At 35.9% G+C, this 124,942-nt stretch overlaps 9 protein-coding genes and 1 pseudogene across 9 annotated transcripts in view; 3 read left to right on the top strand and 7 right to left on the bottom strand.

Annotated features, from left to right (window-relative positions):
- Positions 1-4,260: 4,260 nt before the first annotated feature.
- LOC147277460 (putative oxidoreductase At4g09670) lies at positions 4,261-9,365 on the top strand. The gene is made up of 2 exons (XM_086253901.1): positions 4,261-4,806; positions 8,514-9,365. Exons 1-2 carry the CDS (start codon positions 4,348-4,350, stop codon positions 9,126-9,128), a joined length of 1,074 nt encoding a protein of 357 aa, XP_086110027.1. The 5' UTR covers positions 4,261-4,347; the 3' UTR covers positions 9,129-9,365.
- A 4,802-nt stretch (positions 9,366-14,167) lies between these two features.
- LOC147277459 (putative oxidoreductase At4g09670) lies at positions 14,168-19,250 on the top strand. The gene is made up of 2 exons (XM_086254356.1): positions 14,168-14,779; positions 18,476-19,250. The coding sequence occupies exons 1-2, from the start codon at positions 14,213-14,215 to the stop codon at positions 19,088-19,090; spliced, it is 1,182 nt and encodes a 393-aa protein (XP_086110482.1). The 5' UTR covers positions 14,168-14,212; the 3' UTR covers positions 19,091-19,250.
- A 5,263-nt stretch (positions 19,251-24,513) lies between these two features.
- On the top strand, positions 24,514-26,726 carry LOC147277458 (cytochrome P450 78A7 pseudogene; annotated as a pseudogene).
- A 1,759-nt stretch (positions 26,727-28,485) lies between these two features.
- On the bottom strand, positions 28,486-34,840 carry LOC147277457 (laccase-15-like). The gene is made up of 7 exons (XM_086253508.1): positions 34,730-34,840; positions 34,422-34,573; positions 33,096-33,340; positions 31,374-31,499; positions 30,052-30,655; positions 29,058-29,416; positions 28,486-28,676 (listed from the first exon to the last, which is right to left on the bottom strand). The coding sequence occupies exons 1-7, from the start codon at positions 34,838-34,840 to the stop codon at positions 28,486-28,488; spliced, it is 1,788 nt and encodes a 595-aa protein (XP_086109634.1).
- A 3,679-nt stretch (positions 34,841-38,519) lies between these two features.
- Positions 38,520-41,055, bottom strand: LOC147277456 (laccase-15-like). The gene is made up of 6 exons (XM_086255639.1): positions 40,969-41,055; positions 40,719-40,870; positions 40,370-40,614; positions 39,920-40,048; positions 38,853-39,815; positions 38,520-38,650 (listed from the first exon to the last, which is right to left on the bottom strand). Exons 1-6 carry the CDS (start codon positions 41,053-41,055, stop codon positions 38,520-38,522), a joined length of 1,707 nt encoding a protein of 568 aa, XP_086111765.1.
- A 9,881-nt stretch (positions 41,056-50,936) lies between these two features.
- LOC147277455 (laccase-14-like) lies at positions 50,937-55,187 on the bottom strand. Its single transcript, XM_086252948.1, has 7 exons — positions 55,074-55,187; positions 54,796-54,947; positions 53,916-54,160; positions 52,875-53,000; positions 52,131-52,725; positions 51,394-51,755; positions 50,937-51,118 (listed from the first exon to the last, which is right to left on the bottom strand). The coding sequence occupies exons 1-7, from the start codon at positions 55,185-55,187 to the stop codon at positions 50,937-50,939; spliced, it is 1,776 nt and encodes a 591-aa protein (XP_086109074.1).
- Positions 55,188-58,455: 3,268 nt separating this feature from the next.
- On the bottom strand, positions 58,456-60,340 carry LOC147277454 (large ribosomal subunit protein uL2x). The gene is made up of 2 exons (XM_086253673.1): positions 59,800-60,340; positions 58,456-59,039 (listed from the first exon to the last, which is right to left on the bottom strand). The coding sequence occupies exons 1-2, from the start codon at positions 60,237-60,239 to the stop codon at positions 58,697-58,699; spliced, it is 783 nt and encodes a 260-aa protein (XP_086109799.1). The 5' UTR covers positions 60,240-60,340; the 3' UTR covers positions 58,456-58,696.
- A 3,636-nt stretch (positions 60,341-63,976) lies between these two features.
- On the bottom strand, positions 63,977-70,762 carry LOC147277453 (laccase-15-like). The gene is made up of 7 exons (XM_086254035.1): positions 70,596-70,762; positions 70,254-70,405; positions 69,805-70,049; positions 68,133-68,258; positions 65,412-66,000; positions 64,981-65,336; positions 63,977-64,353 (listed from the first exon to the last, which is right to left on the bottom strand). Exons 1-7 carry the CDS (start codon positions 70,701-70,703, stop codon positions 64,214-64,216), a joined length of 1,716 nt encoding a protein of 571 aa, XP_086110161.1. The 5' UTR covers positions 70,704-70,762; the 3' UTR covers positions 63,977-64,213.
- A 14,194-nt stretch (positions 70,763-84,956) lies between these two features.
- On the bottom strand, positions 84,957-91,545 carry LOC147277452 (putative laccase-9). The gene is made up of 7 exons (XM_086254036.1): positions 91,340-91,545; positions 90,970-91,121; positions 90,621-90,865; positions 88,732-88,860; positions 85,997-86,588; positions 85,562-85,917; positions 84,957-85,248 (listed from the first exon to the last, which is right to left on the bottom strand). Exons 1-7 carry the CDS (start codon positions 91,436-91,438, stop codon positions 85,109-85,111), a joined length of 1,713 nt encoding a protein of 570 aa, XP_086110162.1. The 5' UTR covers positions 91,439-91,545; the 3' UTR covers positions 84,957-85,108.
- A 32,187-nt stretch (positions 91,546-123,732) lies between these two features.
- The window catches only part of LOC147277451 (putative laccase-9), a 6,046-nt gene continuing 4,836 nt past the window's right edge, over positions 123,733-124,942 (bottom strand). Inside the window, exons 5-7 of the mRNA XM_086252851.1 lie at positions 124,725-124,942; positions 124,297-124,649; positions 123,733-123,979 (exon numbers count right to left, since the gene is read on the bottom strand). The exon at positions 124,725-124,942 is cut by the window's right edge and continues 371 nt beyond it. Coding sequence (XP_086108977.1) covers positions 123,840-123,979; positions 124,297-124,649; positions 124,725-124,942 — 711 coding nt within the window. The 3' untranslated portion in view covers positions 123,733-123,839. The remainder of the gene's footprint in view (positions 123,980-124,296; positions 124,650-124,724) is intronic.

Here is a 124,942-nt window from a genome sequence, read left to right as displayed (position 1 = left end):
GGGCTGGGTTGGGGGGAAGAGGGGCGGAGAGGGGCAGGGGGTGGGTGCGATGGAGCTGGGTTGGGTGGCTGGGGCTGGATGGGGCGAGGGGCAAAGCTGGGGGAGGGGAAGGGTGGGTGGGTGGGTGGGTGGGTGAGGGGGGAAGGGAATTGCAAAATATGAAGAAAAAGAAGAAGAAGAAGAAGGCTAAAAAAAAAAAACCCATGAATATGACCCACACATACACCCAAAATGTGTTATATATGAATGTATTTCCTTTTATGTTCATACACACTCAGATTTACAATATAGGGCTAAACTTACAAATTAGGTAAAATAATGAATAAGCATAGGAATAACAAATTGAGGATCCAAATCCTATCTCAGTCTTCAATCTCCACCATCTACTAATTAGTTTTGAGTATTAGAATGTTTTTTCTAACTTATGGATGGTATTAAAGTGAGCAATCCATGTATGACTCCATACGGAACCCTTAGGTTTTCGGGGAATTGGATTCTCATTTGCATTACTTAAGTCGACATTTTTGCTTCCGTTTCATCCACCGCTGGTTGCTCGAGGGCTTCTCTCTAGGCGGAACGCGCGCTCCCCTACTGATACATTTTTACATCCCGGCCACAGCTTTGACAGATTGCTTAGCCCGTTCATCTTCAACACAAGAATGCTTGATCAATGAACTATTAAGCACTCATTCAAGGGTGGCTGCTTCTAGGCAAACCTCCTGACTCTCTTTGCAACCCTACCTCCTTTATTGTTAATAAAGTTGTGCATCACCCCTTTCATTCTCACTCTTATGTTTCCTAATGATCATGAATCGGAATAAAAACTAGTTTAATTACTAAAAAGTTATAGTGTTGTTAAAAAAGTTATTTTTTTAATGGGTATTTTGGAGTTTTTAAAAAGTTTGAGGGTTAATTTGGTATAAAGATTTGATTCCATGTGAAATACGAATCAATACCAAGTCCCCCGTAAGGAGTGAGATTGCTTAAAAGATAGGGGAGTAATTCTTAATTTTGGAGTAGGCCCCACTTACTTTTTGATTCTCTAATATAAGTAAACACATGATTGTAATGGAATGAGAGTGACTCATTTTCAATATTCCACGTTCATTCCTTATAAGTAAACATGACCTAAAGTCAGCCAATAGATGGTGGCTCTAGGAGAAAAATATCTTGAGCTTGGGAAAGCCATTGCCACTATCATCTCTCAATTAGTCAATTGGATGGTATAATAGACAATTAATATGAAGTTAGATTCGTCAAATCATGTCATAGATCATTTAAAAAGAGGGTTGCTATATGCACACGCCATATCCTCTCACTACACACCCCTTTCTCATTACACACCCTTTCATTTTTTTTATTTTCATAATTTCTCATTTCACACCCTAACATTTCACACCACGTATTTCAAGTTAGTACCCCGTCTTCAAAAAGTGGGATATGCGTACTTGTATTTCAATTTCGTGACAAGTTCGTTCATACCTCCATTAGATGGTCCGTCAAGATGCCCGTTAAGTGAGATGTGGCACTGATATGGCGTATCGTTGGTGGCCAGATGTCACGACGAGAATGGATCTTGCCCAAATATGCCATGTCAGCCCTGACCTTTCTCATTCCCTCCAAAACCTTTGGCTAGGTGGGCTGACACATTGCCACATAGGCGGAAAAAAATATTCAAAAATTAGCAAATGAAAAAGAAGGCATTCAAAACTCTTCAAATTTCTTTAATTGCAACCTCAAGTATTCATGAATTGAGAAAAGAATACCTTTTTGTGTTTGACTCCCAAGATCCCAACCAGCTGAGAACCCTAGATTTGTAGTTACTCTCTCTATAACCCATCTAAGATTAGAGACGATTTTGACCCAAAACCCAGTAACCACTCCAAACTCCCAAACAAAGTGGTTCGAAAAGCAACATTCTTGAAGAAGGCGTTTGAGTTGAGTTGAGTTACGTCGTGCAAAATGATGTTGAGCATTTATCTGTAAGAACTAAATTCCTTGCAATGGGTAGTTGTTGCAAATGCGAAAAAGGGAATCTGATAAATTTTTCCTTACATAGATTCATTCATATATGTGTGGATATGGATAACATATCGATTTGTTTATTTTTTATATGGATCCATTTGGTTTGTTTGGACGATGAAAAATTATCATGTCCAATTCTTTCCGGGGATGGATCTAGAATAATTCACCTATCCTAATAACAAAAAAAAAAAAAAAAAAAAGATGAATGATCATGTGTTAAGAGCTAAATTGGCTAAAGGCACAGGTCATAGTTATTATAGGAAACCCACATGGCCATATGAACTTTAATGTATTTTTCCGTTTTAATTTTAGTACTATTACATATAACATAGGCCTAGCGGTTCTAGAACCATCAATGATTGGTGAACCCGCAGACCTATTTACAACTCCTTTGGAAATATTGCCTGAATGGTATTTCTTTTCGGTATTTCAAATACTTTGTACAATGCCAACTAAGTTATGGGTGTTCTTTTAATAATTTTAGTACCTATGAGATTATTAAGAGTACCTTTTTTAGAAAATGTTAATAAATTCCAAAATCCAGACCTTTGGTCTAAGGTTAGAACCCTATTTAAGCAAAGGGTGGTCTAGGTTTTTTAGGGGCAGAAAAGAAACGGTAGGTGCTAGAGGGTGCTGGAATTGTTTTTAAAAGGTTGGAGACAGGTTGCAAAATTTTTATATAATTATATACCCTATAAATTATGATTGCAATTTAATTGTATTTTTAGTTGGAATTGAAATTTTCACTTTATTTTATCCTGTCAACATCAAAAAATAAATTTATGTTGAAACCATTTTCAATCCAACTTGCACCATTAGAAAAGGACAAATAAAGTTTAGTTTACTTGAGGGCACATTTTGTTTGGTTTTTAAATTCAATTATGTGTCTTTACCAGAATAAAAAATTTAAGGGCCGGCTAATTACAAAATACCCTTCTCAGGTTTAGTGTCATTTTCAATCCTTCCATAAGGTTTCAATTTTTTCAATGTAATACATATAATTTTCAATTTAAGTCAATGTGCAAACTAAAAAAAAATAAAAAACGACTCAATTACCCTCGCCCTCCCCAGCCCCGTTGCATCCCCCCCCCCACCATCGTCGGCGACTCCCCCTTCCCCCGTGGCGACCTTTCTCTCCTCTCTGCCTCATATCTCTTCTTCTCTTTCTCTCTCTGACTTTCTTTCTCTCTGGTGCTGAGATTTATTTGGAGAAGCTCTCATATGACTTCAATGAAAAATTAGTATTTCTTTATGTGTTTTTTTTTTGTTGTAGGAAATTAATATTTTCTGTTGGTGGGGAGGGGGATGCGACGAGGTTGGGGAGGGTGGGGGAGACGACGGGGCTGGGTGGGAGGGGGGGTAGGGGTAATTGAGTCTTTTTTTTTTTTTTTTTATAGTTTTTATAGGTTTTTTTTTTTTTTTTTTCCCAGTTTGCATACTCATTTAAATTGAAAACTATTTGGTACCACATTGAAAAAGTTGAAACCTTATGAGGGAAATTGAAAATGATAATAAATCTGAAAGGGGTATTTTGTAATTAGCTCAAAATTTAACTATGTGTCAATGTGTTAGCCATTAATGTGGCAAGCTTAGATCGTATAATAAATGACTAAAATAAGAGAATTTTTTGAGAAAAGTTTGTATGTAACGAATGTAGAGGAGTACTTTAAAACTAACTGGTTAGTAAGTTAATACGAAACTAACTGGTTAGTAAGTTAATACGAAACTAAGCATGCTTTTAAGGCCACCACATAACTAATCTTATAATCCGAGTCGTTCATTTTTTGGACTATACTTCAAAGATCATGATTGCAAAAAATCAACTAAATCGAAAATCATTTAATCATCTAATTGTGATCAAATAAATAGACGATCACTAATTTCGATAAAAACATATAAATAATTGTTATTATAATCAAATGGCTAAATGACTTTCGATTTTGAAAATTTTTTACAGAGATGATTTTTGAAGTAAGACTTAAAAAATAGACGGTTCAGATTTTGAAATTGCATTGTACGGTGGACCTAACAGGGTGGTTAATCTTGTATCAACTTACTAACTAGTTAACTTTAAAATATTTTTGAACGAATGTATATACTTATATAATTAACATGTGAGAAAATATTATTGTAAAATCATGAATGTTAGCCGTGACAAGTGACAAGTAGCAAGTAAGGTTTTGTCGAATATTTAGCCCAACCGCAAAAACTCAATTGTCTGATGATTCCGAACCTAAACCCAAAAGCCGGTCCCATTGTCATGCTTCACACACTGATAGCGTCATACCGACCACACCACCAAACATCACTGCCTGCGCCGAAATGTCGTCCGAAATCCGATTCGGAATTCTGGGCTGCGCCGAGATAGCCCGAAAACTCTCGCGCGCCATCACTCTCGCCCCTGACGCCAGACTCTACGCCGTCGGGAGCCGTTCGATCGAGAAGGCCACCGCGTTCGCCAAGGCCAACAACTTCCCTCCCGACGCCAAGATCTACGGCTCTTACGACGCCGTTTTGGACGACCCGCACGTCGACGCCGTCTACGTCCCGCTCCCCACCAGCCTCCACCTCAAGTGGGCCGTCGTTGCGGCCCAGAAGAAGAAGCACATCTTGCTCGAGAAGCCCGTGGCGCTCAACGTGGCCGAGTTTGACAAGATTTTGGAGGCGTGTGAATCCAATGGGGTGGTGCTCATGGACGGTACCATGTGGATGCACCACCCCAGGACTGAAAAGATGTGGGAGTTTCTCTCTGATCAGAACCGTTTTGGTGAGCTCAGAACGGTATGTATGTATTTCTATTTATTGATTGGTTTGAGCATGCATAGTTCTTGAGACGAAGGAAGATTTTAGAAGAAGAAAAAAGGAACTTTTTCAGTCTCATTTTTATGAATTTAATTATTATTATGGGGTTTTTTTTTTTTTTTTTTTTTTAATACAGTGGAAAATTGGGTAGTGACTCATTTTGTTTACTTCTTGAGAGTGGAAAATTGGGTAGTAAGATTTTGTAGATTGGAGAAAATTCAGAATTTGTTACGGTTGTTTTGATGGATAATTTGAGGTTGGAAAATAAGCTAGAAATGAGAATCTTTGGGGAACTATAATATGCATGGGAACAAAGAAAGAGTGATGCTGAAGTTAGGACTTAGTTGGTAAATTTCTATATTTGTATAATGAATATGATTGGAATTCATTCTATTGTATAATGCATTCTAGATTTGCATGATGATTAAGAATTGGAATTGATTTAAAATTTAGCAAAGTTCTGTTAACACCCCCCTCTAGGATGCACTTACATTTGGTATTGATTCTGTCGTCATGTCTTCCTAGAGGAACAATCTGCTTTGTGTCTACCTATTCTTGAAGAAGATAACCATCAATTATGAAAAAGGGAAGCTATTAAGTCAAACTTAAGAGCCTTGAATGTCATGATGCATTATGTCTCAAATGACAGCTGCGTAACCATTGTGAACACATGTAGTGGTAATATTTCTGGGATGCCCTTAAATCTAGACTTGAATGCATGGTAATAGCCATTAGGTTGTGAAAGCAACTCCACTCTAGCTCCTAGTGGTTCCAGTTCCATCGTTTTTTGACTTTCATGAATATAATATGAGAAACGATGACCAGAGAAACCCTCCAGAAGTTCAACCTCTGGTTCAGTGGATTTGTTATTGGAATTATAGAACTATGTGGAAAATTCCTGACAGTGAGTTTAGTGAACGTTTTTCAGCTGGGAGCAGTGAACTCATAGGTTTTCTTGACCTGTGAAAAATTGTATATGACTAGACTGGCCTTAGATATAATGAGGCTTCTAGTAGCTCTACAACTACATTAGTGAGAGTCAATTACAACCCTCAAGCACTCATGGTAAGAGAGATATAGTTATTTGTCACTATTGTGAAAAGGAAGGTTACCGCTGATATGAGTGCAAAGCCAAGAGTGCACATTCCAGATTCACTGGAAAGTCTTCAGACAACAAACAGAATGTCTACTCTGAGGATGCTAGCCATGGTGACAGTTCCAGTCATAAGTCTAGTCACTTATGAAAACATGCTCACTTAATAGCTTTAAGAGGATATCCCTTTGGATTAAGCCAATTGCCCGGACCCTTTGGTGGCATAGTAAAGTGAAAACATTGTGGTTGTCCTTTTTGTGTAGAGAACTACTATCTCATTATCATTGTTTACACATCTAGGTTAAATGGAGCATGATGCATAGCACTGCATAGAATTTTAGAAGGTAGCAAGACCTAAATTAATTCCTAGAAATTGTTAGATACTAGGCTACATTAACCAAGCAACAAGGATAAAAGTAATTGGGGTGAGAATTATGGAGAAGGACTGGCCTATCATGGGGATAGGAGAGGTGGCATCCCTCCCTCTCATCTCTTTCTCTGTCTCTCTCCCCCTCTCCCTCTCTCCTCTTTCTCTTTCTCTCATTTCTGTCTCTGTCTCTCTCTTGGGAGGGATGCCACATCCCCTATCACGGGGACATGCAAGTTTTATTCATTTGGGGTTAAGAATTAGACATATTAACAGAAATATCTAGCAAAGTCCTATTCACTGCCCTCTCTCTCGAAGGGAGGGAGGGAGGGAGGGAGGGAGAACAAAAGCCTCAGTCACAGTACTCAAAATTTCATCATTAATAGCCTGAATTCTATGAGTACAATTGAACACTTGATAGACTCCAAGACCAACCTATTCTAATAGAATTATGCTTCCTTTTCTTTGTAATATTAGTCTTCCTTTGGTCATTGTTGAACCACTTTCCCCTTTACTTTATGCTCTTTGTATGGATGCATTCTCAAGATATCTATCGTAATTGGCCTCAAGAAATACAACAATGTTCCATTTTTGGCCATTAAAATTAATTGTATCCTTCAAGTTTTGAACTTTGATTGTGGTGATATCTCTAGACCTTATATTTATGAATCCTTATTATCCTCTTATTTATGATATAAGGACTTTTCAAAGTCTCCAGTTCTTTGTCTCTCATTCCTTTTCAAAGGTTGTAGTCTCTATTTAATGCAGCATATTCAATGTAGTTACATAATGAATTATATAAACATATGCGTGTGTGCCTATTTAAGGGACTTTGACTTGTAATAAAATTATATGATCAATGTACTCTGCATATATAAAAGGCAAATGTAACATAGTGATAGTGATAGTTCTTGTGTCCTCATTTGTCAAGTATTTGGTTATTGAAGCCGAGTGTCGTACTTAATTTGTTGCAGTTCTTTACTTTCTGAATGTGGTGATTGCTCTGCACCGCCATAATTACCTCATTATATAACTTTCAAACTCCAGCCTAGCATTTTGTTATGCAATGGAATAATTGTTCCATTGTTTGGAAAGATAGCATCTTCCTGATGGCTAGTTCTGAAGTAGGTGTCAAATACTTTGTCAAAGCTTATTTGACATTGAAATGACACTGGCACTTCGTTCACTCTTGTTTCCGCTCAGTGCATTTTGAAGTTCGTTGATCAATAAAGTTGCATGATTTTTAGCTAGTGCATTGCATTCTCACTGTATCATTCTAGAAACCAGTTTCTAATGGATTAATGTGTATATGCAAATTTGAGTGAATGAATTTTTACTGATAATTTCTTTTATTAACTGCATACAAATTTATTAAATTTCCATCTTCTATTCTTCTCTCAGCCTCCAGACCAAAAAAAAAAAAAAAAATTCTTCTCTCAGCCTTCTTATCCATGAGCCACTTTACCAGCTTTTCCAGGAAGCATAACATTACCCATTATTGTATATAATCTTTTGCTGTATCCTAAATTCAGATCTTCAGTCAAGTAAGCCTTTAGGCTTTGTGTAACTTATACTAAAAACAAATTGAGGTGTTTGGAACTCTTCTGAACAACGAAAAAGATTGAAGGCTAGGACTTGTTATCTTAATTCAATTTCAATTGTCGTAGTAGTTTTTTAATAAGGGGAATGCTATTTGACTAGTCCATACTCCATACACATATGACTATGAGAAGACATTAGATTGGGCTTGAATTGGGTTTAGGGTTTAGGAATCTAATCCCAAACGCTTAACCTTCATTTTGGTTGGCTATAAGTGGGTTAGGATAAACCCTCCCCAATGTTCTGCTTCAAGTGAAGAGCATGTAATTTTGGTTCTATGTAATATGATAGTAATGCTGATTGATTCAAAGACAAGCATATTAGCCTTGTAAGAAAACATGTTACCGGCACTTGCTTTGGGTTGCAACCCTTGCAAGAATATTGCAGCTGCAAATTAAACTTGTTTATGTTAATTTCTACACTTGGATCAGTGCTTTTGGTTGTTTCTATGATGCTGAGCTTGCTGCAAATATAGTCTGCCAGAAGGATTCAACTTTTATTGGCAGAGATTAGATGAGATATGGTTAGGTGATCTTAATTTTAGTTTGTACCAGCTGTGGACTTAAAGTCTCTTTCAAATTCAGTTTCTGCTATTGTTTTTAAATACATTCTCTTTGGGTTCCACAGATACACACCTGCTTTACACTTGCTGCTGATCCTGATTTTTTCAAGAATGATATTCGTGTGAAGCCAGATCTTGATGCTCATGGTGCTCTTGGGGATGCAGGGTGGTACTGCATCAGGGCAATCCTGTGGGCCAATAACTATGAACTTCCTAAAACAGTAATAGCCTTGCGTGGCCCTATACTTAATGAAGCCGGGGTGATTTTATCTTGCGGGGCTTCTCTACATTGGGAAGATGGGAAAGTGGGAACCTTCCACTGCTCTTTCTTGTCAAATTTGACGATGGAGATGGCTGCCGTTGGTACAAAGGGAACTTTGCATGTTAGTGGTTTTGTTATCCCTCACCGAGAGAAGGAGGGCACTTTTTCTATAGCTTCGAAAACTGGATTCGATGAATTTGTGACCGGTTGGGTACCACCACCAAGTGATCATATTGTTACCACTGATCTTCCACAGGAGGCTCTCATGGTAAAAGAGTTTTGTCGTTTGGTATGGGATACTAAACAGGGTTCAGAACCTGATAAGAACTGGGCAACCCGTAGTAGGAAGACACAGCTGGTACTGGATGCTGTGAAGGCATCAATTGACAGGGGTTTTGAACCTATTGATGTTGTTTAATGACTGAGGCTCATCTGATCTGTGTTTTCTTCTCCTCACTGAGCTGGGGGGGTGTTGCAGCCAATAATAAGATCTTCATTCCGGTGTATTATGTATGCTTAGTTTATTAGGTTTATCTTATCTTCAAGCTGGCACAGAGCCTGGTGAACTCATTGTAATGAAACAAACATTCATGTATAAATTTATGTTTACTTAATTAAATCAAATATAAAAGACTTCATTAAAAAAGAGATTTGTATAGAACTCAGTCAACTCACCTATGTGACTAGAGAAATATAAACCAGTAAATTTCATTTGTTTTTGGTTAGATGTAATAATTCTTTTAGTGACCCCATGTAGATTTTACATAGGAGGGAGTATTTTGAGATTCAAACTGCACTATGAGTCTATGAATATAAGATTTAATTCAATTCACTGAAATGGTAACATTAGGGGAGTGAGAATAACAGTTCCTAATATTATCATAGAATAGCTCCTGACATTATGAATATTATGAATATTCGACCAAATTAAAGACTATGATTATGAGATTAAGGATCCATTTTGACGGATTGATTTCTAAACTAGAGATTTAGTTAGCATTAATATGTAATTAAACTTGTTTGGTTGGACTATTCCAATTTATCTATAATAAAGAAAGAAATGTTAGTTATTTTTGTTTGAGATAATTAGACTTAAGTTCTTTAAAAAAACACATTGTCCTATTTGTTCTCTTTTCAATATCATTTCGCAGTGTAGTCTTATGATCAGATTATCATTAACTTTTTACGTCACCCTTCAAAGCTATCAACATCAACCAAATCAAAAATAGTTTAATTCTTTAAATGTTACCAAATAAATGAATGACAAATCTAACTATTATCAAAACTGTTTATTTAATCAAAAAATTTATTATATGTGATCGTAACATCGTCCCACCACGTGGTGTTACCTAATGCACATGTTATAATATGGGTGAACGAGTTTATAAATTTAGGGTTTAGAGTTTTAGATATTAATAATTATATATATGTTATAATTTTAATAAATTGGTTACACTGTCGCATAATGTTACGATCTCACTTAATCAAACCCTGGATACACGTACGTGCATCAATCTAGGCCACAAGTTACAAGGAAATTACTCAGTTTGATGAAGGGTTTAATTCTTAATTATCTGCGTTTCCACCTTGCTTGATTAATGGTATAAAGTTAATTGTGAACATACTATTATAATACTTTGGCGCCCTTCGGGATTCGAGTGCATAAAATGTATACGTCGACCAACATAGTGGTACTTCAAGTTGCCATTTTTGTACTAAAATTAATGATAAAACATGGAAACTAGTTTTCAAATTTTGGATTCGAACTAATACCACAGTGTTTTATCTGTTCATATTTAGACTCAATCTTATAGGGTGGCTAAGAAAACTTTCGGAGTTTCGGTGCATTTTAATAATGTGTGACTCATGAATAATGAAAACTCTAGTTGATTGTATCCCACTCTTGAACTATTAAGGAAGGCCAAAGAGGATTAATGGAGATGAGATCCGAACTAATTTGGTTTTGTACGTGGAGGTAAATACTGTCAACCGCTGGAATTACAAGTTCCAATTTAAACATTTGTATTTCAGGTGCGTAATTAAATGTACATAACACAATCGAAAACCTTAGCTTATTAATAAGCATAAAACTATTAAATAAAACTGCCCAATTGTTCTACAGTTATACGTACCACAATGATATCGGTCAGTTCTCTAATAGAGATTGAGGTGATATTAAAGTTGTATGAAAATGTGATACATCTTGTATTACTCAAAATTATAATTAGTAAATTTGCGTATAATATGCACACGCACGTATGTATTTTTTTTTAATTTATTTTCCCTTATATTTGAAAAATATAGAAAACACGTGTATCATTTCCGTATTAAACATCTATTATTTCTGTATTATTACATATGAGGAAATTACATATTTAGTCTACTTATTTTATAATTAGTTCAATTTTGGTTCACGATTTTTTTTAAGTTCTATTTTGGTCCACTAACTGTTCTACTTGTTTAATAAAAGTCCATATTTGTTTTCTCAAATTTAGCCTACATTTTATCCTATCAAATCTCACGTACCCAAATTCAGCAACATATACTTATTTTAAAACTATGCATCTCTTCTTTACAACTATATAAAGATCATTCAAATTGGAGTTCTAAAATTCAAGATAATTAACTCCAAAGTAGGGTATTTGAAACAGCCAATTTTTTCCAGAAAATTTTTAGATTTTTCAAACTCCACCTAACTTCAATTATCTTTGATTCTAATACTTCAAATTGGTTCCTATGATTAAAAAATGATGAAATATAACTTATACTTCAATTATAATCGAATAAAACACAACCCAATTAAAGGATTTTTAAATCATAAACCCCAAAACTGAAATTTTTGGATTAGATTTTTATTAAACAAGTGAAACAATTAGTAGATCAAAACAGAACTTAAAAAAGATCGTAGACCAAGATTGAACTAGCTATAAAATAAATAGACCAAATCTGTAATTTCTCTATTATGTATAATACTGTATTTTTCATGTATTATTTGTGTATTTTTGAAAAAAGATTAAAATTTTAAATTTTATTATATGATATTATAGCCTAATTTTCACTATACTTTGATAGCAGATATTCCGAATAATACGCGTACTTAATTTCTACATATTTTTTCTGTCCCATATTACTAACTATATATGCTCAAGACTATTTAATTAGACACCATTCCTATACCATATTAAGTACCACATTATAAATAGACATAAAACTCACACACATCATCTCTGTAGTATATATAACGATGCGTGGTCCATGCAAGGATGCAACATTACTTTATTAATAAATGACGAGTCCAAATAAATAACATTGATACATGGATCGGAGCTAGCTAGGAATTGTCGTTTCTAGATTGTCCTCAATAAGTCACATATAATTGGCATCTCGAAAATTTCGAAGCACAGTACTTGATGAAAAGTTTTCATGCATGATTGCTCCAAATTTTATTTTAAAATAGATTTCCCTAGAAAGCTTTGGTTTGTCCCTTGGTTATGTGGCTCACAATTAATCGATCTTTATCCTCTATCATAGGCTTCATAGCTAGCTAGCCTTACATTAATCATATGATTGCACCACACTATTAAGGAAGGTGAGATTCAGTTATGTCTAGTAATTAATCTAGCAATTAATCTAGCTAGTCATATATAGATATAACACGAGAATGTGATCTAGTACATACCAATGATACCATTAATTTTTTATTACAAGATATTTCTACTTTGCCAATTTCAAAAGCCATGCGCAGCTATTTAAACCAAACTTCCCCCTCCTCTCTTACCAAGTCATCCGACGGCAGTCTAGTCTTTCAATCTTTTGTCATATTTCTCTCCCTCTCGCTGATCTCACACACTGAGAATGGAGTCAATCCCAACCACAATGCACCCAAGCTGGTGGGTTTTCACACTTGAAGAAGCTATTGTACATGTGGGAAGAAGCCAAAACATTCTTGATGCATATGGCTTTGTTTGTCTGGCCATATTTATATCATTTCTCTCTGTCAGCCTCTTAACCTGGGCTTTTTTAATTAAGGTGTAATTGCATTTTAATGAAGGTGTAATTGTTTTTTTAATTAAGGTGTAATTGCATTTTAGTCAAGATGTAATTGTTTCATCACTTAATTCAGTTTCAGTAAGTGAATTCATAACTAAATTCTTCAATTCAGTGTAACTGAATTCTTGAAATTCAATTTTAGTGTAATAAAATTCAATTTCAGTGTTTGATTTTAGTTTTAGCGAAATATTGAGTTTTAGCAAAAACTTCAATTCCAGAAAAAAAAAAAAAAACAGTTTCACCAAAATTCAGTTACAATGATGTCAGCGTGTGTCAGCACGTGTCAGCATGTGTCAGCGCGCGTCAGAAGGGTAGGAGTTGGGCTTCCAGCTGTCCTGTAGACTTGCTTGGATGCGGTAATGGCTGGGTTCTAATGGCATACATGTAAATTAATGTAATTAATAAGCCTAAATTATTAGTTGGCTTTGAATTGGGTGCGGTTGGTGTGTCTGATTATGGTTGGGTGCGGCAACAAAGTTTTTTCTATAAATGAGTGCTACAAATTACGGACTAAAAAATTTAAGGGCCGTTTAATTACAAAATACCCTTCTTAGGTTTAGTGTCATTTTCAATTCCTCCCATAAGATTTCAATTTTTTCAATGTGATATATATAGTTTTCAATTTAAGTCAATGTGCAAACTGAAAAAAAGAAAAAAAATGACTCAATTGCCCCCACCCTCCCCAGCCTCATCTCTCTAGCTCTCTCTCTCTCTCTCTCTCTCTCTCTCTCTCTGGCTCCCTCATCGTCCCCCCACCCTCCCCGGCCCCGTCGCATCCCTTTCCCCACCACCGCTGGCGACTCCCCCTCCTCCCGTGGCGACCCTTCTCTCCTCTCTGCCTCATATCTCTGTTTCTCTTTCTCTCTGGCTCTCTTTCTCTTTGGTGGTGGGATTTATTTGGAGAAGCTCTCATATGGCTTCAATGAAAAATTAGTATTTCTTTATTTTTTTTTTGTTGCAGGAAATTAATATTTTTTGTTGGTGGGGAGGGGGATGCGATGAGGTTGAGGAGGGTGAGGGGGACGATAGGGCTGGGTGGGAGGGGGTGGGGGTAATTGAGTCTATTTTTTTATATATAGTTTTTTTTTTTTCTTTCAGTTTGCACATTGATTGAAATTGAAAATTATATGGTACCACATTGAAAAAATTGAAATCTTATAAGGAGAATTGAAAATGACAAAAAATCTGAGAACGGTATTTTGCAATTAGCCCAAAATTTAACTATGTGTCAGTGTATTAGCCATTAATGTGGTAAGCTTAGATTGTACAATAAATGACTAAAATAAGAGAATTTTTGAGAAAAATATGCATGTAATAAATGTACATTATATAATTAACATGTGAGAAAATATTATCGGGAAAACATGAATGTTAGCCGTGACAAGTGACAAGCGACAAGTGACGAGTAACAAGTAAGTTGTCGAATGTTTTAGCCCAACCGCAAAAACTCAAATGTCTGATGATTCCGAACCTAAACCCAAAAGCCGGTCCTATTGTCATATTTCACACACTGATAGCGTCATACCGACCACACCACCAAACATCACTGCCTGCGCCGAAATGTCGTCCGAAATCCGATTCGGAATTCTGGGCTGCGCCGAGATAGCCCGAAAACTCTCGCGCGCCATCACTCTCGCCCCTGACGCCAGACTCTACGCCGTCGGGAGCCGTTCGATCGAGAAGGCCACCGCGTTCGCCAAGGCCAACAACTTCCCTCCCGACGCCAAGATCTACGGCTCTTACGACGCCGTTTTGGACGACCCGCACGTCGACGCTGTCTACGTCCCGCTCCCCACCAGCCTCCACCTCAAGTGGGCCGTCGTTGCGGCCCAGAAGAAGAAGCACATCTTGCTCGAGAAGCCCGTGGCGCTCAACGTGGCCGAGTTTGACAAGATTTTGGAGGCGTGTGAATCCAATGGGGTGGTACTCATGGACGGTACCATGTGGATGCACCACCCCAGGACTGAAAAGATGTGGGAGTTTCTCTCTGATCAGAACCATTTTGGTGAGCTACGAACGGTATGTCGGTATGTATGTATTTCTATTTATTGACTGGTTTGAGCATGCATAGTTCTTGAGACGAAGGAAGATTTTAGAAGAAGAAAAAAACAACTTTTCCAGTCTCATTTTTATTAATTTAATTATATTATTTGGGTCTTTTTTTTTTTTTTTTTTTTAATAGTGGAAAATTAGGTAGTGACTCATTTTGTTTACTTCTTGAGAGTGGAAAATTGGGTAGTAAGATTTTGTAGATTGGAGAAAATTCAGAATTTGTTACGGTTGTTTTGATGGATAATTTGAGGTTGGAAAATAAGCTAGAAAAGAGAATCTTTGGGAACTATAATATGTATGGGAACAAAGAAAGAGTGATGCTGAAGTTAGGACTTAGTTGGTAAATTTCTATATTTGTGTAATGAATATGATTGGAAATCATTCTATTGTATTATGCATTCTAGATTTGCATGAGGATTAAGAATTGGAATTGATTTAAAATTTAGCAAGGTTCTGTTCACACCCCCCTCTAGGATGCACTTACATTTGGTATTGATTCTGTCGTCATGTCTTCCTAGAGGAACAATCTGCTTTGTGTCTACCTATTCTTGAAGAAGATAACCATCAATTATGAAAAAGGGAAGCTATTAAGTCAAACTTAAGAGCCTTGAATGTCATGATGCATTATGTCTCAAATGACAGCCGCGTAACCATTGTGAACACCTGTATTGGTAATATTTCTGGGATGCCCTTAAATCTAGACTTGAATGCATGGTAATAGCCAATAGGTTGTGAAAGAAACTCCACTCTACCTCCTAGTGGTTCCAGTTCCATCGTTTTTTGACTTTCATGAATATAATATGAGAAACGATGACCAGAGAAACCCCTCCAGAAGTTCAACTTCTGGTTCAGTGGATTTGTTATTGGAATTATAGAACTATGTGGAAAATTCCTGACAGTGAGTTTAGTGAACGTTTTTCAGCTGGGAGCAGTGAACTCATAGGTTTTCTTGACCTGTGAAAAATTGTATATGACTAGACTGGCCTTGGATATAATGAGGCTTCTAGTAGCTCTACAACTACATTAGTGAGAGTCAATTACAACCCTCAAGCACTCATGGTAAGAGATATAGTTATTTGTCACTATTGTGAAAAGGAAGGTTACCGCTGATATGAGTGCAAAGCCAAGAGTGCACATTCCAGATTCACTGGAAAGTCTTCAGACAACTAACAGAATGTCTACTCTGAGGATGCTAGCCATGGTGACAGTTCCAGTCATAAGTCTAGTCACTTATGAAAACATGCTCACTTAATAGCTTTAAGAGGATATCCCTTTGGATTAAGCCAATCGCCCGGACCCTTTGGTGGCATAGTAAAGTGAAAACATTGTGGTTGTCCTTTTTGTGTAGATAACTACTATCTCATTATCATTGTTTACACATCTAGGTTAAATGGAGCATGATGCATAGCACTGCATAGAATTTTAGAAGGTAGCAAGACCTAAATTAATTCCTAGAAATTGTTAGATACTAGACTACATTAACCAAGCAACAAGGATAAAAGTAATTGGGGTGAGAATTATGAAGAAGGACTTGCCTATCACGGGGATAAGAGAGGTGGCATCCCTCCCTCTCATCTCTTTCTCTGTCTCTCTCCCCCTCTCCCTCTCTCCTCTTTCTTTTTCTCTCATTTCTGTCTCTGTCTCTCTCTTGGGAGGGATGCCACATCCCCTATCATGGGGACATGCAAGTTTTATTCAATTGGGGTTAAGAATCAGACATATTAACAGAAATATCTAGCAAAGTCCTATTCACTGCCCTCTCTCTCGAAGGGAGGGAGGGAGGGAGGGAGAACAAAAGCCTCAGTCACAGTACTCAAAATTTCATCATTAATAGCCTGAATACTTGAACACTTGATAGACTCCTAGACCAACCTATTCTAATAGAATTATGCTTCCTTTTCTTTGTAATATTAGTCTTCCTTTGGTCATTGTTGAACCACTTTCCCCTTTACTTTATACTCTTTGTATGGATGCATTCTCAAGATATCTATCGTAATTGGCCTCAAGAAATACAACAATGTTCCATTTTTGGCCATTAAAAATAATTGTATCCTTCAAGTTTTGAACTTTGATTGTGGTGATATGTCTAGACCTTATATTTATGAATCCTTATTATCCTCTTATTTACAATATAAGGACTTTTCAAAGTCTCCAGTTCTTTGTCTCATACCTTTTCAAAGGTTGTAGTCTCTATTTAATGCAGCATATTCAATGTAGGTATAATGAATTATATAAACATATGAGTGTATGCCTATTTAAGGGACTTTGACTTGTAATAAAATTATATGATCAATGTACTCTGCATATATAAAAGGCAAATGTAACATAGTGATAGTGATAGTTCTTGTGTCCTCATTTGTCAAGTATTTGGTTATTGAAGCCGAGTGTCATACTTAATTTGTTGCAGCTCTTTACTTTCTGAATGTGGTGATTGCTTTGCACCGCCATAATTACCTCATTATATAACTTTCAAACTCCAGCCCTAGCATTTTGTTATGCAATGGAATAATTGTTCCATTGTTTGGAAAGATAGCATCTTCCTGATGGCTAGTTCTGAAGTAGGTGTCAAATACTTTGTCAAAGCTTATTTGACATTGAAATGACACTGGCACTTCGTTTACTCTTGTTTCCGCTTAGTGTGTTTTGAAGTTCGTTGATTAGTAAAGTTGCATGATTTTTAGCTAGTGCATTGCATTCTCACTGTATCGTTCTAGAAACCAGTTTAAAATGGATTAATGTGTATATGCAAATTTGAGTGAATGAATTTTTACTGATAATTTCTTTTATTACCTGCATACAAATTTATTAAATTTCCATCTTCTATTCTTCTCTCAGCCTCCAGACCCAAAAAAAAAAAAAAAAAAAATCTTCTCTCAGCCTTCTTATCCATGAGCCACTTTACCAGCTTTTCCCGGAAGCATAACATTACCCATTATTGTATATAATCTTTTGCTATATCCTAAATTCAGATCTTCAGTCAAGTAAGCCTTTAGGCTTTGTGTAACTTATACTAAAAACAAATTGAGGGGTTTGGAACTCTTCTGCACAAGGAAAAAGATTTAAGGCTAGGACTCGTTATCTTAATTCAATTTCAATTGTTGTAGTAGGTTTTTAATAAGGGGAATGCTATTTGACTAGTCCATACTCCATACACATATGACTATGAGAAGACATTAGATTGGGCTTGAATTGGGTTTAGTGTTTAGGAATCTAATCCCAAACGCTTAACCTTCATTTTGGTTGGCTATAACTGGGTTAGGATAAACCCTCCCCAAAGTTCTGCTTCAAGTGAAGGGCATGTAATTTTGGTTCTATGTAATATGATAGTAATGCTGATTGATTCAAAGACAAGCATATTAGCCTTGTAAGAAAACATGTTACCGGCACTTGCTTTGGGTTGAAACCCTTGTAAGAATATTGCAGCTGCAAATTGAACTTGTTTATGTTAATTTCTACACTCGGATCAGTGCTTTCGGTTGTTTCTATGATGCTGAGCTTGCTGCAAATATAGTCTGCCAGAAGGATTCAACTTTTATTGGCAGAGATTAGATGAGATATGGTTAGGTGATCATAATTTTAGTTTGTACCAGCTGTGGACTTAAAATCTCTTTCAAATTCGGTTTCTGCTATTGTTTTTAAATACATTCTCTTTGGGTTCCACAGATACACACCTGCCTTACATATGCTGCTGATCCTGATTTTCTCAAGAATGATATTCGTGTGAAGCCAGATCTTGATGCTCATGGTGCTCTTGGGGATGCAGGGTGGTACTGCATCAGGGCAATCCTGTGGGCCAATAACTATGAACTTCCTAAAACAGTAATAGCCTTGCGTGGCCCTATACTTAATGAAGCCGGGGTGATTTTATCTTGCGGGGCTTCTCTACATTGGGAAGATGGGAAAGTGGGAACCTTCCACTGCTCTTTCTTGTCAAATTTGACGATGGAGATGGCTGCCGTTGGTACAAAGGGAACTTTGCATGTTAGTGGTTTTGTTATCCCTCACCGAGAGAAGGAGGGCACTTTTTCTATAGCTTCGAAAACTGGATTCGATGAATTTGTGACTGGTTGGGTACCACCACCAAGTGATCATATTGTTACCACTGATCTTCCACAGGAGGCTCTCATGGTAAAAGAGTTTTGTCGTTTGGTATGGGATACTAAACAGGGTTCAGAACCTGATAAGAATTGGGCAACCCGTAGTAGGAAGACACAGCTGGTACTGGATGCTGTGAAGGCATCAATTGACAGGGGTTTTGAACCTATTGATGTTGTTTAATGACTGAGGCTCATCTGATCTGTGTTTTCTTCTCATTGAGCTGGGGTGTTGTTGCAGCCAATAATAAGATCTTCATTCCGGTGTATTATGTATGCTTAGTTTATTAGGTTTATCTTATCTTCAAGCTGGCACAGAGCCTGGTGAGCTCATTGTAATGAAACAAACATTCATGTATAAATTCATGTTTACTTAATTAAATCAAATATAAAAGACTTCATGAAAAAAGAGATTTGTATAGAACTCAGTCAACTCACCTATGTGACTAGAGAAATATAAATCAGTGAATTTCATTTGTTTTTGGGTAGATGTAATAATTCTTTTAGTGACCCCATGTAGATTTTACATAGGAGGGAGTATTTTGAGATTCAAACTGCACTATGAGTCTATGAATATAAGATTTAATTCAATTCAATGAAATGGTAACATTAGGGGAGTGCGAATAACAGTTCCTAATATTATCATAGAATAGCTCCTGACATTATGAATATTATGAATATTCGACCAAATTAAAGACTATGATTATGAGATTAAGGATCCATTTGGACGGATTGATTTCTAAACTAGAGATTTAGTTAGCATTAATATGTAATTAAACTTGTTTGGTTGGACTATTCCAATTTATCTATGATAAAGAAAGAAATGTTAGTTATTTTTGTTTGAGATGATTAGACTTAAATTCTTTAAACAAACACCTTCCCCTATTTGTTCTCTTTTCAATATCATTTCGCAGTGTAGTCTTATGATAAGAATCATTAACTTTTTACGTCACCCTTCAAAGCTATCAACATCAACCAGATCAAAAATCGTTTAATTCTTTAAATGTTACCAAATAAATGAATGACAAATCTAACTATTTTTAAAACTGTTTATTTAATTGAAAAAAATTATTGTATGTGATTGTAACACCGCCCCGTCACGTGGTGTTACCTAATGCACATGTTATAATATGGGTGGACAACGAGTTTATAAATTTAGGGTTTAGAGTTTTAGATATTAATAATTATATACATGTTATAATTTTAATAAATTGGTTACATTATCACATAATGTTACGATTACACACACTATAATTTCTCATTTATTCAATAATAACAAATCAATTGTGTTATCAAATAATTTTCGATTTGATTGATTTTTTGGAGAGACAATCAATCTAGAAAAATGAAAGATTTTGATAATAAAACTACATCACATGATAAGAATGAAAAGAAATTAAAATGAAAAAAAGGAAAAGGTAAATAACATTCTATGAATTATGCTGGTTATTTATTTATTTTCTTTTTTTGGAATGTTGTCCTGTAAATTGTAGTTGGTTATGATGACGACAGCACATGGCGCCGGAATGTGTGTGCTTGATATTTTTAGCAATAGAATGCTACCTAAAAAATCTAAATTCCTTGATAACATCCATGTCCCACGTGCAGATCAAGCAGAGGCAATAAGTAGAACCCAACACACCTTCTCCTCCTTTCTAAATACATATGATTAACAAAACAACAATTAATTTTGAAATCTAAATGCTACCTCATACGTACGCAATGAACTCATGCTCAATTTTGAAATCTGGGTGGCGTTTGTTTATAATGATTGTACTGCAAAAGCCTACTTGAGCGGAATAAAATCATATAATTTGCATATCATTTCACTGGAAAAGCCTACAGCTTGTGTTCTTACGTACCCATGTGCATTTTCATGCTTTTATTTTTTGGACATTCAGAAAAGTAAAATATATTAAACAATAGTAGATTTAAAGAATTAAGAATATGTCCTTGAAATTACACCCAATAGAAAACTATATGAAAAAAAATTAGTATAACTGAAACTGGTAAAACAAAACTTAAACTCTGCTCAAAATACAAGGACAAAAAACGGAAGTCACTGTAGTAAAAATCACTTGAAAGAAAATCTTTGGAATTTATGTAAATGGAAAGATGATGACAAATAAATTAGAAAATGAATTATGGATTCAGACTATATTACAATATAACAAAAAAGAAAATCACTTACATATAACTATCGGATCACAATGGAGTGTGACATGGAAATGTGGTGAATTGTTTAAGAGTAAGTCCTACCCACAGAGGCATAGATGATGACAATTAAGTTGGCCTTTGAAATGTGGGTGGTGACCAAGACGACACCGTGGGGGGCCGGAAAGTGTGGTGGGTGGGTGGGTGATGCCTATAAAATCTACATTCCTTGGTAAAAGTGTAAAACACAATACAGCTTCCTCTTTTTAAACATGATTAACAAAAACCAAGTTGCCTAGCTCTTACACTTCGAAATTTGGGTAGCGTGCGTGTCTTTATGATTTTATTTGCAAAAGCCTACTTAAACGGAATATTAGTGGTTGGGCCTTGTAAAGAGACAACAAGGTTAAAACATATTTTTTAGTTAATTTCTTGCATTCTTGTACTTTAAAAGCGTGCAATCGTATCACTTGTAGTTTAATTTAAGTTGAAATCAAGTACAAATCGCTAATAATTTGTTAATAAATTCGTGGAATGAAAGTGTATTTTCATTATTTTATGTCTCTCAGCAAGTAATTTAGAGATAAATTTAATGACAAAAATACCTTCCAATTATTATAAAAAAATTATGCATTTGGACTTGATTGGAACCTAAATTAAACTACAAGTGTATGATTGCATGTTTTTAAACTACAAGTGTGTTTTATAATACTAGATTTACTATATTTATTTATGAAATTATGAATATATATATAGATATGTTTGTATTTTATTTATTAGAAATAAATGAAATTGGAAGTGAGTTTGAACTTTTTTTTTTATTACATTAAGGGGGATCGAACTTTAAATATATTTTAATCTTAACTTATTATTTCAATCCCTTTTACCATTTCAACTAACCCGAAAAGTTTAGAAAATGATGGCACCCCCAAGTTGCTATTATCTAATGGGAGAGAAATGAAACTTCACTTCGGTCAATTATGGATAGAAGAGTCATTACATGGGGAATGGGGAAGATAGAGATTTGAACCCGGAATAACGTCCTCCTAGGAACGACCTCAGTTCATTTTGGGCCTAAACTTAATCAAACCCTGGATACACGTACGTGCATCAATCTAGGCCACAAGTTACAAGGAAATTACTCAGTTTGATGAAGGGTTTAATTCTTAATTATCTGCGTTTCCACCTTGCTTGATTAATGGTATAAAGTTAATTGTGAACATACTATTATAATACTTTGGCGCCCTTGGGATTCGAGTGCATAAAATGTATACGTCGACCAACATAGTGGTACGTCAAGTTGCCATTTTTGTACTAAAATTAATGATAAAACATGGAAACTAGTTTTCAAATTTTGGATTCGAACTAATACCACAGTGTTTTATCTGTTCATATTTAGACTCAATCTTATAGGGTGGCTAAGAAAACTTTTCGGAGTTTCGGTGCATTTTAATAATGTGTGACTCATGAATAATGAAAACTCTAGTTGATTGTATCCCACTCTTGAACTATTAAGGAAGGCCAAAGAGGATTAATGGAGATGAGATCCGAACTAATTTGGTTTTGTACGTGGAGGTAAATACTGTCAACCGCTGGAATTACAAGTTCCAATTTAAACATTTGTATTTCAGGTGCGTAATTAAATGTACATAACACAATTGAAAAACTTAGCTTATTAATAAGCATAAAACTATTAAATAAAACTGCCCAGTTGTTCTACAGTTATACGTACCACAATGATATCGGTCAGTTCTCTAATAGAGATTGAGGTGATATTAAAGTTGTATGAAAATGTGATACATCTTGTATTACTCAAAATTATAATTAGTAAATTTGCGTATAATATGCGCGCGCACGTATGTTTTTTTTTTTTTTTTTAAATTTCTTTTCCCTGATATTTGAAAAATATAGAAAATACGTGTATCATTTCCATATTAAACACCTATTATTTCTGTATGAGGAAATTACATATTTAGTCTACTTATTTTATAGTTAGTTCAATTTTGGTTCACGATCTTTTTTAAGTTATGTTTTGGTCCACTAATTGTTCAATAAAAGTCCATATTTGTTTTCTCAAATTTAGCCTACATTTTATCCTATCAAATCTTACGTACCAAAATTCATCAACATATACTTATTTTAAAACTATGCATCTCTTCTTTACAACCATATAAAGATCATTCAAATTGGAGTTCTAAAATTCAAGATAATTAACTCCAAAGTAGGGTATCCAAGACAGCCAATTTTTTCCAGAAAAATTTTAGATTTTTCAAACTCCACCTAACTTCAATTATCTTTGATTTTAATACTTCAAATTGGTTTCTATGATTAAAAAAATGATGAAATACAACTTATACTTCAATTATAATCGAAGAAAACACAACTCAATTAAAGGATTTTTAAATCATAAACCCCAAAACTGAAATTTTTGAACTGGACCTTAATTTATTAAACAAGTGAAACAATTAGTAGATCAAAACAGAACTTAAAAAAGATCATGGACCAAGATTGATCTAGCTATAAAATAAGTAGACCAAATCTGTAATTTTCTCTATTATGTATTATACCGTATTTTCCATGTACTATTTGTGTACTTTTGAAAAAAGATTAAAATTTTAAATTTTATTATATTATATAATAGCCGAATTTTCACTATACTTTGATAGCAGATATTCCGAATAATACGCGTACTTAATTTCTACATATTTTTTCTGTCCCATATTACTAACTATATATGCTCAAGACTATTTAATTAGACACCATTCCTATACCATATTAAGTACCACATTATAAATAGACATAAAACTCACCCACATCATCTCTGTAGTATATATAACGATGCGTGGTCCATGCAAGTATGCAACATTACTTTATTAATAAATGACGAGTCCAAATAAATAACATTGATACATGGATCGGAGCTAGCTAGGAATTGTCGTTTCTAGATGGTCCTCAATAAGTCACATATAATTGGCATCTCGAAAATTTCGAAGCACAATACTTGATGAAAAGTTTTCATGCATGATTGCTCAAAATTTTATTTTAAAATAGATTTCCCTAGAAAGCTTTGGTTTGTCCCTTGGTTATGTGGCTCACAATTAATCGATCTTTATCCTCTATCATAGGCTTCATAGCTAGCTAGCCTTACATTAATCATATGATTGCACCACACTATTAAGGAAGGTGAGATTCAGTTATGTCTAGTAATTAATCTAGCAATTAATCTAGCTAGTCATATATAGATATAACACGAGAATGTGATCTAGTACATACCAATGATACCATTAATTTTTTATTACAAGATATTTCTACTTTGCCAATTTCAAAAGCCATGCGCAACTATTTAAACCAAACTTCCCCCTCCTCTCTTAATTACCAAGTCATCCGACGGCAGTCTAGTCTTTCAATATTTTGTCATATTTCTCTCCCTCTCGCTGATCTCACACACTGAGAATGGAGTCAATCCCAACCACAATGCACCCAAGCTGGTGGGTTTTCACACTTGAAGAAGCTATCGTACATGTGGGAAGAAGCCAAAACATTCTTGATGCATATGGCTTTGTTTGTCTGGCCATATTTATATCATTTCTCTCTGTCAGCCTCTTAACCTGGGCTTTCTCCAGCGGAGGCATAGCTTGGAAAAATGGAAGGAACCAAATGGGTCGGGTCCCCATACCCGGACCCCGAGGCCTCCCCATCTTCGGCAGCTTATTCAGCTTGAGCCACGGCCTCGCTCATCGTTCCTTGGCTTGCATGGCTTCCAGTCGAGCCGCCACGAAACTCATGGCTTTCAGCTTGGGCTCAACCCCAGCTGTGGTCACTTCTGACCCCAACATTGCTCGAGAAATTTTGATCTCAACCCACTTTGCCAACCGCCCTATTAAGCAATCTGCTAAGTTGCTCATGTTCAGCCGAGCCATTGGCTTTGCCCCGAACGGTCCCTACTGGCGGCTCCTAAGAAAGATTGCCTCCACTCACCTATTCACACCAAAACGCATTGCCGCACACGAAGCCAAACGACACCTCGATTGTGTCACCATGTTGGAGTCTATTGAAAAAGAGCAAACCCTTCATGGAGTGGTCGTTTTGAGAAAACATCTTCAAGCTGCAGCTCTCAACAACATAATGGGGACAGTGTTCGGCAAAAGGTACGATGTTTCATACGACAATGCGGATGAGGCTGCAGAGTTGCATGACATTGTTAGGGAAGGGTTTGAGCTTTTGGGGGCTTTCAACTGGTCCGATTATCTTCCATGGCTTGCCAACTTTTACGACCCTTTTCGTATTAACAAACGATGCTCGGCTCTTGTTGCTCGTGTTAGAAAATTGGTTCGGGAAATTATTGAAGAACACAGAGTTGGCAAATCCAAAAGGGTCTCTGAGAACTCCGATTTCGTTGATGTCTTGCTTTCTTTCGATGGAGAGGAGAAGCTTCAACTGGATGACATGGTTGCCGTCTTATGGGTTTGTATACTTTTCTTAGTTAAACACTGGTCACCTAAAACATTTTCATCCTTACAACTTTACAAGCAACACTAAATCAAATTATTATATGAACGTGTCCTTACTTTTTTTTCTTTTTAAAGAAAAAAATCTTCCAATCTTGCGTGTGGGGGCATGATGAAGAAGACTCATGACCTTAACTTAATTAACAATTTTTTTGTTTGGAACATTTTATCAAATATTTTTGTTTCATCTCTTAAAAAAATATATAAAGAGAATTAGAAACAATAACCTAAACTTATTAGGAAAAATTAGCTTTATGGGGCAATATATTGATCCCTCCATAATACATGTTGATCCACCATCGTACTTTATCTGAATTACTTTCTTTTCTAATTAAACACCATATCAGCACATTTGAAATTAATAATACATGTTGATCCTCTCAATAATATTAGCTTGCCATGCATGCTAGGTTTGGAAGAAAAACTTTGTAAAAAGTTTTTGACTGTATAACATTGTCAGTTGTGTTTATTTCACTATTTTTATATACTAATTTTATTCAATAAGCTATGTTTTGTGGCATGCAGGAAATGATATTCCGCGGTACTGATACAATTGCACTTCTGACTGAGTGGGTAATGGCCGAGTTAATTTTGAACTCGGATGTGCAAGCCAAGCTTCGCCGAGAGCTTGAACTTGTTGTGGGCAACAAGGTTCTCACAGATGCTGACGTGGCTAACTTACCCTATCTTCAAGCCGTGGTCAAAGAGACTCTACGTGTACACCCGCCCGGGCCTCTTCTATCGTGGGCCCGGATGTCAACGTCGGATGTCCAGCTCAGCAACGGCATGGTGGTCCCTGCAAACACCACAACCATGGTCAACATGTGGGCCATAACCCACGACCCAAACTTGTGGGAAGAGCCCCTGGTGTTCAAGCCAGAGAGGTTCTTGAAGAGTGAGGGCGGTGCTGACGTGGACGTTAGGGGAGGGGACCTTAGGCTTGCACCATTTGGGGCGGGTCGTAGGGTTTGTCCTGGTAAGAACCTGGGGCTTGTGACAGTAAGCCTTTGGGTGGCTAAGTTGGTGCACCATTTCAATTGGGTTCAAGACGTGGCGAACCCGGTTGATCTGAGCGAGGTGTTGAAGCTTTCCTGTGAGATGAAGAAACCTCTCACTGTTGTGGCTGTTCAAATTGATGGAATGACGTCGTCCGAGTAAATTAGGGTTAGGGTTTATTTTCGAACCTATGGCATGATATATGTTGTTTTTAATAGGTTGGTGTTCTGGTATTTTGAGAGGGTGTTTTGTTGAAGAATAAAATGGCAGAGGCTGTCCAACTGTGTAGCGTTGTTTGCACCGTATTATGTAGATAATTTGTGTTCAAGCAGCTGGACAAGTTGGTATTTGTCTTCTGTTAATGAAAATTGTGTTTGTTGAGTATGACAAAAATGTTTGTAAGACATTAGGTACGTGTGATGTAATAAGATTACATAATTGGCTATATATTTGTAAGCATGCATGCATCATGCATGTGTTCTTAGTTTTTTGCATTTTGCTCTTTCTACCTAGACAATAGGTTTATTTGACTGCTATCATGTTTAGAATTTTGACAAATGCAAGTGTGCCAGCATTTAAGCAATACAAATATATACTCAATAAAATCCATATTTGTAGTGAAGTATGCATTAAATTAGGGATTTTTATTTGATTCCCTTAGAGCAAAATGGGCATATAAAATTTAAACTAACACGTCTGAACCTAAATAAGATAATTAAATAAAAAAAAGGTCAAACCTACCTAAATTACTAAGAAAATATATAAAGAAGACTTGAGCTAAATCTAATAACAACCTATGATTTTGAAAGAGTGCAAATTTGCTCACCACCTCTAAAAGTGGTGAGCATCACCACTTTATTTATAGGGTGACATGTGTCCTCTAAACTAACTCTAGTTAATAATTTTGAATTAATAAATTCTGATATAATAATGAGGTGAAAGAAAATCACTTTCTTCTAAAACTTACTTACCTTTTTCAATTCTCACGCTCTCTCTCCTCTTTATTTTTATTTTTATTTTTTTTCTGAGTAAATCTTTTCTTTTATTTCTTCTTTGACACCCTATGTCTTTACAAGCACTCAACCAACAACTCAAGGATCATCTCTCGTCAGTTAAATTTTCCAGGCTCAATTTGATGCAGTGTTTGAAGAGAAAAGTTGTAAATATCCTTTACACATGATTTCCGATATGTTAACTTTAGCATAGTTGTGTTGCATTGCAACAACAATATTTTTGGGTCGGTAGTATTGTGTGTTTTGTAAAATTATGATATATTGGGCTTCATGTAAGAACCCTATGGAGACCTCATGTAGTTTTTTCATTCAAAATTAATAATTTAAAGCATACCAAAACAATTTATTGTGTTATAATTTTGAATGAACAATTAGCTTAAAATAAATTCTGGAATAATAAGTATAAAAATGAGGTCTTCGATTGTTTTAGATTAAAAATCAGGTCTTCAATTGTTGCATGCTCAAAAGAGGTCTTCAATTGAAATAATGAGTATAAAAAATTCTGGAAATTTCTTTCAAATGTGTGATAAAAGATATATAGTGCAGGATGAATAAATAAAAAATGGGTGTAATAGGGTAATGTGACAAAAGAGTGCAATGTAAAGAAAAAAGTGCATACAAGAATAAAAGAGAAGAAAAAAAAAATAAGAAGCAAAATTAGGAAAATAAAATAAAGGGGAGAGAGTGTGAGAATTGAGAAAGGCATGAGAGTTTTGGAAGAAAGAGATTTCTCTCACCTCATTATTATATCATAATTTATTAATTCAAAATTGTTAACAAGAGTTAATTTAGAGGACACATGTCACCCTATAAATAAAGTAGTTATGCTCACCACTTTTAGAGGTGGTGAGCAAATTTGCACTCTTTTTGAAATATATGTAAAAGCCCCTTAATTGATAGGATTATGTCTACTCCATTTTCTTTCTCATAAATGCACCAGAATTTTGGGTACGAGATTTAAGTGCAACATCACATGGAGGCATGTAAGCTGGAGGTTCGCGAATACTAGTCTCAGGAGTGCCTCCATTCCTCACTATAAAAGTAGTGTCCATACCCCAACTTAAGTGCCTCTCCAAATGGCAATGCCAAAACCACACGCCTACAAGAAAAAAACATTGATATTAGTCTTCCACACGTATGATGACCATATATAGGCTTTGTATGAGCCAATGATGCATCCCATTATATTTTTCAATTGATAAAGATATCTATACCAAATTTTTCATCCTGACAAAAATAAATAAATGAATAAAAATTCATGAGAAATTTTAGTAAAAAATATATTTATGTTCCATCAGATTTCTTGGATTTCTCTAAAGCATATGCAGCATAATTTTATTTTATTTTATTGCTGTAAAGCATACAAAATAAATAAATAAAATATTGTCTTAATTTTCAAGTATATATTTAGCATGATTTATATTAGCTAGCTTTCTAATACATGTTTGCCTTATATATGAAAATGAGGAAAAATACATACCAGGATTATTTGCTACAAATCTGATTGCTACCCATCCCTTCTTCGGAACTCCAAAAGTAGTGACTTCAGGAGGGTCAACCAAATTAAACCCTTTGGGGTCAGTTTCATTGTCATAATTCCCAAAGCCATAGCCAACCACATAAAAGCTATATCCATGCATATGCATTGGATGGTTCACCGAGCCTTTTAACACATTAGTCCCTTGAAACACAATCTCAACTGATTCGTTATAATTCAGCACCTTCACCTTTGTGGCTTGGACTGTTAACTCATCTTCTACAGGGAAAGTTTCCCCTGTGAAGTTATAAGTAGAAGGCGGATGGTCTGGGAAATCAGTCCAATAAAATCCACTTATGTTCCTGCATCAAAATTATAATATTAGTAATGTTAGAATCCAAATCATAATTAGTACTCGCTCACACATGAGATCGATATGGTTGTGTAAAAAAATTCAAAGAAATAAATCCAAAACTCCACCCGCAACTCTGCCTAGCTATTCACCCCACCCCAACCACCCATGCTCATTGTCGCTATTCACGTCATCACCAGCAGCTTCCCTCACTGCCGACGATGCCATCTCTAGCTCTCTCTCCCTCCCTGCCTCCCTCCCTAGCTCTCTCTCTCTCTCTCTCTCTCTCTCTCTCTCTCTCTCTCTCTCTCTCTCTCTCGCTTTGCCCTCTCCCGTACCGAATATAAATGGAGGTGGACAAGGTCGCAGACCTCCAATTATATCTAGCATGGAAGGGGGGAAAAGAATGAGAGAGAAAATTTAATTACTTCTAAAATTATTTGTACTATTTCAACTGATTATTTTGTATCGTCTCATTAATAATGGTGAGACTCGCCTATATGACATTGGAACCCGACATGTTCTAGTCACCTCTATTTATAGAAAGATCCACGACAGGCTGATTATGATCATATATACAAAATACAAAGAGCAGTTATCTTTATATTTTATAAGCGAAAGAGAAGGGATCGAGTTAATGATTACCTGTAGTAGGCTTGCAAGACATCAAGACCAGGGTTGATCCAGCTAGCATTATTCAGGCTCGAACCCAGTTTCACTCCGCTTTCGGCCTCACACGTGGAATTTACACAGTAAATCAAATTCATGGAAACCGATACATACATTCTGGTAGTCACATTTAATGGGACACGAGCAGGGTGCTCCGAGTTGGCCAAGCTTCTAATTTGGTACGTGAAGTTTAATGCTGCTGCAAAGTCCAAGTAAAAAGGAAGCTTACTAGGAAACAATGGAGTTGTTGTTGGATAGCTACTATTGCTGCCTGTGTATTCAAGTATTGCAGTGACATTGGCGTGGTCAAAGTCAACGACTTCATCGTCCTCACTTGAGTACTGTCTAGCAGCCATGTAGTATTGACCAACAGACTGGTTTGCTTTGAGCAAGACGTCCATTGTTTGTCCAGGGCTTGTCACAATATAAGCTGTGTTTATGGGCTTTATGTAAGCTCCATCCACTGCGACCACGGTCAGGTTGTGTTGAGCAACAGCGAAGAAGAGTTCTGCATTCATGTTTGCATTTACTATGCGAAGAAGATACGTCTTGCCGTACTCCACCTTACGACGGTACGTCCCTGCAATAATATACATGTTACTAGTAGTATGTATTGCATGTAGTTTGATTACCGTCTTTTTTTAAGTCTCCATTTAAAAATCGTTTTTACGAAAAATTTGACAAATCATAAACCACTAAAACATTTAATCGTAACAAAATAAATAGAAGAATATAATATATATATGTTTCTCATACACTGAAATTGTCACCATTTAATCAAATATATAGTTAATGGTTCTTGATTTCTCTAATTTCTTTTAAGGAATGATCATTGAATAAAAACTTTAAAAATAGATAGCACCAATCATCAAATTACAACGAAAATGAGTCTTATAAAAAATTCCTTAAATAATCTTATTTAAAGAATTTCTTAGTGAAAACCTCCTATATATATACGATTACTAAAGTTAGCACTACAAAAAATGTGACCAAAACTCATCCTCATTGGTTACTATAAATGAGGTGACAATTAAGTAATAGGGACTAAAATGCCTCGATTTTAACAAAAATAGGTGGCAATTGAGCAATAGGGACTAAAGTTCCCAATTGCCATCATTTAATAACAACCAATCATTGATGGGCTATGCTCACATTTCTTATAGTGTAGATGTACTACCTACTATATATTTTTTTTAAAACCACATTATTATATATTGCATCTCAGGTCTAATAAAAATACCATTTATATAGATGAGTCCCAATTTCATTAGGGATTGTGCATGTATATATGAACATACCATTGGAGCATGGAACAAGATCCCCTGGCTGGCCATTTATGGTGTAAGCATCTGAATGTGGTAAGTCGCTACCAACCTCCATACCTATATCAACCAGTTCGTGCACATCTCCCTTGTACCAGGATGCTGCAAGGAGATCATGCAACAAATGCAATTAATATAATATTTCTCGTTGATAATTACTAATTAATTAATGCATGATTAAAGCGAAGTTGTAGCTAGTACTGCATACATAACACATATAAATTTGTGGTATGCAGAATTATAATTTGGTCCCAGTCTAGTTTGAAGATTAATTAATTGTAATTTTAAATGTAAAATTCTGAAGATCAAAAATAACTTTTTTTGTATAAAGTTCTTAAAATTTGTCAACAAGTGGGATGCGTAAGGACTGTACATGCACCAAACCGATCGAAGGCCTGCACACTCTTACTTTTGGAAATTCTTTAAAAAAATATAAGAAATATAACTTTTGAAAAGAGGTGATGAAATTTAATTTGTTGGTTTCAATAAAACCTCTGATAGTATAATGTACCAAATCAACAAAATTTACAGTAAATTACTCTAAATTCTATTTCGTAGCATTTAATGATAAATAAATTCATCTAAAAAGTTAAAAGGATGAATATGTTCACTTTATACAAATAAAGCCTATATTATGTTTTGTTTCTGTGTTTTTGGCGCCAAACGCAAGGTGAGTTTTTTTTTTTATTAAAAAAAATAGGGTGTTTTTGTAATTTAAATAGCTACTGTCGCACAGTAATAGTGATTTCTACTGTCTGACAGTGACAATATTAGAGTGTATAGTGACATTTTGCCGAGCTCTCGGTGGGTTGTACCAAGTGCTCGGTGGGTTGTACCGAGTGTTCGGTGATGGTGCCAAGCGCTCGGCTTATTAAAATGGACCGGTCAGTCACCCTATTTTTGTAGGCGGACGGGTTGATCAGGATATTTTTCGTTTTGGATTTAAAAAACAAACAACCCCAAAGTTTATAATTTTCCTGAATAAATGTACCATAGAATGAATTCTTTGTTTAAAGGACTTGGTCCGAAAAAACATGAGTAAAATAAGGGTCATATTAAAATATTAATGTACAATGTTTTGTGTTATCATATGGAATGAGTTAGCATGTGGCCCCTAAAGATGCCCCAAACTTGGTTTTTCCGGCCTTTATGCATTTAACCCCGGTCAAGACCCAATTAAAAATTAGCAAGATAAGCTGGCCGGGCCAGCCCACTTTTTGTTATGACATGTCGGCACAAATGAAACTGAAAATATATGTGGTTTGCAACTAAATGAGTGATAAGATGTTATTTGTTCCAATATGTTTTTTTTTTTTAATATAGATGACATTTATACATATATTGAACTCTCAAAAAAATTAATAAAAAAATTTGAGAAAGAAAAAGTAAACCCTATCAATTAGCTAGTAAATCGATTGCAGTTGGAAAATAAAAGGAGAAAAATAGTTAATTAGGCGATTAAACATTTTCCTTTTTCATATTATTTTAATTTCTTAAGTACTTTTACAATTAGTTGTTTACGATTTTACCCAAATATAATAAATTGTTTTCTACTCGAACATTTTAGTTAACCATATATGGATGGTTTATGAAATTTAAAATTTTTACTTAGTAGAGTGCTTGCTTTATATATGTGTGTGTGCGCGCGTAAGTGTGTATGATGATATAATTGTGGAAATAATCAATAATTTTGCATACCTAATACAATGATTTCATCTTCATCAGGCTCAGGAAATGGAAATGTGGTTCCAACAGCAGGCAAGACCACGATGGCACCATGAACACTGGTTCGTGTCCAATCACTATGAGCATGCCACCAGAAAGTCCCTTCCTCCTCTGAAAATAGGACTTGGTAGGTGAAATTAGTCCCAGGTGCGATTGGACATTGTGTGATATACTCAGGACCATCAAACCATGGATTTCTGTGTTGCTTTATCCCATGCCTGTACCATGCATCATGTTCTTCATCAGTATTCATTTATGCTTATGAATGTCACCCTTCTGAATAAAATTATGGATTAAATACATTACTACTAGCTGGATCGAGCAATAATATGTAGTACTACGTACTGAAAGTGAAGCTAATTAATTAAAAAAGCTAAAAAAAAAAAATATATATTAGCAAGAGTGCGTAACTGCGTACTTCATGTAATTTATTATTGTTATAGAGAATGAAGCAGTTATTCAATCTTTCTGACTTAAAATTAAATTTTAGGGTGTATTTTTCATAAGGAAAAACTGGAAATTAAATAGGTAGGAAAATAAGGAGATCGAGGCGTTTAAAATTAACATATTTTGGTTCGGTTATTCCTATTTTTTGTGGAGAGTTCAAACGCTCACTTCACTTACAATTACCAACAAATGAATAAATAAAACATAGCCATTTATATGGTTTTTTTTTTTTTTTTTTTTTTTTTTTTTTTTTCTACATAGTACTTGTGGAATGTTAATACACAACTACAAAAAAGCACAAGTTCAAAGAAGAGAAAAATCGTAAAAAGTATAAAATATTTTTATTACATACATGCAGTTGGTTAGTTACAACCCAAGGACTGAAAAAAACAAGATCGAGTTGTTCGATGCTCGTTTATAAATTAAACCGGGTTGATTTAATAATAAAAACGGGTTTATTAATTTATTTATTAAAAAAGGGGGGTGAGTGTTTCTGTTAATTTGACTAATGTAATGGTTCTACACATGTATCCTTTATATAAGCGAAACGTTCTCTTAATTCTTATACAAATATTTAACATATATATTATGTTTTCATACAACTTAGCATGTTAAGATGATAGACTATCAAATGAAATATTGATTAGATGGACTGATCTTGTTTGAATGTTTGGTGATTGACATGCAGTTGATGAGATCTCTAATATATATATTAGATATCTAGAAAGAAAAGATCTTGATATTGATACTAAGAATTACCAATCATTTTATATATATGTTAGATACCTAGAATGTTTGGGGATACTGGAACTATATATGCACCAGAAAGAAAGATGGAGGAAATTAAATTACCAATGAATAGTGAGACCATAATATCCCTGGTTGTGGACATTAACATAAACTGTATCCCCTTTGTGAATTCGTATCTCTGGGCCTGGAAAACTGTCGTTTACAACCAACATGCTCTTTGTTTCACACAACCTTGTGAAGTTCTTCTCCCTTAACTAATTAAAACACCAACAGCAGCATACAAATTAATAATTAAAATTATTTCTGAAAATTTGGTATATATATAACAGAGATTAAACCCAGAAAAAAGAAAAAGAAAAAGTAGTGGCATATATTTAGATTTGAACTGAACTAGGGAAGTACAAGCTTACCACAAAATCATAGTAATGCACATCGGCTTGAACCAGGGAGAAAAACTGCAGAATAAGAAAAAGAAATCCTAGAATGTTTAATGTGATTGGACAATTCTTTTGGGATCTCATTTTGTCCTTCTTCTGAGCTTCACTCTTCACTCTTCAGCTAGCTAGCTTTCTAGCTGCTGGTTTTGTCGACCTTATAAATAAGCAGGTGGCCGGTGGTATAATTAGGCATGCTGATATGAGATTAATTTACTTGTAACGAACATTCATTGTCTTCCAACTGTATCCTCTAGTCAATTCCCACAGTGAATGAATAAATAAAACCAGCCAACAGATTTTAAAATAAAATAATTAAGTCCCCATAAAAAAAGAAAAAAGAAATAAAAAACAATTAAGAAAAGGTTTATTCTTTGATAGTGTGCGTATATGATACTATAATTTAGATAGTCAATTGCACAATCATATGTTTTTTATACATTGCACAATCTTATATATATATTGAGACATATATGCATGTGGCAAACACAAGTTGCATGAACTGAACAGCGCGCATCTATGCCCACTAAAGTACAACTTGAACCCTTGCGCAATTTTGGAGGAATTAGAAAATCCCATGACTAGGTAGAAACTTTGAACCGAACTATTTTATAATTATTACGAGCACAGGTGACTAAATTGGGTTTTTCACTCAAATATTAGCTGGGTTATAGAAAGTCTGCTCTCGTATCATCCAAATTTTTTTTTTTTACCAATTTACCATTTAAAGTTATCAATATTTGTCAATGTAGCACCTGTTATCTATATTTCTGTTAAATCATCAACTTTTTTTTCAAACTTCCTAGTTTGCCTTTAAGTATAATTAAATATTACTTTTGTAAAATTCGTTAAAAATAGCTTGGGTCTCGGAAAAAATCACCGAAAAATCATATGGATTCGTCTCAGTGAGTATTAATTATCTAAGGGGTCAAAATATTATTTTTGACTTCCAAACTATTTTTGAAAATCACAACTTCTTTAAATAAATTATCAAAATCTGATAATAAATTTCAAATAAAATTTAAAAAATTTATGGGGTCTCACATCGGGAGTGAGGGTGGATTGGCTAGATTTGTTTTTTTTTTTTTTAGTTTATAGTTTTATTTTTTTTTTAAAGATATTCTATAACATGAATTGATAATAGTACCCTTTAAGTTAACAGAAAAATTGACAGAAATGGATGACAGGTGCCACATTGGCACATATTGATAACTTCAAGTGGTAAATTGACAAGAAAAAAAGTTTGGGTGGTACATGAGCACACCCCCTTTAGTTCAGGTGGTATTTGAGTAAAAAAATCGACTAAATTTGCTCCTCATGCTAGTGATCATAAATTCAAAGGGTATTTTATTTAAGGGTCAATTACAAATTTACTCTCCCAAGTTTGATGCCATCTTCAATCCCCCCCCCCCTCGTAGGGTTTCAATTTTTTGTAGTACAAAGTTCATTCAATTTAAGACAATATATGTGGCCCAAGCCACACTTCCGTCTAATTTTACCGTTTGGTCTAACGTTAGTGGACTCAAGTCACTTATATATATGCTGATATGAACTCAAGTCACTTAACACAGACTGAGGGGTTTTAAATTTGGGTGAACAGTAAATCTTACTGTTGTCTTCTACCTAGCTACACCCTTCATGATCATCTTCTTCCTCTCCCTCTGGTACCTTTGAGCAACGCAGAGTCTTCCTTTGACCTTCGTGTTCTTCGATCTTCCTGTTCGTTGACCTTCTTGGTTTGAAGTCTATGTATTCTGAAATGGAGGAAACTCCATTATCTCTATATGCATCTGCAGCAGCCTTAATCTCAGGAACCCACCTCCTCCCCCTCTCATATTTCCGGCATCCCCTCCTCCAATGTCGTCGACGCCTCAACCCAACTAGAGGCCGGGTCTTGGCCGGGTTGAGATGTCGATGGCGTTGGAGGAGGGGCTGCCAGAAATATAAGAGGGGAGGAGGTGGGTTCCTGCGATTTAAGGCTACTAGTCTTATGGGTTCTTTCATTATTTTTTTTTGTTTTAAATTATTTTTATCTCTTAACAAAAAAAATATTTTAATACATTAATTAGAATAATTAACCATATAGTTTGTTATAGTTACTACTGATGACACATGGCAAAAACTTAATAGGGTGGTGATGCTCACCACTAGTGTATCGGTTATACAGAATAATTTATCCGATTTAAGATGGTGAGAAAATTTGCTTTCAAAAAATTTAGATGAAATTAATGTGGGGTCCAAATGTCCAATTATTCATCAGGATTCAGAACCCATGCTTTCTCCCAAAGCACTCCGAGTCAGGACACTTATAAATCAAGCTGAACTGATAGTCCAAATCAATTGTGATAACCAACGTACTGAGATATTCCCAAATCAGTTGTGGAGTCATGCGAGTAGTAGTAGTACTAAACCTTCCAAGTCCACAAATGATCACGTGGAGTTGTTAGCAAGTCCATATATGTACGTAGACCCTTATTCAGCTTAGGGTCTTACCAACTCCATCTCAACCACTTAGTTGTTATAAGTAAATTACGTATCTTAACATTCTTGCTATTCTGTTTTACATTAAGTTGGTAACAAGCTATAATCAATAAAATTAAATTAATTAAGGATTGTTAGCTGAGAAGTTGGTGTAATAGACTATTAATTAATTCATACCCGGCCATGCTTCCCATTCATATATAAGCCTTTCTTCCTTTTTTAATATATATATTTTTGGTTTAGATTTGGGATTACGTTTTGCCTAAATTTAACATTTTAAACAATTTTTAGGCAGGCTTTTGAGATGCTTTGTTGTTGTTGGCTTGTTCACTTCGGACTAGCTAGCTAGCCTAGCAAGAATCTACATCTTCTTTTTTCCCCCCCTCTTTTAAGTACCCTTCATTTCCGCCAAAGAAAGGTATATATAGTGGTAGTGGTAGTACTGTTTTTTTCTCAAAGCAGTGTTTGTAGTAATCATGCGAGAAAAATTATATACAATTATACTCTTCATTTTAAAACATAATTAGATGTTTTATTCTCAAAGCAGTGTTTATCACAACATGTTATGATTAAGACACAAGTATTTATAAGGTTCTCGATCAGTTCATTTTTTTTTTCTTCAGTTTAACATGTTGATAAAGTATTTTTTAAATATTTTTATAGAGGAGTTCAGACTCTAGAAAAACTAGCCCAATTTTTTACAAAACTACAGCTATTCATTTTATGAAAATTCTCTTATAAGTATGAGAAAAGTAAGTATAAGTAAGCACTAGAGGGTGAGCTTTTGGATTATAAAGCACCTATTAAAATTTTGCCATCCAATAAAAAGCTCCCCTTTCTCATATGCTTAGAAGAGAATTTCTCTTCCTTTTATTAGCAGTTCACATATAGAATAATCAACTTTTTTTCTGGCTATTTACCAAAAGAAAAATGATTTACTTTTACGTTCAATATTCTAAATCAAAGTAGACCGTTAGCTAACTTTTTTACAATAAACTTTTTTCTTAAGTTCATTTTTATTTGTCAACCGTTAGCTAATAGGTTGGGTAGCTACGTAATGAAAAAAAGGTCGATCATGAGAGAGGAAAGATAGGTATACAAATCAAGATACATTAGTTAAAATGAGCTTTTTTTTTTTTTTTTTCTTTTTCTATAAATCAAATGCCATAATATGAATTTTTTTTTGGCCTTATTGCTATTGATCATTATTTACATATTTTACTTGCAGCACAATATATATATATATATGGGGCTGGATGTCAATTCTGGCATAATTCTTAACACTCTAACACGGTGGCATGTCTGGTGGCCGAGGCAGCAACTTTTCGGTCGGCTGTTTTCCGTTCTTCACAATGAAAACGGTGTTCATTCCCCATGTCAGGTGACGCTCCAAATGGCAGTGCAGGAACCATACTCCTATATTAAAATTTAATAAATTAAAAATTACCAAAAGAGAAAAGAAAAAATAAATAATAAGAAAGTTATAAACTATTTGGTAATTAACCCTAATTTTGTGATTCTTTTTGTTTGTGAGTATAATTTTTAAAAAGAAAAACAATTACAATACGTTGTATATTAGTATTAATTTATAATTTTAGACCAAATATATCCTACTTACCCGGATTTTCTGCTTTGAATCTGATGGCAGTCCATCCATTTATAGGCACAGTGACAGTGTTCATGAGAGGAGGATCAATGACATTGTAATTCAATGGGTCCCTATCTTTGTCAAAATTCCCAAACCCAACTCCAACAATGTAGAAGCTGAACCCATGCAGATGCATGGGATGGTCAATCCCTGCAACCACGTTTGTCCCTTGAAAAATACACTCCACCTTCGACCCGTAATCCAAAACCCTCACCTCTGTCCCTCTCTGTGGTTTTTGGAGCTCCAGAGGCAGGTCCTCAGCTGTAAAATTGTAAACCAGTGGTGGGAAATCTGGGAACCCTTTTCCAAACACCCCATTGATGCGGTAATAGTAGGCTTCTAGAATGTCTATGGTGGGTTTCACAAAGCTTATGTTGTTCATGCTGGCAGCCAAGCGGGTCCCATTTGGTCCTTCACATGATGCATTAGGGCATGGGAATGTGTTGACTGAGATAGTGGAGATTAATTGGGTGGTGATGTTGGTTGGGACATCAATTGGGTGGTTTCTATTTGCTAGGCTTCTAAGGCTTGTGAAGAAATCAAAGGCTGCATTTGTGTCATTGTAGTAAGGGAGGTTTGGTAATATTGGAGTAGTAGTACTAGTAATGAAATTAGTCCCATTATTGTTATAGTATTGGACTATTGCTGTGGCTGTGGTGTTGTCAAAGGCAATAGAAGGACTGCTTGAGTAAGCCCTAGCAGCCATGTAGTAGCGACCCATTTGCTGGTTGGAGCGCAACAAGGCATCAATGGTTTGGCCTGGAGATATTGTGATGTGATTGTCTCTTGACAGTGGCTTGGTGTAGCTGCCATCTGCTCCCACCACTGTGAGGCTGTGGTTTGCAATGGAGAAGAAGAGAATGCTGTTCATCGCTGCGTTTACAATTCGGAGCAGATACGTTTTGTTTTGGTCCACAAAGAGTTTGAATGTTTCTGAAAATTGTAGAAGTGGAATGATCAAATTAATGAAGAAATTAAATTAATTTGAAAAGAAGGGTTAATTAATTAATTAATTGTCAAATATGGAGATGTAATACCTGAGCTTGAGCAAGGATAGAGGTCTCCAGGCTGACCATTTATGGTGTGAGCATCAGAAACATTGGGATCTCCTCCTGTTCTAACGAATTCCTCAAATACTTCACTCACATCACTTTTCCACCACTGACCTGCGTTTTAAACGAGTTTAAGCTTTTAGCTGAAGAGACCCGATATACAAGTATATATGCGCGTGTAATAGACACTTATAAATACTCACTTAATGATGTTGAACTAGTGTTCAAAAATCTCTCATGCCAACCCCATAAATTAGAACCACAAATTTAGTACTAGCGGTTCACTAAGTAGTAGACAAAAAGCTCAATAAATATATGGAGCTATAGTGTAACCTAAATTGCTTGACAAAGAAATTGATCACTTCCCATGCACAGGATATGCATGATTAGAAAATGTTGAGTATATATAAAAAATAAAAAAAAAATACAAGGTACCTAATATTACTGGGACCTCTTTATGAGGTTTGGGAAATGGATAGCTAGTTCCTGATTTTGGGTACACAATGATTGGTCCATGAACTGTGGCTCTTGACCAGTCACTGTGTGCATGCCACCACAAGGTCCCTTCCTCCATGGAAAATATAATCTTTTGCTTGAACTTAGCCCCAGCTTGAATTGGACATTGTGTGATGTATTCAGGACCATCTGACCATGGATTCCTTGGTTGCTCTATTCCATGCCTGTCAGAAAATTACAGAATTAACCACAATTTGCTCCAAATTGACCCAACTCCACAATTTGTTAAAGAAAATTTAAAATTAAAGTCATATATATAATTATACACCAGTGAATAGTGATGTTGTATCTGGCTTTGTTATGAACCGTGACATAGATTGTATCTCCTTCGTGAACTCGTAAAGTTGGTCCAGGAAATTTTCCATTTACTGTCAGTATTTTCTTGGTGCTGCACAGCCTTGTATATGTAGCTTCTTTCACCTGCAAATTAAAATTAAAATCAAGTCACTTTAACATACAGCCTAATAAGTAACAAAACTTGACACAAATTTAATAGAGGAAAGCAAGGATATACATACCACCCAATGATAATGGGCTGAAGCATGGCAATGAAGGAAGAGGAGTAATAGTAGAAATAATGACAAAATATGCAGGGCAGAGTTCATCTTTTTCTTCTGCTCTTGCTGTTAATTACTTGCTATTTACGTTTTGAAGCATGCATTTTAGCTTGTTGAATTTATAGAAGAAGTTCATGATATAGAATTATAGATGGATGAAGTTAAGGGACGGACCAGCTATTTTTATCCATAAAGGTAAAGTAGTGTTGGTTGCTTCTCAGTGGCTGCATGGGTCAGTTTACTAATAAGGAAAGATGTACGTATATGGAAAATCCCACGCATGTATTAATTTCAATGTTAATTCTAAGCTAGTACCAATTAAGATCCATCAAATTTATTTAGTAAATTAATGATATGAAAATATTTTATTTATTAAAAATGACATTCATTCTAAATTTCATTTATTTCCATAAGAAAAAGAAACTCACATGTGTATATATTTACATATTATTTGAAGAACAAATTTAGTTAGTGACATATTACTATATTAGCATTATTTTAATGATCAAAATTAGTTCATTTCTTTTTTTTTTTTTTAGGGCAGGTAGTCCACTTTCTGACATAGTATATATATATATATTTCTAGGACACAGACAAATGGCCATGCATAGCTTCAACTTTCTTAATTATTTAATATTGCAAGTTAATGAGTGAATGCTGCTTTAATTAAAAGCTTATAATCTAGGCAAGAGAGCAACCACCATAGATCCACCTAATCTATTCTAAGATTAATTGTACAACTAATGAGAAGGTTGGTTTGATTTAATCAATAGTAGGGACCTACCTACTAGGACCATTTTCCACATTTGGAATGATTGAAGGAAATAGAATTCTGAATTTGACAAATCAAATACGTAGCAAGTGAGAGCATCTTGTGCTAAATATTGGGATTAATTGACATTAATAGTAATATTCGGATAATCAATTTTAGCCTCTGTGGATCATTAATTTTGAAGGGTTTCCGCTATATATATAGAGCTATCCTGAAAATATGTGTTACCCATTTGAGTACGTAAGACACCATGAAAGCGAATATATAATCCACTTGAAGGCTAGCGATCGATGCCATCATCAGGCCTCAATTAACTTAATTTATTACTCTAGTAGTTTTCATCTCTTTCCAATTGGCAATAAATCTGAAAGCGACCCTCAAGTTTAGGACCAGACCAAATTTACAAAAAGTCAAAAACTGTTGGCATTCCCTTCCTTTCTTAATTTGGTCGCACAAGGGAGAATTTAATTAGTGGTTTAGTGAGCATATTGGGAATAACATTTTCTCCCTCGATCGGAGTAAAAAAATCTAGGCATTTATCCCAAAATCAATTGGCAATGAGAGAAGTAGCTCAAATCCTTATAAGCCACTAGCAAGGTCCTATCATCTTCAATGTGAGATTTCTCTCAACACGTCCCCGTATGTGTGGCGTCATTTAAGCCTAACACGTGAACAATTTATATTGAGCACGTGTGGCCGTTAGACATATCACGTGGATAACCTGCTCTGATACCATGAAAAAATCTAAGCATCTATCCCAAAACCAATTGGCAATGGGAGGAGTAGCCTAAATCCTTATAAACCACTAGCAAGGCCCTCACATCTTCAATGTGGAATTTCTCTCAACACGGAGAACTCAAAAACAATGAGAAATATTTAGATTTTACTTTTTTAATTTTAATTTATGTATCGTTTGTGAACTAAAATCTAAAAATTAATCGATGAACATATGACAAGTGATTGGGGAAAAGAAAATTCTCAATGGTAGATCGATCGGAGCCTACATCAGTTGCGTCCACAATTTTAATGTAGAGACAAAAAAATCCAGTGTTCAAATACTGGTGTTTGAGTGTTTGAATTGTTGTGCATTGGGACCAGATTTTTGTGCAGTCAAAGTTAATAAACTTCACTAATGTGTGTGTATCAGTGTTAGTTCAACTAGAAGGCAACGGTGTTGGTTTTGAGTTCTTTAACTTGTAGAATAACTACACCTTTGGAGCATAAAATAAAGAGCAATAATAGAACAGAGGAAAAATGACAACAGAGGTCAAGTTATATTTTTCAAAAAAATGGAGAGATTGAAAGGAGGGTCTGCACCACTTTGATAGCTTTTATTAGCATGTTGTGATTCATTACAACCCTAAGGCTTTAACTAATACAAAGCCAAAAACAACCACACACAATTTTACTAACGTGCCTGACTAAGAACCAAGTACAAACACTTAAGTATTAAGACAACAAAACAGAAAGACAAAATTTCTGAAAAACTTGGCTTGAGCCAACATTGGCAGAAGATAGATACCAAAGGGACAATCGATCATGAAGCAAGGGATGATCGATCATGTGAAACAAAAAATCAATGAAGCATCAATATTTCAACACTCCCCCTTAATGCTTTGTTGCATAACTCCCAATAACTTTCTGAGATACTCAAACTTGCCCCTTGGCAATGCCTTGGTGAAAATGTCAGCAAGTTGATCTTCAGTCCTACAAAAGACAACATCAATCTCATTGGCTTCAACAACATCTTCGACGAAGTGATGTTTCCGAGCAATATGTTTGGTTCGATTGTGAAAGACCGGATTCTTTGCCATTGCAATTGCAGACTTGTTGTCACATAGTATTGGAGTAGGTTCTCTTTGCTTTTCACCAACATCTTCCATGATACTTCTCAGCCACATTGCTTGAGAGGTTGCTAATGATGCTGAAACATATTCAGCTTCTGCAGTTGATAAAGCTACTGTCTTTTATTTCTTTGATTGCCATGAGAATATACATATTCCAAGAGTGAAAGTATACCCAGAAGTACTCTTCAAGTCATCAACAGTGCCGCCCCAATCACTATCACAAAATCCATATAGTTTTGGCACAACATTTCTTTCAAACATGAGTCCAAAATCTATTAATTGAACCTTGAATGTATCTTAGAAACCTCTTTGTTGTCCCATAATGAACTTGAGTAGGCTTGTGCATGAATCTTGACAATAAACTTGAAGCATACATAATATATGGCCTTGTTGCAGTCAAATAAAGCAAGCTCCCAACTAAGCTTCTATAAATATATTGATGTATATGCTTCATTGCTTCCATCTTCTTTTTCAAGCTTTTGATTAACTACCAAAGGTGTAGCTACATGTTTGCATCCTCCTAGGCCAAAAAATTTCAAAATAGTCTTTGCATACTTCTTTTGAGAAATAAAAATGTCATCTTCATTTTGACAAACTTCAATTCTCAAAAAATAATGCAACATACCCAAGTCACTCATTTCATACTTTTTCATCATCTTTTTCTTGAAATTCAAGATCAAACTCTCACTACTTCCAGTAAACACCAAATCATCAACATATAGAGAAACAATCAGAATATTAGTGTTACCTTCGGTCTTGATGTTGAGAGTAGGTTCATTTTGGCTTCTTTGAAAGCCCTTCCCAATGAAATAAGAGTCTATCTCCCCATATCATGTTCTTGGTGCTTACTTCAAGCCATAGAAAGCCTTTTTCAACTTGTACACCTTCATTTCTTTTCCTTTGATTACAAAGCCCTCAGGTTGATCAACATAGACCTCTTCCTTCAAGACTCCATTAAGAAATGCAGATTTCACATCTAGTTGGTGTAGAAACCACCCCTTTTGAGCAGCTAGGGAGATTACACTTCGGATTGTATCAAGCTTTGCCACTGGTGCAAATATTTCATTGTAATCAATTCCGGGTTGTTGAGAATACCCTTTTGCAACCAGCCTAGCTTTGTTCCTTTGAATGGAACCATCTTGATTTAGCTTTGTCTTGTAGATCCATTTCACTCCTATGACATCTTTATCACTAGGTCTGTCCACAAGCTCTCATGTGTTGTTCTTCTCAATCACATTGATCTCTTCCACCATAGCTTTCTTCCAGCTATCATCTTTAACAGCATCTTCAAAGGTTTCTGATTCAATGAAACAAAAAGTACACCTTATATAGACATCATTCAAACTACTCATTCTGATTGGAGTTGAACTAGGGTATGAAGAACCGGATGATTGTGATTGTGGACTGTCCATTGGAGTTAGTTGTTGTGGAGATCCTTCAACAAGCCCGTCTTCATTTTCTAGATTCTCTACCTCTTCATTAACATCAATGATGGGACCTTGAACTTCCTTTTAATTTCTTCCAAACCCAAGAGGCTTTCTCATTAAAGATAACATCTCTACAAATCACAATTCCTTCTCTTTTTTCAAATTGTAGAGTCTATAGCCTTTAGTTTGATTGCTATAATCCACAAAAATGCATTTCTCACTTGAATCCTGCCTTTTCTCCTTTGGAACATGAGCAAAGCGAATAGAACCAAACACCTTCAAGTGATTGACAGAAGGTTTTCTACCACTCCATGCCTCAAATGGTGTTTTGTCGTCCAATGCCTTTGTTGGACACCTACTCATGAGATAGACTACTACAGTGTTTACTGCTTCGATCTCCCCAAAATTTATGTGGAATCCCCTTCTCATTCAACATACTTTTGCCCATTTCAATAATTGTTCTATTCTTTCTCTCTGAAATTCCATTTTGTTGTGGGATATAGGCTGCTGTGAGTTGTCTTTCAAGCCCTATATCTTCACAAAACTTGAGAAACTCCTTTGAAGTATACTCTTCACCTCTAGCACTTCTCAACCATCACTTGAAACTTTTTAAATATAGCAAAGACATCTGAGTTTTGTCTCCAGAAATACACTCAAGTCATTCTAGAGAAATCATCTACAAAGATAATGAAGTACCTTTTGTGACCATGAGTTTTTGTCTTCATCGGACCACACACATCACTATGGACCAGCTTCAAAGGTTTAGATGCTCTCCATGCTTTCCTTTTAGGAAATGATTCCCGATGGTGTTTCCCAATAGCACAACCTTCACATACTTCACTTGCTTCTTGAATTGATGGTAAACCATGAACCATATTCTTCTTTTGAAATCCTTTAAACTCTGAAAAATTCAGATGCACATACCTCCTATGCCATAGCCAAGAGTCATCTAGAACATCAACCTTCAAAGCCATTTTGCTTGGATATTGAAAGGATATAGGAAAGCTTCTATTCTTCTCCATTTTGATTCTTGCTACAACTTGAGACTTGCATCCCTTGTCATAAATTGTGCAAAAATTATCTTCAAAGTGCACCAAATACCCATGCTCTTGAAGTTACCCAACACTCAAGAGGTTTTGGTCCAATTGTGGAACCAACAACACCTTATTGATGTATCTTCTTCCTTTCTTTGTTTCAACCACAAGTATGCCCTTTCCTTTTGCTTGAACGAAATTAATCACCATTTCCCATCTTCACTCTAGTGCTCACAAATGTGTCAATATTAACAAGAATTGACTCATTTGCTGTCATATGATTACTACAGCCACTATCAACAAACCAAACATTGTCATTTTTTGGTATAGTTGCTGCTTGACAAGCAAAGAACATGTTAGCACCATTGTCTTGTTCCTCCGTGAAGTTAGCTTGATAATCACCATTTTTGTTGTTCCGCCCAAACTTGTTACAATTGAAGCATCTCTTTTGCCCTTTAAACCAACATTCACCAGCATGAGGTTAATTTATCATAGATTTTGCACTTTTGTTGAGGTGCTGAACTCATACCACCACTCTTCTTGTCAAAAATACCTTTTCCTTCCCACTTCTTCTTGCCCTTCCAATTCTTTTTAGACTTAGGCACATTGCCTTTGCCTTGACTAGAACTAGATTGTTCTGGTTTTGTATCTCCTGAACTAAGGCTAAGTGTTTGGAAAGCATTCTCTGTATCATTCTCATCATGCCTACTTAATCTTTGATCAAAGGCTTTAATTGATGCTATCATTGTTTTAACACTCAATGTCTCCATATTATAGAAACTATATAATCATAATTTCTAGTTAAGCTTGACTCTGGGTTCAGCGATACGAGCTCGACCCAAAACTAAATATGGGTGTAAACAATTATATAATTATATTTTAATTTCTTATCTTAGAGAGATTTCTCTATTTTTTTGAGAGATTAAGAGAGAATTCTAGCTAGGGTTCTAATTAGTGAGATTTGCAAACATGAGTGATCGAGGAGTGGGTGCATGAGTGTATTGGGAATTCTTTATTGAGAATTGAGCTGAGTGAAGAGAGATTATTTGAGTGGAGAAATTAATAGACTAGATATTTCCTCTTGATTGTAATCTTAATGGATTCATCATGAACGCTCATAGATGTAGCCCTATCATATTGATTGATTCTTCATAGATGTTTTTTGTTCTCTTGTTTGCAAAAGTATATTTAAGATTATCTTTTGTTCTTTCATCTTTTTTGTTTAAACAATTGCTCTGTCATCTTAATTAGTGTGATCTCACTACAACAATTTTGGCCAAGGGCCTCCAATGATTTCCACCAAAGTTGGGGGGGTGCCAATTGCTAATGTGGCTATTCACTAATGTTAATTATTAGTGATTACATTATTAAGTCTAATATGAACAATGATTGCATATTCAACTAATGATTCTGATTAGTTGATTAAATTGTGGCACCCCAATAATTTAAACTAAAAAAAGGGGTTTAGTTAATTTAAACTAAAAAAATGAGTTATAAAAGAAGTTTAATTTTTTGTCTGGTTGCTCTTAGTGGCTAAACCATTACTGGGTTTCCTTATATAGTGACAACATCTCTTTCTTCCCACCCCCAAACCAAACGGGATCCAGCATCGGTGGATGTCAACACTCACGCCAGAAAGTGTCGATCGGTTCAAATCCCCAAATTAAGGGGTTACTCCTCCTCCAGTCACCATTGGAAAGTGGGTTCCCCTTAGGTTGTTTATTGCCAAATAACTGGGGTTCAATCCTTTCACTGTTGTTGCGCATAGGTGGGGGAAATTCATGGGTTTTTTGCTTCTATGGTTACCGTTATTCATGTTTGTGGCACCTGGACTTGGGTTTTTTCAGAAATTGTGGTTCCTCTTTGTGCTTGGGCTATGCGTGAATGAGGAAGCACCTGCTACACCCATTTGTTGTGTAGATGGAGACAATATGCTTTTCAGAAAATGTGCTGACTGCTAGAGGTTCTGGAGGTCCAAACCTCAAGGTGGAGGTCCGCTCTTCAGCTTCATGTTGGCTTCCTGGAGGTCAGGTCCTTAGTTCACATGTTGGCTTCATGGCTGTACTGAATTGTTCACGTGTCTGTATTTTTAGTGATTGTGGTTATTAGTTCTTCTACTTAGTCTATAGCCTATAGTTGTGTGTCATGTAGCTTCTAAAAGGCAATTTAGTAAATTCATCAGATAGGGTTTGTTTATAAAGACCTAACTTCAACATTTTTCTTCTCATTTTAGTCCTGAAGCAGTCGCATACCCCCTTCTCTTTCTCTCTCCTCTGCTGTAAGCTCTCTCCAGCCATCTCTTTGCCGTCCAGCTGCCAACACCGACAACATGGATCTCAATCAACTAGTCTCTTCCTCCTCTCTCTATTCTTGCCTTTTGATTGCTTAACAACCCAATGGAAACATGGATTCACACCTTCTCATTGCTATGTCCCAAGATCTTTTAACCTGCATTCTCCATGGATACAACTTAGAGGACACGCATGGGTAAACAAACATTTTCTCTCTTCCTTTCTCAAATCATGAAATTTTCTTCTAGGATTTAGGGATTTTGAAAATTATTACAATTTGTAGATTTGGTGTTTAGAGGAAGATTTAGGTTGTAACTATTATGTTTCATTGTTTCCTTTCAGATTTGGAGCTTCGAAGAATTTCTATCTTCAAAGTCATTTCTACTGTCGCCATCATCATCATCTTAAGAACATCCTCTAGACCACCCGAAGGAGGATATGAAGAATTTCTGGTGAGACCCACCATGAACTCTAATTTTTACCTTATCCAAGATCCCTAATTTATAAGAGACCTTCATCCTAGTTGAACTGAGTTTCAGTCATGTTGTGGACAATAAAAAGCGAGCTTCTTTCTTATGAGCAAGAGTTTGAGAGTTGATCTGTTTAAATTTGTTGTGAATCTGTTTTTTTTTTTTTTTTTTTTTTTTTCATTTTTTAGATATGTTTATATTTATTTATGTTTTATAAATTTCCTTATGATTTTGTGGCTATAAACAAACACTTAATTTCGTAGTAAATTCTAAGACTCAAAAATAAAAGGAATATGAAGTATTTGATTTTGCTGGGAGGGGTTCGGTCTTCATGGTGAAGCTAAGAGCTGCTGGAGGTTCTGGAGGTCCGGACCTTAAGGAGGAGGTCCGGTCTTCAGCTTCATGGAGGCTTCATGGAGGTCTGCTGCTTAGCTTCATGGAGGCTTCCTGAAGGTCCGGTCCTCAGCTTCATGGAGGCTTTCTGGAGGTCCAATCCTCAGCTTCATGGCTTCAATGGTTTCTGGAGGTTCGGTCCTCTGGGGAGAGGTCTGGTCCTCAAGCTTCGAATCTAGTTTTTGTCCTACATCAATATGGAACATTCAACATTGCATTGTTTATATATTGGTGTATATATTTGTGTAGATTTTAGATGATGCACAATGGCTAAGTATTGTTATTGGTTAATTCTATATAAGTACAACAAAAAAGTTTGTTTATCAGTAAATTTAACAGATATGTACTATATGACTTGTAAATGGTGTTCTTGAAGCAGAGGGAGTTACTATTGAAGCAGTAACAAATCAAGAGGATAAAGTTGCATGTTTAAGGTACACTCTTGATAATTATCGGGGCATTTATATATTTATTTTGGTGGTACAATTAAAGAAATTTCATTTTGTAGTTCTGTGAGATTGATGGTATTGAAGGACCTTCAATTCGTGAAAGGGGATCTTGAAGGGGATGATATTGATGGTGAAGCTTGGTCATATTTTTGTGAAAACTGGCAGGGTATCTACGTATTTTGTAGCGGGTTTGGAGTTGTTGCTTGACCAAGTTTAATTGTTTTATATGTTTCTAGTTGTAAGAATGTTGAAGAAAACTGATAAAATGATTTGTAATTTAGGCTTCAACTGATATATATATATATGTGTAATGCAAGTTACATTCGGTTTAAGAATGTGTTTTCAGATTTTATGAGCAGTTTATTAATTAGTAGTGTTCCTTTGAGGTTACATGAAAATTCATTACTATTAATTAGTAAGCATTTTTTTTTTTTTTGCATGGTGGAGGACATTTAATTACTGAAACCAAATCAGAAACTAATACCAAGAAGGTGAGAATGTAGCAAGCTACTGTTGGAATTAGTGAGCTACCTAGCCCACTTTTAACAAGATAGTAGAAGAAACCATGGCATATAATTATTTAATAATATCAATCCTCCACCAACATAGCAACCTCATTAGATATGATGAACAATTGAAACCAACTAACTGCAGCATTGTTGAGGGCCGAATCTTGTAGACTGTCATGGCAGGTTTTGGCAATAGCTTCCACCATTCTTACATGTGGGTGACCTTAATTAGCTCCCTTGCCACCCCAACACCAACCTCCAACATGCTCTATGGTGACTGCAGGGTGGCAATGGACAATACAAACTAACAACAGTGGCAGTTGAATCTATTCCTACCAAAAAAAATTTGTTGCCTTTGCTATATAGATTTTGTTGTAGTGTCTTTGGGGTAGGAAATCTAGGAGGTTCACCCAAGATTCCCAACAGTATTTGGAAATTTAGAGCATCTGAACATGTATATATTGTGAATTGTAAGACTGTTGCAAATAAGAATAAAAAAAGAAGAGTATTTTAGCAACTTGCTAGAATTTGTATGAAAATTAAGATATATATTGGTCATTTCTTTTCTGTTTTTTTTCCAATAAACTTGAAGACCAAGAACTAATTAGTACGTGGTGCTTTAACAATTCAGATACTAATTAACTATAGATAATCCTCAAGACTAAGCATTCTATAATACAATTTCAAATGCTAATACAAGCTTAATTAAAAATTTCTATAAGTTTTAACTCCTATAATTACTCTCCCGGCTCCAACATTGACTGCTGGGGACCGAATATATAATTTTGGCCACAAGAAGGCAAGTAATCTGGGGGAGGGAGAATTCTCGTCTCATCAGTCCCTCCATTCTTCACTATGAAAACAGTCGCCATGCCCCAACTCATATGCCGATCAAAATGGCAGTGCATAAACCACACCCCTGTCAAATAGTACATATTTGTTAATATATATTAATTCCATTAATGCTCACTACTACTAAAGTTACAAAATCCCCACCATTATTTTCTAATTTAAAATTATACAAACCAGATAGTGAACATAGAGCTAATATAGATATCAATATTCACTGATGGGTTATGATCCCTATATTAAATTGGAAGCCTATCATGTTTGGCATTTTTTTTCTTTTATAGCATATATGTAAAACAAAACAAAAAAAAGGTTTCATTTAAATTAATGAGCATATATATATACCTGGATTGTTAGCTACGAATCTGATGGTGGCCCATCCATCCTTAGGAACTGGGAAGGTATTAACTTCAGGTGGATCAATCAAGTTGTAAGTCAATGGATCAGTTTCATTGTCGAAATTTCCCAAACCTGCTCCAATCACATAGAACCTGAACCCATGCAAGTGAACTGGATGATTCTCTCCTGAATTCATCACATTAGTCCCTTGAAATGTTATTTCCACTGTGGCATTGTAGTCCAGCATCTTCACTCTTGTGCCCTGGTCAGTTATACTGTAAGTGTCTGCTGACAACTCCTCTGAAGTGAAGTTAAATAGATTTGGAGGTTTGTCTGGGAAATTTGAATCATAGTATCCACTTATGTTCCTGTCCAAAAAATAAATTATGAATTAAAATGTGTTATTTTCTATGATAGTAATTGATGCATATATGTATCCCATCATCTGATAAGGGTAGTATTCCCTTATCAGATATTTGGCTCTATTGTCACATTTTCATTCTAAACCATATATACTATAATTTAAACAAGATTTTCACTTGATTAATTGTCCAGAGTAAGAGTTTGACGGCATATATAATAACATCTTGGAATATGTGGCAGGAGAAAACAAATGGAACTAAGAAATGCAATTTCATTCAAGAATCAATAAAATCGAAAATCATTATAATACCTATATAGTAAAAATGACCTAAAATATAGGGAATTTATATTATACTGAAAATGTGTGATGTATATAATACCTGTAGTAAGCTTGCAATACATCCAAGGCAGGGTTGGCAAAACTAATGTTGTTCAAGCCAGAAGCAAGCCTATTTCCCTCAGGCCCCGCACACGAAGCATTTGGGCAGTGCATCATACCTATAGCAAGTGTTATAAACATTCGAGTTGTGACATTTAGAGGCACATCAATAGGGTGCTCCGCCGAAGCCAAGCTCCTAAATTGCTTAACAAATGACTGCGCATGCACAATGTCATAGAAGCCAGGAATGTTGGTGGGATAGATGGGTGTTGATGGTGGAGTGTAGTTTCCATTGTATTGGAATATAGCGCTGGTGATGCTCTTGTCAAAGTCATCAGCCTGGCCATCAAAGTAAGGGCTTGCAAGCATGTAGTAATGCTCAAGGGCTTGGTTTGCTGTGACCAACACATCCATGGTTTGGCCTGGGGTTATCATAATGTAGCTGTTGAGGATAGGTTTGATGTAGGCACCATCTGTTCCCACAACTGTGAGGTTGTGATCGGCTATGGCGAAGAACATGTCCGTGTTCTGCACTGAGTTTACTATGCGGAGAAGATAGGTCTTGCCATAATCAACCGACATACGAAATGTCGTTTCTGCAATTCAAAACGAGGTGTGATGATTAAACATGAACATTTCGCTTAAATTTGAATAAATGAAAAAGTAGTTTTACATTATTTGGTAAATAAAATTTGATAGATAATTTAGTGAGTGTAGTGATATTAATCATGTTTGAACTTTGTACCATTGGAGCATGAATAAAAATCTCCAGGTTGGCCATTGATGGCATAAGAGTCTGACAATACTGTGAGTCCACCTTCTTTAAGGGCCTCATCCATCAATGCCATTACATCATCTTTATACCATGATGCTGCATAAGAACAGTAGTATAGGAGAGGAGGGGTAAGTAAGATGTAAAGTTTGAAGATGTAAACAAATCAGAATTTGATGAAAGTCAATATGGAAATTAAAAAGAAAAGTACGATTATAATTTTATCGCAAAATTCTTCGGTGTTATTGGTAATAGATCATTTTATCTTTTATATATATATATATATATATATTATAGATTGCTGTATTTTTTTTTTGTAATTTATCTATTCTCTATTTAATAAGAGTTTAAACTCATTCTCACTCATAATCTGGATAGAGGTACGTAATCCCAAAACACAATCAAACTACTAAGCTATCCTAGAGGAAAATGAACAAAGTAGACGCACTGATTAGGCTAGTTTTAATTAGAAAGATAATTCCTTCTATTTTTCGTAAATAAAGCTCGGCTAGCTCTTATCCCAATCCCATGGAGACAGTTTGGTGGTTAAATCCACCTAATTCTAAGCATCCGTACATCTAATTCGAGTCGAAATTAAATTGTAATTTCTCAAAAAAAAAAGTTAATCAACTCATACATGTGGCCAAGTCAATTTCAACAGAAGTCAGCCCAGTTATTTGGTGCACTTTTTTTTTTCGCTGAGTATTTGATGCACTTTGATATTCTGATTGACTTTCTGTTGAGGATTGAAAGTTGAATAGAATGAAAATTAGGCCCCACCGAACTTGGTATAAGTATATAAGAAATCTATTATATACTAAATAATATATTTTGTCACATTGAAGAATATTGTAAATTTGTAAAATATATAGCAATGTAGTCTTTAACTATTGTAAAAACATGCAACAGCATCGAATCCCTTAATATAATCATTTTATAAACTAAATTAATTATATAAGAGATTATTAATTAGTAAAAGATTTAGTTAATTTGCATTAATAATTAAAAACGTACCAAATACAAGAACTTGTTGTTCATCTGGGGTTGGAAATGGATAAGTGGTTCCCTCAGCGGGCAAGATAACAAAGGCTCCATGAACTGTGGCCCGGGTCCAATCGCTGTGGGCATGCCAAAACAATGTACCTTCTTCTGAAGAAAGTATGATCTGGTATGTGAAATTTGTGCCGGGTTGAATGGGGCATTGGGTCACATATTCGGGTCCATCGAACCATGGGTTTCTTGGTTGCTTTATCCCATGCCTATTAAAATATAAACCACATAGGCATAAATTAAAAAACAAAAATCAAATTCATAAACCAATGCAATGGCATTGGGGTTTCATACTTTCATTTTATGGATATAAGCTATCTGAAATATGCATGTGAATATATGTATTAATTCATAAGTTTTTATTATCTCCCCCAATTAATTACCTAATACTATGTTCAAAAAGCTTTAGCCCATCACCAAGAAATGGTTGCTCCTTGTAAATTGTTTTACTAACTCTTTAAGTTTAACTATGAGCTTTAAATTTAGTTAATTTGAAAATCGACTCAAAGTCTGTTATATATAAATTTTTTCTCACAATATCTGTTATATATAAATTTTTTCTCACAATATGCACCGCAGGTCCTACTACTTTGTAATTAATATATATCTTACATGTATGTTATAAGAAGAAAATTATATAAAGCCAATATATCTAAAATTTATTTCTACATTGAAACGTAATAAAGTGCTACAAATTACCTAAAACCTTCCGTTTAATGTTAGGGTATGACATGTATGCTTTTTTCTTCTTACTTTTACTTGTCAATTCTATGTTTATATTTGTCTGTGCTGGTGTGCTAGAAAAACGTAGCTCAGAGAGAGAGAGAGAGTTAGGAATATTTACCAGTGTATAGTAACACCATAATGTCCTTTATTGTAAACATTGACATAGACAATATCCCCTTTGTGAGCTTGGACCACCGGCCCTGGAAAACTCTCATTCACAGTCAGCACACTCTTTGTGCTACACAACCTTGTGAAATTGGTATCCTTAAGCTGCAAACCAATTAATAAAAAGCACAAACATAAAGATAAAATCATAAACAAAGTTTATTAATTAATTTCTTTATAAATTAAAGACTGAACATCAGAACCAATCAATATGTGAATACTATTACTTACAACAAAGTCATAGTAATGCACATCTTGAGCCAAGCATTGAAGCACATTAGTCTGCAAGAGCAAAATGCCCAAAATAAGAGCCAAGAAGAAACCCATTTTTTTGAAGCACCCCATTTTCAGAGTGCTATGGATTTCTACTCTCTCCCAAAATGTGTGAGACTGCTTCTTATAGCATTAGATCGTCTGGTGGTGTTCTTATATTTGAACTATGGTTACAAAAGCAGCTGACGTACAGTGACTTTCTTGTACACGTAGATAATTACCAGCCATTAAGAACTTTAGGTGGACTTTTTGTTACATCAAATTAGGTACAGTCTGCTATGGGGATTGGAATTATTGTTCACTGCTTATCAGAAGTTTTATATTATTATTTATATGAACTTTCACTAATAATTTATGGTATAAATCTCAACCATGTCATATAACTTTGATATCTTCAAGACTATAATGCTCTTGTTGGAAGAAAAAAGCTAAAATCTCCCTCCTCCTCCACATGAAAAAATATATATTGGGTACTACTAATTTTATCAAATTTATTCACTAAGTGTTGTTCACAAAATATTCAGTCTAGACTTTTGTTTTTGACAATAAACAGATTTGGTGAATAAATTTGGTGAACTTGACATTATTTTTAAATATTATAAGAGCATTGCAGTAAATCACATGGTTTATTTTTATATTTCATTCATTGGGGAGAGATTTTTTAATGTATTAAAATACTAAGATCTTTGTATCTGTATCTTATTTTTAATATATCTTGTCAAAGATACCTTTTGGTATTTCTCCATGTGAGAACAATGCATCTTTCTGTTTTGGTTTCCACTTTTCTTGTATTGTAATTTTGGCATCTTCCTTTTAACCACTTTTTTTGACCACCGGAATTGTTGTTGTGAGAGATTTCACTGTATTGGTAAAAAAGAAAATGCCAGAAGGAAATAAAAATAAAAGTTTAAAGTCGAAAGTATAAAATTATCAGACCAGAAAAAAAAAAAAAAAAAAGTAAAAATTTATGTTATTTTTCTTTTTCTTTTCTCTTTTTTCTCTGAAAAGCCACAAAAATACAAAAATATATGAAAAGGCAAAAGCAAAGCAGCTACTGTGTGCGCGGTGGATTGCCTCGCTTTCGGCGTATAAACTTTTGGAAACTATTTCAATAAGACCGCATTATAGTTCGGCCCGTAAGCAGCTGTGGGCCCAAAGGTAGAATTGGATGAGGCCCAATAGTGTAAGAAATACGGCCCATAAGGAACCAGCCCACGGCTTTCTAATCCTAACCATCCGTTACTAAGTCTGATTGATGGATGCAAACACTTATTAATAAACAGAAATTGGACCTGTGTTCTGTACTTCTGTGTGAGCATGAAATTAAATTTTAAAAATTTCCTTGAAATTTTTCATTTTTTTGAGGTTTCAAAATATTATCTAAACAAAATTATAGAAATTTTGTTAAAAGTTTAAATTTCCACCGAAATCGAAATTTCTATTGTTTTGAACTCTCGAAATCTGAAATTTAATTCTGTGTGTGACTGTGAGCAATGTTTTTAGGGAACAATAAGGAGCTAATGACCATTTGGCTGCTATGACTATAAGTTAGGACCTGTGTTGTGGTTTGGAATTTTGGTTTTTTTTTTTTTTTTTCATATTTCAGATTTTATATTTCTCATTAAACTTAATGTTTTTTTTTTCTAAATCACTTTTTAAACAATTTTTTATTGATTTTTGTCTATGTAACATCTTACATTTGCAAAAAAATAGACCCACCAATGCCACATAGGATTAATGGAGTTGTTGACTTTCCTGACATAAAGTGGTAAATTAGAACAAATAAATAAGTTATGGGGGGGGCTATGAACACCACCCTAATCCACTAAGTTGACCACCCCACTTAAATTTTTACCCCTTTGTGCCCATTTTGCCCCTGCATTAAAAAAAAAAAACTCAGCCCCTCCAATTTGGCCGGCCACCCCTCCCAGCCCTCCCCGCCGCCGGTGCGACCCACCCAGCCCTCCCCGCCGCCGGCGCGACCCAGCCTTCCCCTTCGCCGATCGACCCCGCCCACACCCAGCCCTCCCCGCCGCCCGATCTCCCTTCTCTCTCTCTCCCCTCTCTCTGCCATCTTCTCTCTCTCCCCTCTGTCTACCATCTTCTCTCTCCAGATCGGGGGTCGCGGCGGGGCTTGAGGTGAGGGGGTGCGGGCGGGCTAGGGATGGGTGCGACGGGGGTGCGGGCGGGCTGGGGATGGGTGCGACGGGGGCTGGGCTTGGGTGAGGGGGTGCGGGCGGGCTGGGGATGGGTGCGACGGCGGCGGGGTTTGAGGTGAGGGGGTGCGGGCTGGCTGGGGGCGGGCTGGGGAGGGGAGGGGATCGGTGGGGGAGTGGTGGCTGGGTGGGGGAGGAGGAGAGGAGGGCAAAATGGGCAAAAATGGGCAAAAAATTAGGGGGGTGGTCAACTCAGCAGAATGGGGTGGTGCGCATAGCCCCCCCCATAAGTTATAGGTGGGCAACCTGAAACAAGAAAAGTTTTGGGCGGTAATGTGAAATTTGAAATATATTTTGGGTGGCATGAAAATAATTGAACCATTAATTATTTCTAAAATAATTAATGAAAAAAAAAAAAAAAGAGAAAAATATGCAATCTCCATCTATGGTAAAATTTGGTGAGGTCGTCACACTACTGTGGTAGCAGACAACCTCATTGGCCTGTTCCGCCCTCGCTAGAGGCTGCACCTCTTCATCTCTTACTTTTTTTTGTCTCACCAGACCACCAAATAGGTAGTTGGACATCTTGACAGTCCGATGAGAGGAATATGGGGTGAGAAAAGCCACCATCTCTATGCTTGCAAAAAATAATCAAGGAGAAAAAAGAGAATAGGAGAAAACAAAAGAGAAAACCATTTGTCATTGCCAGTTGTTAACAATTTGTATGTTTGAAGTTATAATTTTCCTTTGACAAATACTTGCATAAGAACATTGGATATGTAATTACATAGACATGGAAAAATTTCTACCTACATGTCACTAAGTAATGAGATAGAGTAAGATCAAAATTAGTGTTTCGTAGGAATTGGCTCTGGAAAACTAGTGCAAATCCTAGTTGATGTTGTTAACTCGTTGATAAGAGAGGTGAATGATGCATTTATAAGAACATTGGATGTTGTGGCATTTGTTAAAGGCTGAATGACAGGGCTTAGTTTTGGTATTGCAGTGAGAGAGTAAAACAGCTATAGTGTGCAATATAACTTGCCCTACTGCCTCATAATGGTGGATTTTCTCCAAATGACATTAAAGATACCAAGCATATGAATAATGCAAAGATACCTCACATTGAAGAAATGAGCCATGAATAAAATAGTGCCAAAATAAAATGGGTTTCAACTTCTAGCTGCTATGAAGGATATCTGTAGATTGAAAAGTCACTTGAAGTTAAAACTTTAATGGAGTTGCCCTTTTTTATAGCTTAAGCATAAAACAAAGGATCAACCAAACAAAATTTCTACCACAAAATGAACCCACTAGTCCTGGAACAAAATTTATAGATAAAGTAAACAACCCCAAAACAACAAATTCAGATAAATAGAAACCGTAATCTCAATAACTCTTATCAGGTTTAGCAAGTAATCAATCTCAAGCCTTATCAGACTTTGAGGCAGTAGCAGCAGCTTGTCCTCTGAGCCGACCAGTTCTCCTCGCAGCAATGAGCCCAACCTTCTGGCCAGGAGGAGCATCACGCCTAACTGTGCTAGCATGACCAATGTGCTGGTGGTTACCTCCTCCATGAGGATGCTCAACTGGGTTCATGGCCACACCACGCACCTTAGGCCAGCAGTTCCTCTTCACTCTAAACTTGTGGTAGGCGTTACCAGCCTTAAGCATAGGCTTCTCAGTTCTCCCTCCACCTGCAACTTGTCCGATCATGGCACGGCAGCCACTTGGAACAATCTTCTTAGCACCGGAAGGAAGCTTGACCCTGTTAAGACAAGTGTAAAAATCACATACATACATCTCCTCCCAAACTAAACTTGTGAGGATGGTTAAATATAAACACCAGCCAACTATGTCACACAATTACCATACATTATTTAATACACATGATTGATACATATATATAAATAAAATCTCTTATAATCAAGCATCAAGGAAAACAAATCCAATTTAAAGATGCTGAGAAACATATGAAAAGTACATTCAATCCCATTTTTGAGGAGGCAGAAAATGGGTGTAAGAATTTAATAATCATATTGAATTAGTATGGTGTGATCAGCAATACTGAAATTCTGACACTTTTTTAGTTATTTCACAACTTCTGAACAACAACATAAGCCACATTAGGATCTCCATATCAGAAAGAACAATCTACAAATCATTTATAGTTGTGAACATGCAAATACTTCGAATGAAATTTCCAAGAACACAAAACATTCTTCATTACGATCCCACCAGCCACCACAAACAAAAACTAAAATGCCACCCAACCCAACCCAAATGAATCAAACAAACAATTTGTTTACCTAAGATACTCCTAGAATCTGATGCCTATACTGCGAGTCTGCAATTACCAACACATTTTAAGCCTAAAGAAAAACTTGGGTTTCAATAAAAATGTTCAAATATGACAAATAAAAATCGCTTATAGGATTGAAGATTCTACTTCAGATGCTAATCAAAGACTGAGACTTAGATAAAGACAAAAAACAATAAAATGGATAAAGTGAGAGTGAGAGAGAGACCTGGAAGTATCATTGTCAGGGTTGTGGCTGATAACAACAGCGTAATCCCCAGAAGCCCTGGCGAGGACCCCACGGTCACCAACATGGTGCTCAACGTTGCAGACCACAGCTCCTTCGGGGATCGAACGGAGCGGCAACACGTTCCCAACCACCAGATTGGCCTTCTTCCCGCAGTACACGAACTGGCCTGTGTACATGCCCTCGGCAGCAACGAAGAGCTCGTTCTGCTTCTTGTACCGGAACGGGTGGCGGAAGCTGACCCGGGCGAGCGGGGCTCCGCGACCCGGGTCGTGGATGATCTCGGTCACCACTCCTTTCAGGTACCCATTTCGTTCCCCGAAGTCCAGGCTCCTGAACCGGGCCGGACCCTTGCGGTGGTGGGTGTGGGACTTGAAGACCGACCCGGCACCCTTTCTCTGAGCTCGGATTACTCGACCCATTTCGCTGCCTGACGATTTGGAAACGACGGTTGTCTTGTCTTCTCTAGTCTTCTCTGCACTGTGCAGGGGCGGCGAGATGGGATTGGAGTCTGGCTTAAACCCTAAAATTTGGTATTTATATGGACCAAACAATCTGCATTCGTAAGAAACTGGGCCTCATGACTTGGGAACCCAAATGCTAAAGAGGGTAAGGTGAGTATTTAAATGGGCCGACTATGTGAAAAAGATATAATGGGCCGTGGACCAATCTCTATGAAAAATGCCAGCATTTATATGGGGTTTTTTTGTTTTTTTGTTTTTTGTTGTTGTGGCAGTTAGCGTTTACGTATATGGGGTTAAGTGGTGCAATTGCCCACTAAGCTATTTTTCCGATTTTTTCTTTCTAACAAAAATGATTAATAAGTCTATTTTCTACTTCTTAATGATGAATTAATAAACCTAAGGTATTCTGTCATGAATCAGCTAATTAGTTACTAAATTAAGGAAAATTTTCAGCAAAATGACTTAAACTTTAGGATAACTCGCAATTCAAGATATCACATAAGGAAAGAAAGGTTTATCTCTTGAAAGTTTCACCAAGGAGGGTAGTTTCATATATAAAAATTTGAGACCGAGATCTTTGGCACAAAAATACAGAATCAAACATGCATGTAAAAATGTTTTATTGAAAGAAAGGAACAACATTTAAAAATCAAGGCTTTGGTTTTATTCTTACCTAAAACAAAAATAAGAACACAAAGGCCAATCTTTAACGAGCATATACATACATGTTTGGACCATTTTTCAATGATAGGCAATCCATTAACGAGCGAATGTCTTTAACCATCTTACCTTAACCTAGCAAACTCAACCAATCCTTTATCCATAAAAGAAAATGAAATTCGCTACATAATAGGACAGAACGTGAAATAAAAAATTCTAGTGATTCAAACCTCTTTATTTGCTTCTTCCTTTGTTGCAAAATTCAGAACTAGGCTAAATCTCTAAAGAAAGTGCTGTAATATGTTAGGATTCCTAGTTATTATGGGTTTACATGTAATATTGGGAATTATAAGTGTGAGATGTGTAACTACTCCTAGTGTAAATAGGAAAGTTTGTATGCTTGTATAAATACCCCATTAAGGGATGAATAAAATTAATTCAGAATTATTAATCCTAACACTTTGGCATGATATCAGAGCCACCCAAAATTCCTATTCATTCCTCTTAAAGTTTTGTTTTTGGTTGTGTTTTAGGTATTTGTTCTTGATTCTTGGGTTTTCATCAAGTTTTTTTCCAGAAAACTTATGTTATTGTGCTCTCTAGAGATTGCTCATTCGGATTGAAGGAGGGCTTCTCGGGTTGCTACTGCTGCTATTCGTGACGACGTTTGCCACCGAGCGCTCGCTGTATTGCCGATCGCTCGGCACTGCAGGTTTTTCGTGTGTTCGTTTTTTGTTCTGCTGCTTACTACCTTAATCAATCATGGGTGATGTTGAACAGTCAAAGGTTGATGGAAAGAAGGTCGAAGGCTCCTCCAACTCATCTAAATCTCCGCTTCCTCCGGTCTCCTTCAATGATTCCTTGATTACACTAGAGAATTTGATTTCTAGTGCATATGTTGCTCCTACAGACCCTGATTCTCTTAAATTTGATGCTTGGGAGAATGACAATTGTATGGTGAAATCTTGGCTGCTAGATGCCATGACTAAGGATGTGTGTTCATTGTTGATCTGACTGGATACAGCAAAGGAGATTTGGGAGGCGCTGCAGCGACAATATTCCGTAAATCAAGATTCCTCCAAGCTATATACGCTTCATTGCCAAGTGATGTCTACTCGTCAGAATGGTCGGTCTGTTGTTGAATATAATGGGGCTTTACAGAAACTGTGGCAGGAAATTGATGCAATTCAACATCGGCAAGGGTACTAATCATATGGTAGATAAATGCTTTTATCTCCATGATTTTCTAGACTGGCATCCAAAGGGGAAGAAGGCATCTCCAGAAACTTCAACTTCCAAGGTGATTGAACCGGCTCCTAAGGGAAATTCTGTTATTGCTTCTGAATTTTCTGCCAGGCTAGGTATATTTAATTTTGCTTTAAGTACTTCTGCTGTTTCTTGTGACAATGCATGGATAATTGATGCAGGTGCATCAAATCATATGACTTGTGATACATATGTCTTTCAATCATTGTCCCATCATAGCCCTAAATTGTTCATCACTAATGTCAATGGTGTGTCCTCTCCTGTTATTGAAGTAGGCACTGTGTCTATTGCTTCCTTACCTTTAACCAATACCTTATTTGGTCATTCTTTAAATTGCAATTTGTTGTATGTGAGTCAACTTACTAAATCTCTTGATTGCATAGCTATTTTCTTTCCTACTCACTATATGTTTTAGGACATTCATACCAAGGAGAAGATTGGCAGTGGTAGGAGAAAATGAGACTTGTATTATCTGGATGGTGGCACAGCTGGTCTGGATGGTGTGAATTAAGCTTCTCAAGTTAGTGTAGTCACATTAGAAGAAAATAAGAGGAAGATCTGGCTCTGGCATCGGCGTCTTAGTCATCCCTCCTTTAGTTATCTTAGGAGATTGTTTCCGTCTTCATTTATTGGGTGTAATTTTTGAATTTCAAATGTCAAACTTGTGTGTTAACTAAAAGTCATTGCACTATTTTTTACTCAAGTGCTAATAAAAATGAAATTCCTTTTGGTTTGGAACATTCTGATGTTTAGGGGCCTACCCCACTTTCTACTAATAATGGTGTTCGTTGGTTTGTTACTTTTATTGACAATTGCACCAGAATGACATGGGTCTATTTCCTGCATAACAAGAGTGATGTGTGTGATGTCTTCAAACTTTTTTTATCAAATGGCTCTTACTCAGTTTAATCTCACCATTCGTGTCTTGTGTTCTGATAAAGGTGGTGAGTACATAAATAGAGGATTATCTGAGTTCCTTGGGTCCAAGGGTATCATTCATCAGACTACTTGTTTTTACACTCTATAAAAAAATAGTGTTGTAGAGCGTAAGAATAGACATTTACTGGAAGTAGCCCGTGCTTTGTTGATTGGTGGTAATGTTCCATCATTTTTATGGGGCGATGCTTTGAGTTCTGCTGTATATCTAATTAATCGGACTTCGTCAAGTGTTCTTGAGTTTAGGCGACCGTTGGACTCCTTCAACCTTACCACTTGTGCAATCATCTCCAATTTTTCATCAAGAGGTACATTATATCCCTAGTTTTGAATCTAATAGTATAAATGCTAGAATTGAGTCTGAACCTGAACCTAGTCAATATAAACTTCCACCTCGATCAAATAGAGGTGTACCACCTACTTCCTATGAACTTGATCCAAAAGCTAGAGTTAAGCATTCCATTAATCACCATGTGTCTACTCACAGGCTATATATCCAAGTCCTATAAATCTTTGGTACATCAATTATCTTTTGTATCTGTACCAAGTAAATTGCAAGATGCTTTAGCAGATTCTAAGGTGGTCGGACCAAGGCCATGACAGAAGAGTTGGAAGCTGGGATTGTGTTACTTCCCATTCGTGAAGTTTGAAGACCAATTAGCTGATGTTCTTACTAAAGCTGTGTCTGGAAGACTTTTTACTAGTTCTCTTAGCAAGTTGGGCATGTGTGATGTCTATGCACCAACTTAAGGGGAAGTGTTAGGATTCTTAGTTATTATGGGTTTACATATAATATTAAGAATTATAAGTGTGATATGTGTAATTACTCCTAGTGTAAATAAGAGCGTTTGTGTACTTGAATAAATACCCCTCAAGGGATGAATAAAATTAATTCAGAATTATCAATCCTAAAACACTTTGGTAGAATAAAATTTTGCGGCTAAATTTCTTGCCAGAATAATTTAGCATCACAAAAATATAGGGCTTACATTATTAATATTACAAATCAAGTCTAAATAACGAAATATATTATATATATTGAGATGGAACAAAAAGTACCATTTCAAAATTTAAGATTTGGAACAAGCAGGCATGTTAGCAGGTGGTGGGAGCATGGTTGTATTCTTGGTCTTTCCATTCCTCACTATGAACACAGTGTTCATTCCCCAACTGGAATGTCTTTCCAAATGACAGTGCATGAACCATACTCCTGAAAATTATTATTAACCTTCATTTAGTTAACTAGCATTGTCATCTTTGAAAAATGTCACTACAAAAAGTAAGGTTTTAGTCACAACACAATTTGTTACTAAAAATGTAAATCTTTTGACTAAATGTTTTAGTCACAAGAAGCATTGTGACTGTGTTGTAACTAAAAACCCCGTAACTAAAAGTCATAGTTGTGACTAAATAGGCTATTAGTTACAACAAATTCTGTTACTAATAGTTTTAGCTACAACCGAGGATTTAGTAACAAGTCAAAAATTGTTACTAGATCTATATTTAGTGACAGCTTGTGACTAAACGTAACATTTGTTGTAACTAAGGTGCCCGTAACTAAAAGTCTCTTTTTTATTCATGTACCTAATTAATTGTATATCACAAGTGAGATGTATATCAATTGCATCAATTAGGTACCAATTAATATATGTAAGTATTCTCTTGACACACATTCCGATCGATAACATAAAATGCTTATGTTACCAAATTAGTCAATTTTGAAATATAATCAGCATTTAGATTAAGTCTAATAACATATATAAGATGCATTGTTATATTATTGGACTGTAGTAATAAAATATTACTTTTTTATATATAATATATAGAACGTACGTACCAGGATTATCAGCAACGAATCTAATAACAACCCATCCATTCTTTGGAAGTCCAACTGTGTTTATTTCTGGTGGATCAACCAAATTGTAGGTTTTGGGCGAAGTTTTCTTGTTAAAATTCCCAGAACCTGTTCCCACCAAATAGAAGCTGAACCCATGGAGATGCATAGGATGGTTCTCAGGGGCAAGAATGTTGGTCCCTTGGAAAATGATTTCAACTTCTTCACCATATTTGATAAACCTCACCTTTGTGGCTAGGGTTGGATATAATGTGTTGTTTCCCACGTCTCCCGTGTAGTTGAAAACATAAGGTGGCTTGTTTGGGAAGCTAGTTTTGTTGTAAACTCCCTTTAACCTCCTGTAAAAAGATGGTCCACAAGGTGGTCAGTTAAAATAATCTCAATAGCATTACTCGAAAATTAATCATACGTACGCATAATATGCTTGCAGAATATCAATAGCTGGGGTCACGAAACTAATGTTGTTCAAGGCCGCAGAAAGCCTAGTTCCATTAGGCCCATCACATGAAGCATTGGCACAAAGAACTTCATTCACTGAGACAGTGATGAACAGCTTTGTTGTGATGTTTGTTGGGACAACAATAGGGTGTTCCTTGCTTGCCAAAGCCCTTACACGTTTGGTGAAGTTTGAAGCAGCTGTTGTATCATTGTAACTAGGAAGATTTGGAAAGGGAATGGTTGATGGGGTGCTATAGTTGCCTGTGTATTGAAGTATTGCACTAGTGGTGCTGTTGTTGAAGTCAACATCGCCATCAACGAAAGGAGTGGAGGCTATGTAGTATTGGCTGCGAGGCTTGTTTGTGGTGACCAAGACATCCATTGTTTGGCCTGGAGCTATGAAGATGTAGGGGGTGGTTATGGGCTTTATGTATGCCGCATCTTGAGTGACAACTGTGATGTTGTGGTTGGCAATGCCAAAAAATTGTTCTTCGTTCATCACCGCATTGATTATGCGGAGAAGATAGGTCTTGCCGTAATTAACCAACAGACGGTACGTCGTTTCTGCAACACAAAATCAGTTATAAGATGCATAATCAAAAATGAGATTCAGATCATCTGTGTTTAATTTTATTTACGCGTTTTAATCATATATTAATTCATAATACTTTTTAAATGTGTGATTACTGTCACATTCATAATCTCAAATTCTTGAATTTGTAATGTATGATTAAGATCAAAGACGAGTATAATTGAGAATATATTTTCAATCAAAATCGATCGAGACAAATAGCCAGGGGTGGTCCTCATAGGTACGTTTGCTAGAATTAATATCTAGGAAGTTTCCATGAAGAGCAATATATTCCTCCAACTCATGGGACAAGTTAATTTTCACAGCATGTATGTGGCTACCTAGATTGGACACTTGTAAAAGCTCCATGTAAGTGTTATCTTCCAGAGAATACATATTAATAATGCAGCACTAAAATTTCCATGATGCAATCATAACATGTCCCACCAACATGTTAATACTGTAGCAATGATGCTATCAAACATTTTGTTACTATTTTTCTAAAAAAAATTAAATTAAATTAAATACTACCAAAACTTTTCTAAAATTTTTGCCACCAAAGAAATAATATTGCATATAATATTAACAAACTAAACATTTTCATCTCAGTTGATATATATAATCTCTTGGCCAAAAAAAAAAAAGATATATATAATCCAAAATTTATTTTGGAGTTTGTAGCATTTTACGTACTTCTTTCAAACATTAGATGTAATATTTTCCTATTTTATTAATATAAAAAATTAGGATTAAATATCAAATTTCAATGATTTTTTGGTATAGCATAAAGACTATATAATATTGCAATTGAATTACTAAATTTAAATGTAATTTTTTAAATTAGGTCACAAATATGTTGACCCCTTTGATTTGAGCTTTTTTGTCCTTTGGCTCACATATGATGAATGTTAATTAAAATTTATAAAGTTTTGACAAAATTGCCCTTGAGGCTTTTATATTATCTTGAAAATTTGTTAATGTAGTCTCAACTTCACATTTAGTTGTGACTGTACGACACTCACAACTTCAAATTTAGTTGTGACTGAACGATAGTTACATCTAAGTTGTGAGACAATCATAATTAAGTTGTGATTTAATTGAATTTTTTTTTAGAGAAATTATACTACAATATAGTATAAATAGAGGTCAAAACAATATTTTTACTCAAAATAATACATAGTATAGTGGTGTGAGTTGTCTCTTTCAATTTACCAAGACAGTCACAATTAAATTGTGACTGGATTGATTTTTTTTTTAATACAATATAGTATAAATTAATGTAATATTTGTGATGTAATATTATTTTTATTTTTTTATTGTAGTGGCATGTGATGTAATATTTGTAAATTCTAATACATTTTACTTTATTATTTTGTTTGACTTTTCAACTAATACCTAATCTAAAAATGCTATTTAATTTTAATATCTAAACTAAAAAATTATTGAAATTTAGTAATTAAAATCAATGGACCTTTATTAATAATAGTCTAGATTTTTCTTTTTTCTTTATGAAATAATGTTTTATTAAGTGGTGAAAAATATTCTACAACAGAAAAACATATATGAGAGAGGTTAAGAATTTGGTTACTTACAAAGCATGTAACGAAAGAAAAACTACAAGTACTGAACATCAACTTGATCTTTACTTTTTTTTTTTTTTTCTTTCTGGACTGAAAACATTGACTTGATCATTGGCATAAACATAGAACAAATTAACAAGAGTTAAGTTCTGATAAAGTTAGAAGTGAAACCTGAATCTTCTTCTTCCAATTTTAGATATTTACTGAGTACTGCTATATGTTCTGGAAACTGACGTACCCCATATATTTCAATGGTCAAAAAAGCTGATAAATCTATATAATTACCCCATATTTATTGAGTACTATTATATTTCCCTTTGCAAGCCTATAATTTATCTATATTACATAGACATATATGCAGAAGTCTTGCCACATTACGCGCATTGTAATTAAATAATTAAAGTGTTACTCAACCTTTGAGTTAAAGTACTCTAGCTAGTTAGAAAAACATGCACTAGCTACTCATTGCTTTTTGACTAATTTAATTATATGCATGATAGTAACATTATAATAAATAAATAATTGTTTTAATTTATTCTACGTACCATTGGAACAACTGTATAAATCTCCGGGCTGTCCATTGATTGTGAAGGCATCGGACACGTTTGGATCACCACCAGTTGTGAGGGCCTCATCAATTAGTGCCTTGATGTCCCCTTTAAACCATGATGCTGCCACAACATGATATAATAATTATTAAGAAGAAATAATCGATGCATATATGCATGTGCAAGTACTTTTAAGTAGTCTAGGCATGCCTAGCTAGCATAAATCAAATTAATAGTACTACTATATACGACTGCAGCATCGAGAAAACATTTTTGTTGCTTCATAATTGGTTTCGGTTTTGTATGTTTTCGCAATATAGAAGAATGAAAAAGGGACAGCAAGATTCTTCCTTTTGGTTTGCTTCACCAAATAGGATAAAGATGGGAAGAAAAGTATGGGCAGCTCCAAAATGCATATGTGCGCGTTCCAACTGATTACTTTTCGCCAAAAAAAACAATTGTTACTTTTCCTTTTTAAGGTAAATTACATTTTTTGTTCTTGTACTTTGGCATGAAATCACATTTGGTACTCTTGGTTTCAATTTTGTCAATTTGATTATTATGTTTCATGTTGTTTGCAATATTTTTAGAATATTTTGAACCCAACATAAAAAAAAAAAATTTCAAAAACAGAAACTAGTAACTCATTTAAACTCACGAATTTTATTAAAAAGTGATCGCAAAATCATGTATGTAGCCTTGAATTTGATTTTTAAACAAACTAGAAGTTAAAGATATCCCAAATTTAAAGTTCAAACCTAAAAATTTTGTGAGCCTCAATTTCTTTAATTAGCAAATAAATACAAAAATGAATTGAAATTAGTATTCCGAAATCCATAAGATGGTATTTCAATCCCCCAACAAAAGTTTTCTTAAAAATAAATAGATAATTATTCCCAAATTCAAAATTTGAGTTTTGTTAAAATTGCCTTAAATTCCTTAATATTTGCAAACAACATAAAACATAAAGGCTAAAATGACAAAATTGAACTACGATGTCCAAATGTGATTTCGGGCCAAAACACAGTCACCAAAAATGTCGTTTACCATTTTTTTAAAATATTTAAGAAGATATAGAAAATAAAATAAAATAAAGTAAATAAAATGTTAAGTTAGAGTGATTGGTTCACATCTTGATTCATAAATATAAATATATATTCATTCTCTAGCAAAAAACAAAAAAAAGCGCGGATCAATCATTCGCACTAAACTTAATTGGATTGACACATCTAGTTTAGGACACCAGTTTGGATTTGTGTTAGTATATGACACATATTTTGAATTTGTGTTAGTTTGAAACAATCTGTCAAGTCCGTTAACTTTTCCTTCCAAATAAGGGATACTTTTGTTATTTCATATTTTTAAAACAAATAAAACTATACAGACAACAGAAAGAATAAAACTAGGTGTATTTTAATTGAGAGGGATATATAGATGTGAAGGTTAGAATGGAGCTCATTATTTGTATGGCATCACATATTAGTCGGCATTAAGTCACTTTCATAATAGCGACATTCGCGTAGACCACTTACCACACTCTTGTATTCATGTACGAGCTAGTTGGGGGAGTTGCAATTAATTAATGAATACTAGTTTATGAATTAATTAGCTAGGATTTGTTAGTTACCTAAATCAGCACCTTTATTAAAAAAAATATTAAAGTATGTACCTAAAATAATGGTTTCTTCTGCATAAGGCTTTGGAAATGGATAAGTTGTGCCGGCCGCCGGATGAATAACGATGGCGCCATGGACGGTGGCGCGTGTCCAATCACTGTGAGCATGCCACCATAATGTTCCTTCTTCACTAGAAAATATAACCTCGTAAGTGAAACTGTTTCCGGGTTGGATCGGGCACTGAGTTATGTTCTCGGGTCCATCCGACCATGGATTTCTTGGCTGCTTCACTCCGTGCCTTCAATAATTGAACAAGACATAGCAAAATGTTAGTCAGCTTGGATTTATTATTCAACTATGCAGCTTTCAATGATGGTCGGATTTGCTAGAAGTGCTAATTTAGACGGCCAAAAACAACAGTTTGAAAAAGAGTTGGGATTCGGATAGATCAAGAGTTTGGTGTAAATCTATATACCAAACAAAAAATAATTGCGGGCTTTACCAATGAATGGTGACACCGTACAGTCCTTGATTATGGACATTGACATAAATGGTATCTCCTTTATGAACATGAAGGGTTGGCCCTGGAAAGCTACCATTCACAGTTAAGATGCTCTTTGTGCTGCACAGCCTTGTAAAATTTGTTTCTTTTAGCTGCACAAAATATCATACATACAAACCCCAACAAGCACAACGAATTAATACCCAATAAAAATCCATGCACAATATTCATATATAAACAAATCCGGGCATGCACATGCATCATGCAGCACATTACATCTTTAAAAGCAGTCATGCATGCTCTTATGTTAGAGAGTAATGCATATATAGCAAGCACACTTACAACAAAATCATAATAATGGGTAGTGGGTTTAGCCTTGCAAAGGAGCAACCCATCAAGGAACATAAACCAAACAAAAATGAAGACCAAACCCATTTTGTTAAATCCCATGTTTTCAGTTTCTTGTCTGAAAATCTTCACTGTTTGAAAATGAATTGTGTTCTTCAGGTCACCCTCAATGGTGTTGTGGGATTTTTGGGCTCAGTTCGAGAGCTATTTATAGAATAAGCAGGGCGGCCCTGACTTTTGGAAGGCCCAGGGGCGAAATTTAAATTGGATCTTTAATAAAATCTTTTGCAAAATAATTGACAAGAAATCAATTAGGAAATTTTCGATCACATCAAGAAATCAATTAAGAAATTTTTGGTTGAACGTCAAGAAAATAATTGAAAAAAAAATAATTTATAAGGATATAAGGGAAAAACACACACTCAAACATTAATTACCTTATTGCCCTAATGGGACCTCTCTAATTTCTTTCAAATTGAAAGAGTCTGTGGAGAACACAAAAAAAAAAAAAAACTAGTTTTCCACAAGACTATATGGAGAGGCAGAGATTCGTCTTTGCCAATTTAAAGCAAACATGTTCTTTGAATCCAACTTTTCAGAAAGAAGGCATATAGTTTTGATGAAAAAAAAAAAAAAAAGGTATAAACCCAAGGGCAAAAAGGACCCACTGCCATGCAGATGAGGATGTTGGCTTGCTTTTCTTGTGATTGACGTGAGAAGCCAAAGAAAAAATAAAGCAAGTTGGCCAAACACAAATTAAGGAAATAAAAAGGTGGCTTTCAACTAATAATCAAGGAAAAATAGGTTGTAGAATCCAAACTTTATATCTTAGAAGGACCTAGTTTTTTTTTTGTACAAAGGGGGACCTAAACCTAAAGAAAGAAACTAGATAACTACAGCTCTAACACAATAAGTAGAAGGGCCTAATTGTAACGAAGACATTATAAATAGATCCAACAACTATTTTTTTTAATATATATATATATATTAATATATACATAATATAAAAATTTGTGGGCCCGGTGGGCCTAGCCGGTCGCACTCGGTCCCCCCTTCAGGGCCCGGCACTGTATAAGACTTGGTAAATAATGATCAAGTTGCCTTTTGATTAATAGATGATGTCTCTCTCCGGCCACGTGATTCAACTCTTCAACCTGTGTACCTAATTAAACAGCAAAAATGACAAAATTAAGAAAGAAAACGAAAAAACATATGGAAATTCAAGTGAAAATAATGTTTTAAACGCCACCTAATATAGCAAAACATGGGGTGCCGCTAATTGGATGAGGAACCTAGCTTCCTTTTTTTGTTCTCTTCTTCACCAAAAATCAAATCTAAAATATTTAACTATGTTTAAACAAGATCCCACCGTCTCTATGTTTTTTTGTTAAGAAAATGTTTTTGATATCAAATTTGGATTTTTAACTTAATAAACATTTTTCTCTTTAATTATTTGTCTTAGGATCATGTTTGAATGAGTTTTAGAAGATAAATTTGAGAAAAATGAGTAAATAAGAAGAGGCGAGAAAAGAAAATCCTGGATCCAGTTTCACAATTAAATATCCTAATACTACATTAATAAATGGCAGACAATTGTAGATACGACATGAATTCAACACAAATTTAGTAATTCAATTTTATATTTTTAATAACTATTACTTAATACCAAAAAAAATAGATACGTCATGTTAACATAAAAATAATATATATCTCGGTTATTATTTTATTTAATGATACTAGTAAATTGCATGTGATTCAAAAAAAATAAAATTTGTTAATGATTATTTGGTCTAGTAAATAACACTTTGGTTACCTTATATCTGAGTAAATTCTGAATTAAATCTCAACCACTTGATTAATAAATAAAATCAAAAGAAGAAAAGAAAACTTGATGTCAACATGATAACTGTTTCATTGATATTTCACTATATATTTTTATCTAATATTATATGAATCCTAGTAAATAATACTTTGCTGGCTTATGGATTGAATGAATGCGTAATATTATATAGGGTGCGGTGCATGAATCATAGCTAAATTTTGTTTAAGAAGTTTTCCAGTTCTTCGCACCAAATGAATATATATATATATATAGAGCCCTTCTAATAAGGAATCTCTCATTTAGTGTTAAGTGAGGGATTATCTTGTGGGGCCCACACGAGTCGTTTTGTGTTAATCCGAACTGTTCATTTTTTTGCATCTCCATTGATAGATCATCTCTACAAAAAATCAGCTAAATTGGAAATCGTTTACCCGTTCGATTAAGCAGTCAAAGTTTAGGTGTTTATAGAAGAATTTGTTGTTCGTCCATTTGTTTTAAACTTTGACCGCTTAAATAAACGGCTAAACGATTTTTGATTTGGCTGATTTTTTACAGAGATGATCTATCAATGGAGATGTAAAAAATAGACGGTTCGAATTAACATAAAATGACCCGTGTGGGCCCCACAGGGTGATTTTTTATTTAACACTAAATGAGAGATCCCTTATTGAAAGGGTCCTGTATATATCTGTATATATGTGTGTGTGTTGGTGCAAACAAGTACTATATCTATAAGAAGCAAGTTGAGTTATAGTGATCTGACACAATTAATTTTGTTTAATAAAACATGTGAAGATTAAGATACACTGTCAAATCATCAAATTAATATTTTTTGTTTGGTGAACAAATTCATATTTTTTGTTTAGTGAACAAATTAATTTTTTTCTTTCTTTTGCTGGGGTACGTAGCTTTGGGTCCAAGTTAACATGCATGTTACACGATTCGTGCCAGTGGATTAAGATTAAAGGCAGGTTTACCTGCTTTTTGGCTTTGGGGTTGTGTCCAAATATGAATTTCTCAGACACATTTTACCTGCTCCTAAATGACATAACACAATGTAGGCATTTTATTTTTTCTGGTGACATAATACATTAAGAAACAAAAAAGTCCTACAACAAACGTGACTATACTATTAAAAGACTGTCTACAGTAATTAAAATAGAAAATTTAGAGGACTATATTGTTTTTCTCTCAAAAAAGAAATCAAGATGACTATATTATTGTTTATTATATAAAAATAATAAAAGACGACAATATTTTGGGGCAACAAATAATATGAGAATTAAATAAAGAAAGTGCTAAACCTTCCTCGCAGGAGTACGTTCTCTTGAAAAAAAAAAAATACTCAGATGTTTGAATTTTAACCTTTACAGCACATGCTTAAACTCAGTTTGAATTTTTACGTTTACAGCACATGCTTAAATTGAGTTTGAAAATATTTTTTCTTTGAGCGTTACAGGCTTACAGCACATGGTTTTATTAGTCAATAATAATACTGTTACCGAATAAAAATATCAATCAAGTTTTGAGTTTTAACGTAGTATTTTTATATTAATGATAATTTAATTTAGTAGTGATACTCAATCTCTCTTTCATTAGAGAAGATATTGAATTCAAATTTTATGAATAACAGTTGCTGATTCAAATAAAATGTTGTATTTTTTTTCGACTTGTATCTATTAATTTGTTATAGTATGAATATTCTACAAATTAAATAAAATATAAAGTCATTTACATAATTATTATTTTGCATAATTGTCGAATGTAACTGATTAACATTAATAAAAAGAGTAATTTGCACATTTATAACTCAAACTACAGGGGGTGTGTGCAATTACTACGAGTGCTACTATTCCCACCCTCATGTCCTATTTTTTCACCCACTCTATTATTACACCCCCTTTAAAATTTTAAGAAATAATAATCCTCTTTTTTTACCCCCTAATGTCCCTAAAATACCTTTACTAATAAACACTCTTTCCACCAAATTTCTTTCCTCTATATTTTCTTTCTTCCATAAACCCTAAATTCTATTCACCCACCAAATTTTGAACTCATATACAACTTCATACATACTCATACTCCTAGATCAAATAGGAAGAGAGTGAGAGAGAAGGGGGCAAGGTTAAATCAACCCATAAATTGTAACTTTGTAATGTGCCCAATAACTTTTATGTTAGTGTGAGATTATGAATAAGAGAAGAAGTCAAACAAAACAATTAAAAAAACAAGGGGAATTCGAGAATATGAATGAACAAGACAAAATCATATATTGGAAACAATATCAAGAGTCATATATATTGTGAATAAATCTTTGTAGAAGAAAAGAAAATTATTGTTTATGAATCCAAAGTGGTTTTCCATGTATATTAAAGTGTGGAATATGAAGAGAAGATGAAATGAGTTTAGGTCGGTGTAGAGAAGTGGGATGGTAAAATATTTTTTTGTTTACATAAATCTTTAATTAGAGGTCATTTCGCAAAAATTAAACAAATGATTAATATTTTTATAAAGTGGTGGGTGAGAAAATAGGACATAGGGGTGAGAATAATAGCACTCAATTACCACCCAAACAAATTAAAAAATTTTACTATTTGTCATGCAGACTTTGCTCTGTAAAGCAATGTGGCACCTCTGTCACATTTCGTCCATTATTATGTTAAATCGGTGTTTTCATAAAATCATATACAAAGGTTTTGGAAAAAAAAAAAAAATCTGATAAAAATATTTATTCAAAACTAAAATATCTAAAATTAAAAATAATTAAGTAAACCCAACCTTGAACCTTCCCCTTCTCTCTCTCTCTCTCTCTCTCTCTCTCTCTCTCCCCCCCCTCTCTTTCTTTCTCTTTGTGCGATGCCATTTTTGCCTCTAAGCATATAAAGCGAGAGCTATATAGTCAATCTGCGGTAAGCTCATGCACTCGCCAACGACAGTATCGGTGAGGACGACATTGGTGACATCGAGTGGTGGGAGAGAGAGGGAAAGAAAGAGAGTGGTGGTGGCAGTGAGTAGTGGTGAGAGAAAGAGGGAAAAAAGAAAAGAGAAAAGAGTGGAGGTGATGGTGATGGTGGTGATCCGAGGGGAGGGCTAGGTGGTGGTGAGGTGCAATTGGGTGGGGAGAGGGGTACTGGATGGTTTTTTATTTTTTTATTTTTTTTATTTGGTTAAGCAATAAAATATCATTTTTATTTAAGAAAAATAATTTGGGGAAAAAATATAAGTTTTCTAATTTCATATATAAGGGCAAAATAGGAATTTTGAAGAAAAATTGTCTAAATTAACAGAAAATGTGACATTAGGTGCCACATTGCTACACAACACAAAGTCTAGATGACAAATTGTAAAAACCATTTGTTTAAGTAGTAATTGCACACACCCCTTTTAGTCTGGGCGGTAAATGTGCAAATTTCTCAAATAAAAATGTTATAGAGTGATGAGTTTATAACACTAGCAAAATACAGTGCAATGATTTAAAATAAAACCATGGTGTATTTTTTAAGCGTCTAGGCCATTTGTTTTCTTTCAACAACTATTTTTTCGTGATTATATATAGATAATCTTTTAGGGGTGGTCTTATGGGTAGACAAAGTAGTCAAACTACCTCAAGTCATGAAATGTTGAGCGTCTCTAAATTTTATAAATTACTTATATAGTTATATACTATGTTAAGTTTAAGTTATGTACATAAAAAGTCGATGGTTCAAATTTATGATTTATCTTAGATTACAGAATTTTAGAGTTGACATTCATGACCCTTTATAATATCGGTGGCCACAAAAAATGAAAAAAGGAAAAGAGAAACCATTCATATCGTTACCATATTTAAAAAGAAAGAAGAAAATAAAAAACTGAACTCATACTCGGAGTCAAGAGGGCAATCAATTTCCTTGAGTGAGATGTGCCACAATTCCTTGAGTGGAGTCGTGCTAATGGTTTCAAATATTCCTTTCTAATTTGGAATTGGAAGCAGCCACCGCTTGGGCAATTTTGGTAACGGTGACGTTTTGTCAAAAAGTGATGAGGACCCAGAATCATGTAGAAAATCAGAAGATAGTAATTAAGAGCCTAAGATCTTTATTATTAATGCGTGCACTCCAATAGCCATTGCAACTATTGGTCAAAAATCCAAACTTTGAGTGGATTTTTCAAAGCCGGCTTGACAAATTTGGCCATGGGGTTGAGTTGAACTATTTGTACATGTTATGCATCTAATCACAAGGAACCGTGTGGACCAATTATTTAACAATCAGCATATAATCAATGTTGTTGAAGCGTTGAAGCCAGTTCGTTTGCTGTCCAAGTCCCATTAATTGAGTTGATAACAGATTTTGATGTGATTTATTTTGGAATATATTAATTACGTGGAGAACTGTTTCAACACAAAACAGTATACTATACTATTAAGAAACATTTGAGTACGTGCGACGCTTATCCCATTATTATGCTGATCGACGAAGTGAGTTTAAGTTTTCATAAAACAAAAAAAAAAAAATTATATACAGTAAAGCTAGTTAGAGAGACCACATGTTGGATATCATATGTGTAACATATTCTTATAATGGGTTACACTTCTATTAGAGAAATGGTACATATATAAAAGTAATTTTTTAGTGTGATCGTAACACCGTTACGTGGTATTACTAATGCACCTATATTATAAGTTTATAACACGTATATATTTATTAATACTAAGTCGCATGATATTTTACTGTTACATATATATTTCTTTTAATGAGAAATTGTAGCCACTTTCTCCTTTCTCCTTTATACTTTCTCTTTTTACCTTCTCTCTTATATTTTTTATTTCGCAGTGTATTCATATAATCAGAATCATTTATTTTTTAGTTCACTCTTTAAGTATCATCACTATATAAAATCAACCATATTGAAATTTGTTTGGTCATATATTTATTATTAAATAAACAGAGGGCGGTTCATTTGATAACAGTTACATGACCAAACGATTTTCGATTTGGTTAATTGTTTGCAGAAATGATCTTAATTTAAAGAGTGATCTAAAATATGAACGATTTAATTTGATTATAAGAATACACTGCAGAATGATCATTTCGCATTGTTTTCATGAAAATACTATACCCTTAAGAGAGAAAGTCGACTGAGAAGGTAGCTAACATTTCTCTTAATACTATACCTTAAAAGTATAAATATGTCACCCATTTATTTTTTTTATTTTTTATTTTTGAGTTGGGGAGAAGGGGGATTGAACTTGAGTGTATTATGGGTAATTATACGGTCCTTCCAAGTAGCCTATCCAACAGCTGCATTTCACCAATTTATTATATTACGTGGATTAATAAAACTACATGGCAGTGTTACAGTCACATCGAAAAATTTATGCACAGGTAATTCCCAATTTATGTGGTTTCCTTAATTAGCATTATTTAAAATTATATGTTAATATTTTGTTTTTGTATTTTCAAAGCATGTTGTGTATTGGAGTGAAAATATTTTAACACATAATTAACTTCCTTCTTATGAGTGGCTAAACCCATAATATTAGCATGATAATATATAACAGTAATGCTACACTTACCACATTTTTATACCACAATTTCATACCATCTTACATGGCATTCATACATTGGACACTACAAATTAAAAAATAAAACCTAAAAAAGAAAAAAGAAATACCCTTCCAATAAAGTAATGACACATCAGGTGGGATACAAATGTGAGAAAAAAAATGTGGGACAACTAGCATTATTGAATATATAATCACGTGTAAGCATCCAACCTAAATTTTCTCATATACCACATTTGTACAGGGAAACCAAAAATTTATTCCTAAGGGCACTTTAATATATACAATTATTACCTTTCGGTGGGGCCACTAAAGAATTGCTTATACACTGAACAGCTGTTTATATACGCTTACTAAAGACTTTATTTCTTCTACTCAATAATAGCGCAAGGGCACTTTAAATAGACTTTTTGTGGTCAAATTATGTGTAAAACCAACATGCATGGTAGAGGGCCCTTTTTATTTTTATTTTAATTGAACTCATTTAGTGACACGCGATCGCGGACCTTATTCAAAACCTAATGAGTACACTCGTAGAGTGTATGCCATCAAGAAACCACTTGTGTATTGAGTTGATACCTATAAATCTGTAGATATGTATATGTTCAATGTATACGTTGTGACCAACATGATAATTATTAATATATTGTATTAAAAGCTATTAATTTCTAATCCTATTCTCTTCGTAAGATATTTCGATAGAAGATGCGATATTAACATAAGATAAAAAATTAATTATGTTCACTAATTAATTCTTTACAACACCCGAACTTAATTTTATGGTCAGTATTCGAATTCTGTACGTCTGACATTTCATATTTTCATGGTGCACTACTTATAGATTTGTAATGATTAGGTTAATTTTTATATGGTGGAAAAACTGCACTACTTATAGATTTGTGATGATTAGCTAGGTTCATTTTTATATGGTGGAAAGACATGCATTGTGATCAACTTGATAGATATTATTTCATCTGCTCAACAGGAAAAATGCATAAACGATTGTATTGTGTTTGTGCCCTCTGTTTTCTAGAAGATCCATGTGGTTCAAGGTTTTTTTAACAAGAACGCTTTTTTTACTACATTTAGCGCTGCTAGCTAGTCTGTCAAGCTATATGGACCCGTGGACTGTACGTTTGCATAATATAGGGCTTTACGGAATGCAGCACGCCTGTGTTTGTCAAAGTACCATTTTAACCCACTCCAAAATAATAAGGGACAAATATATATGTGATGCAAATAAATTTAAGAGTGAAGAATTTATACCTATTTACACCCTAATTTGGCACTGGGCCGGAGTCACGGCCAAGCCCAAAGTTCTATTAGTGAAGTCCAATTGTTAGCCCAATTTGCTAAGATCAAGCTCAATAGCCAGACCCAAGTTCAATACAGTTTGCAAGCCTATCTAGACAAGGCGTAAGTACGTCGAAGATGAGTTATGATCAAGAATCTAGAAGAATCCTAGTCAACATCATCGAGAAAGACTAGGAGTTCTAAATCAGGCAGGTGACTAAGCCTTGGGCGTGAAGCAAGCAGAGGAGTCCAAATGCAACAAGGAAAATGTTTCCTAGAACTCAGAGTTTGATCACTATATAAAGAAGACATTAAGCAATCTGTTGTTGAGCTTGAAGCTTGCAAGTAGTTGATGCAAAACATAACAACAAGTATTCTCTACACATCATATGTATATGTATATATAGGAAAAATAATTTGTGGATTGGCTCCCTTACCTGTTTTTGAGTGAAGTCTAGAGCTCTCCTTTTTAATAACTGAGTGAATTAATTAGGGATCACTCAAAAAAAAAAAAAGAAAAAAAAAAGAGATTTAGAATTTTGACTCACCAAGGTACTGTTATACTCAACCCCTTAAGGCTAACTCAAATATGCAACACCCTACTATCTTCTTTCTTGCCAAACAAGTTACATGCACAACCCAAGATAAGTTTTAGATATTTGAATAAAGAGTATTTAATGGTTTCTATAATGACAGAGAATAAGAGAGATACTGAAAAATGAGGAAAAGAGTGAGGAGAAAGTATAGCTGCCTTTTATCAAATCTGATTTGCTTAAAAATAGATAGCATTATTTATAAGCTACAAGTAAAACACCAGACTCCTAAAAATACCAAGGACTAATATATGCTTTCCATATATATTTCAATTTCCTGTCATTTCTCTTTTACTGTTTTTGGCAACCTACCAAGACAAGGCCTGCTATATAAAGAATCTAAAAGAAAAATGGATTGAAATTTGAATGTCATATTTTATTTAGTAGGACTTAGAAACCACTCAATTGAGCCTATTACTATTTTTTGCCTCTCTTACCCCATCCCCCCAGCCCCCTCTCCCCCTCTCTTCAAGAAAAAGAAAAAATCCCAACTCTTTTTACCTTATTTTTCTTGGATGTCAAAAGATGTAAGAAGTACTAAAGACCTCTGTAAATCCCAATTGGGATTCTAAATCTACAATAACCAAATTTTCATCATTGGCTACCTGTGTAACATAAAATCTCCACTTAAGTGAACCTAACCCCATGAATTGGATCAAATCAACTAGCCTAAGGTCAAAGAACAAACATCCATAACATTCAATATCTCAGTTTACTTGTACTTGAAATCTTCTATCTCACTAATCCAAACCAAAGACTCGTCTCTCGTACAAACTTTTAGCTCGAAATTAGGAAAATTCATATGAATAAGCCAAAATTTGGAACCCCAGCATTAATATGAAAGGGAAAATTCAAAGGAAAACAATTTGGCTAGTTACAATGATTACCTCCAACAGAATTCACATCCACACTCCCAAGAAGATGTTCCTTCCATCTCCTTAAGCTCTCATCGTCCTAAAACCTCAAATTATCACCATAAACAAACAACATTACACACATACAAAAAAATAAAAAACCCACAAATTACACATTACAATGAAAAAATTAAAAACATAAAAAAAAAAAAAGGGAATTAATCAAGGCTGATTGGGCCTTGGCGGTGGTGTAGGCGCGGGTGGGGGAGAAGCAAGTGATGGTGGTTGCGGTTGTGTTTCGGTGGGGGCAAAGACAAAGAGGAGATGCAGAGAGAGGGGGTTGGGTTTCAGGGGGAGGGTGGCAGGTCGGGGTTGAGAGAAAGATGAGAGGCAGAGAGAGATGAGAGAGAAAGTGAGGCAGAGAGAGAATGCAGGGGCTAGTGGGTTTGGAGGGAGGCATGGGAGGCGGCAGTTGAGGAGAGAGGCTGCGGTCGGGGTAGAGGCAGCGACGGGGAGGAGAGGGGAGGAGGCGGCTACAGGAGAGAAGGAGGAAGAAGATCTGCTGGAGGAAGAAGAAAAGAAGACTACAGGCGCAGGGAATAAAGAAGAAAAGGGGATCTAGGGGTGGGGTTAATTAAAAAAAGTTGTGAAATTTTTTGCAGGAATTAACCTGCCAATATTTTCAGCTTTTGGGCGACGGAATGGGCTTCATCGCCTAAGTAGAAAATTATTTAAAATTATATAATGTATATCTAATATTTAGAATATTATTTATATATATAATAATTAATTATAAAATTATAATATACAATAAGATTCTAAAATTAGAATATTTAAAAATTTAAATGTATAGCAAATATAATAAAATTATGTATTAGAATATATATAATAATTAACACTTACCTGTTTATTATGTCATTATAATTGATCACCGTTACCTCTATTATTTTCGATGGAAGATGTTCATTTTTTATGTTCATTCTCAAATATCATATACTCGTTCAATTATCATGAGAAAAATCACGATCGTTCATAAATTCGACAACCGTTACCTCACTTCTGCATCTCCGATTGAGCTAAATTTTTGCGGCGATAATCTTGAGTAGGGAACTAGAAAATGAATAGTTCGGATCGTTGGAAACACGATCGAGATGTGAGCTTCTACATATAAATACACTTGAAGAGTATAATTCTATTAACTTTTTTATTAAAACCTTGTCGTTTCAATAATTATGAAAACCACAACGTCATTTCAATGATCGGAGTCGTTTATTTTCTATGTTCATACTCAAAGATCATCTCTGCAAAAAATTGGCCAAATTGAAATTCATCTACCCATTCGATTATCATTAGAAAAATCATGATCATTCATAAATTCAACCATTGTTACCTCACTTCTACATCTCCGATTGAACTAAATTTTTGCAGGGATAATCTTTGAGTGGGGAACTAAAAAATAAATGGTTTAGATCATTGGAAACATGATCGAGATGTGAGCTTGTACATATAAATACACTTGAAGAGTATAATTAAATTAACTTTTTCGTTGAAACCTTATCGTTTCAATAATTGTGAAGACCACAACGTCATTTCAACGATCGGAGCCATTCATTTTCTATATTCATACTCAAAAATCATCCCTAAAAAAATAGGCCAAATCGGAATTCTACAACGTACCCGTTCGATTATCAATAGAAAAATCACAATCGTTTATAAGTTTGACCACCATTACCTAACTTCTACATCTTCGATTGAGTTAATTTTTTGCAGGGATGATCTTTGAGTGGGGAACTAAAAATTGAACGGTTCGTGGTTCGGATCGTTGGAAAAACGATCTCATCGTATGCTTATACATAAATATATTTGCACATAAAAATTAGGCACTAGGACTTTGGGAGACGAAATTACTTCATTACCCAAACATATCTTAGGTTACAAACAATAATTTCTCGCTGAAACATTTAATTAGCGACGAATTAAAATAATTTTCTCGCTAAAATATTGGCGGGTGTGGGAAAAATTCCCTCTAATCCTTTAGCAAGAAAATATTTATTTCCTCGCGCAATGAGTCATTTAGCGAAGGCATATGTTGTCGCTGAATTCACCATTTCCTCGTTAATGTTTAGACAAGTTTGAAGAACAAACTAATCATTCTCCTCGTTAATTATATGGTGGACATGACCTAGCTCTTCAAGGAAATCTTTCTTCTAATTGCATTAGAACTCTTCAAGGAAATCTTTCTCGCTAAAATATTGGCGGGTGTGGGAAAAATTCTCTCTAATCCTTTAGCGAGAAAACATCTATTTCCTCGCGCAATGAGTCATTTAGCGAGGACATATGTTGTCGCCGAATTCATTCTTTCCTCGTTAATGTTTAGACAAGTTTGAAGAACAAACTAATCATACTTAAAGTGACAAACTGATATATTCCTCGCAAAAAATGCTTTATAGTGAGAAAAAATAATCCCTCTAAGAAAAATATAATTAGCGATGAATTAAAATAATTTTCTCGCTAAAATATTGGCGAGTGTGGGAAAAGTTCCCTCAAATCCTTTAGCGAGGATATATATTGTCGCCGAATCAACTTTTTCCTCGCTAACTTTAAGATAAATTTAGAGACCAAACTCATCATACTTTGAGCGACAAACTGAATTATTCCTTACAAAAAATGCTTTACAGCAAGGAAAAAGAATTCTTCGCTAAAAAGCAACTTTGTTGTAGTGTAATTATATAGTGGACATGACCTAGTTTATCAAGGAAATCCTTCTTCTGATTGCATTAGAACTTTTGAAGGAATTCCTTCTCGCTAAAATATTGGAGGGTGTGGGAAAAATTCCCTCTAATCTTTTAGCGAGGAAATAGGAATGAGTCATTTAGCGAGGACATATGTTGTCGCCGAATTCACCATTTCCTTGTTAATGTTTAGACAAGTTTGAAGAACAAATTAATCATACTTAAAGTGACAAACTGATATATTCCTCGCAAAAAATGCTTTATAGCGAGGAAAAATATAATTAGCGATGAATTAAAATAATTTTCTCGCTAAAATATTGGCGGGTGTGGAAAAAGTTCCTTCAAATCCTTTAGCGATATATGTCGTCGTCGAATCAACTTTTTCCTCGCTAATTTTAAGACAAGTTTGTTGACAAACTTATTATACTTAGAGCGACAATCTGAACTATTCCTTGCACAAATTGCTTTACAGTAAGGAAAAAGAATTATTCGCTAAAAGTGTTGTCGCTAAAAAGCAACTTTGTTATAGTGTAATTATATAGTGGACATGACCTAGTTCTTCAAGGAAATCTTTCTTCTGATTGCATTAGAACTCTTCAAGGAAATCTTTCTCGCTAAAATATTGGCGGGTGTGGAAAAAATTCCCTCTAATCCTTTAGTGAGGAAATATCTATTTCCTCGCGCAATGAGTCATTTAGAGAAGACATATGTTGTCGCCGAATTCACCATTTCCTCGTTAATATTTAGACAAGTTTGAAGAACAAACTAATTATACTTAAAATGACAAACTAATATATTCCTCGCAAAAAATGCTTTATAGCGAGTAAAAATAATTCCTCGAAGAAAAATATAATTAGCGATGATTAAAATAATTTGCTCGCTAAAATATTGGCGGTGTGAGAAAAGTTCCCTTAAATCCTTTAGTAAGGATATATGTCGTCGCCGAATCAACTTTTTCCTGGCTAATTTTAAGACAAGTTTGGAGACCAAACTCATCATACTTAGAGCGACAAACTGAACTATTCATTGCAAAAAATACTTTACAGCAAGAAAAAAGAATTCCTCGCTAAAAAGCAACTTTGTTGTAGTGTAATTATATAGTGGACATGACTTAGTTCTTCAAGGAAATCCTTCTTCTGATTGCATTAGAACTCTTCTTTCTTAACATCCAACACTTGCCTTGATTAGACTCTTAACTTGCCAAGGAATACTCGGCAAAACTAGGTTTCTTCATTAAAACACGTGCTAATCCGAATTTGGGTTCTGGAACCTTCTTCCTTTGGATCTGGGATTCCATTTAGATTTGGCCTTCCAACTAAGCATGCTGGGCTAAGATCCGCAGCGGGACTATAACTTGGGCCTTTCTTAACTCTCTTGGACTTAGCCATGAATCCGGCCCAAATTCAAAATAGGGTGTAAAAAAAAAAATTAATCTACTGAGGTTGGATTTTATTGTTTTAACCTTTTAGGGGATACATGACAATAATCTAATATAAATTGAAAACTAGACTAAATCTAAAGAAAGTGAAATAAAATTTTCAGCTAATTTTCTTGCCATAATAATTTAGCATAACAAGAATTTGAGGTCTTACATTATTCTTACAAATCAAGCCTAAATAAAATATATATATATATATATTGAGATGGAACAAAAAGTACAAATCAAATTTAAGACTTGGAACAAGAAGGCATGTTAGTAGGTGGTGGGAGCATAGTTGTTTCATTAGTATTTCCATCCTTCACTATGAACACAGTGTTCATTCCCCAACTGGAATGTCTTTCTAAATGACAGTGCATGAACCATACTCCTGAAAATTACCATTAACAAGTTCATTTAGTTAACTAGCATTGTCACCCTTAAAAAATGTACCTAATTAATTGCATAGCACAAGTGAGATGTACATCAATTGCATCAGTTAGGTACCAATATATGTAAGTATTCTCTTAATTGACACACGTTCCGATTGATAACATACAATGATTATGTTACCAAATTAGTCAACAATCAAATATAATCAGCATTTAGATTAAGTCTAATAACAAAAGATGCATCATTATATTATTGGACTGTCTAGTAATAAAATAGTACTTTTTTATATATTATTTATAGAACGTACGTACCAGGATTATCAGCAATGAATCTAATAACAGCCCATCCATTCTTTGGAAGTCCAAGTGTATTTATTTCTGGTGGATCAACCAAATTGTAGGTGTTGGGCGAAGTTGTCTTGTTAAAATTCCCAGAACCTGTTCCCACCAAATAGAAGCTGAACCCATGGAGATGCATAGGATGGTTCTCAGGGGCAATGATGTTGGTCCCTTGGAAGATGATTTCAACTCCTTCTAACCATTCGATAAACCTCACCTTTGTGGCTAAGGTTGGATATACTGTGTTGTTTCCCACGTCTCCCGTGTAGTTAAAAACATAAGGTGGCCTGTCTGGGAAGCTAGTTTTGTGGTAAACTCCCTTTAAATTCCTGTAAAACGATGGTCCACAAGGTGGTTAGTTAAAATAATTTCAATAGCTAGCATTACTCGAAAATTAATCATACGTACGTATAATATGCTTGCAGAATATCAATAGATGGGGTTACGAAACTAATGTTGTTCAAGCCCGCAGAAAGCTTATTTCCATTAGGCCCATCACATGAAGAATCGGCACAAACAACTTCATTTATTGAGACAGTGATGAACAGCTGTGATGTGATGTTTGTTGGAACATTAATTGGGTGTTCCGCGCTTGCCAAGGCCCTCACACGTTTGGTGAAGTTTGAAGCAGCTGTCTCATCATTGTAAGCAGGAAGATTTGGAAAGGGAGTGGTTGATGAGGTGTTATAGTTGCCTGTGTATTGAAGTATTGCACTGGTGGTGCTGTTGTTGAATGAAACACCATCGCCATCAGAAAAAGGAGTGGAGGCCATGTAGTATTGGCTGCGAGATTGGTTCATGGTGACCAAGACGTCCATTGTTTGGCCTGGAGTTATGAGGATGTATGAGGTGGTTATGGGCTTTATGTATGCCGCATCTTGAGTGACGACTGTGAGGTCGTGGTTGGCAATGCTGAAAAATTGTTCTTCGTTCATCACTGCATTGATTATGCGAAGAAGATAGGTTTTGCCATAATCAACTAACAGACGGTACATCGTTTCTGCAACACAAATTCAGTTAAGATGCATAATCAAAATGAGATTTGAATCATATGCTGGGTTTAATTTTATTTACGTATTTTAGTCGCATATTAATTCATAACACTATTTATATGTGTGATTAATGTCACATTCATAAACTCACAATTCTTGAACACGTACGTAATGTATGATTAAGATCAAGACAAGTATGGTGACCAAAAAAAAAAAAAGATCAAGACAAGTATAACAGAGAATCTATTTTCAATCAAAATCGAGACAAATAGCTAGGGGCGGCCCTCAGAGGTATGTTTGCTAGAATTAATATCTAGGAAGTGTCGGTGAAGAGCAATTCATCCAACTGATGACATGTTAATTTTTCTTACAGCATGTAAGTGGCTAGCCTGGTTTGGACAGCTGTAAAAGCTCCATGTACGTGTTACTTTTATACACCCACACACAATACTGTACAAAACCCCAACAATGTCATTGTCATCTACCAGAGAATACATATTAATAATGCAGCACTAAAATTTCCATGATGCAATCATATATAATATTTCCCACCGACATGTTACTACTGTAGCAATGATGCTATCAAACATTTGGTTACCATTTTTCTATAATAAAAAAAAAAAAAAAACATTTTTGTTATCAAGAAAAAAAAAAAATACTACCAAAACTTCTCTAAAATTTTGGCCACCAAAGAAATAATGTTGCATATAATATTTAAAAACTAAACATTTTCATCTCAGTTGATATACTCCAAAGTTTTAAATTTATTTTGGAGTTTTGTAGCATTTTACGTACTCCTTTTAAACATTAGGTCCATTGACTTTAAGTAACAAATTATAATATTTTTTCATTTCAACTACTAAAATATTTATGTCATTTTACTTTAGGTACAAAATTTCAGTTTAGGTACCAATTTTAAAAAATATGGTTATATTAAACTGTGACTGTCTAATAGTCATAACTTTTTTATTGATTTATTTTTTTTTTAATATATGCAAGGCTTAAACTTTTATTTAGTCTTTGGGTTATAGGACTTCATCCCCCAAACCTAAATCAAAAGTATGAAACCTTTAAAAATTTTGATTTTTTATAAATTTTAAATAGTCACAACTGTGACTGTTCGACAGTCACAACTGTATAACAAACTGATTTGTGACCTAATTCAAAATGTTTTACTCTAGGTTAGTACCTAAACTAAAAAACAATTAGTGTCTTGCTGCTTTATTAAAAAACTATTGATATTTGATATTTAATCCTAATTTTCTATTAAACATTAGATGTAATATTTTCCTTTTTTATTAATAATAGTCTCGTTTTCTCTTTTTTCTTTATGAAATAATGTTTCATTAAGTGCTGAAAAAGATTATAAAACAGATAAAAATATATGAGATAAGTTAAGGATTTGGTCACTTACAAAGCATGTAACAAAAGAAAAACTACAACATCAACTTGTCTTTTATTTTTTATTTTTTTTGCTGTCTGGACTGAAAACATTGACTTGATCAACATAAACATAGAACAAATTAACAAGAGTTAAGTTCTTAATGATAAAGTTAGAAGTAAAATCTGAATAGTACTAACTGAATGAATCTTCTTCTTGCAATTTTAGATATTTATTGAGTACTGATGTTCTGGAAACTTGTTAACTTTATTAAATGTTAAGACAGTACGTTTAGTGAGGCTGTTACTTAGTTTGTTAGTTTGTACAGCTGGGCTTCTATGATTGGCTATGATTGTGTTAGTTAGAGTCGCTGATGAAGTACAGATATATATAGCTTCTCTGTCGTATGGCTATGCAACAAGATCAATATACTTTTTCTCTCTCTTTTTCTTCTCTCTGACATTTTTTCTTCCATTTTCTCTTTTCACAAACAGTCCAAGAATCTTAGAAAAACTGACCCCATAATACATTAATACCCATATATGTCAATTGTCAAAAAATATGATAAATCATCCCTTTGCAGAAGTCTTGCCACATTAACGCGGATTGTAATTAAATAATTGAAGTGTCAATTGTCAACCTTTAATTATGTCAAGTTGTCAACATACTAGCATGCCCTACCCATTGCCTTTTCAACTGATTTATATACATGCGTGATAATAACAATACAAATAAATAAATAAATAATTGTTTTAATTAATTTTACGTACCATTGGAACAACTGTTGTATATATCACCGGGCTGTCCATTGATTGTGAAGGCATCGGACACGTTTGGTTCCCCGCCAGTTTCGAGGGCCACATCAATTAGTTCCTTAATGTCCCCTTTAAACCATGATGCTGCCACAACATAATATAATAATTATTAAGATAAGAAATATTATGCATATATGCATGTACAAGTACTTTTTAATTAATCTAAGCAGGCCTAGCTAGCATTAATCTAATTAATGTACATCAAAGTTAAACAGATAAATGATTTTTAATTTGATTAATATTTTGTAAAGATAATCTTTAAATAGACCTAAAGAATAAACGGTTTAAATCGTTAAAATAATATATGTAGTGAGTTCTATGAGAGATCCCACAAATAAAATTATTTATGGGATCTCACATTAAAAGGGGTATGTATATATCTGCATGTGCATCTTCCAACTGATTACTTTTTGCTAAAAAATAATTTGTTACTTAAACAAGTAAACTATATTTTTTGTTCTTGTATTTTGACCTGATCGAAACCACATTTGATATTCTAAGTCTTAATTTTGTCAACCTCATTGTATTCTTAAAGACATTTTGTACCCAATATAAAAGTTTTTCACAAACCGAAACTAGTAGCTTGTTTAAACTCACAAGTTTTACCAAAAAATGATAAAAAATTATGTATGTAATATTGAATTTGATATTCAAAGAAGAATTTAAAGAAATCACAAATTTAAAGTTTAAGCCTAAAAATTTTGTGAGCTGCCTCAATTTCTTTCACAAATGAATATGAATTGAAATTAGTTTTCCAAAATCCATAAGATGGTATTTCAATCCCCCAACAAAATTTTTCTTGGAAAAAAAAAAGGATAATTATCCTCAAATTTTTTTGTTAAAATTGCCCTAAAAATGCAAATAAAATAAAACACAATGACCAAATTGTCAAAAAATTGAACCAAATATATTTTTGGGCCAAAACAAAGTAACCAAAAATGTAGTTTACTTTTTAAATATTTAAGAAAATATAGAAAAAATAAAATAAAAATAAGTAAATAAAATGTTAAGTTAGAGTGATTCACATCTAGATTCATATATATATATATATATATATTCATTATTTAGAGAAGATGTCTGTACTTCTGTTTTTTGCGGATGTATATAAGATGACATGAGACTATATAAGAAACTTGTATAAAATCACGTCATTCTATACACTTCCAAAAAAAAAAATACGGATCATTCGCACCTAAAGAAATATTGTATATATAAGAATTAACCCATCTAAACTTTTTAAATATCATACTCATTATATATTTACTTTCGTTCCTTTCTGGCAGTGCTTTCATATAATACAGACAACAGAAAAAAATAAAACTAGGTGTAGCTTGAGTAGTGACAAAGACAACACGGTGAAGTTAACTTGTTGTCCAATAATTAATGTTTTTGTTGTAGTACGTCTTCAACCATCTAATTAAGTATTACTACACCTCACAACTGGTGGAGTGATCTTGTGACAATAAGTGTCCAACCATGGTCGAACCGGTTACTTTCGGTAAAATTTGAAAACTGATAAAGAATAAGTAAAACGAGGGCAAAAAAAACAAAAAACAAAAAAGACTCAAGTAAATAACAATTTTAAGTGAGAGGGATATAGATGTGAAGGTTAGAATGGAGCTCATTATTTGTATGGCCTCACATATTAGTCGGCATTAAGTCACTTTCATAATAGCGACATAGCGTAGACAAGTTGACCACTTACCACACCCTTGTATTCCTGTACGAGCTAGTTGGGGTCCTTGCAATTAATTAATGAATACTAGTTTATGAATGAATTAGCTAGGATTTGGTAGTTAACTAAATCAGCACCTTTATTAAAAAAAAAAAATTAAAGTATGTACCTAAAATAATGGTTTCTTCTGCATAAGGCTTTGGAAATGGATAAGTTGTGCCGGCCGCCGGATGAATAACGATGGCGCCATGGACGGTGGCGCGTGTCCAATCACTGTGAGCATGCCACCATAATGTTCCTTCTTCACTAGAAAATATAACCTCGTAAGTGAAACTGTTTCCGGGTTGGATCGGGCACTGAGTTATGTTCTCGGGTCCATCCGACCATGGATTTCTTGGCTGCTTCACTCCGTGCCTTCAATAATTGAACAAGACATAGCAAAATGTTGAATGAACAAGACATAGCTAAAAACAAGACATACCCCGTGTACCAAACATAAAAACAATTGCGGGGTTTACCAATGAATGGTGACACCGTACAATCCTTGATTATGGACATTGACATAAATGGTATCTCCTTTGCGAACATGAAGGGTTGGCCCTGGAAAGCTACCATTCACAGTTAAGATGCTCTTTGTGCTGCACAGCCTTGAAAAATTTGTTTCTTTTAGCTGCAGAAAATATCATACATACAAACCCCAACAAGAACAACGAATTAATACCCAATAAAAATCCATGCACAATGTTCATATATAAACAATATAAAATATAAAATAATAAAAAAAAATCCGGGCATGCACATGCATCGTGCAGCACATTCCATCTTTAAAATTAAGCAGTCATGCATGCTCTTATGTTAGAGAGTAATGCATATAGCAAGCACACTTACGACAAAATCATAATAACGGGTAGCCTTGCAAAGGAGCAACCCATCAAGGAACATAAACCCAACAAAAGTGAAGACCAAACCCATTTTGTTAAACCCCATATTTTCAACTGCTTGTCTGAAAATCTTCGATCAGTAGCTGTTTGAAAAAGAATTTGTGTCCTTCAGGTCACCCTCGATGGTGTTGTGGGATGTTTGGTCTCAGCTGTTCGAGAGCAATTTATAGAATAAGACTTGATAACTAGTCAAGTGGCTAGTTGCTTTTTGATTAGTAGATCATGTCTCTCTACACGTGGTTCGACTCTTCAATCTGCGTACCTAATTAGACAGCAAAAAAGAAAAAGGAAAGAAAACGAAAAAAATAGGGTCCCGCTAATTGGAAGAGGAAACCTTCCAATTTTTGTTCTCTTCTTCACCAAAAATCAAATCTAAAATGTTTAACTTTGTTTAAACAAAATCCCACCGTTTCTATGTTTTTTTTTTTTTTTTGTTAAGAAAATGTTTTGGATTCCAAATTTGAATTTTTAACTTAAAAAACCTTTTTCTCTTTAATTATTTGCCTTGGGATCATGTTTGAATGAGTTTTAGGAGATAAATTTGAGAAAAATGAGTAAATAAGAGGCAAGAAAAGAAAATCCAGGATCCAGTTCCACAATTTTTTTTTGGCCAAAATCCAGTTCCACAATTAAATATCCTAATACTACATGAAATGGCTGACAATTGTAGATACGACGACATGAATTCAACACAAATTTAGTAATTCAATTTTATATTTTTAATAACTATTACTTAATACAAAAAAGAAAAAAAAAAGATACGTCATTCTAACATAAAAATAATATATAACTCAGTTATTATTTTATTTATTGATCCTAGTAAATTGCATGTGATTCAAGAAAAAAAAAATTGTTAATGATAATTTGGTCTAATAAATAACATCTTAGTAACTTTATATCGAAGTAAATCCTGAATTTAGATCTCAACCATTTTATTAATAAATAAAAACAAAAGAAAACTTGATGCTCACATGATAAAACTGTTTCGTTGAAATTTTACTATATATTTTTATCTAATATTATATGAATCCTAGTAAATAATACTTTGCTGGCATATGAATTCAATGAATGTGCATGTAATATATAGGGTGCATGTAATATATAAATTCTGGTTTATTTTTGTCGGTCATAGATAAAGTATTGTGTTTGTGATGAGTCTGGTGACACGTACATTGTAGGCAGTTTACTTTTTTGTGGAAAAACATGCATTGTGATCTGATAGATATTTTTTCATCTGCTCAGCAGGAAAAATGCATAAACGATTGTATTATGTTTGTGCCTTCTTTTTTCTAGAAAATCCATGTGGTTCAAGGGTTTTTTCGCAAGAACGCTTTTAGTACATTTAGCGCTGGCTAGCCACTTTGTCAAACTATATGGACCCGTGAAATGTACGTTTGCATAATAGAGGGCTTTATGGAATGCAATATATATACCTGTGTTTGTCAAAGTACCATTTTAACCTACTCGAGAATAAAGTAGGCCATGTGATAGCAAATAAATTTAAGAGTGAAGAATTATATCCTAATAAAAGAATTGTAAACTGGTCAATATTTAAGAGTTAAAACTTGTTCGCATGATCTGGGGTGTCTAAAAATAGTGGAATTTTTCTTAATAAGGTTTCATAACTATGATATTTTAATTTATTGATAGTATAATCATAAGGGTATAGTCTTATTATAATTTACTATAAAGTTAAAACTATGAGCATCAGATTAAATTTGATTATAATCATTTGACTTTATAAGTATATAAAGTCAAAGAATTAAGACCAAGATACAATCTAATATTGGAATTTAATATAAATTAAATCTAATTAAAGGACTAAAATCTAAGTGCTCCAAGTAAATATATACTCCAAAACAAGTAAATAATTTTGTGTCCGTACATATTTATATATAGCTGCTTTTTATCAAGGTGTTATGAGATTTTCATACTGATCTATTTTGGAATGTGGATGACTGCCAAAATTATTTTGTTAATTTGTGTGTGTCGGTGTGTCTCCCTTATTCGCCGAGAAAATTATGGCCATAGTGATTTTTGAATGAATGAAATTATTGTCCACAAAACTGTTTGGTATTCGTGGCAACTGGCAAGACATATATTGTACATCTACAATTCCATTACAATTATTTCCACGTTCTCTTTTTTGATTTTGACCTTTTTGTCAGATTTTTCTACAATTACCGCATCCACATGAAATTATTAAATTGTACAATTATGACATCCGCATACAAGACTTTGTACAATTGCACGATTAACACATTCACATATCATGGCAAAAAAAAAAAAAAAAAAAACACATTCACATACATATAAATTGTATGGACGGACATCCATATCTGGACACGAATCTTAATTATGGCTCACACTAGCTAGCTACGTTACATAGGGGTGGGCATCAAACATCAATGTCAATCATGTGTGCTGGCTCAGTAAGGACACTCACCCATAAATTCGGTTAAAAAAATTGTAGAATAGGGTGGGGAATATTGAACCTACAAATTTACCCAACTGTCTGACTATTCTTTTTTGTAAACTTTTCAATTAAATTTTATCCCTAGTAAAAAAAAAAAGAAAAAGAAAATTGTTTCCATAAGATATTCTACATTTTTTGGTCATCATAACATATTCTACATAGTTGTGATAGAATAAAGTTTGTACACAAACTAGATTGATGACTTGCAAGTCTTGGCTATCCACTAAGAAATGACAAGAACCAAGTGCATGAAAATATAAATGTGAAAGCCTAAGTGCAATCAAATCAAAGTACCAGAAATGAGAGGTGTAAACTAAGTGTGAGAATTAAATCTACAAACTAGACTAAGAATTAAAGTGCATGAAAGTAAAGATTAAAAGTGCAAAAATTAAAGGTAAGTACATGTTTAAAAGTTTAAAACAATGAAAATGAGTTAAATTTTAAATTTATGAGATTAATTATTAGGATTAACCTAAAAACCGAACTCATAACTAAAAGAAAAAAAAACTAAGAACATAATAAGAATCTAAATCATAGAGAATGCGCAGGGTTCTTAAATATTTTGGACTTGATTCTAGACCCTATGCTCATCTCCAATGCTCTTATTTATAGGGACAAACCCATAAAAATATTGGCCTCGGTCCCCAAGTAACATTGATTTTACCAAGATTCTTGATTCATTTTTTTTGGCCATTGAATGATGCATCTATTGCATGAATCAACAAAACAACATTGTACAAGTAGAAACCAACAAAATCAAAATACATAAAATAGATCTAACAAACCAGTCTTAATCATAACAACAAACCCCTAAATCAATCCAGAGGCGCGCAGCCTATCTGCTACCATCGTTACGATCAAGGAGGATGGAGGGAATTAATTGTTGTTTAGAAATATAGTCATCAAAAGTGATAACTAAATCTCACTCTTTGCGAGTATGAATCACAACAATAGCAAAACGTATAAATACGAGATCGATCCCACGAGAATTGGTTAATTAGTAATATGCAATTTTATATCTAGAGATAAATAAATATTGATTGGGTTTTTTATTTTGAAAACAAAAAATTAAAATTAAAGAAATAAGGATAAATAATATGGATAAAACACAACACTAGAGTTTATATACTTCCCTTCAGCTCTCTATACAATTCCAATTAGATTCCTAACAAATTTCCGGATTTTATAACGAAGTTTATCAATCTAGGCCATGGCATATGTGCCTAACTTAATTCCCCAAAGACATAATTTGCTAGGGATGTTCTACACGAATCGTTTCATCAACATGTAGCAATTGAGCTTCTCGCGTGCTAATTACTTCAAGAAGATGCATAAGTTTTGTGAGAATGATAAACACATGAAGCTAAGCATGGTGCATACCTAGTCAATCATTGTCCTTAAGCCCAAAATGCGTAATCATCAAGATTCAACATAAACTAAGGTGGCCAATCTCAAATCATATAAAAACATGCATATGTTCTGTCACGCCCTAATCTGGAATTAAGAATTAATCTCAGATTAAGGTGTGAATCACAATCTAATTATATAATTAACTTCTTGTTACGCTAAAAAATTACTGCAGAGATTGTCGAGATAATTGGTTAGAACATTGGTAGTCCTTTAAATAAACTTGTGGGCATGCCACTGTCTTTCGGCCAAGAAGCCGTGGACAGAATTTATAACTGAATTAATTGATATACTGCGCTGTGAAACTGATCTCTTAACCAAACAATTGTTCTGTGAAAAAGGAACAAGAAACTTCCCTTGGTTCTATCGCCTTGATCCTCAAGGACTTCTAATTACTTGGTGTGACTACAACGGTGTGCTCGAAAGTAAAGATGCAATGAATAGGTGCTTGAGTAATTGGATGTAACGAGAAACTATGAACTTTGATGTAAAAAGTATGGATAATCTGATTGTCTTGAAAACGGGTAACAATGGTAGTGCTAATAACAAATATCATGAGGAAAAGACATGAAAAACCAGGATTAAAACAAAAGAAATCAAATACTAAAAACAATGGGATCCTAGCAGAGCTAAAACAAAAGGAACAATTTGCTTGAGAGCTTGAAGAACTTGAGAAATCAAGATGCTTGATGTGAGATTTGAGTTGAGTTGTGTTGAATGTGTTGGAGAGAGCCTTTTCCTTATAATGCCTTGCTTTATATAGTGATCAACTTCTAGGGTTAGAGACCCTTTCCTACTTGACTTTGGACTTCTATTTCCTTATTGATTTTCCATTTCTTTCCACCCAAGTTACTAGATTCTTGCCTTATTCAGAACTCTTAATCTCTCAAGGATTCTCAGCGGAGCTAGACTTCTCTTAATTGATCTTTTCGACTTGGGCTTTGACTCTTAGGCTTGCTTGCATAAAAAAACTTGGGCGGCATCCATTGGGCTTTATTTTTAAAGGGATGGGCTTGGCCGTGATCTTGGCCCAAAACCAAAATAGGGTGCAAACATATACCCTCCCATTTCCTTGATCTTCAGCAACATATTGTCGAGTTGGTTAAGGAAATGCGTTTATGTCTTTCAATCCTTCACAAGTCACGGCACGGCACAACACCATTGTCTACTTAATACTTGTAACATTTCAAATCTTCCTTTCAGTCTTTTCACTTTTCACGCCGAGGATATAGTTTGGGATAAGATCTCCAACAGCTACAAAATCCTAGCATTAAATGCTCTCAACCACCCCCATCACATAAGTGACTTGTGACGGCGCACGTTTCGCAAGGCCCGAAATCAATCTCAATCATCAAGCTCACTTCAGCCTCCAAAATTACCTCGATTTTCGTGATTCATCATCACTAACCTTTGATTAATCAAATTTGAAACTCCCACCAATCCCTACGTGCACCCTTTCATCTTCAAATCTCTTATATAAACCCTATTTTGCCTTTTTCTTCTCTTTACGCTTTCAAAATCTTCAGAATCTCAAATTTTCTCAAGCTTTCTTCCTGCAACTTCTCTCTGTTCTTCGAGATTTCCAGAAATTTCAAAACCCTTTCTCTTCTAAATTCTTTAATGGCTTCTTCTTCTGCATTCGCCGCCGCTGGCTCTGACGTCATCGTCGCTGTTGGGGTTGGAATTCCTACCCCCATGTGTAACGCCCCGAACCTCGGGCCTATAAAAATACTGAACATCAAACTTTTAAACTTGTTTTCTCTTTTCTTTTGAGCCATGCATAACAACATAAGTAAATACCATTTTATAGGAAACATTTAAATGAAAATATTGTGTAAAAACAATTAAATAAAACTTCTGAGTCCCATTGCCTCGTCTTTTCCTCACTGCTTCATCAGTCTGCTTAACCTACAAAACAACCACAACCACACTGCACCATGTCCATGGGTACACCGGGTCATTTAAACAAACAACCCTGTAAGCTCACTAGAGCTCGTATGAGTGAAATAACGTAATAATAACTATCCTCAATAATATTCTCGATTCCTAACTCAAAAATAATCCACAAGAATATCCATAATTACTCAATCACAATATAAATTCATAACCAATCATCCAAGTATCAAGATAAAACATAATTCCTCAAATTCACATCAAATCCCACAAATAATATTAATAATCATTTTGCAAATCAATTGCCTAATCGCCAACTGTTAACCTCAACCTCAAATCATTCCCATCTTAAATAATAACCTCAGTGCATAATCATCCTCATTCTCATTCTCAAAGATTCAAGCCTAGACTTTAGCAAGTCCTAGCAAACAAATGCAATACAGACACACAGTACAAACGAACATCTAACTAGTTTCACTCACATCGCTCTTTGAAATCTTCTAGCTTTAAAACCTTTTTTCAAATCCATTTTTAAATCATCTCAAAACTGTAAATCAATCTCTGAAGAACAATTAATACTCTTAAAATACTCCACCTCTGAAACCTCACGCCACACTAGTACCCGGAGAACTGTCGGTCATATACTGTAACTAAGCTCGTCACATGCCGTGTATAGGCACGAGCAGGTAGGTAAGTTCACCACTTTTCGTGCAGAGCGAATCAATGCACGGGTAGGCAGGTATGCTCGCCACTTCTTTTGCAGAGCGAATCGATACATGGGCAGACAAGAATGATTGCCACTTCTCATGCAGAGCGAATCAATGCACGAGCAGGTAGGATACTCGCCACTTCTCGTGCAGAGCGTATCAATGCACGAGCAGGCAGGATGCTTGCCACTTCTCGTGCAGAGCGAATCAATACACGAGCATGCAGGTAACTAGGCTCGCCACTTCCCGTACAGAGCGAATCGATGCACGGGCAGGCAGGTATTCCCGCACAACCTCAATTACAACATTCCTAAACCATCTCATAACTTTCATTGTTTAATAATATATTAATGCCCTTGTATTTCTTTTCAGATTCACCTCTACATAGGCAACATCATCAACCCTTACTGTTTTGTCCGAACTATACCGAATCTTTTCCGAAGTTGATTCCTACTCACGACCCATCACTTGTCTGTCACTCAAATCATACTGACATTTCCTCAATAATTAATTTGATCGTTGTGTATAATAACTGCCTAATCATCATTCACTAACCTCGACAATAAACATTCCTTCTCTAATTCAGTGCTTATCCTCAAAGCAACTCTATAAAACCCAATTAATTCCTTAGCCTCAAATCCTCGTCAATTCATTTTCATGATTCAAATCCTACACCTAGCCTTCTCTGACATAAGTCAGCAAACACACAAAACAGACAATTCATTAACAGTACTCTACATTAAAGTCCGATAAGTATCACTCACAGTGCAACCACGTGAAATGACCGAAGTGACCTTCACGGCGCCATTGCTCGGATATCAAATCCGGCAGCATAACGGCATTGGGGATAAGATTTCACGAGCTCGTGTACCTGTTAAGACCAGACAACCAAACAATTACAAATCAGAAACACAAACGGTCGCTAAACGACCGAAACGGGCGACCGCCACCACACACGGTGGCTGCCCGACTTAGAACAGTACACAACCCAAACAGAAACTCACCCACGGGCTTCGGGTGACTGGCCAGAGGCCAAAAACCAATAATTCCAGCCACCGACACGGCCGAATGCGGCGGAACCCGCAGTGGTCCGTGGTGGTCGATCTGCACGAAATTCAAAACTCAAAATCAATGTAAACGAATCACACAGACACGAAGGAGACGTCGAGAGGATCAACTTTTATACATGGGTCGACGGCCAATTATCGCCGAAAAAGCTCGAAACTGGCCGGAGAAGTCGCTGGTCTTCTCAGCCTCGATTCGCCGTCGTGGAGCGTTGGGTGGACGATCGGAGCACACCATCGTGCTCGGCTCGACGAGAAGAAGATGATGAGGGTGGTCGCCGGCCTCGAATCCGCCGGAAAAGTCGGGTCAACGCCGGAGCAGCCGTAGCTTGGTGGCGTCAAATTGCCGTCATGGAGAGTCACCGGCGTGAGGGAAAGGCACAGGAAGACTCGCCGTGGCTTGGGGAAGAGAACCCAGGTGGTCTGGCACCTCGATTTGGCCGGAAAAAGCAAATCACCGGCGAGGAGAGGCTCGGCTGTTTCGCGTCGTTTCTTCGTCGTGGGTGATCGGCCGGAGAAACGGAGCCCACAGGGAGAGAGAGGGGAGGGTGGCGAACTCCCGTGGGCCAAACACCCAACCCAGCCGCCGCCACGCGCCAGTGGCAGGGGTGGCGAGGGTGAGGGGTGAGAGAGAGAGAGAGAGATAGAGAGAGAGAAAGAGAGGAAAAATAAGGAGAGAGAACTGACTTTTAGGGTTGTAAACCACTTTTGTAAAAATTACAAGTTTGCCACTCACTTCAAATGCCCGTAACTTTCAAACCGTAACTTTGATCGACGCGTGCTATGTGTCTACAAACTGGCAGACTCGAGACCTATCCAACGTGCCCAAAGTCAAAATCAAAAGTCCACTAATTTTAAAAGTCAACTTTTGGGTCAAGCCCAATTTAAAACAAAAATTAAAAATTAGATCAAAACCCTTTTTATTTTCAAATGAATTCCCAAAATCTTTAAAATAATTTCTCAAAATATTGAAAATAAATCTTTGAAAAATACGGGGTCTCACACCATGCCAAAGAATCGGGGAGTTGTGGAAGCTACCATTGCAGACAATCCCCTTAATGCATCTGAATTCACTGGGAAAGTCGCCCCGCAACTTGCTCCTGTTCTATTGATGATAGGCTCTGTGGTAGTGATGGAGAACATGCCCAAGAATCTCAAAAAAACAATTGCTGCGCATTCTGTTAAATTTGATAAGGCCCTGGCTCGCGCCGTGGATGCTTTGCTTGAGAGTGAGACTCACAATCTCTTAACCAAACGCTACGACAACGACGAAAAGAATAACAGCAAAGGTGACACTCGCTTTTGAGGCCCAATCTTCACGTCGAGCCTTCCCAAAAGTGTGTAGGACATTCTTTCTAGGAGCTGGCCGGATGACTCCTGCTTCTTCAAGTATGCAGACTGGTCTAGATGGAACACTGCTCGGCCACAGTCTCAATGGCCTACAATCAAGCCTGATTGGCAGAAATGGGTTATGCGAATGGATGCCGCCCACGGCGATTTGTGGGTAAAGTTAGGGATTAAAGACTTGATCCTGATGTGTCTAAAAGAAGTTCATGTGGATCGTGCCTTGCTCTCGGTGGTGCTATGCTTCTGGTCCTCGGTGACCAATACCCTCAATCTGAAATTTGGACAAATGACACCCACTGCCCTGGACATGGCCGCTATCTTCGGCTTCCAGGCGCACGGCAACATTGCTGACATCCGTGTCAATGACTACCATTATGACGTGGCACTAGAATACGCCCACGACAAGACTTTGAACTATGAGTCTTGGCTAAACACTTTCGACTTCACCGACACGTCCGTGTTAATTCATGTGCTATTGACTTTGCAAATTCGTCTTTTGCACCCAAAGAGTAAAAATTACCAAGGAATTTATTCCCCTCCCCGAGGCTATGGCATCCGGCGGCGCCTTCAACCTTGGACCGTTCATCCTTGCTCATATGTACAAATGTCTTCATGGCATAACCACGAATGGGATGATGCCGAAATGCGGTGGGCCATTATGGATGTTCCAAGTGTGGCTCGAAGTTTATTTCCCAGAAATGGCGTCACCAATGCCTGCCGTGAGAGATGATGAAGTCCTCAGCGGAAAACGTGCTTTTACCGCCGTACCTAACCACTGGGCGCAGGATTGCTTTAAGTTCTTTTATGAGCTTGAAGGGCAAAGTGAAGACCAATGGCATGTTTGCCTTAGGAGAAGTTACCCATCCTTCCTCATTCCTTATCACAACATTCAACCCCCCACAAACCAAAAAAGTTTGGATAAGTTGAAAGCATTATGGGGTAGCAAACCTGACAATCATGAAATAGCATGCGGCGCGACTGGAAAGGGGCCTGGCAAAAAAGGATGTGTAGAGTTCTATGCTTCTCACTTCTGTGCTCGGCAATTTGGGTTTGTCCAAGTTCTGCCTTTACCTCTAATCGAAGCACATAACCACTTCAACTCCTTCAGAAAAGTCATTAATGATGGTCAATTCTTTGAGGAGTTGCAAAAGGATTTGGATGAGAATAGTGCAGAGCTGACCGTCAAATTTTGCCGTGCTTCCTCGGCGACTACTTTAACTTACCACAGTTGGCTCTCCCTCTATGCTGACAATTTTGGCCGGGCAGTTAGCGAGGTTCAAGAAAAGGCCCTTAAAGGCATCCCAAATTTCAGGTCCTGGCCACACATGTCTCAGAAAGCTTCACCCGAGGTACTCTTCTTTTCTTCTAATTACATTAATTCCCAAAACATATCTCGTTTATATTTCTAATTTTCTCTCAGCTGCATCTCCTGGAAAAGGAAAAGGACTCATGACGGCCATGCAAACAAACATGCCGAGCAAACCTGATGTGGCCCTTCAACCTTCTGGTGAAATATCTCGCAAGAGAAAACCCTTGCTTGTTGATAAGTGGCCGTATTTATAATTTTTGTATCTTTCTTTTGGCAGATGCTAACATCCCTCTTTGTTTAGATAAAAGTGATCATAAGGAACTCCCTCGCCGCAAACATACCCGCGAAAATACGCCGCCTTGAAAGGTTCAGGCGAACCTGAGGTACCATATTCAAAAATGACTTTAACTTAGATTTCTCATATTTCAACTATTTTAACGCTCTTTAAAAAAAAAAATTTAGAGTATTAAGGAGCAGGACGTTGAAGAAACTGCTCCTGAAGATCAAGTCACCGAACAATCTCAAGAGAACGTGGCCGTGCATGGTGTCGTTCTCGAAGAATAAGTTGTTGAACAACTTCAAGAGAATGCGGCCGTGCATGGTGCCGTTCCAGTCAATGTCTCCAGCAATGACTAGCCATCTATCTCTGTCCAGGAACCTCTCGGCCAGACTTCCGCCGATCAACCAACCATCCCTCCTGCTGTCCTGCTGAGCAATCTTATTCCTTCACGATCTTCACCGAGGGCTCCATCTCCAGCGCAGTCCCCAGTGGTGATTTTCTTCTTCTCTCTTTCATTTTTATTATTTTAGATTTTTGTTAACCTTTTCTTAATCTCAGACGGCTAAGGGAACAAGAGGCTTCACGTCGGGTTCGGCGAATCCTTTAGAAACAGTCAATATCAGCGATTGTTCTCTAAGTACTCCACTCCTCATTTCAATGTCTTTTGTCCACATCATAGGCTAAGCACTCACTCAGACCTTATTTAAATAGGACTCAGACCACCTTCGTCGTAACCCCAGAGCCTGGCTTGAAAAGCAAAAATCCAAGCATACCCATCTTCAAACCTCATATAGTTCAAGTGGGTCAGATGACCCCCCGAGCGATCCATCTCGGCGTGCTCCACCGGGGATCGAGAAGTACTTTAGAGGGTATCTAGTCGTTAGCCCTATTAGATCTTTAAGGGCAGAAAACCCCCGGCCAGAGGCCGTTCATGCTGAACATGTAAGTTAAACTAAAATTTAGGATTTCTTGCTTCCCCTTTTTTCTTTTTGATCTTAGTTTTTTTTTTTTTTTTTTTTTTTTTTTTTTTTTTTTTTTGTAGTTCACATTGGATGTGGAGACAGGTTTGGCTGAATTCTTGGAAACTTTTCCTCTCCTCCTCATAAAGCTTCCAGTCCACCAAAAACTCCGGCCGTGATCTCAGCAATGGAGACAATAAAAGGCCTGCTTGCTCTTGACGCGCCCATCATTCGTTAAGAAGAAAATCTTGTGCGCTTCTCTTCCTTAATCAAAATCCTCCTCGGTGCCGGGATTTTCAAAATCTCCTTTACAAATCTAATAAAGAGCAAACTTGCCGCCACCGAGACTGATCTTCAGATTGCTCGTAAAGTTACTCATGAGATCACAATAGAGCGCGAGGCGGCTAAACAACTTGAAGACTTGGCGGCCAAAATTCAGCCTAAAACTGAAGAATACAAAGAGCTGAGACTAGTCCAGTCTACTATTGACCAGAGGACCGCCGAAGCTGAGGCTAAGGTGGCATCATTGAAGAAAGAAAAAGAGGAAAACTCTCAAAAGATTCGTCAAACACTTTTGGATATCAAAGATTATGTCGCCGTGTATCAAACGCTAAAGTCCATGGTGGATGATTTTCGGCAACATAAGAGGGAACGCGACTCAATAGAGCAAGCTGGTGTCGGGAGCTGGGAGGCATTAAAATCAGTCATCCGGCCATATATTTAGCCTATAGTTTTTTCTTCTTTTCTTCGGCCCTATTTGGTTGTGATGTAATATTTTCACTTCCTAACTTAATGAAAGAAGAGATTTCTTGAAAGAATGTCTGCAATTTTTTTTTTTTTTTAAAGTTATGCCCTCCCATGTAGATGGGAAATATCTTTTTAAAAACTGGTCATTGATTGGCGCTGCATGCACTTCTCCATTAATATTCATTAACTGATAAGCCTATTTTCCTAAAACTTGTTCCACCAAAAATGGCCCTTCCCAAGTAGGGGTCCATTTGCCCGTAACTCGACGCTTCTGACTGATGGGTAAGATTACTTTAAACACTTCATCTCCTTGAGCAAAAGATTTATGCCGAGTCTTCTTATTGTATGCTTTTACCACCTTTATTTTTTGTACTTGCATCCTGCTTGAGTGCGGCGAAACGTGCTTCATCCAAATTTTCTAATTCTTGAATCATAGCTTGATTATAATTTTCGACTGAAAGATTATGTTTTTGAACTACCCTTAAAAACTTAATTGTCACTTCCAAAGGAAAGACAACATCATGGCCGTAAGTCAATGCAAATGGTGTGGTCCCTGTCGCCGTGCACTTCGAAGTCCTAAATAAAGCACTATATAGTTTTTCATGCCAGGTTCTAGGTTTATCTTTAATTATTTTATGAATGATGGCCTTAAGGATCTTGTTGCTTGATTCAGCTTGGCCATTGGCTTGCGCATAATACGGCGTTGAATGTTGTAGGACAAATCCTTGTTCTGCGGCGAAATTTTGCATTTGTCTTGCTAATAACATTGTGCCGCGATCTATAACTATGGTCTCAGGCAACTCAAAATGATCAATTATCTTTTCCCTGATAAATTAAATTACCTCAGCGTAGGTGACCATCTTCATAGGCTCGGCTTCTACCCATTTGGTAAAATAGTCTGTAGCAACCAGATGAACTTGTGCTCGGCGCTCGAACTCGGATTTAGAGACGCAGCTCGGACATGTTGAATTGGGCCGCACATCTAGCATAGGACACATGCTTTAGAAAATTCAATGCAATCTTTTAGTATGCTCGTTCAGTAATAGCCGTGCCTGTGAATCAGCGATCTCATTTTGTGACCCGACTGATGAGCACCACAAACGCCGCCGTGGACTTCGATCATAACAACCCGCGCCTCTTGCTCGCCCAAACACTTCATTAACAATTCCTCTCTACTACTTCTGTACAGATCCTTGTCTACCAAGACATAATTCTTGGCTTGATCTTGTTTTCCTTGGGTGAGGACGGTGATGATTTTTCAAGTATCGGAATAGCGGCCATCTCCAATCATTGACGCTTGTGGATGCAACATATTGCGCTGGGTCTGACCCTTTTTAATGCATGTGGTAACTCTCGCCGTTCTATCTTGATAGTTCTTGATTCGGCACCCTCAGGAATTGTCACTCTTAACGCGATCTTTGCCATCTCATCAGCTTCAAAATTCGGCGAGTCTCCCACGATTTGAGTAATTACTGCCCAATATTGGCTGAGAATTGGATCTAAACAACGGTACCTACCAAGCATCTGATTAATGATGAGTAAAGAATCTCCGAACACGACCACATATTTTGCCCCCAACTCCCTTAATATTTCAATGCCAATTAACAATGCCTCGTATTCTGCTTGGTTATTTGTGCATGCGAAATCCAATTGGAAAGCGAACTGGTATTTCATTCCTTGGGGAGACATAATGATTATTCCAGCTCCTGCCGAGCCATCTGGGCTTGACCCATCAAACCAAAGCTCTCACGGCTCAATCTCCACGTAATTTGTCATGACCATGCCTACATCGACCTCGCCCATGTCTTCAATTTCCTTGGATGGGTGGTGTGCCAGAAAATCAGCTAAGGCTTGCCCCTTCATTGCTTTCTAAGGAATGTATTTCAGATCGAATTCTGATAACGCCATGGTCCATTTCCCAATTTGGCCGTGTATGATTGGCTGTGTGAGCATGTATTTGAATACATCTGTTTGGGAAATAACTAAAACTGTAGTTTGGATTAAATAGTGGCGAAGCTTGGTCAAGGCAAAATAGAGAGCTAAATAAAGTTTCTCCACTGGTGAATATCTTGTTTCCACTTCTTGAAGAGTTCGGCTGAGATAGTGGATAGCTTGTTCCTTACATTCATCATTGTCTTGAGCCAATAACGCTCCAATTGACTTTTCTGCCGCGGAGATGTATAATTTTAGATCTCCATTGCAGCAAGGAGGTACTAAAACTGGAGGCTGAACCAGATACGCCTTAATTGCTTCAAATGCTTCCAGGTGCTCATTTTCCCAAAAAAGTTTGTCTGCTCCCTTGAGTTTTAAAAGAGTTGAGAATGACCGTATTTTCCTGGCCATATTTGATATAAACCGCCGCAAGAAGTTGATTTTCCCAAGTAAGGATTGCAATTCCTTTTTATTACTTGGCGTCAGGGCTTCAATAATGGCTCGGGCCTTATTCTTATCGACCTCGATCCCTTTCTGGTGTACTAAGAAACCCAGGAAGTTGCCGGTGGAAACTCCAAAGGCACATTTCTGAGGGTTCATTTTTAGGTTGTTCTTCCTCATTCTCTCAAAAGCTTGCCGTAAATCATCTAAATGACCCGCCTTTGACTGAGATTTTACCACTACATCATCTATGTAGACTTTAACCGTTTTGCCAATTAGTCCGTGGAAAATTACATTCATGACCCTTTGATATATTGCCCCAACATTCTTTAAACCAAAAGGCATAATCATCCATTCATAAATTCCTATCGGCAGAGGACACCTAAAAGCAGATTTGTGTACATCTTCCTCAGCGATGAAATTCTGATTGTAACAGACGTGGCTGTCTATGAAGGACAAGATCTCGTGTTTGGCCGCACCATCAACTAGTAAATCAGCCATGGCCATTAGATATTCATCTTTGGGCATAGCGAGGTTGAGGTTTCTAAAGTCCACGCACACCCTTAACTCGCCATTCTTTTTTAGCACATGTACTACATTCGAAACCCAAGTAATGTATTTCGCCGTTCTAATGAATGTCGCTTCGTGGAGTTTGCGTATTTCATCTTTAATCCGCCGCTGTACTTCCACTGCAAAACGTCTCGGCAGCTGGGCGTACGGCCTGAAATTTTCTCTAAGGTTCAACCTGTGTTCAACCAACTCGCGGTCGAGACCTGACATCTCCCTGTAATGCCATGCAAAGCAATCTTTGTATTCTTTGACGAGTGCTACTAGTTCGTTTCTCAATTCTGCCGTGATCAACTGGCTAACAAAGATTGGCCGCGGGTATTCATCAGTTCCCAAATTAACCTCCTCCAATGGATCCTGAACTTCAGCCTTTAAATCTTCAAGCTCGGCCGGAGCTGGATCTAAGTCATCAATTCTCCATTCCTACCTGACTTAATCTTTCTCAGTGATGAACTCGGCGTTGACCGCCGTTTCCTTTTGCTTATGGACCTTAAGTCTTCTAGCAAGGCCTTCAAGCAAGACCTCCTTTATTTTTTTCTGGTCATCTAACATCTAAAAATTTCTTTTGAATAGAGTAAAGACTGCCGTGAGAACTTCTATTTCGGCAATCTGGTTGACCTTCTTGTTAGTTATGACCCTTGTTGGTCACCTATTTGCATCTGCCCCTTCAAAAACTAAGTAACCCATATTGTCATCGTAGTATTGGGCCTCGACGACCCCTGTCATGGCTTCAAATGGCCTTCCCTTGGTAAAAACCAGTTCAACTTCGTCGCCATTCCAAAATATCGATGCTTGGTGTAGAGAGGACGGTACGCATAAATTGGAGTGAATCCAGTCTCGGCCGAGCAGCAGATTATAGTTTGTCGTGGATTCAACTACATAAAAAGCTGTAAGGCGTGACTTATCCCCACAGTAAGCTTCATAGGTAAGACACCTTTTGCCTTCATCTTTTCCCCGGTGAAACCAGTGAGCACGAGGTCAGTGCTTAGAAGATATGCCTCTGTCTTGTAAAATTTTCTTATTAACCAAAAAGGAATAACATTGACCGTAGCTCCACTGTCTATCATAACCTTCGAAACTGGCACTCCTTCCATATGTGCCGTGAAGTACAGTGGTTTCAACTGGCATGCCATCTCTTTAGTTGGCTTTTGGAAATATGCTCGGCCAGCCTTGGTTATGGCGACATTGCCAATCACTTGAACAATCTCCTCTTCGGCTGAGATATCCACATCGTTGACTTCTACTCCTGACAATCCTTCATCAACAAAATCCCCTTCAAGGAACCCTTTTTGTCGGGTGGAGCCTCAAATTATGCCGGTAAGGTACACACCACGTTGCACTTAGCTTCCGTCAAACCAGTTTCATCCTCGACTTTGAATTCCATCGAGCCAAAATTCCAAACCCTATTCTGTTTGGGTCGCTGTTTTTCCCTTTGGTTTTGTGCTATGGGTACGTCAACTTCTAGGTTTGGCTGGAGGACATCCAAACTTTATTTTAACGAGATCTGTTTTTCTCTTTGATCTATAGGAGTCTCCTTTACGGCTAATTCCAGTTCTCGGTTACCCAATCTCTCCTTGGCCGGGATTGTTTTTGACTCTTGCCCTCTGAGTGGGAGCTTTCCTTGCTTAGTTAGAATCTATTTTGCCCTTGGCTGCTTTGGGTTTTCTCCTTCAAGCCTTACCCGCAAACCCGCCGAAGTCGATTGTGCGATTTGAATAGTTGGTTCAGACTCGATCTTTCTTTATAAAGTTACACCTTCATTCTTATTTACTGCCCTGAATGTAACTATTTTTCTCTGAAACCTCTTGAATTGCGTTTTAGTCATGGCTTTAATGGCCTCGTTCCTTCTTTGCTAATACCACCTATTATCCCTCGGCATTGGTGGTTTAAAAGTTCTTGGTGGCGACCGTGGCTTAACTGGCTCTTCTCGCCGTGCCCCCTGAGGTAAGTAACTACGTTGCGCCCCATCAAACTCCAAACGTCTTCGCACACTAGACCTTTCTTGCGCCGTGGTCTTAGGTTGCCAGGTTTTGATCTCTTTTCTTTTCAAAAAATTCTTTTTTCTAGCGATGCCCTTCGAAACTCCTTTGCCGAAATTATTTCTATTTGACTCGGCAATATCTCTCGCCGAGGTCTCTCCTCCTGTATCATTTAAGACTTTTCTTTTTCTTCTTTTGTGGGATCCTTTATGATTCCAACAGCCTCCTTGAGGAATTCTTCGATACCAACCTCACACATGTACCTTGTACTTGAAAAATACCTTCCAGGCCAGTTCTTCTTCGACGAACTCACATAGTCTGCTGGCAATGTGATGATTTTATTTTCTCACATTTTCTCAAAAATCTGATCGGCCTTCGACAAGTTACATTCAACCTGAGAGTATTGCTCTGCACTTGGTAGGAAATCACTTGGTCAGTTGATCTTGGCTTTTCCGGTGGCGGTCTAGCTAAGGCTGAGCATTCATAAGGTTTCTCAATATTGATCTCAGCGAGAAATACTTCAACCTCTTCTGATGATTCCTCTCCTGTACCTAAGAAGTTCATCGCCGTGGCCTTACCTACCCTGGCCGTGACCCTCTTCTGATCTCTTCCTTAATCAATGATTCAAAACGTGTCACCCTATCAACCAATTCATAAAGATCTCGAAAGTTCACCCCTTTGAAGTGTTTCCTATATTCAAGGCCAGCCCGGCCTGGGTAAGCTTGGCAAACTCCTTCTCAGCCAAGGGCACTCGGCAGTTCATCCTAGCCCTTCTGAACCTTGTAATGTGCGCCGAAGCTGACTCGTTCTCCTTCTAGTACAGCTTCTCGAGGTCGGCAACATAAACTTCCTTCTCATAACGATAGAATTGCTCATGGAAGGCATCTTCTAACTCTCTCCATGTAGCTATAGTGTTTGGGCGCAAGGCCATGAACCACTTAAACGCAACCCCTGTCAGGGAAGTAACAAACATCTTCATCTTCAATGGTCCCTCTCGGCCGTGTTCACCGCACCGAGATATAAACTTAGCAATGTGCTACACCAAAGAAACTCTATCATCCTCAGCAGAGAAAACAGTAAAATTTGGTTGCCTAAAATTCCTCGGATACTTGTAATTCAAAACCATGGCCGTGAATGGCAAAGTGTATGTCGGCCTTTGGTGCCTTCTCTGATCTCCCATATAATCTTGAAGAAGATTTTCCACTGTGGCCATAGTGACATGGTGGTCGTGGTTAGCGTAATGCGCTGCCTCCTCTTCGGTGTCTCTGAATGGAACCCTCGGCATGACTCTTTGACCTCTATTATTTTCATTGCCGTTGCCATTACCATTACGGTTGTTTCTGTCGTGAGATGCAATATAGCATTGCTGCTGAGTCGGCAGAACAGGTTCCTACTCTTAAGGAAGTAGTTGAAACATCGGCCTCAAGTTGTTTTCGTTTTCTGGCGGAGGTGGTATTGGCCCGCCGTGAAGTTGGAGTTGGTCGTGGGCAGCCAACCTTTGGTTCTGAACCTGCAAAACAGCGCACATGGTCTGGTGCATAGGTTCGATACTTACGGTCAAGTTATCCCCTATTCATTCCAAGTTTGCCGTCATGGTCGCAGTTAAGGTAGAGATACTGCCTTCAATACCGGCTTGCATGACCTGCATCCTGTGTCCCAAATTCGTCTCAATGCCGCCGAAGGTCGCTTCTATTATGTTCATGTTATTCTGCACCACTTGGATTTCAGTCGTTATCCTTTGAGTGTTCCAATCCTCGGCAGCTTGTGTCGTCGCTCGATCTTCGGCCGCTCTGGCTTTGGTAGCCGCTGCAGCCCGCTCTTGCTCAATCGACATATCATTAGTTGGAGTTATGCCATGTTCGGCCATTATCCCTGTAATTTCATCGTAAGTCACTCCGTGCTGCTTAACTTCTTCGAGAAAATCTTCAATCGTTTTGTTAAACGATCTTGTTACAGTCATCCACCAATGAATGAGTTCCCACCGGGCATGCCAAATTATGTTACCCTTAAAAATTACGGCAGAGATTGCCGAGATAATTGGTTAGAACACTGATAGTCCTTTAAATAAACTTGCAGGCGTGCCACTGTCTTTCGGCCAAAAAGCCGTGGACATAATTTATAACTGGATTAATTGATATACTGCGCCGTGAAATTGATCTCCTAACTAAACAATTGTTCGGCGAGAAAGGAACAAGAAACTCGCCTTGATCCTCAAGGACTTCTAATTACTTGGTGTGACTACAACGGTGTGCTCGAAAGTAAAGATGCGATGAATAGGTGCTTGAGTAATTGGATGTAACGAGAAACTATGAACTTTGATGTAAATGTATGGATAATCTGATTATCTTAAAAACGAGTAACAATGGTAGTTCTAATAACAAATCTCATGAGGAAAAGACATGAAAAACCAGGATTAAAACAAAAGAAATCAAATACTAAGAACAATGACATCCTAGTAAAGCTAAAACAAAAGGAACATTTTGCGTGAGAGCTTGAAGAACTTGAGAAAGCAAGATGTTTGATCTGAGATTTGAGTTGAGTTGTGTTGAATGTGTTGGAGAAAGCATTTTCCTTCTAATGCTTTGCTTTATATAGTAATAAACTTTTAGGGTTAGAGACCCTTTCCTATTTGACTTTGAACTTCTATTTCCTTCTTGATTTTTTCATTTATTTCCACCCAAGTTACTGGATTCTTGTCGTATTCAAAACTCCTAATCTTTCAAGGATTCTCGGCGGCGCTGGACTTCTCTTAATTGATCTTTTCGAATTGGGCTTTGACTCTTGGGGTTGCTTGCATAAAAAAAACTTGGGCGGCATCCATTGGGCTTTATTAATAAAGGGATGGGCTTTGCCGTGATCTTGGCCCAAAACCAAAAAAGGGTGTAAATACTTCTATAATCAGAATGTGACGGAGGAAATAAATAAATAGAAATAAACTTCGTGCTATTATTGTGCCACAAACTGGATTCAAGTTTAATATACTAAATAAGTCGTACTTTTGTACATTACATCCTTCTCAGTTTCAAAATCAAAATCAAAATCAAATCAACTCTGACTTAGTTCACGCCTAATCACATTAATTACTCCAGGTCGATTTTTGCACTACTTGCAAAGTCTATGAGGGGGTGAGCACCAACCGCTCAGTAAGGACGTACAACCTTTTCATGCAGATTGATTAAACTGAAGGTTAGTGAAAACACACAACATGTAACAAATAATATATATAATATAATAATACTACTGATGCATGAATGTTATGCTGCATTTGTTTAATAATCCCTTGAAAAGTAAATTGCAACACGTCTTCACTTCAATCCGCAACTAAAGTGCAAGACATTCTAACTTTGAACGCATCGAAGGTCCTAATGCGCTTTGGGAAAATAGATCATTTTATCCATACGCAACAGAAGGGGTTTCACTCCCCACGCACACTATGAAATTTAAATTTACTCCTAATCCTTTCTCACCACCAATGTTGATGCATAAATTTTGTCAAGCCATTAGTATAGCCTCTGGCCTCTACTTCAAGGTCTATATCGATCACTACGTCACTCTCATTCTACCCTACACACTAAGGCAAACAACATTAAGCGTAAGGAGGCACCAGTGTAGTACCGGCCAAGGACCCTCCGACACTCAAGTCAATAATCACCTTCATAGTAGTTTAGAGAGTTAAGGTTGCATATCATACCTGAGGGCTAGTGTGCCCTATTTATAATGATTATGGCCGATGGTCTTCTAGTACTCCTTGTCAAATTGGGGTTCCTAATAACTTGTCGCCTAAGTCTAACTTAGGCTAGGCCATGATTCCTTGTCCAAGTAGAACACGCTTCCTTCTAAGCCAATTCTAAACCCTAAAACCTAAACCCTAGGCCAACTCTCGCGCAAACTAGGCCTTCTAACTAAAAAGCCCATCCATTCCACCCTAGTCGCCTACGAATCTCACCACCTAGGACTCTATGGGTCCCTAAGTGTCATCCTGGGTTGACACCGGTACTAGGCCATCTCCATAGCGCCCCATTCCCCAAAGCTTCCCTGAGACTCCTCTACAATGAAGCCCTGAGCTTATATCATTTAACTTGGGCCTTCTATTGGTGCCAAGGCTAGGTTATCCTTAGCCTTGCACGCTTCTTGCACCAAGACCCTCTTACGCCTTGCGCTTTTATGATATCAAGCGCTCATATCCATGGGTGCTAACCCATGGTCCATCACAAGCTACTAACCTGTGTATAAGCCAATGCTAGCCTAGCCTGGCCTCGCTTCTCTTGGTCACCAAGCCTTATCGGCCTTGGCCCATTGGTCGCCAAGCTCACAATTAAGCCGTGGTCCCTTAATTTGGTCTCGAGCCCATCTTTGGGTCTCGTCCCATCCATTAGACTTTTCGCGTTTCTAATTTGTTGGGCCTTTTTCTTAGCCCATGTCTAGGAAAACAACGATCTCAAGACTTGTCGTTTCTATTTCTATGACGTATAATTCTACTCGATCAATACGTGTTTCCATCTCTCTATGAATCATGCTATAGGTTCAAATAAATGCACCTTCAAATAATGCATTACTAATTAATATAACTATTATATAAATAACAAACTAATTCCATATACTTCATACAAATTCACATAATTCACATAATTCATATAATTCATGTATCACGCATATAATATTTTTTTCAACAAAGATTCAATCAAATCAATTCATAGTCAAAGGTTCCCCAGATCTCTCTACCTCAAATATGAGCTTACTCAGCCGCTAGAAATAGTCTCATGTCTTCGGGTCGTTCTCCAAATCTAATCTCGTACAAAAAAAAAAACAAAAAATCACAATTAAATATTGAACAAAAGTCGCTCACTCTCTTATCCTAGTGTGTGTAGGGAAAACGCTACATTAGGGACCTCGAATCACAAAATAGAGGCCACCATCGGACTCGAAATCGAAAACATTGTGGGGAAGGACCTTTTTTCGGTGACCAGAGCTGCCGAAAGCTGCCGCACGCACACGCTGCCACTCGCCTGTGGTGCGAGTGGGGGTTGTCAGCGACACTGTACATCATTTTCTTCCTTTAGCCCATGTTTTTCCAGATTTTCTTTATTTTATCTCAACTTTGAACTAACGGTTGACCTATTAAAGCATCACTAAATTGAGCAAACCTATACTCTTTTTAAAGCTCTGCATCTTCTCATTACAACCATATAACGATCACTAAAAATCAACGGGTAAAACTCCAGATAATTAGCCCCAAAGTATGGTACCTGAAACTGTTCAATTTTCCATAAATTTTTAGAATTTCCACTTTCAAACCAACCTCAATTTCTTTCGAATTCAACACCCAAAATCAGTTTCTTAAGCTTCCAAAAACATGTTTAAAGCCTCCAAATCAAACACCCAACCTTCAACCAAGATAGAAATCAAAACCCCAAATATCAAAAATTTACTCAGCACACCCAACCCGAGTTCTCCTCCATTTATTCTCTACTTCCTATATGTTTGTGATCATATCAAACTCTATAATCAATAACTTAACCTCACACAAATCAAAAATCAAAATAACTTCGAATTCTAAGAAAAACATAGCATAAGGAGGTGGAGCTTACCTCTTTCCCTTCTTTCTTTCTCTATTACTCTTCTTTCTACTTCTCCCCTTCTCTAGTTTTTCCTTTCTTTCTCTTCTTCTTCTCTCTCGGTTTCTCTCCTTTTCTTTCGCTTTCTTTCTTCTTCCTCTTCTCTTCTTTCTCTATTTCTCGGGTTTGCTAGCCAAATCCAGCTTATAACACTAAACACACACACACACCTTTTCCACCGCCCAGCAGCACACACACCTCTTCAAACTTACCTCCTACTGGAGAAAAGTTAAGTTAAAATAATTTTTTTTTTTAATATAAGTTTATATATATATTATAACATAATTAAAATGTAAATATAAATATAATATAAGTATATAAATACAAAATATATAAATAAAACTATAACTATATACATGAACATTTTTATTAAACACCAAAATAAGATGGTCTTAAAAATTAGGTTATTACACGCTCAATGTACATGGAATAAAAACATGGCGTTAAAAATTCATCTTAAAATCCAAAATATTAGTTAAGAAAATCCAAAGGAATTACATAAATTAAAGCAAGTGTTTATTTACAAAGGGAAATTTCATTTAGCCCTTTTAGGACAAAAAAGCCCTTCTCTCTCCCACCCACATCGACATCCTCTTCTTCTTCTCCACAGATCACAGATCTAAACCCATCCACCCACCCACCCATATATCTAGACCAACCCACCTCTCTCCCCCACCATATTTGAGCTATCGTTGGCAAGATAAGATTATCAAGAGAAGGAATACCACCTCCCTCCCTTCTCCCAATTCTCTGCAATTCTCCCTATAAAGAAGGAACGCCAAAATCCAAGTAGAATCCAACAAAACCAGCGAAACCAAGTCTTACAAAAGTCGCTGGAGCGGTGTTCGTGCATCAACCTCTCAACCCACGACGACCACGACTTGAACTTGTCGCTGGAGGAAGCCCACGACCGCTCTCATGCTCTTCTCTCGCTCCGTCAACCTCAACAACCACTGCATCCCTTCCTACGCCTCCACCTCCTCCTCCTCCCCCTAAACCGTCGTCGACGTCACCAAGCTTCCCGTCTGATTTTTTATTACATCTCATTTCAATTGGGTTTCTTTTGTTTACTAACTTCTCTTTTTTTTTTTTTGAAATTTTGTGGGTTTTGGATGTAATCGGGGAAAAAGATTATCAAGAACATTGTAATCATTATTGAGCAACAAAAAGGAAAAACCTTGGATTGAGACTTGGAAACTTTAATAAATTCAGATTATTCTGTCAATTTTTTCATTTTTAGATCTGAGTTTAACAAACTCCGATCTGGATATGTTGTTCCATAAAATTCCGACATGAGTTTGTTGTTCCAGATATGAAATTTTGATTTGGGTTTAATGTTCCAGATTTGAAATTTTGGCCTGGGCTTGTTGTTTCAGATCTGAAATGGTCGACAAATAGTCGTCGATACATGGTTGACAAATGGTCGAAAAGTGATCGACACATGGTCGACAAATGGTGCTACAGCCACTTTAGATGGTGCTATAGCCAGTTCATCATATTCATCATTTTCTACCTTTTTTTACATTTTTGTTAAAATAAAGTTTTTGATCAACAGAGTGTCGACATGTCAACCAAGTGGCGACTAAAAGGGTATTTTTGTCCGAAAAGAGGTCAAAGAGTCATAAAAGTAAGAGTTGGCTGAAAAGGATTAAAAAAGTAGTTATTCAAAAGGGGTTATTCAATGAAATTTCTCATTTACAAAACATAACAATAAATACAAGAATAAAAACTATAACTACAAGTGAAGTGTGTGCATGTGTCAATACGTGATAAAATTAGTGTAGGTAGGTTGTGTTAATGACTTTTCAAATTGGGCTTTGTATGATTGTAATAAGTTTTGTGATAAAAACCATGTTGATAATCCCAAAATCAAATGGAAAAAACAAATTATTTGAATATTAAAATAGAAACCTTTTGGGCCAAGAAATCTAATTAACAATATATGGGTGACCTCATTACAAACCCGGACACCTACCAATCCAAATCATATTATTAGTCTATACAATGGCCCAGCTTCCTCAGTGTCAGTTATTCATTTTTATGGAGATGAGTGTAGTGAGGGAGGGAGGGAGAAGGGTCTAGGGAGATGAGTGTAGTGAGGTTGTGTGGAGGGCATGCAGCCAACTTCATTTTTTTTTTTTATACTTTTAATTTTTTAGTTTTTATTTATAAAAGAAAAATGAAAAAAATAAATATTTTGTAAGGATATTTTAAGTATTTTTATAACTTTTGGTTGGGTTTGTAAAGAAACTTTTAAAGTTTTCAATATTAATTAGGCAAATATGGATTTTTTTTTTTTTTTCGAGACTAATCAACTGGAAAGAAATTTGAACTCAATACCTCAACTCTAACAAAGAAAGATTGGGTATCATCCATTAGACCAAATCATCATTGTCAACAGAGTCACTCTTTATTTATTAATATTGCATAGAGTTGGGCTTGACACGCTATTTAAATCTTGGCTCAAATTTGAGTATAATTTAAATTGTAAATTGGAATGTTTATACATATATTGATGGACTATTGGGCTCTTCTTTTTGGACCCGTTTGTTGGGCATAATAAGTAGTGGGAATAGGATAATTAATCATTCTCCCATATTTGGGCCATACTTATGACTTTGGATTGAAAAAGATCTAATACAACATAGTCCGGGCCAAGTTAAATTCGCCTTCATCCCAGCCTTGTGACCTCGAACAAACTCTGATCTCCAGCCAACTCTAATCTTCGACAAGCTCTCGCATCTTCGACCATCATCGCCGTCTTCCTGCTTCTCTATTTAGGTGTGATTTGAATAAAGGAATTTCATTAGTGAATTCACAACGAAATTTAATATATCTTCAACACTAGTAGTGTCACACCCCGAACCCTGGGTATGCGACAGAGGCACCTTCTTTGAATATCCTGAGGAATTAATACCATTAAACCAGTGTTAATCTCCTAAGACACTCAAAAAATTTTGAGCCTTTTTAATTTAAATGGACTAGGTTGGATCATAGTACTCATTACACAACATGATCTTTTAAAGAAATAAAAATATTAAAATAAATACGTAGATATAAATTTACCAAACCGCTAGGATGAAATAGTTAAATCAATACCATAGAAAGGGAATTACCAAAGTATAAGTAAAACTCATATAAGTTTACAAAATGATTAAACCAAAAATATTATTGTTCAAAATAGCTTCCTAATGAAAAACACTCATGGGAAAGTAAGAACCGCTGTAAAGTAAAAGACATAAATACAGAAACCTTAATTGAGTGACAGGACTGCCTTCAGATTTCCACCCTGAAAACCCAGAGTGGTCCTGTAGAATACAACTCAAGGAAAATCCTACCGAAAATTTGGCAGAACCTCCCTTGATATTGGACTAACTCATACTTGTGAGGCTTGCAAAGAAAACTCTTCTAACAAGCAACAACCGCCTCTACTACAACCAAAAGGGTCTCAAACCCATCAAACATAGTTTAGTCGGAGGTTCCAAGTTCGGTCATCAGAGCCACTATTACAATCCGTTACACTAAAACTAAAGAAATTAGCATGATGAACATAAAGCCTACAATGTCCGAGGAAAGAAAATGGGAAGTATGCCTCGACGTAGATGGCTCGACTTCCACCACCGCTACAACCTAGGGAAAACATTTAAAACAAAAACAGAGGAAAATGTGAGATAAACTCAATGAGTAGACAAGTTATGAAAACGAAACATAAAAATTTATTTATCATTTCAGAAGTCTTAAAATCAAATAACTCTGAGACATCACATCGCTCTTTGAAATCCCCCAGTTTTAAAACCCTGTCGAAATTCCTTTCTAAACAAAGTCAACAATTAGTTCACGTAAACATTTTCATCCTTCAAGTAAATACAAATGTTTAGAAAAACTTTCATAAAACAAGCAAGGTAAAATATTAGACATGATATCACGCTAAAATAGACAATAACATAAATAACCCAAATCCTCCATTAGCATTTATGCAAACTATCCATCTCTAGGCCATGAAATGAAAATCACATCATTTTAGTGTCCGGGAAAGCTGCTAGTCATACACTTAGGTAATTAAGCTCGCCACATCCCGTATATATGCACGAGCAGGCAGATAAGCTCGCCACTTCCCGTGCAGAGTGATCTCGATGCACGAATAGGCAGGTAAGCTCGCCATTTCTCGTGTAGAGGGCTCTCGATGCATGAGCAGGCAGGAATACTCACCACTTCTCGTGCAGAGCGAATCGATACATGAGCAGGCAGGAATGCTAGCCACTTCTCGTACAGAGCGAATCAATATACGAGTAGGCAGGTAGGTAGGCTCGCCACTTATCATGCAGAGAGAATCAATACACGAGTAGACAAGTATCCTCGCACAAACTTAAACACAATGTTCTCAAAATAATACTCATAACTATCATTGTTTAACAATATAATGCCTCTTGTATTTCAAATTCATCGCCACGTATGCAACATCATCAATACTTGCTTGTGGGAGAATTTATACTTAAATCATAGATTTGACCCAAATCAAAACCTATTTTAATAACTGAGAAGCTACACCCATAAGTAAAATTAAAACTTCCAAAGTATAAATATTAAAATCCAATTTAACCTTTACTCTCCACCAAAACAGAACCATTCAAAATATCTCAAAACAATAACTTCTTGACAAGGAAATCAGCCATAAGATTATCACCCGCTTTAATATCAACTCACAACTTACTCAAGACTTGAAATCAAATCCAATCTCAATAAATTCTTGTAATAAGTCATATTTGAAAATTTTTAACTCTCGCAACTCTAAAAAAAATAAGATAATGCATCAATCCCATATAAGAAATCATTTAATAAAACTCAAGATAGGAGTACGCATTAAACAAATGTAAATGTACACTTTGAGAATCATAAATCATTTATAATATGGCAATTTCCAAACATCATTCAACTTTAATCACACTTAAATAAAACAAGAAATAATTAATTCATAAAATACGCAAAGTATTTCGAAAAGACAAAGTCCACTCACGACTCAACAATCCTCAATAAAGCTCAAGACAACAAATAGGAATTAAATCATGAATTTCATAAAAACGTTTGTAAAACAAAGTCCACTCACACTGCGAAATCAATGTCGATCCTTCGTCGGATTGTCTTGAGCCTCGTTGATATTGACTATAATATACGCAAATAAATATGGAATTAGGTTCGGCTCAACGAAAATATAAGGTGCATGTGTGAATCTAAAACGTTCCACTTAAATAATAAATAAGGAATTAGGTTCAGCTCAACGAAAATATAAGGTGCGTGTGTGAATCTAAACGGTCTAGTTAAATCTATTATTTTCTCATGGTTATATTAAAATTCCGCTTAAAGCCTCATTACTCAAAAGCCTTCTAGACCCTTCCTGACTCTAAATCGAGAAACACCCAAACTTTTTAATCCGCTCCTTTCACTCAAATAAATCTTATACACGTTATACCTCAGCCGAGGTTCGTCTAGAAGTCGTTTTGGTAACGTAAAGTGTCTGATTTGAGGTTTGTCAATTCTAAGAAACTTCCACCTATCCAACGATAATAACCAACTCAATACAGTTCCAAAATTCACAATAACTAAAGGGATTGATGGCTGGATGGTCGAAACCACCGTCGTCCCAACCTAAAGTGGTGGTTCATAACCCAAAAATCAAAAATTCTCCAAAATCAACTATTAGAGGTCCATAGGAGTACAACTTGTCCAATAATTAATCAAGAACTACCATCTAATCAAAAAACTCATGGAAACCCGAAATGGTTATAAACCTCAAAATTTCAATTCATGAAATTACTCAAAATTGATCAACTAAATCAATGGGGAATGAAAGCACATACCTAGAAGAGTAAAACCATTTAAGAATCACGCCCAAAGGTGGCCGAAAACGGCCGGAATCGACGAATTCGCCGGTGGCCTGGCACTGCAGGGAAAGTGGCCAGACTGCTGCCTTCAGTGGTGAGGCCGCGCGCGCAGGGGAGAGGAAGAGAGAAAAGAGAGAGTGTCGGGGAGAGAGAGAGAGTGAGAGAGAGAGAAGGAAATCAGAAAAATCCCCTAAGATTTCTAACTTTTTGGGTATTTAAAACCTAATTTTATAAATTTATAAAATTGCTCCTCACTTCAAACGCTCGTATCTCTCAAATCAAAACTCCGATTGACGCACGGTTTACGTCTATGGACTCGTGGACTTGAGACATTTCCAACGTGCTCAAGGTCAAAAACAAAAACCCATTAGAACACAAAGTCAACATTGGGTCAAACCCATTTTAAAACAAAATTTAAAAATTAACTCAAAACCTTTTTATTTTTCAAATCAATTCTCAAAATATTTAGAATACTTTTCAAAAATAAAATTTAGAAAAATACGGGGTCTCACAACTCAACTTATCACTACGCCTCTAAATGGCCATTACGAATAAAAAATTTAAATTTCTCGTGAAATTTGGGTCAGGTCGTTACATTGAGACACTCGACAAGAAAATCCAAGCTGCGCACCCCTCAATCGAGATCTCCTCCAAGAGGCAAATCTACATAAGCAAGAAGAAAGGAAACAAAACAAATAAAGTAAGGGGTGAGCATCATATACGATCATAGCTTCCCTCAGGAGACCCTGCTAGGTTTGAAAACCTTTTAATAACATTTCCCTGTGAAATATTGATTTCTAAAATCCCAAAACATTTTCACAAAATCATTTTAACACATTAGTTGCAGCAGTATATGGCAAACATGCATAAAAACCCATGAATAACAATAACTCAGATGGTCGATACACATTAGGTACAACTATGATGTTAGTTGCAAAAGACAGCTACCATAACGAGAGTGCCCTGGTAAACAGAGATAGGAACTCACAATTGAGAAACTGTATCGCCTGCCACCGGATCTGTTATGAGCCTTGTCTTCGCATAAGTATACATCACATGTAATAACTTGGCTAAGTACTCCATAACGTAAGTGATCAATTCTTCTAGAGTGTTTAGGGATTTGAACCCAAGGTCACCGACAAGGCTACCCTTACTCTCAGACCAAACACAATAAATATAATAGAATGTTATAACAGTTTAAAAACTACACATACACACACAAAGTCCATAGTCAGGAATGTAGAATAAATCCCCCTACTTGGAATCCAATGTTCTTCAAATATTCTCTTCCGCAAGCCCTCCACATTCGTGCACAGTCCTATCTTGGCAAATCCTCGTAATTAGACAATACGACAACCTTAACTTCTTAACAACTCGACAACTGGGTAATTCGATAGAAACAAAATCGATAAAATAGAACAAATTCTAAGTTAAGGACGATTAACAATAAAGAAAGACGGTATGACCTTTCTGTAACGCCCCGAACTTCGGGCCCATAAAAACATTGAAATATCAACCTTTTTAATCTTTTTTATCTTTCCTTTGAGCCAAAATTTGGACCATTTCTTGATTTATGCGTGTCATGCTTGCGTAGGGGCCATCCAATAAAATTAGAACGATACAGAGATTTTACATAAATGTTTTATTTGAAATAAATTTATTTATTTTTATTTATGTGCATAGCTCAAAGGAAAGAGAAAACAGATTTAAAAGGTTAATATTTCAATGTTTTTATAGGCCCGAGGTTCGGGGCGTTACACTTTCCTTTAGTCACACGTCGCTAGTCACCCGTCCTAAGTGGACTAAACTTTACTCTTTAGAAGTTACTTAAGGGTTTACAACTTTCAAGTTTTATCTTAAAGTCAAACCACTTAACTATTTGCTTTACTTCAAAGCAATTCCTCAAAATAATTTTAGATTAATCCAACTTAATCTCTGCAATAAAAACTTACTAATACTAGCATGCTAATATCCTTTAATTAAATAATTAAATCTCCAAAAATAAAGTTAGGCATGCTTAATTAATAAATAAATCCTACTTAATTAACCTAAACTTGCATCCTAAAATTAAAGCCTAAAAATAAATAAATAAAGCATAAATATTAAAATACTTACCCGATTGTAGACCTCCAAAGCTAGATTCCTCCTTGCACTCCAAAACTTTTAGACTATGGAAATTTTCTTCTCTTTTAATATGTCTCTTTTTAGAGAGACTCCCAAAAAATCAAGGAACTTCACTAGGTGGTGCAAGTGAAAATGAGGGACAAGCGTCTCTATTTATAGGCACAAGAGGGTTGTAAGAAGTTTTGTGTCTCCAATGTGAGACAAAATACACTAAAAATGCACAAACTATGCTTAAAATTCAAACCGGGTCAAGAGAAAACCCACGGGTTGCAAGTTATGTGAGACGAAATGGGAGGGTTGACCAGGATGCGAAACACGTGGGTCAAATTGACCTGGCTTGGCTTGGACCGGTTCCTCATAGATCCAACGGTATTAGATAAAGGAATTAAACCTCTAATTAATACAAGAAGTTACCCAAAAGATAAAGGAAACTTCATTTTCTTTAATAAACCTTAAGTTTCTAAATACAAAAAAGATTTGAAAAACACGTGTCAACACACAATAAGATTGAAAAATCCAGGGTGTTACAAGTACCTCCATCAAATCGTGAGCAATTTCGCCTCGATACTACCATCTGAAGCATGAGCGTCACAACGCAAATAGCCATATGCAATTTCTGGATGCAATCGACAACTAGATTTGCGATCTTCAAGACTTGGCTCAAATTCGACTATAATTTAAATTGTAAATTGGAATGTTCATACATGCATTGATGGACTCTTGGGCTATACATTTTGGACACGTTTGTTGGGCAGAATAAGGAGTGGGAATAGGATAATTAATCATTCCCCCATATTTGGGCCATACTTATGACTTTGGATTAAAAAAGATCTAATACAACATAGTCCAGCCCAAGTTAAATTCTCCTTCATCCCAGCCTTGCGACCTTGAACAAACTCCGATCTTCGGCCAACTCCAATCTCCGTCAAGCTCTCGCATCTCCGACCGTCACCACCGTCTTCGTGCTTCTCTATTTAGGCATGATTTGAATAAAGCAATTTGATTAGTGAATTCGCAGTAAAATCGACGATGTCTTCAACACTAGTAGCTCCATCAAATTGTGAGCAATTTCGCCTCGTTACTACCATCTGAAGCATTAGCGTCACAACGTAAGTAGTCATACGCAATTTCTGGATGCAATCGACAGCTGGATTTGCAATCTTCAAGACACTGGAGCCAGCGGCATTGATGAGAGTCCAAAAAAAAGTTTGTCGAATTTTGTCTATTTTTAATTTTTGTGATGGTTTGCGTAATTGTTTAGTTGCTGAGAAAATCGAAGAAATTCTTCTTTTTTTTATTCTCTAATTTAAATGATTTATTTAATTTAAACTATTATTTTATCCACTATGTAGTTTTATGTTGCAACGAGGTGTAGGATTAATGTTTCCATTCCAATCTATTACAATACAATCTAATCCAATCCTTAGAGTTATATCAATACGATCCTAATACAATCTAAACTTGCATGAACTTAGGTTTAACAAAACTAAAATTAATCTAGTGACGTTGGATTTTATTGTTTTAATTAACCTTTTAGGGGATACATGACAATAATCTAATACAAATTCGGAACTAGACTAAATGTAAAGAAAGTGAAATAAAATTTTCAGCTAATTTTCTTGCCAAAATAATTTATCATAACAAGAATTTGGAGGCTTACATTATTCTTACAAATCAAGCCTAAATATATATTGTGATGGAAAAAAAAGTACAAATCAAATTTAAGAGTTGGAACAAGAAGGCATGTTAGCAGGTGGTGGGAGCATAGTTGTTTCATTGGTCTTTCCATTCGTCACTATGAACACCGTGTTCATTCCCCAACTGGAATGTCTTTCCAAATGACAGTGCATGAACCATACTCCTGAAAATGATCATTAACCAATTCATTTAGTTAACTAGCATTGTCGCCCTTAAAAAATGCACCTAATTAATTGCATAGCACAAATGAGATGTACATCAATTGCATCAATTAGGTACCAATATATGTAAGTATTCTCTTAATTGACACATGTTCTGATCAATAACATAAAATGCTTATGTTACCAGAGTAGTCAACAATCAAATATAATCAGCATTTAGAATAAGTCTAATAACATATATAAGATGCATAGTTATATTATTGGACTGTCTAGTAATAAAATATTACTTTTTTATATATTATATATAGAATGTACGTACCAGGATTATCAGCAACGAATCTAATAACAACCCATCCATTCTTTGGAAGTCCAAGTGTGTTTATTTCTGGTGGATCAACCAAATTGTAGGTGTTGGGCGAAGTTGTATTGTCAAAATTCCCAGAACCTGTTCCCACCAAATAGAAGCTGAACCCATGGAGATGCATAGGATGGTTCTCAGGGGCAAGGATGTTGGTCCCTTGGAAGATGATTTCAACCTCTTCACCATATTCGATAAACCTAACCTTTGTGGCTAGGGTTGGATATAATGTGTTGTTTCCCACGTCTCCTGTGTAGTTGAAAACATAAGGCGGCCTGTCTGGGAAACTGTCGTTGTAAACTCCCTCCAACCCCCTAAAAAAAGACAGTCCACAAGATGGTCAGTTGAAATGATTTCAATAACATTACTCGAAAATTAATCATACATACGTATAATATGCTTGCAGAATATCAATAGCTGGGGTCACGAAACTAATATTGTTCAAGCCCGCAGAAAGCCTATTTCCCTCAGGCCCAGCACATGAAGAATTGGCACAAACAACTTCATTCACTGAGACAGTGATGAACAACTGTGTTGTGATGTTTGTTGGGACGACAATAGGGTGTTCCTCGCTTGCCAAAGCCCTTACAAGTTTGGTGAAGTTTGA

The sequence above is a fragment of the Dryas octopetala genome, chromosome 8, assembly GCF_963921425.1.
Source record: "Dryas octopetala chromosome 8, drDryOcto1.1, whole genome shotgun sequence".
In the NCBI taxonomy this organism is placed as follows: domain Eukaryota; kingdom Viridiplantae; phylum Streptophyta; class Magnoliopsida; order Rosales; family Rosaceae; genus Dryas; species Dryas octopetala.
Note: the sequence above shows the minus strand (reverse complement) of the source record. Positions and strands in the feature narration are given on the sequence as shown.

What these genes read in the sequence shown, in the direction of transcription:
- LOC147277457 (XM_086253508.1), bottom strand. Translation starts at nt 34,840, where the DNA reads ATGAGATCCCAAAAGAATTGTCCAATCACATTAAACATTCTAGGATTT. An exon ending in GTCTTGCAAGCCTACTACAG is followed by an intron (nt 29,417 to 30,051) that starts GTAATCATTAAC and finishes ATTTTGATGCAG; the next exon opens with GAACATAAGTGGATTTTATT. An exon ending in ATTTGTAGCAAATAATCCTG is followed by an intron (nt 28,677 to 29,057) that starts GTATGTATTTTT and finishes TTTTTCTTGTAG; the next exon opens with GCGTGTGGTTTTGGCATTGC.
- LOC147277455 (XM_086252948.1), bottom strand. Translation starts at nt 55,187, where the DNA reads ATGGGGTGCTTCAAAAAAATGGGTTTCTTCTTGGCTCTTATTTTGGGC. An exon ending in TGCATTACTATGACTTTGTT is followed by an intron (nt 54,948 to 55,073) that starts GTAAGTAATAGT and finishes ATTGGTTTGCAG; the next exon opens with CTTAAGGATACCAATTTCAC. An exon ending in TATGGTGTTACTATACACTG is followed by an intron (nt 54,161 to 54,795) that starts GTAAATATTCCT and finishes ATATTTTAATAG; the next exon opens with GCATGGGATAAAGCAACCAA.
- LOC147277456 (XM_086255639.1), bottom strand. Translation starts at nt 41,055, where the DNA reads ATGAACTCTGCCCTGCATATTTTGTCATTATTTCTACTATTACTCCTC. An exon ending in TACAACATCACTATTCACTG is followed by an intron (nt 40,615 to 40,718) that starts GTGTATAATTAT and finishes ATTTTCTGACAG; the next exon opens with GCATGGAATAGAGCAACCAA. An exon ending in CTATCCTTGCTCAAGCTCAG is followed by an intron (nt 39,816 to 39,919) that starts GTATTACATCTC and finishes TACAATTTTCAG; the next exon opens with AAACATTCAAACTCTTTGTG.
- LOC147277453 (XM_086254035.1), bottom strand. Translation starts at nt 70,703, where the DNA reads ATGGGATTTAACAAAATGGGTTTGGTCTTCATTTTTGTTTGGTTTATG. An exon ending in AGAAGAAACCATTATTTTAG is followed by an intron (nt 68,259 to 69,804) that starts GTACATACTTTA and finishes ATGTTGTGGCAG; the next exon opens with CATCATGGTTTAAAGGGGAC. An exon ending in ATTCTGCAAGCATATTATGC is followed by an intron (nt 65,337 to 65,411) that starts GTACGTATGATT and finishes ATCTTTTTACAG; the next exon opens with GAGGTTAAAGGGAGTTTACA.
- LOC147277454 (XM_086253673.1), bottom strand. Translation starts at nt 60,239, where the DNA reads ATGGGTCGAGTAATCCGAGCTCAGAGAAAGGGTGCCGGGTCGGTCTTC. An exon ending in CCTGACAATGATACTTCCAG is followed by an intron (nt 59,040 to 59,799) that starts GTCTCTCTCTCA and finishes TTGTCTTAACAG; the next exon opens with GGTCAAGCTTCCTTCCGGTG.
- LOC147277452 (XM_086254036.1), bottom strand. Translation starts at nt 91,438, where the DNA reads ATGGGGTTTAACAAAATGGGTTTGGTCTTCACTTTTGTTGGGTTTATG. An exon ending in CCCGTTATTATGATTTTGTC is followed by an intron (nt 91,122 to 91,339) that starts GTAAGTGTGCTT and finishes TATTTTCTGCAG; the next exon opens with CTAAAAGAAACAAATTTTTC. An exon ending in AGAAGAAACCATTATTTTAG is followed by an intron (nt 88,861 to 90,620) that starts GTACATACTTTA and finishes ATGTTGTGGCAG; the next exon opens with CATCATGGTTTAAAGGGGAC.
- LOC147277459 (XM_086254356.1), top strand. Translation starts at nt 14,213, where the DNA reads ATGTCTGATGATTCCGAACCTAAACCCAAAAGCCGGTCCTATTGTCAT. An exon ending in ATTTTGGTGAGCTACGAACG is followed by an intron (nt 14,780 to 18,475) that starts GTATGTCGGTAT and finishes TGGGTTCCACAG; the next exon opens with ATACACACCTGCCTTACATA.
- LOC147277460 (XM_086253901.1), top strand. Translation starts at nt 4,348, where the DNA reads ATGTCGTCCGAAATCCGATTCGGAATTCTGGGCTGCGCCGAGATAGCC. An exon ending in GTTTTGGTGAGCTCAGAACG is followed by an intron (nt 4,807 to 8,513) that starts GTATGTATGTAT and finishes TGGGTTCCACAG; the next exon opens with ATACACACCTGCTTTACACT.